The sequence below is a fragment of the Chelmon rostratus genome, chromosome 10 (genome assembly GCF_017976325.1).
Source record: "Chelmon rostratus isolate fCheRos1 chromosome 10, fCheRos1.pri, whole genome shotgun sequence".
In the NCBI taxonomy this organism is placed as follows: Eukaryota; Metazoa; Chordata; class Actinopteri; order Chaetodontiformes; family Chaetodontidae; genus Chelmon; species Chelmon rostratus.
In genome coordinates, this window is record NC_055667.1 from 11,185,118 (window position 1) to 11,302,709 (window position 117,592).

Genomic DNA, 117,592 nt, shown 5'->3' on the forward strand with positions numbered 1-117,592 from the left:
AAGTTTTGAGCTTATTGGTTGTGTGCGCGTTGATTCTTGAAGAGCAAGATTGCCAGAGAGATCGTTTGGTGGCTTTTTTCATGTCAGTACAGTACAGTACATGTTTTGAATGATCAACAGACATGACAGCTGTTAGCATAGAGCAGGTAAGTTCTATGAAGCAAAAGAAAAATATTTGTAAACCTTCAAAGAACAGCAGGATAGTCTTGATGTTCTGTATAAATAGCTCCCACAGTCAAGAAACTGAATAAAATAAGAAAATCTTAATTGCTGTCTTACATATTTGGTTTAATAATTGAATATTAAATGTAAAAGATCCTTCCAGCTATAAAATACTCTCATCTGATTAGGACTTGATATCATTATCACCGCCACTCTTCCACAGAGCTGCTTGGTAAATCTTTGATTCATGCATGCAGTGAATCAAATTATGCAGGATTAAGTAGAAATTCCACGTTCCCTACTACTACTAGTCTCAACTCGAGCACCACCAGAAAATGAATTTTAAATGACTGGAGGCACTCAGAGCCGTGAGATGAGCCTCAAATGCAGGAAAACACCGATCGAGCTGGTGTCTGCAGATCGAGTGAAGTCACAGCTCAGGTGATTAAAGATGCAGCATTGTATGCCATTTTTCCCTGGTCTTGTCTCGCTCCCGCAGAGTGTGTGAGTCTGGTCTCATTCATGATTTAGAGCTCGGGGGTGTGGGTGTGTGTGAGTGTGCGTGTGGGGTGCTCGTGCATTTTAGTGTGAATTTTATCTTCATCTGGACCCTTCAACCAATGAGACCTGGAGTACCCTTCTATTAATACATTTTTGAGCCCTGAAAAATTGATGGCGGCGGAGAGATCGGGTGTAGTGGAGAGGGTCGAATCAACTGCCATCACTGTCAGCCTCTGTGGCTGACTGAACTACAATCTGTGGTTTATCAACTCCAGCTGGTGCTGTCAGAGGAGAACAGGAAAAGACGTGTCACTTTGACAACACTGAAATTTGGAGGAGGGCTTTGTCTCCACAAATCTGAGGCTTCCCTCAAAGCAGCTGCATTTCCTCCAAAGTCAAATAAGATCAGGTGCTCAGTGTTATATCCAGGCTTTCTGCTCTTCCAATATGTGGCGTTGATTCCATGTGATTCGAAGTTAGAGTACATGTAATCATGAAAAAAGGAACATCACATTTTTCTGCAGTGTGGACAAACTAAGGTGAGGTCTTCCTGTTCCTTGTTTTTTCTAACCAGCAGTCAAAACAGTAAAGATATTCAGTTTACAATGAAATAAAGCAGAATATCCTCATATTTGATTGTTCTTGAAAGGAAAAATGTACTGTAATATTGAAGCCTTCATTCAAAACCATGCATCATCTGGGATGTTGGTTAAATTGATAAAGTGACATTTGGGCGTTTTACACATTTTCCCCTGAAACTGGAAATATTTATTTTTACCCACAGATGTTGAAGTCAGAGATGACATCTCTGTGCTGCACCTGACATTTTGCAGATCTCCTTGCATCATCATGACTTGGCTCTGATTAAAAATGTTTTGATCTCCTCCAATCAATCTCCAGCGGTTTGGCGCACGTTTAGTAATCTTATGTCAAAGGTTTTGAATTTCACAGATAGCATTTATATTTTCTCCAGAAATTGACAAGTTTGTGTAAGCACTTGAGTGGAAATGTCAGTTTCATAGCTGGGAATGTGAAGCACTTGACAGGGATAATGCCGCATGCAGCCCATCACATGGTCAGCAGCGGTTAAATCATTGCCAAGAAAGAAAGTACATTTTTTAATGTTTGTCTCATTTTCACTTGGTGTCATCTGCATTTGTGAACTGAGAGCTGATCATTGCCATTGTGTTCCATGTTAATGAAGTTGAGTTTGTGCAAATTAGGTCAGAAAATGTTTGCGCCAGGACTGTCGTTCCAGCCTTAATCATATTCCATTTTTCAACCCTTGGCTTTTTCCAGAGACATGAAAGAGGCTGGGACTTGAAAGGCAAAGTTTGAAAGCCTTCCCTGTCATTAACTTTCATTTCATACAGCAAACAAATGAGGGAATCGATTAGGGATGAAAGTAAGTCATTGGTCTTGTCGCCACCACTTAGGGTCAGAAGGGTAATTAATTTGTACTGAAGAAGGAAGGCTAACACTGCTATGGACACCCCCGACTTGCCTAGTCATCATCTGAGATTCTTTGGATCAAAAGGCTGTCTTTTATTCCCCCCACTAACTCCGCTGTCTGATGTCTCATGTCTCAGAGCTCGCTGAGTAATAGAGATCAAGGGATTGCTGTTAGGGGCCAAGAGATACCTTTATGAATGGGGTCTCTCCAGTTCACACACTCTGGTCTTGTTGGCTAGTGGTGCTGTGAAGGCCGAATGCATTAATTTTAGAAGACCAGAGTGTCAAACATTTTGTCAAAACAATTACTTGAACAGTTTTCCTGAAAACATGAAGCATTTGTGTCAAAATACAGCAACTGTTCAGTCTGCAGCTGGAGGTGACACATGTATTTACTGTGGCAGTCACAATAAAACATGATCATTTTTGCTATTTGGTATAGATATAAATGTTAGATCTTAAAGCTGCAGTGTGAGACTTAGACATATAAATGAATGTCCGTTGCATTCAAGGCCTTCCCAGAAGAGTTCACACAATGCTGATTAAGCCACCAGCTAAATATCTCTGTGTTGAGCAGTATAGCGGAGGGTTTAAACCTGGTGTCTGTGGTGACATTCCCACGCTGGTGCAACAATAGCGATGTCTTACATGTCAGCCAGCAATAATAGGTTTGTCGGAGCTGAAGTGTGGAGCAACCACAGCTACAACAGCTAGGAATATGGCGCCCACGGTGTCATAAGCATGTCAGCGGTGTTTGTGTTATTACCCTCACTGCCAGAGGGGGGACAAAAGTTCAGCGCTGCAGGTTTAACCAAACATTTGAATAAGCTGGTATGAGTATTAAGTTGGAATACGAAGTTTTGCTGAGTTTCGAGGCTCCTCTTTTTTCTTTTAAAGACATTGTGTTGAGTAATTTATTCAGCACATCTCTCACAATTATTCCCTTAAAGGAGGAGCACTCCAAAAATATCCAGGAGCAGAAGAAGGGATTTGAAGTCTCTCTGTTTTATTATTAAAAGCCAACATTTACTCATGACATTTGCATCCTAATAACTGCAAGATAAGTTGGAACTAAGATGACATTCTAAACCCAATCTCCATAATGAGATTTATAGGGGAAAAGTGTTGCCTTTAATGGTTTAGCACACGCAGAAGGAAGAGTGGTGTAGGCGAACGTGTCAGGGACGCAGTTGATATATTCACATAAGCATCAGTATGCTCTGTCATGCCTTTCAGTGGTGCAAAGATAAGAGGCGAGCTGATAACTGAGAAACTATGAATGTGTAATCTTTCGGTTGTCTCTGCTTTTTTGGCACATGGCTTTTGATAGACTATACTGTATGTTCTTATTAATTTTGTCCTCTCATTTATTTCAGCATGCTGATGTAGTGTAGTCAGAGGAAACTGTGCCATCAGTCAGTTAAATGTACCAGGGAGAGTTTGAGCAAAGACAATGGCTAATTTCCTCCCCTCATCCTCTCTCACTCCATAACCGGCCTATCATACGCAAACATTTATCTGCTGCTTTATCAGAACAGATCTTAGCTATCAACATGTCGAGGGCGTTGAAGTATTTAGAGAAATAAATACATCACTGTTTTCAGAGACAGGAGGAATACGTCTCATTATCATTTCACAACTTTTTTTGGGACTTCATTTGGGTCTTAGCAGGGATAAATTACGGTTTAGTCCTTGAGAAAATCAATTGTGTGAGTCTCCCGCGGGACCGAAAATGGCTTTGCCCGCGTACAGTCATCTCTTTATGTCAGAAATACATAATCCCTCCAGCTCAGATGAATTCGAGGAGCCAGGACAGTGCTTTATTACATGCTAGGGATGTGTCTGACAGCCAGCTTGCTTTTTGTTTTGTCTCAGCAGGTTTGAGCACAACCAAGCGATCCCTTTATGTTTCTCTTGCAGACATGATCCCGATTACACAATGTTAAGCACTCTTAAGCAAACTCTACAGCACAAGTGTTTTGTAAGTGCTTTGCTTGGACAAATTATCTCCTGTGTTTGCACGAGACAGAGCGGTTTCTTGATTATTCTCACAGATATACATTATAACCCGACTATCGCAGTATCTGCAAATCAAAACACAGCTGCTGTTCACTGTCTTCCGGACCTGACAAGTGTTTGCAAAGATTAAATGTTACGAGGAAATATTCTGTGGTTTCCAGGGTATGATTTTCACCATTCTCTTGTCTTTTATTTCATTAAAGTCACTGACTAGCAAACATGGACAATCACTGTCCTTGTGAAATAACACCATCTGATGAGACCAGTGACCAGTGGTTCTGAATATCTAATGGCTTCCCCCTCCTTTTCTTTTCATTTAACAGAAAAACGGTGAAAGTGCTGGAAAGGACAAAGCCAGGATTCTACACACCTGTGATTGGATGTGAGCTTGTATTGACCTGAGACCATTAAAATGGAGTTGCTATGGAAACTTATACTGCTGCTGTCATTGGTGGAGTGTCTGTCAGGTAAGCCTCCCAAACATGCACTTTTTTGCATTGTTAGCACAGCGCCTATGAATTGATATTTATAGATTTTTTTTGTGATGGCGCCTTGGCATACAGAACAGATGGCACTTAAGAGTAAAATGGAAAACTACAATGTTTTATGGCAAAGAGCGCCCAAAGCTTTCCACCAATTTTACAAATGGTAGGAAAGGTTCACCTTGTTGTTTTTTCATTGGCAGCTCAAGGCAGCAAATCAACGTTCCTTCAGTTGTGCAAAGCAGCTTTCTATTTTTTTTTTCCCAGCAGTGAATCCTGATGGAAAAGAATAAGCCAGGTCTCTGAAAGACAGTCCCGATCTAGCAATTGAATGTGCAGTCATTCATTTTAAAGAGCCCCTCAATTGTTACCCTAATTGAGATTGCGCCGGTAGTAGTGCAGAAATCTTGTCATTGATCTTGCTTTTAATGAGAGACCAAATTTTTCTCCCTTACAAAATGTTCAGGGTCAAACGCTGGCTCTCTTCAGAATGTCTGAAGCTGAGACGTGATGAATAAGGGCTTTGTCGCATGTGCACAGTATCTTGACGAACGAGTAATCTTTCATGTTGCCTTGCTCCAAATCAGCAGCCCCTCCTCACAGCTGGGACCTAAAATAATTAGTGTGCGTGCGTGCGTGTGTGTGTGTGTGTGTGCTTGTAACTGTTACTGTGTGTATTTGTTTGTGCATGTCTCTTTTCAAAGCACAACAGCACGCCGGCACCTAAATTTGCAGACATGGCAATTAGCACCACTTATCACTAAATCCAATACACATCAGTGGATGTCTAATGAGGCTTTCCTCAGGGAACTGTGACTCACTATGGGATTAGGACCTAAACCGCAAGTCTGGATCACATATTATGTCCTACTTAAGCATTCTGTTAAATATACAGACGAGTGACTGTCTTCGACATTGGTGGAAATCCTACCACAAACCTGACAAGGTTTGATCTCAGACAACCAGCTTCATGGACACAATTCAAGTCTGCAGTGTGTGCTGCACACTAGATACCAGCCACAAAATGTTCTCTTGAGGTGCAGAAAACACATTCAGACTTATCTATTCAAAGCAAAATTAGTGCTTAACAAAGGAGCAGAGGGCAAATCGTTTCTGAAAAGCATTGCTTTGAGTGAGGGCTGAGGGCTGTGTTGCACAGCCCTTGCCTCACTCTTGAGGCTCACACACAGTTGGTAACACAGAGTATCAAGCATTAATATTCAGTATGGGGTTACATTACATATGCTCTGCTTTGCGAGACAAGTATGGCGCAATATAAAGATAGACCTCCAAAGCCTCAATGTTCTGAGAAAGACACGATAAGCATTTTAGTATTCCGATGTGCACTAGCGGGTAGAGGAAGCACAGTGTGAGGGCGTTAGATAGGTGCTTGAAGGTAGGTTATTTATCTAGACTCAGAAGTGTTTGCTTTAAACAATAGGCATCAGCTATGTGGGAGAGCAGTGGGGCCAAGGGGAAGTCATTCCCGGAGCGAGTTCATCAGGAGTTAACCATCTCTCCTCCCATTCCTGCATGAGGATCTAGAAAGTCCCGAGGCAGGGGCGTGTTCTGTATGTGTGTTCGTGTAGTAAGTAAGAGAGAGACCGCAAGGGAGCAAAGAGGAGGCATTGGGGTTTGGTTGGATGTGGTTTACCCCACACAGATACAGCTCACCTCTACACAGCAAGCCACCTCCAGCAATGGATCAACTGTCTCCATCTGACAGAAGTGGTTTTGTCATACAGTCACAACCTTGTCAGTAGAGCATGTTCACAAAGGTGTATTAACAGGAGAGCTACGTTTTTTTTTTACTGAAGTAGCTTATCTGTAAGGACCGGAGAGAAGAGATACAATTTCTGTTCAATTAACACACTTCATAATTCAAAAACATTAAAATACTGTACATCAAAGAGATTCGACCAGTAGGAATGAATAAGCCCCTCCAAGGGAAATAAAGACCCTGCTGCGAAGCTTGCTGTACATACTCCCTCTTACAACACAACCACGTACCAAAAACAAAAAAAATTTGATGCAAAATATTTATCTCAAGCATTTACAGGCTTTTGCTTAAAAACAGTTAGTTGGAGTGAAATCATAGAAACATCTGTAGTTGGCATTGAAGGGCTACAATTAAGCAGTGCTAGAGACATAAATGCAAACAAACCCAGTAAGATTGCTGTTAAGGTTGTAACCAGCAATCAGATGTTTTGTGCTGTCGGAATAATTGAGAATTAACGTTGGAAAAATCCTCCACAGTCAGTTGAGTGGCTGCCTGCAATTTATTGTTTGGCACAACGTCTTGATAAACTTGAAAAATCAACAAAATCTCTTGGACTTGTTGAAAGTGGAGTGATATGATTAGATGTCTAGTGTTCAGAAATCACTCACCTCAGACTGTGTTGATTGGCCAATCAGAACCTAGTATTCAACAAAGCTGTAATAAGTTTTTTATTGTGCCGAGCTGAAGTGGCTCGGCACAGCAGTTCTACCACAGTTGCAAATGATGCTTGTTCAATGGTTTCGTTGAGTGTTGAGTTGAATTTGTGGTTGTGCAACCAGAAACCTTAAAGGATATTTTAATATTTGTTAACATAAGTTTATCTTTATACAATACTGACATGTCCATATGTTCATTACAGGTGTTATGGGCTGCTGTAGTTGTTCCTTCTGCTCATACTGATTGTGATGGGAGACCAAGTCCTCAGTCCTCATTCTGAGCAAAAAGCATTTTTCATATTTGAAGCTAATATGAGCTTTCAACAGTCTGAGTGGTTCTGCTCTTGTGGGCATCTTCCAAATTAGTCCAAAATATCCTTTGCTTTGTTGCTTCCCTGGACAGTGTGTCCTTGCTGAGCTGCAGAGAGGCATAGTAACAAAAAGATGACATTTTTGTATTACAAAGACTATAACTTTGGAGGATTCCTGCTTGATTTGTATAATTGCAAGTGCTTCAACAATTACAACTCTCTTATTAACGTAAATGGTGGGATTCATTCCATAGAAAGACTGTGCATTTTGTCCCAGAACATTCACATTGAAATAGCATTTGGAGGACAAGTCAGCCAGTATGAACAGGAGGAATGATTACAGAGACCAATAGCTGTACATTTAAGTATTGTTTTAAGACTGACATCCTTTAATTTGACACAGCCAGCGGTCACCCTAAATAAATACTCAGATGACAAGACTTATAATTTTACCACCACCACTGCTCATTTAAAGCAGATACGAGTGAAAATGAAGGGCTGCTTCTGGCCAACGTTATAATCTCCTAGAACTACATTTACTTTGCTCTGTATCCCCCAGTGTGCATTCCAGAGATGACTGGAGTTTCAAATATTGACTTACCTCATTGATTCATCAGAACATGGCAAAGCCTTTTAGGAATCCTTAAGCAAGGATTTTATTGCATCTTTGAAGTTTTGTGTGTGTGAAGATGTGGAATATTCCCCAGTGAATCTTCCTTCCGTAGCTGGCTGGTACTTTCGCTTCATCCAGGAATGAAAAATCATCCAATTTAAATGTGTTTGCATACATAGTGTATAGTGTAATTATAGATGCATAGTAATTAATTTGTGCTGTGTATCATTTTTTGTAAATACATCACTATTGGTCAGCAATATGTATTTGTGTCAGGAGCTGTGAGCTGCTTTCACTGGAATATTTCATTTTCTGTTCTGATGCTGAAGTTACCAGTCTGTAAGAATTACTCTGCATTAATGCGAAACATTTTTTTACCTGCATGATCTAGATTTAAGAAAAGGGTAGGAATTTTACGCCTCTCAAATATCTGTTTCACATCTTATTAACCGTATTTATGAGATTTATACCACATCTTGTAAGAAATATTTGTAAAGTACAGGAGTCCATTCTGTACGCTGCACTGTCAAAAAAATGAAAACCACTCATGTTCAAATTTGGCATTTTGTAATTTACAGTTTTAAAGCATGATGAATGTTTCCATTAGTGTGGACCATAGGAGCTGGTAAGTGACAAATAACCTTCTAACCAGTGTTGAAGAAGAAAAGGTAGGACTATTACTACAATTAGATGACAAATGGCATTCTCAAAAGCAATGCGCTCCGGAGTTTATGTAGACATTCAACAGAGAGAACAACAACGACAAAAAATAGCTTTAATTTCCCATTCCCACATATGGAGTTGGACCTAATCAATTTTTCGTTTCCCCAGTGAACATGGCATTGGATACCCTGGATACAGGGTATTGAATTTCAGATGCACCAGCTTTGATTAGCTGGAGAACGGTGTGACATGGTTGGATATTGGTGGGGAATGTGTTGGCCACATTCCACTCCTGACAAGCTGTGTCGCTGAAAATGTAATTAACTTAATTAACGAGAGTCTGCAGCATACTACAGTACACCCTAGCTGATAGTCACAGCAGTAAAGTATGGCCGGGAACATTTTTGTATTAGTTTGACTCCTGGGCAATTTCTTTTTATGTGTTTCTACTGTATCGTCCCACGACTTCTTTAGTACTAGAATCACAAGAATGTGGCATTTTTTCACTTTTCCATTATTTTACTGGGGACATATAAAATTATTTCCACTGATATATCAAACATTTGGATGTAATCAAATCTATAGCTCGCTCGAAACAACGCAAACCTTCCCTCTGCTCTGGAGTAACATTTGCTGCCCCTGAATGAGAGACCTTAAAGGTGTACCTTATCGGCCCGGACAGAGGGGAAAGATGCTTTAAAAAGCAAGATTGGCTTTTTTTATTTGATGCATAAAACCCTGAGCTGAAACGAATGGATTTGGGACCTCACAAACGACCGATACCTCCCCCACAGCCGACTCCCCATGTGCCTGTTTATTCATGCTGAGGTAAGCTGGAGGAATTCATTTGCTGTCAGCTAGTATTGAATTTGAGATTAGTTTTTATTTCAGCCTCCTAAACAGCTCCCTCTGCCTTCCACTTGTGCTTCGATGCTGAGTCTTGTGTTGTCTGAGGAGCCTTGGAAAATGGCTGCACATATCACCATCTGGCAGCAGGTGACAGATAGGAGTGGGGTTGGCCCTGTTTTTTTTTTTTTTTTCTTAAAGGACCCTTTCATAATGACCTCCATCTCTGTCCTGCGGCATTGTGCAATCAACTTCCTGTTAGGATTCTGGATCAGTGCACTCTGATAGAGCGCTTTTTCATCATTTTGCTTTCTTTTCTCTGCCGTGCTCTGACTTGGACCTGCCATCAGGTTCTGTCTCTCTAATTTCAGCATGATTTCTCGACTCCTTCTTAGATCTTTGAAGGGGTAACAATCTGTCAACTGAAGTGTCAGTGTTGATTTTAAGTGTTAAACTTTTACTACTTGGTCAGATGTATTTGTGGCATGCATCCATGGTCTGGTTGAGCCACAAACTTTGCACTGGTGCAGTGGTGTGTAGCACCTCAGTGTTTGATTACCAGAAAGCAAGCCTGAAAATGATTCTTCTTTCCCCTACCACATCTTGCATTCATTCCCGCTAGGGCAACGAAAGAGTTTCAGGGAGTTTGCATCAGTTTGAACTGAGCCCTCAGGCACAGCCCCCGGAGCTCAATTCCGTCTCATTATTCTGACACTTATTCACCATTATAATAACAGCTGCCATGGTGCTGCCAAAGTCCAGGCCAGTTCAGTGGTGCCATTACTGAGAGTAGGAGCTACAACCAAATATCTATGTTGATTAATTTCCCATTGATTGAATGTTGTGTTAGGTTTGTGCACGACAGTCCACTTAGGGATTGATCAATTGTGCAACCCACACCAAGCTTAAGCACAAATGCTCTGATAGACATGGTTCAGTACGATTAGGATGTTTGCTTGTGGGTGCCGTAAGGGAGAGGTCCAACACAAAAAATAAGCACCATGAATCACTCACTGCGCTCAACGACAATTTGTTCCCACATTCTTAATCAGGTGGTTATGAAAATAAGTTGAAGACGAGCCAGAGCAGTGCATTTTCTTTTTTATGGTTTCCATGCATTCATTGAGGTGTTAATATACAACTGGTGTAACAACCATAAATAATAAAGAGTTCAGAAAAACAACTGTAAGGCATTCTTTAAAAAAACATCAATATACTGTAACTTCAATATAATAACCTTTATTACCTGCACCAAGGAGGTGATGTGCTCTGTCCGGTTTGTTTGTCTGTTTGTCAGCAGGATTATGGAAAAACTACTTTCACGATTTTCATGAAACTTAGTGGAAGGATGAAGCACGGGCCAAGGAAGAATCCATTAAGTTTTGGGGAAGATGCACAAATAATTAATTGAGTTCACATTCACACACCCACCATGCAACTAATTATACTCAACAACAAATATTAATTGTCTGCAATAAACTCTGCAAGAGATATTCAGGAAAAATGTTCAAACTTTATGCTTCTCGAGAGCAAGCAATAATATTGACTGTGAAGAGTGGACTGTTAGCCTCAGTGGAGGTCTGTGCTCTCCGAGTGGCCTTTTAGTTACACAAAGCTATTCTTCATATGATTGCTTGAAGAATAAATTGATTACAGTCTTGCCATACACAAAGTACAACATAACTTTTATCTCATCAGGTTTTGTGGCATCATCAGTTTTTTTTAACATTATTCTGTGTAGTAAACTGTAGTATGCATGATTAATGAACCGCTCACTATTTAACAGTATTATCCAAACGCTGAATTGCAGTGCAAGCAGGGATCCCCTTCAGGTTAAGGTTTTACGCGGGAGCATAAAAAAAAAACAAAAAAAAAACACACATGGTGTTACAAACACAGAAATACTGTTCTGTTTGTTGTGTTCCCCTTGTTAATGACGCCAATTCTGGATGAAATGTCTTTGACTCCTCACTTTTGAATTGCTGCAATTAAAAGTGCTAATTAGTAACCAAAGGGCTGGATTTGCGGAATAGCCCCATTTTAAGCATTTTTCAAAATAATGCTGAATGTAAATGTTTGGGACTTGATAGCTGGAATCATTTATCAATTTAATAAAGCACAGTGATTCATCTCATGTTTCCCGCAGGCTTTATCATCCTTCTAAGTTTGTCTACAACAAGTGTGAGGATTTGTGTTTGAATGTGGACTGTACAAGATGCGTCTTCTGGTAATCAATCATCTCTCAGTGCTGCTTCGAGGGACACGCTTCATCTAACAAAGATTATAATTAGGCGGCCTTTTATTCTGTGTAACTTTCTGAGAGGTTTATCCTTGTGGAGAGGAACAATCAGTGTACAAGGTCCCTTGTCAAACAGCTCCACCCTCTCAGAGAGTTATTTTGAGTCTTGAGGATAAACCTGTACTCCCATGGTGCCAGAGACTTGAAAAGGATACCTGCCTCTCATACAAATTAGTTACCCTACCTACAGAATCATCCCACTTCTGTGCCATTACAGAAATGCAAATGTATTCTGACAAATCTAGATGAATTCCTCTTCCATCACAGAAAGAAATGTTTATTCCAGTGAAGTGCTGACTACCCCATGGGTCACTCCTACTGTGGGCTTTGCCTGCACAACATGCAGTCACTATTGTACCTTTGTAATTAATAAGAAACGAATGTCACACAGAAATGCTGCTGCCTTTGTTGTTTGTGTTTCCTTGTTGTTGTTCCTTTTTTTGTTCTTACAGAGACAATTAATCAACAATGCTATAATATCACACATGCATTATTTCGTGCTCTGTGCTGTATATATTGTATGTTTAAAATTTCGTCCTTGCAGAACACCACATGATGAACAGTTATGATAATAATGGCCAATACACACACAGAGCTTATATGTTAAAATACTGGGAAATTGTTATTCCAAGGGATTTGCAAGCAGCGCTGGAGTTGTGTTGTATTGCGGCAAGCTTGCATTATAAATAATAATGGGTAGTTTGGGTGAAATTTACAATGGAAGCGATTTGTATTGCACTTTCTCAGAGCAAGGAAGGAAAACAACAACTGAAGTATTTTTCCCCCCAACTGTTGAAATTACTGTCTTTTTGTTTTTGTGTGAGTCACAAAGGGCAGCATTTTGATGCCTCAAATGAGACGGGCCGATTTACATGAGACCATATTACTCTCAGTGTTTGTTGTGGCATTTATTTTAAATTTCTTCCTCGATGACGTCCCCTGGGAAGGAGGTGATAAGTTTGAAGGGTTTAGATGAAATTGTGCTGAAGCACAGCGGCAGTGCAGTGTGCCTTTGACAAGTCTCTAGATTCAGATGTTTGCATTAAAGTTTTATGAAGGTTACCAGCCTGATTATGCAGTACCTCAGGGATATAGCAACTTTTTACGACTAATATGAAAAATGCTCATGGGCTCTGCTCGCATGGCCGTCGGACACACACCAAACTTTTTTTGTGATCCAACCTTTTCTTGTGCAGCACTGTTTTCCACTTACTTCCCTCCTATGTAAGCCCTCAAAATCTACTTGCCCTCAAAAAAATGTGAAAATGGGTTTTCAGGCTCACCAGGACATCAAAGCTGATGTAGTTTTGTTGGTTCTCCACCCAGGAAGCGGAGTCCTGCTGAGGCCTGTGTTCACCAAGCAACCTGGCAGTGTGGTGTTTCCCCTTCAACCTGGCGAGAATCGCAGAGAGGTGGTGTTCAGCTGTGAGGCCCAGGGGCACCCGCCGCCCCTCTACAGGTAACACCTGCAGGGATGGCTTCATGCACACTGTTTGGTTTTTTTGTTAGCCAGAACCTTCAGGTAATATCCCAGGGCTAGCAAGGCTGGATTTATCAGCCTGGGAAAACTGGGGAATTGTGTACTCACTGCCCGCAGCACTTAGCTTCATTGTCAATCGTGGTGAACTTGAGAATGATGAATTAATTGGCCTCAGTTGTTGGTCTATTTTATATTTGCATTGGCGGGTGGACATTGATCCACTGTAGAATTCAATTTGAGAGCTTCCTGTCATCAGTATCATTGACCATTGAAAAGAAAAGATCAAGTGACCCAAGAGAATCATGCAACAAAACTCTCCTGCTATCATGACAGAGATGGAGTGAAGAAGAAAAACACAGGCGGAGTATATTTCACATACCAGGAATGATGTGGCAGAAATTGTCTCTCCATATCGCTGCTGTAGGTCTGTGACAGATGATGTTTTATGTACAGCATCACTGTCTAAGGCTGCACAGACATTGCTAGAGGGCAACTGATTTAGAGGCTATCACGACATGATAAACATGATTCAAATGACTTGGTGGACTGAGGTGCAGAAAAACAGCTGTTATATGTTGTCCTTGCTCAGTGCGCTGCCCCTGTGGAGTTGAGTGGCGCTCCGGCAGTTGTGTTAGAAACAAATTGATGACCGGTTCCTCTGCCGCTAAAATGATGACAAATGAAAACAAATGACAAACGATGATTTGCTTTAAAGTGCATCAAGCGCATAAGCTATTAATTCATAGTCTATCAAAAGGGGCACGTAGCCGTTGTACTCCTGTCAGTGTAATTAAATGCAAATTGCAAAGCATTTAATGTGTAATAGGTTGAAACGATCTTTCATAACATCAGCATATGTGGCCGTTAATGTAGCTTGAAGTTCCTTGGTGTTATGCCTAATGGGCACAAATTGAAATGAATGTACAAGATCCTATCACTTGGATCGGCTGGAATACTTATTAAGAAATCAGTCGCTATTTCACTGTCTGAATAGTCCTTGGTTTTAAAATGAAAAGCAATTTATGAGATCCGCAAGTTTTTTTGCCCTTCTGAGTTCAGGTTCTGAGAGGGCGCCTGGCTCTGTATCAAATCAAATTTTGCTTTAATTAGCTCGTTAATTACAGCAAGTGCCACCAACTGTGGCATTCGATATATCACGTTAAGAACTGATGTTCAGATTGACCACAAGCTGTTGTATCATACTTTTTATCCCTTGTTAATGACGGGCCTGGTAATCAGATGGACCCATTGTTGTGTTGTTAGTTAAATGTTTTTTTTTTAACTAAAGGTCACTTCTGCCAGCTTTGGAAATGAGCCTTGAAAAGGTTTTGGGTCCTTTTGAAGTTCAGCAGCAGGACACCATATGCTGAGTGACTCTTTACTGCTGAGTATGTAGGCAGGTCTATTTCAGGGGCGCCAAGGACAAATTAATTTGTCTAAGACTACCCAATGACTGCTGCCACATAAAGCCCCCACTCCAAGATCTCACCATGGTCCCTTGATTTGTCTTGTGTGGAGCTCTTGGACCAGTTCCAGCTGCAACACCAAATCACTAAATCAATCTAATCAGCCAATCTGCCGTTGAGTACTACTCCGCTGCATATGTCCCCCCATTCCCTCGCTTCTTCAACCCTGCCTCCCGCTCTCTTTGTCTAAATCCTTCCCACTAAAAGGGGGAAGAAATTCAGCAATAGAAACCTCAAGCTTCCTTTTCTCAGAGAGATGTGAAAATCTAATCAAGACCAAGGAGCTAACTTTCAACCTAATTGTGCCTTATTTCTTTTATGAAAAGCTATTTCTTAAGCGCAAGTGTCACTTTTCTTGTTAGTCTGCGTTTACCGTCTTCTTTTTTCTCATTTTCTTTCTCTTTGACTGTAATTTGGTTGGAGAATGAAAGTGGCATTCGCACACTAGCTTTGCCTGGCTATAATGCAGACGTTCACAGCAAACTATTGAATTGATGAAATGTATTTGAATACATTTAGAAAGTTTTCTGGAAAGAAACTTGAATCCTCTTTTGTTGTTGTTGTAAACTCTTAACTGTTCACAGTGAGTAAAAACTTGCTTGAAGTCTACATGATAAATTAGGAGGTTTTGGTGGCATGCTGCATTTGGTTGAACTAGTGTCATCAACTCTGCAGGTTATCTTAGGCTGTAATTATTAGTAGTTACGGTTAGGGTTAAAAGTTGAATGTTGATTGCTTGCACCTTTCTTTATCTGTCTTCCTCACTCTCACATACACACTGAACTCCCATATTATTCAAAACAAGAGGTTTAATAAACAAAAAACACCATTATCCTGTGCTGTGCATGTGGCGATTTTGTTTGAGCAGCCCTGGTGTTTGGCCCTCCAGTCTGCTAATCACGATGATTGGAGGGGAGGATTTTGATTCATGGTGAAAGGGCCTCCCTCCTGTGGCTGTGTGTGTGTTGATGGACAACCCGGCTGAAAAGAAAAGGGAAATGTCAAAGGAATATAGAGCATTTGATTTGTGAGTAAGAGTTGTTTTTGAAGGGGGAAAAGCCTGAATAAAAACGATCTTTCTTCCTTTTGAAACGGCTATTGCTGATTACTTCTCAGTTACAACCCTGATTCCAAAAAAGCTGGTAAACAAACAGATCCATTCTGACATACGCTCAACTGAAAACGGTACAAATACAATACATTTAATGTTTGACCTCATCAGCTTCATTGATTTTTGCAAATATCTGCTTAATTTGAATTTGATGCATTAACACATTTCAAACAAGTTGGGACAGGAGCAACAAAAGACTGGGAAAGTTGTGGAATGCTCCAAAAACACCTGTTTGGATCATTCCACAGGTAAACAGGTTGATTGGTAGCAGGTGATAGTATCATGATTGGGTATGAAAGGAGCATCCTGGAAAGGCTCAGTCGTTCACAAGTGAGGATGGAGTGAGGTTCACCACTTTGTGAACACATGATTGTATGAAGGATGTTACAGCATGAGCTCATGAACACTTTTGCCTGTTTGTTTGCAAATGACTGCTCTCTGTTTTTAATTACATTTTACACAGGGTCCAAATTCCTGTTTTTGGAATTAGGGTTGGAGATTAATTTTTGTTTTGCTACAATCCACATCAGACTGTGTAATCTTTGTTGATGTCGGCTTTATCCAGAGTAAGGGCTGTTTGGTTAGACTATTAGTTAGTCTCTGTTGTAGATTAATTGGACTCAGTGTTTGTGCATCAGCATCTGTCTAAACAATTAATCAGAATAGATTATCAGACACTGCCCTCCTGGATAAGACAAAATGCAAGATGTAAGATGTCTTGTATTGTGTGTTTACATTCACAGGTGGAAGCTCAATGACTCTTTCATCCTGCCCAGGCCAGGGTCACGCTACTCTCTCATGGGAGGGAACTTACACATCAGCCATCTAAATAAGGAGGGAGACGTTGGCATCTATCAGTGCCTGGCATCAAACTCTTTTGGCACCATCGTCAGCAGAGAGGCCAGTCTGCACATTGCATGTAAGTCCGTCTTATATTTAACCAAACAAAGTGTTATTTCAGATAAGGGCATTAACCCTATTCTAACAAGCAAAAATTCAGTAATACAAAAATATAACAATTTGTGTTCTTCTTATTTTTAGTATTTTGGTTGAGTTTAGTTCACCTAGATTCAACTTCAGTACTTCTGAGTTCAGTTCAGTCTTTGTTTGCCTTAGAAAGTAAAAGTTTCATTAAACATCAGGCGTACTGGTTCACTGAAAGTATAATGACCCAGTGGGATTCTTTGGAAATTGTTTGTTGTCAGACCTGATCTTCTAACAAAAAACAGCCAGCGACAAGTACAGTAGACTGATACTTAATGAGAAAACCCGCAAGAACCAGCCATCACCGTATGTTTTTCTTTTTTCCTTTAGCCGTGATTAAAGCTCCAGTTCTAGTGTTTACTCTGCCTAGTGGTTCTAAACTTTCCACACCCTTGTGATGATTGTGTGGTGGGCCTTGACAGACCCCGTATAGTTGATGCTTTACAGCCCTCATCCATCACATTTTATAAGACCGGAGTCTAAGGCATCTCTGATGGCAAGGTGAACTTGAGGCCTCCATTCTTGATGGGCAGCCCATATCAAATGACAGCCCTGATATCTGTGAACAGATGGTGCAGCTAGATTGAATTCTGATGTCTGTTTCTGTGCCATAGCAGGTGCAGAGATGATCCTTGGCAGGGAGAGCACCAGAGGTATCCATCTAGCCACGATTTGGTGCTTCTTTGTCACAAAGCAGCATTAAATCTTCAGCATATTGTGCAAATCGTTGCCCCAAGTTGCCAGCGGGCTGTTGATCATATTCACATTTCCTATCAATTTCCGAGGCCTGATCTGAACTGTATGTCATTGTGATTGGTCTCATCCGTTGCCCGAGCCTGACCTGGGACCTGCTGCTGTTGTCAGTGGATGAGGACAAGCATCAGTGCTGATGTGTGATACATCTTCTTTATTGCTCTCGGTTTAACTTAATTAAGTGTGCTGTATGATTGAGCAGGTCCCGGGTCAAGGGAATAATTCATGGAGGAGCAGCCTGTTATGACAGTTAGTATTGTGCCATTTGTAACAGACTCAGACTCTGACTCTCAGAGTGGCTCAGTATGCTCTTTCAAACACTGTGGGGGTTTTGCCCCTCTCGGTTGTGTAATAACTGTGAGACAAAGACCAAGGTAAAGGCCATTAATACAGAAAAACTGCTGCAGTAGAACAGTAAATAGAGCATACCCAATACTGCAAACACTATTGTGTCTTCTTTAACAGTGTAATCTATATTTGGTAATTCATTCATGGAAGTCCTTGCTGATGATGGTGAACAAGATCAGTGTGTTAAATTTTGCACTGACCAGTGATGTCAAATTTGTATTGCATGAATGTGGACTGCACACATAATAGTTAAGATAGCCTACATTTTTAATCCTCTGAAGGATGGATGATATAACAGTTACTGTTGGCATCTGGTTGGGGCTTAAACCTCTAAAAGTATAAAGGTCCTTGATCCTGTTGACAATACAGACTTAAATGTTTAAAAGGTTCTGCTTCCCTGCTGGGAGCGCTGGAAGGAATAATCTAGTTGGTTATCGAGCCAGATTGAGTCTCCTAATCTCCTGGGGATATTTTTGGTGTAAGTGAAAGGATTTTCACTGATGCAAGATGTAACATTTTACAACAGATTGCAGGGCCAGCAATATGGGCAAAGTGTATTGGATGCCTGTCCCGAAGAAGGAGCATGCTACAGCCAAGATGCTGTGATGCTTATAGAGCCACAAGGTTAACACAGTGTTTAATGAAGGGTGAAATAGCTGTATTTATGAAAGCAGTGCAGGATGCGACTCCCTTGTATCTTAGTGCTCATGATTTCTCCTATCAAATTCAGGCCTGTAATTGCACATAATTTGCATTTTATTTCTTACTGGCTCCAATCTAACCTAACTGCCTTATCTGTATAATTACTTTGCAAGATTTCTATCTGTTTTTTTCTTGCTTCTCTCATTTCCATCAGCTCAGTACTCTTCATCCATTACTTTTGCCTCAGGTGAAAATTAAGTCTGTTTTGAGCTGGAGAGCATCTGAGAAAAGGACAATAACATTTATCGTCGACACTGTGATGCTAAGTGCTCTATCTTGATTTCAGATCATCTTTTAGTGAGGTAGGCAGCAGGCATTATCTGAATGAAGCACTTCACAACAGTGTTATAATTGTCAGGAGACACCAGCAGTAGCCCTCTGTATGAATTAGCCCCCTTTGATGTTTATCACTCCTCAAACGTCATGTGTCACTCACTGTTAGGGCTTCACTGCATGATGCTTGTCTGAGAACAGAGGAGAGAAGACAAAGAGCAGACAATGATGACAGAGCTGAACGTTTTTCATCATCTACCAGTAGTATAATTTTTTTTATCTTCATGGTAATAACATATGACATATGTGACATATGACTTGCTAGCTTTTAGGTGACTTGCACTCTACTTGTTCCTTTTTGAGTACTAATGATTTATGAGTCAATAATTAAGATCGGAGAGCTTTACTTAGTAATAAATTAACCCTTCCCAGCTCCCTCTACATCCATGATCACTTCCTCCCAGTATCCAGGCAGAGACTTGATTCTCCATGCTAAGAATATTAACTGCTCTATAACTTTGTCATAAGTATTACATGAAACATTTTCAAGATGTAAATTCTAGTTGTTAAAAGTAGAAGTGGAAAGAGTGCTTCCAGAGATAGCCACACATCGCTCAGCATAACAGCATAATACAACAGACTACACATTAGAAGCATGTACTCTGTCGCTTATCATTTCCACAACCTGTAATCAGGTTTATGTATTACATCCCAAAGATTATGTGTTCTTTATAGGATTTGGGACAATCATTGTCAGTAAATTGCTTTCTCATATTCTAATTTTGGAGGGTTTAACCATTTACAACGGTTTATTAAACCTAATTGCACTGTACAAGTGTTCTTCCCAAGTAATTTCAAAAGGCTTTGATTCAACCATTGTGCTTGAGTTTTCTATTTGGACTGCATGAAAACCGTTTTGTCCTTTACTCCCAAAAAACACATTTCTTCTCTAACGTATAACAAATTCAGTGTGTATTTGTTTAAATTAGGATGTGCAAATTTTAGGCCTGCATAAAGTTACTTCTTCAGGTGCTTATACACCTACGTATATGATAGTCTTGGTGGCTCTGAGGCTGAGTGGTCACTCTTGTAGCCTCATAAAGAGGTTCTGGTTTTGAACTGGCCTTTTTTCTGTCTGTGTGCTGTGTGGCTCCACTTTCCTCCCATGTTAAAAAGATGCATATTACATATTGTACATAATAATAATAACAACAATAATGATAATAATTGGAGCACTTTTCAAGCAACCCATTTCTTTTCTTTGCAGCTCAAGAAAAGAAATGGGACATGGCTCTTTTGAAATCTTCACCAACAATATTTATGGAATTGTAGTCTATTTTTTATATAATCATCATTTTATTCATTAGGCCTGGCAATGTTTGTTGGCCTGCCAATCCAACGCTTTGCTCCAGAGTAAAACATCTAGACAACTCATGAATGGATTTCCACAACAACATTTGGGACAGACCGTCCTGCTCTTACAAGGATGAATCCTGATAACTTTGGTTGGTGGATTTGATTTTGTCAATACCCAGAATTTTATCTTAAACTATGAGCTCGTTAAAATGTATACTTGACACTTAAGTTCATCAGGAATACATTAAAATAATGACCAAAGTTCCGTCAGCCTTAGTTATAATAACATGAGCTTATATTCTATTCTAATGTTTTATGCTAATGTTAAACTACTAAACCTGCGCCAAAGGTCAGCTCACCTCAGAAATACAGAATAACCCTTAAGTGGAGGCAAATGATACCATAGCTAGAGGACTTCAAATAAAGGCACTCTTGGAAAGTTTTTAAAACTCTTTATGCCTTTTGTCCAATGGTTATGTGACAAATGTAACCACAACCCAAATTGCCCTCCAGCTCACACTCCAACAGAATGGCTTCAATTTGTCTTCTCTACAGTCGCCTCTCATTCATTACAATGGGTCACATTGATGTAGCCAGCACAAAAATGCAAATTCACATCCAATTTCATGGATCTGAAAGCACTCAAAATAGCCTGAACTCTGTCATGGAGAAGCACATGGAGGTGCAGAGCCGTGATAGGCTCGATAAGATGATCCACGGGGTGCAGAACAGCTTGGGTTGTTAGGCATTGTTGGCTTTTAGTATGTATAGCTCATTTACGCCCCACCATACTCCAAAGGAATATTGATCAGGAGAGCTTCACCCTCAGTGTGAGCTGAGCAACTCTGATATTTTCTAATGTTTGACACTATTTTAGGAAGGAATTAAATTTGATCCTATATGCTGTTCATAAAACGCCCAATATTTGGCCCTATATTGAGAGGATAGGAAGAGTTGTTGCATAGTGATTGTGGAAACGAGGGCGTTCCCCTGTGCAGCTGATAAACTGACAGTAGATTCAACGTCTATTATGTCTATTATATTTACATGGTATGATATAAAAGAAATATAATACACCAATGCACTGAAATGTAACGTGACATTGTTTGCAGTTTAAAACATATTCCATCTCTGCATAATTAATTCTAAGGAATATAAAAGAACTTTTCAGAGATATTATTCTCATCTCTGTATAATTACTTTATCGAAAATTAAGATGAATAGAAATTCTTAGAATAAATACACATGAACACATATGAAGGTAAAGTCCTAAAGGAAGGCGCTCACCTACTCTACTGTAACACAAGCAGACAAAAGCCACCCAATATTTTATCCGGATACCAAAATCCTCTCTGCTAGACCTGTAGTCCAAGAGAACCTCAGACTTACAGAATGAGTATCTTCTTTTATGTGCTCTTGAAAACTCATTTTTATTCTAAGGCTTTCTTATCATTATTTTTTCAATCAGGCAAACATGTTCCTCCGTGTGATGTTGTGTGTGTCCGTGTGTGTTTCTCTGTATGTGCGTGTATGTGTACAAAAATACCAAATATTTGGTATTTTATTTTGTCCTTCGTTCTTGCTATTTAATCTGAATTTTTCATTGTTGTCACTTTAATTATTTTATTTCCCTTTTCCTGCCCATTGTAAAGCACTTTGTAATTGCTGATTTTGACAGGTGCTATATAAATGGAATTTATTATTTTTTTTATCGCTATCCAGTTGTTGGAAAACCATAAATCAGGGAGCAGACTCCTGAAACCATGTTCAGCTTTGAAGACATTAGAGATATGAGGAAGTACTCAGACATACACAGGCCTATTTTCTGTCTAAGGAACCACACATGTGCTGTGCACATAAAACGGTTGGTTGTCTAACAGTGGACCAAGCATTTTCTGCAGCACATCTGAAACCACAGACGGCCTACTGTAGATAGTGTATTATTTCTTATCAGCATTCGGATGAGTGTGCAGAATATTAACTCAAACCAAACGATTCACAACATCAAACCATCCAGAATCATTGCTGGTGCAGCTGCTGGGACACACTGCCTGACTCAGCAGGTCGTGGCCCTGCCAGAGCTGCTATAGCTAAATATGTTAACAGATAGCTTCTTAGCCTGCTCACAAAACCAAAAGAGTATACTGAGGTAGTTGAAAATAGACTTTGTTATTTTGAGCCATGCTGTTGGCATTGATCTTTGGATGGCAGTGCCATGTTGTCTGCTCTGTCTGTTGTTCCACTATTTAATGCAGGGTTGTGGATCCTTTTTCTATTGAAAGGCTCTTTTAATTTGTAGAACCTCCTTTGTGGGTCATACATACATGCATACTACATACATACTAGGGCCATACTAAATATCGAAACCTATCACCAAATGCCTGAAGGACTTTTCATACTCACCAGCATATTCTGATATCAAGGCAGCTTTTGTTGTTGCAGAGCAGGAAAATGCTCAGTGTTACCAGCTACAGTCGCTGCAGCTTTAATTTCACTTCAGTTATTTCACATTTGAAAGCAAAGAGCTGAGAAGCTGGCTGGAGCTTGAGGTTCAGCTCTGAGAGTTAATGTCCACCATGAAGACCACATCACACAGACACCTGCTATCACTGGGGTTCAGCATCAGGTTTTCCTTCATCTCTATGAATTATCCCAGGCAGACACTTTGGCACAGTTTTACTTTGTCTAATAGTAGCAGCAACAAGGTTGTCCTTCACAAATTCTCCTTCTAAATGAGGTTTCAGCTTCTTGGCAATTAGCTCGCTCACCACAAAACTTGCCTGTATAACACTGTCTCTGCCAGAATGTGGTCTTGTGAAAGCTGCTTGTTGGGCATCCAAACTCTGCTGAAATGTTAAATTTATCCAAGCACATTTGTCCTCGCAGCTCATCCAGTTTAACATGTTCTGAGCTGTAGTGATGCTTGAGATTTGCCTTTTCTGTCTTCACTGTGAGCAAGTCCCCACCGACTAACTTAGGGACACTGGCTTTCTTTTTACTTCATCATCAGCATCTACTTTACACCTACTGCTGATGGTGCACTGACGTGACATCAACCTCTATGTGTGTGTTGTGTTCTCGCACCACTCCAATGGATGTGTTAGTCTACTAAAGTAAAAAAGAAAACTAAAAAGTAATTGCTGCCTGGATGAGTTTTCTTTTTTGTATTTGTAATTTGACTCATGGGCTGGATCAAACTGTCTATACGGCCGGATGTTCCTGACCCATAATATAATCAGTATGCAGTGTTTGTAGTAGTTTGAACAGACATTCACATACCCTAGAGGATGAATCCTACTGACCTTGGTGATCCCCTGCTTCTTGCTCTCGAGCTTCAGCAGGTTGAAATTTGTGGTGTTAAGTGAAATGTCTTGATAACTCTCTGAGGCCTATTTCACAGAAGACATTTACAACATGTCACAGTAGGAAAAACCCAGGTTTACACAATGAAAGAATGATGGTGGAATTCCCTTCAGCTGCTTCAGTCCACGCGCCCATGGCTTACTGGGACACTGGACCAATGTAAGTGTATTAAGGTTATTAGTAATACCTGCGCTTTTACTGCTATGACAAGTCAGATGCATTCATGACATTCATGTGCTGTTCAACATGAATTCCAGTAATGTTTGTGATCCCTTCATTTATCAAATATATATTATAATATATTGGTTTATAACCAAATACCTGCAATCTTAATGATACACCAATTAGGGCTGGGCGATATGGCCTAAAAAAAAAATCTCAGATTTTTTCACAAAAAATCCCGATTCACGATTTAAATCGATTTTCCCCCCCCCCTACCTAAAATCAATTTGCAGATGACAAAGAAATAGTTCAAAACAAGTTTCAATTTTATTTTGTTTAAAGTCTCCCTTCTGGGGTTTAAGTTACATAAACAAGCCACAATAAAGAGATGGCAAGCCCTCCTACCATCGTAAACAGTGACAATGTAACTTTTCAGTGAGCTTTATCTAGTTTCAAAATGACACAATGCACTCTAAAACTAACTTGAAAAAATAAAACATAAAATAAAGTGCAAACAAAACTCTCAGCTTATGAAGTGCACCGTTAAACTTAAATAGGGCTGCATCACTCTGCTGGACTGCAGATCGGTTGTCGCGGAGTAGAAAGGAACTTCTTCCAGCTCTGTAGCGATCCTTTGGCGTGTACTGTTATACAGCTGAGGCAAGGCAACTTCAGAAAAATGTTTGCGGCCTGGTAGCACGTACCTGGGGTCCAAAACCTTCAGCAGGTGAATAAATCGCGGCTTTTCCACGGTGTATATGGGCACCATATCTCTCGTAATATACATCGCGACTGCATCCGTGACAGCTTTCCACCGGGCTCCTTTCTTATCATACGGGATACAGTTTGTCAATGTTTCCAATACGGTAGTTTGTTATTTTGGTGACGGTGCTTGGGGTGCCGTGGTCTTGATCCATTCGTAGGGAGCAACACCTCTCCCACTCGGCAGCATGCTTCTGTTTGTGGTGCTGCAGTAAAGTGGTCGTACTGCTACCTTTTGTAGTGACAGCCTTTAAACAGACTTTGCAGCGAGGTGCTGTTTGTTCAGTGTCTGACGCCACAAAGCCGAACCAATTCCAAATCATAGAAGTTATCTTTCCTTTCTTCGGGGTGAGATCTGCACCGCTCACCGCCATGTTGTTTGTGTATCAAGCACCGGGGGGCGCACTCTGAACTACGGGAGTCCAGCAGGCAGGCGTTGGTGGCGGATGTTGATAAGAAAATCGATTTTCATGAAAACAAATCGAGATTAAGTACAAATTCGAATTAATCGATAAAATCGATTTATCGCCCAGCCCTAACACCAATCAACACTACTTTGTATGTTGTGCTATTTAGCAAAGGAAAGCAGGTTAATATGTTCAGTTGAGACGATGACCATGTAAACATTATGCTGCACATTTACTCTCAATATATTTTAGGTAAAGCAGATGAAATAAAAGCAAACAGAAAGATTATTGTTTCTATGCCTCTCTGGGTTTCCAGTGCGTTGTATTGGATGTTGTGACAGTCTTAAAGCTTTGAGTTCAGTTTGAAATTTGGCTGTGAGTGCAAGAGTCAGTCAAACATTTTCTGATATGTTCTTTATTTTCACAGCGAAGACGTGATAAAGCATGAAGTTAAGCACAACGTATTGTCAGAGGGCTGCTAATGATTGCCTTGATTGCCAAACATTTCCGGCATAGATGGCATGAAAATGATAAATTATTGCACTTCTCACATGGGCATCTAGAGGCAGCTGTAGATGGCTTGCTGGTCCAGAGGGACCCTGACTGTGCTGAGTCTGTTCATGCATATAGCGGCTTTATGTGATTGTTATCCATGCATCAACCCTAGATTTAGAGTTGGCTACTGAAGCATCTGCACAATCTGTTCGCACCAAATATGAAAAGAACTTAATGATCTTCAAATTAATTTGTGAAATCATACAGCAGCTTTCCGCTAAATCATTTGTGAAACCCCCCCAACAGAAAAAAAGCTTTGGATTGTGGTAATATAATTCTGTTCTGCTGGATGCAATTTTCCATTACTCACAAGGTCTGTAAAGAACACGTACTGTATTTATTATGCAGAGGCTCAGCCTGCTGTGCTTGTACACAGGAGGTGTCAGTTTTGCATTCTTTCTCCCTGGTTTTGAATTCAGTCTTGATTATGTCATTATATGGCAGCCGCATATTTGGCTGCACTGCCTGCGATATCTCCAAGAGCCACAGCAGGCAAGAAAAGGCAGAGTGTTCAAGGATTGCCGTCTCTATTTGCTTTCTCTCAGCAGGTTGTCAACAAGTAATCGGTCTCCATACAAATGATGTTTCAGTCTTAGTCATTTAATTGTTGCTGGTCTGTGTGCAGTGGATGAAACACAGAAAGTGATAACAATACGCAGTTCCAATTAAATTCACTCATGTGTGACTTATACTTGAGGAATTGCTTTCTGCTCCACTCAGAAGTGTTTAGGATTTTACAGCACTTTGTCTTCTGCATTTATGCAAACACAGCATGGGTGTTTCATGAAAATACGCCAAAGTTCGACATCAGATGGCACTTTGAACCTCTGGTCTGTAGCTGTCTTCCAACCAGAAATGAAATTATTGAGCAACTGCAGATGTGACTTGCTGTGCATTTTTATCTCTGTAAACAAGGAGGCATGATCTGTTTGCTTCCTGTGTGCTTATGGCTTTTGTGAAAAATGACTTGATTATTCTGCTTTATTGCTTTTGTGTTGTGGTAAACAGACTTGGAGAACTTCAAGACCCAGAAAAGAAGTCCAGTGAGGGTTCGTGAAGGTCAAGGAGTGGTCTTATTGTGTGGCCCACCGCCCCACTCTGGAGGTAAGATGTCCAATTCTTTCTTTTGTTCTTTTATTTATTTATTTCTGTACTTTTATTTTAAATCTCTACCTTATGCAAGAAGTCATTTTTGCTGCAGTTCATTAAAGACTCATTATCAGTGAGGAATCACTCCCAGTTTTACACAGAAATATCGACACCGTGTGGCATCACTTCTCCTCATCTATGCCGGGTTTATCTGAACAAAGTGGAAGTCATGTTTGTGCCCTCCCCCTCAGATCTCCTGGCTGTTTGTTTGTGTTGTTGAGGTCAGTGGAGTGAGTCATTTTTACTTTGGGACACTCTGGCCTGTCAGCCTGATTTTCAATGGGGGCGAGGAAAAACTTTGGCATGCAGACTGAAGAGGCTGTCTGTGGCTGGGGCCCTGCCAGGCTGAGTAATAGAGCTTCTCTCTGAAGGTGCTTTGTTTGCTTCTCATCAGCCCTTTGCATCCATGACATTATCGCTGGGAGTTAGCATCCAGTGTTATTAACGCCTTCACAGGGGTCTGGAAATGGGCTTTTTTTGCTCTACAGCCAGCAAGGATGAATGTAATTCTCCACTGTTGGAGAATTAGGATGTACTTTAAAACAGTCCCCAGACCACTGGGTGGGAGGGGATCCCTTTATTTTCAAAGATCAGTTTTAAAGAGCTAATTTACTCTGAATTATCCTCACTTTCATTTTCACTTTCATTTCAGTTTTAAAAAGCATTGCGTTTATATTTTGTTAAAGTCTCTTACAAGTTACAAGGAAATGGTGTTGTCGGGGTTTTTCCACTTGACTGAATGCAGAGGGAGGCTGTAAAAGGAGAGTTTGGTCAAATGTTGTGATTACTATAGGTCTTAGTATCATTTATTTGTAATGAATTTTTGCTGGTTAAGGCTGACCAATTACAAAATATTACAGTACTTTATGTTTATACTTTATGCAACTTTATATGTAATTCTGCCTACATTTTACATATCACAACAGCAAAAATATTCATATTATATGTTAGCATGTATGTCCTAAATGTTGTGATATTGATTTTGGCCATATTTCTCAGCCCTGATAATGACACACCTTAAACTAACAAAGGTAATCATGATCCTGAATGCAATGAAGTTTATCGTTAAATACAGTGCAGCGAACAAAGTGGAAAACGTACTTAAAGCGTCAGCTGCTAGATGTTATATTCACATATTGAACACAAACTATTGTCTGGTGTCATTTTAGCAAAAATTTTGTCCACTAATTCATTGTCTACTACTGTGTGAAACCATGCTGTGAGAATATGATGAGTTGGTTTTGCCACACAGACACTCTGTACCTAACTGTAGGCCTGCAGTTGTAGTGTCTTTTTCTGTTTATGTTATAATGAGACGTCTCACCTTGTGACAAGAAAATCCGGAACAATGAGTCATATGCTTACATTTGGCAGTCTCGTAGTATAATGCCTTCCTCCTTCATCCCCTGGTGCAAGGTGTCCAAATGCCAACACACACTCCAGCCAGCTAGAAAGAAAACAGCAGCATTGTCAGGAGTGTTGGGCCGTAGTAGCAGTGTCACGACAGTGTCTAAAAATATTTTGAAAGATGTGGGCACAGCAATTTAAATTCAATAGTTTATTCATTATTCGCAGGGAAACAGCACTGATTTAGTCAGGACGGTGTCCCATATGCAAAATTCTGTCTAGTTTCTTTCTAGAAGCTTGATGAACTGTCTGCTGTGAAGGCAACCCTGCAGGCACCAGGCTAATGCTTACAATTTGGAGAAGGAAGATTGCGTCCTTTATGTGAGTGCATTGATGGGGAGTGTAGCGCTCCCTGGACAACCTTCTGGGTTAGGCAGCATTTCAGTGATGAGCACAGAAATGAGCCGACATTGACTGACTCCTTGGATAGATTACATGTGGCAAATCCTTTTGGGCAATTTGCACGTATTACACACAGGCTGCAAGTGCTACTTGCAAGCCACTTATTCAGATATTCAGTAAACAAACTTTCATTTATTCACTTGGAAATGTATTAATGCAGTTTAATGAGTTTCCTTTAAGTCACCTCTGAGTCAAGAAAATAATGTGGACTGTTTGCATGTTTAATGAATGCTGAAGTTGCTTCATTGTATTCAGGGCTTTCATGTTGTATATACTGCGGCTACGTACTGTATGTTGTAAACAATTTCAAATCCTGTATACAGTTATTACAGCGGTGTTTGATCTGTTCTAGCAGGCAAAGTCAAGCAACAATAAATGTACAAAGCATGAATTTTGAATATCTTCTGCAGGTAATTGATTCTATTTAGACCAAGTGATTCATTTGTTAATTTCATATTCCCATGGTGTGAGAACACTTACACACTATTTTTTGGCAAACTGAGGGCAGAAAATATGAATTAAAATGTGCAGAGTGCCAGGTACAGGTTGCCAAACAGACAATTTTGAATCAGAATCTACTTACCTTCCACTTACCTTACCTTCCTTCGTCCTGTTCTTTTTCCTGATGGCAATTATGTGAGGACACAATGACAACTGTGTTTGCAGCATAAATACATAAAGTCAGATACAGTATGGCACAAATACAGCATGTTGTTATGCGACAATGTTACTCATAGCAGTGTAACAGACTGGCATGAAAGGAAGCATTACATTGCATTACACAGAAGAACAAGGCTAAGCGAGGTTTTGACATTAGGTTCTTACTTATACTCACATTTTCAAACCGTAAGAATTCACAACCACAGCTGCTCAGTTCTGGAAAGGACCTGAAGGGTTTAACAACCTTGTCTAGAGATCATAAAACTCATAATGTGATCATCACATCTGCGTTTTAAAGCATAGAAACACATCTGATGAGGAATCCCATTTTATTTACGTTAACAGCAGGTGGGAGCTTCACCACTGTAAGAAACCTCATGTAAACACCTTTGAAACTGTTGGGAACTGATAGGAGCAGGTTTGGAAATATCAGACATAATTATTGGTATCAACAAAATTATTAGTAGGAATTAAGTTAACATGACTCAGTAAGGACAGGTTAAGTCAGGTAAGTGCGCCAAACCTTTTCAATATTGTGGCTACGTGCACTATTGTAACAATTTAAACCATTTCTTGGTATATAAACATACATAGTGAGCCTAAGCCTGAACTTTGTACAAAATTTTCAAATAAAATGTAATTGCACAGTTTCAAAAATAATTATAAATATTCTGATGAGGTGCGAGCGTCAGCCATGGCGCTGACGATAAAATTGATTTTAACTGATAAAATGCAGCTTCTTGGCTTTACACGCCAACACAAGCAAAGCCCAACAACAGGTAAGCACAATGATAAAGGTAATTTAAACAGCAACAACAGGATTCAGGGGTGCATTCATTTTGCAACAATACAGGGCAGTTGTACCGCTTCGGCAGCAGGTTTAACACCAGGCTCATGGAGGCAACAGCAAAATTTAACTTAACCCCTTAACGAATTCACATCATACCGCTTCAATCCACATTGCAGCCGAATCGCGCATGCATTCCTCTAATGCCGGTTTGTGCATATTCAACACACACCTGTTCTTTGTTGTTACAATGTAATGGTTGTAAGCCAATTTTGATGAAATAAATGAATTTTGATTAAACAAAAAAGATGTTTTTACTGCATTTAATCATTGAAAAAGTGGACATATAATGTTTGTTTGAATCCTATTCTAGTTGGTGAAACTACCTAAATTAATATCTATTGTATGTGCTACAGAAAAATTAACAAACTCCTCTTAATTTAGGATCAATTTGAAAGCAAAAACACAAAGAATTAATTTTTTAATATAATTCTAAATAAATTCAGGCTTCAAGGGGTTAAATGAAAGAGAGACGGGCATAGAAGTTATCCTGTTCTTTCTTGAACAAAACTTGTAATCCATATATTGGTAAGGTGAGACTGCTGGATGCATGACGATCTTTCTCAGTATCCAAAGATGTTCAATGAACACAATACAGTCTGTTACTCATCCAGCGGGTTGAGGGTTGTCTCGGCTAGCTAAAGAAGAATGCTTTGATTGGGAATGGCACACCTCCTGTCGCAATTTGACACTGCACTTGAAAAGCGCTGTGGAGTCGGCCATTCGATTCTTGTATCCATGGTGACATTATGGCTGTGTTGCAGATAGGAAACTAGGATTTGAATTCAAACCAAATCACACACTCAGGTGAGATTTGCAAAACTTACCTCCACCTCTATTAATGTGAATCATCTCATGTGTTTTTTTTCTCACACATGTTACATGAGGCCGTGTCACTTTCACAGCTTTTTGTTTTTTCCTCTATGGATTATGAAATGTATTAGTTTACCCTTTAACTAACAGATGGTTAAACCAGCAGGGGTTTCTATACTCTTTGTCATCTTTCGCTGCTGTACTCTCGTGCAATAAGGGGATTTCAGGACATCATTTTATTCAAATTAGGATTAAAAATGTAACATCTCCCTTTTCTAAACTCATTTTCATAACATTCAGGAGACTCCCCCGGCTTTTGATGTTGCACTTTGCACAAGAACTCAGCTGCTTTGTTGTGACTGCAATCCTGCATATTTGACAACATCACACTTCACAGATGTTTACCAAGATGTATGCCACAGTGTGTTTGGATGAAAATTTGACTAAATCATTGGAAATACGATAGCTGGGCCTTGATGTTTTCGTCTTCAGGGAAATGTTCATAGACTTATTCAATAATTCTGTTCAATAATTCATGTTCGTCTTGTCTGTCATTTGTTCCCGAAACGTACTCCTTTTTATTTAGACTGCAAACTCCCTTTGGACTCTTCTCCAACGTGACACTGATCATTTGGGACTAGAGTCCTGGAGGGGTTGTTGTCAGTAACCAACATTGTTACATTGCACCTGGCCCATATCTGTCACATCCATTCAAATACGAAGCCTTCACCTGCTCTTAAAAAGGAATGATAACTCCATCCATACTAACATAATATCTGCAGCTCTGTTTTGCCACCATCATTTTATTATCTAAGACACTGAGAAAACACAAACATAATGCTGTTATTACCACTGAGCTACCTAAAGTCACATTATCATTGGAGTAAATGCTTCCTCTCATTACTTAGAAATATTGAAATATGAAAACTGTTGTGTAGATTTATGTTTGCACACTGTGTAGCAATTGCTTTTGGTGCTTGTTCTATTATTCACTTTGCTAGTTCAACCTCTGACCTATCAGTGTTAGAAAGTAAAGGACATGAATGTTGGCCCATTCGTGTCAGGATATTGTGAGGAAGCCTGGCCGTGGGTCTAGGAAGGTGACAGGAGGCAGACTCAGGAAACTCATTGATTAACAATGTCTAAAAAAGCTTCATTGCCCAGTCCAGCAAAAGCACATGTGTGACGATATTGCAAAGAGAATCTAAATCTGCTGTGCAGACTGTATAAACTCAAGCTCGGGTACATGACACCCTTCTCTCTTGACTGACAAACATCAACACTCTTTAATAGGCCTCTCAATCTGCTGAACAATCAGGCTAGGCTGAACCATGTTTCTCTTAGGGTGCGTGTTTATCCCAGCCTCTAACACCTAAACCAGGCAAATGACTATTTTGCTTTTATCAGTAAACATCATCAACACAGTCAAGACTTAAACATTCCTCGCCAAGAAACCTTTTTAAAAATCCCCAAAAATAATCAAACACTAATCAGCCTGACATGCTAACTAAACTAAAGACAGCCCCCCTTCACCCATGACATGATTGATTACGTCAGTAAGAGCTGAAAAGCAGGAAGTGTCACTTTTTCACAAATGTTAAGTTTTTGTCTCATGATCATCCTTGAATCACACACTACAGAGGAAATAAATGATATATAGATTTTCTGCAGGATTAAATTATTAACATAACACGTCTTATTTATTTTGTGGCAAAATAAGTATAATGGTTTTATGAGGATGTCAAATGCATAATTCATCATCAGGAGCAATCTACCTGACAGCTGTTAAAATAAGATGTTTTAGTTTGAAAATCTTTACTTGGGAGTTTTTTTGGAAAAAAATGCTTTGTGCAGAAAATCGGTTCCGTTCAACATGCTGATGGCGTGATTAAAATTGATGCCTTCAACTTTTTGACACCAAAAAGTTCAAGAGACGTACAGTATTTCAAGAGGTCAGAGACAGTCTTTATTCTAATGAGTGTTCATAAGTCATCATCAACAGTCAAATGTAAGACCTCTGACACGATAACATGAACAACAAGCACGTTTAAAATCCAACATGGATCTTCAGTGCACTAACTGTCAAGAATCATCTTATTTGGGCGATTGGTGATTAATTGTTAATCTTGGTAAAATTCATTCAAACTGGGTCAGTTTGCCTCCCTGCTGTTTTTCTCACAAATAAAAAACCAAAGCATGATTTTGTCCAGTGGACCAGTAATGTACAGACTGTTTTTATTACACCAGGAGGCCTTCATTCCTTCTTGTTGTGATGGATCATAGCTGTTCTCTGGAGACATGGCACAGTGCTCGGAATGATCAATTTCTGACAATATTGTCAACAGCTGTCAGTGTAGATTATGCCTGTTGATGGAGATGTTGAGGATGGTGATGTGCTTTAGGATTAATCATCTCCAATTTTCAAACGTCTGTGCTAAAAGGCTAGCCTGACCATAGTAATGATGATGGTATGCCCCATCTTTTTTTTCGTTACGTTGTCACACATTCACCCTCACACTTAACAGTCCCATTTTCTTGTCGTTTAGCCCCTTTCTTACACAACAATAATGAATGTCTGTACCGTCCCCGGTCACTTTCCACTGAATTCTTTTTCAGAGAAAGAGGGCTGCAGCTAACGATTGTTTTCGATCTACAAATTATTTTTCATGATCATGGTCTGTGAGCAAAATGGGAAAAATGCCCATCGCAAGTTCCCAGACCCCTTGTTGATGTTCTGAAATGCTATGTGTAAGCGACAATCGAAAACCCAAAGATATTTAGTTTATTATCACAGACGAGTAAGAAATTTACATTTGAGAAGCTGAATCCAGTGAATTGTTGCTATTTTTGCAAGAAATTACTTTTGCTCAAAATGATTTTAATAATTGCTTAATAATTGATGCCCTAAAGAGAAACCTGCGAAGAAAATTAAACATACAGTGTGATATTAATGCTTGTATAAATTATAGGAAATGTTTTAAACAGGAGGGAAAATGTCTGAACCAATGTAATATCATGAAGTTCTTGAAGTGAAGGCAGATCTATCTACAGTATCTACAGATGTTTTTAGTGTGACAACAATGACAACTGTTAGATGCTTTGACATATAGCCATGTATGTATTATGATGCATGTAGTTTAATTTCAAGATGGACTAGGTTTAGAGGTGAAATTTTACTGAACATTGTCACAAAGACTGAAAAATATAAGATTGAAAAAATCTTACAGTCATTGCAATCACATATATGGCTACATTAGAAAGGTTTGCCAAATACATAAATATGCTCTGAGAAATAATGGTATGCTCTACTATATTTAGAACATGACTGTATTGTTGCACATCTGAAATACATAAAATCTAGACTGGCATTTAAATAGACTCTCACAGTGTTGGAAAAGTGAGAAACATGTTCTCATAAAGGGTGACAGGACATAATTCATGATCAGCACAATACAGCCTTAGACAAGGATGTGCCTCATCTCCCCTTTAAAGGATTTCAATATCCCATGCATGATTCAAGAAGCCATTATTTCATTTTAACGATGCGTCAAAACCCTCAAGACAGCTGCAGGAATTAGTTTGGCGCAGCCAGGATGTTCTAAAACTGTAAGGCAGTTTGAAGCTGGGCGTAAAGAACGGGCAAAATGTCAAGCATCCAAGAGGGGCTGCAGCAATGTTGTTCCACTGCGCTGTACTGTGTTTGCATTAGATGTCGGTCTGTGCCATCTTTTGCTTTGAAAGGGTCTGAATGACTGGGGTGAGTCCAGGGCCTAATGCATCTGACCTCCTTTCACTAATGGAAATGGGCCTTTTAGATTTACTCAAGGCTGAAATCACTTGTTCTCTCTATGCAGTGCATCTACCCCAAAACAGAGGCTGCTCAGTGGCCAGTAACAATACACATAGCTTCCAGGGATTTTTCCCATGTGCGTGACCTGAGCCATTTCATCGAGTGAACTTGTTGTGTGTTATGAATACAGATAGGTAGCCCTGGTTAATGGCTGTTACTGTCTAGGGAAGAGACTTGCGAGTACAAACTTTGACACAAGTTGTGCATATACTTTAATTTGATACAATACACACTTGTGCAAAAACCCACTCTGCATTCAGTATGTCCTTGGCCTGTCATGTTCCATTTCTCTTCCCTCCTCTCACATCATTAAGGGGGAATTGATGTGGCCTGTTCATTACACAAGGGCTAAATGGAACCACAATGAAAATCTGCCACTCACTGTCAGTCATGATTGCATTATTCCATTGCCGCCCATCCCCAGAAAGCTCTCAAGTCAAATCATCCAATACAACCATCGCTGCTCTCCACTTCCGATTTCCTGCTTCCTGTTTCTCACCATGAATCTTTAATTAACCAATTAGTAACTTTTTTTTTGCTGTTGTTCGTTTGTCGTGCCCTACACCATTGGAAGACATTGTTTCAGAAAACAGAAATTAAATATACATGACCTTGTCAGGATGAGAGCTGAGATATATTATTCAGGGGAGAGAGGATATTACAGCTGTCCTCTCTGTGGGTCGGCTGGATCAAGCCATAGTTGATGCAAGTCATGGAGCCATGATGGCTGGTTCATATGCAGTAAAAACCACAAGAGATATACGATGAAATCAAAACGCAAGTCCTGTTATTATATGTCTCAAATCCGTCTATAAGCTCTTTCACACCAGCCATTTGCCGTGAAATGTTATTAAGTCTTGAAGTGGGAAATTGTTGCCACAGATTTCCCTAAATATCATCCCTGTTTCCATTCACACATGACTCCGTGCAGAAAATCCTGAACATTACAGGCATAGACTGCATGTGTGAAATGGGCTTATGAAGCATTTTGGGAAATATCGATTGGAAGAAGACGGAAATCACTCTGTCTGGTAAATTTGAGGCTGCAGCCGGGCGATGGTTAGCTTAGCTCAGCAAAAAGACTGTGAGTCTCTTGTGGGCAAAAATCCAGGAAGTCCATGCTAGTGGCCTAAAATCACCTGGTAAAGTGTCATTTTTTACTGTCACTTTTATCACCACTTTTTTCACTTTGTTTTTGTTCGGATTAAACAAACGAGACATAATGTCTTCATCAGTGAGCTGTAGAGCTGATAGGCAGATTTTTTACCTTTGGACAGAGCCAGGCTGGCTGTTTCCCCGTTTTCAGTCTTTGTGCTAAGCTAAGATAACTATCTCCTGGTTGTTGTTTCATATTTACTGTACTGTATAAGATTGGTATTGATCTTCCCTTCTAACTCTTCGCAACAACTCAGATAAGTGTCTTTCCCAGAATGTCAAACTATCCTTTAATGCCTTTAAAGCACATCTGTCAGTAGCCAGGTTGTTGACATATAAAGCTAACAGCAGGGTTAGCTGCTATATATCATGAAGTTTATATACATTCTAACTTTCAAAGTGTGGCACATTAGACAGCAAGAAACACTGACATCATTGGCACACAACAGACAGGCAGATGTGATTGCTCTGCGTGGTCCAAGCTTCAACCTCATGTTGTGTTCTTGGGATGATCACAAGGTCAGGTTGTCGTCTGCCAGTCCAGCCCACGTACAAACACCCACTCTGATCTGTACTTGATAAAGGGGAGCATCCTCGCATGCACCTCGCAAGTTCTCAAGATTCTGTGTCACGTCATGATTTGCAAAGTTTGCAGTAATATGTCAAAGCCCGCACATCCTCTTGCCCCCTACAGAGCAGAAGTGAAGAATACTGAGTCAGTAGATGAGTGTCCAACTGACGTCTCAATTATTTCCTGTACTGCTGTGCCGAGTCATCGCTTAGACAAGTTTCCTACCAACGGCCAAGATTGCTTTTGGGACAGGGATGCAATATGGTCCAGAGCAATCTATCGTTGTGTCAATATGTCAAAACACCATCATTCCTTTTTATAATGCTGCTGATTGTTAGTGCAAAGCCTCTCTGACTGCACTGCATTTGGTTGATAGTACTGGGAGTCTTTCCCAGAAGCTTGTTATCATGGATGATTAATAGTAGACTAGGTGGTACCATACTGAATAACATGGTATGTAATACATTGGTTTTATTGGGCATTATACAGTTTTTTTTATGCAGGATCTGCAGCATAAAGGTTGATTTAACGGTCTTCGCTGCCACATGACAGCCACAAAGGGAGATGCTTGGGGGTTTTTTTTATAAATTCAAAAAACAAAAATATTAAAGAATAAATCCCAAGAAGAGGTATGAAAAAAGAAGATAGATGAATTAAAGGATGTAAAATAAAATAAACCAAGACATAATTTAATGATAGAATGATAAAACATTTTTTTTAAGATTAATTTACACTGGGTGAGTTTTCACAGAACAAATGTGGTGCTCTCCTCAAATTTTCATGGAAATGCTGCCAGAACAATTGCAGGCCTTGGATGTCTGCAGACTAAATACTGTGAAGGACTGTTTTAGTGGGGGCGTGGTGCTTCAGGTACCGGAGAGAAGTTGAAATATGATCCAAGAAAGATGGTTTGAGTGATAAATCTTTTTGCAACTCTGGAAAGTTACCACTACCACAACTTTTTCTTTTCTTTGGACTGATCATGCATACAACCATGTTCATGACTGGCCAATGCAGTGTACTTTAAAAAATGTCGAGCCAGGTTCAACTGTTCTGCTGGAGCCCTCTGCCCATCCTGCAAATGTAGTGGTCTCATTGAAATTAATGAGCAGGCTGGGTTTTTTGACACAGTGCAGTTATCCCGATGTCGCTGAGCAGCGCTACTGGAGCAGATGGCACTTCAAGCTGGGGTTGGAGTAAGCTAGATTTTTACAGTATCCAACGAAAAGTCCCATCTTCTCCCTTCAGGCCTCCCTCCAGAGCCACTTCCCAAAACACATGCAGGTGCACTGCCTTACAGAATGAGAGAACGTTGGGGAGAGGAGTAGTAATGAGATGACCCTTGCAGTCCTTCGGTTTGAATCTGCTGCCCGGCCTGTCAGTTACTGCTCACTGCTGTAGGCGTGTGCTCCTTGCTGCTGGTTTAGCTGCTGAACGAGAGTCTGTTGGCTCAGGCGGTGTCTGCTGGAGAGCAGCACACCACTGCCATCGATTACCGCATCCAACTACCTCATGTCTCCTTCACATGACCCGAAGTTAGCTGTCAAGTTAGCACGTTAGTATCGCTGTCAAGTTAGCACGTTATTATCGGCAAATTTTTGCCGATAATAACGTGCTAACTTGACAGCTAATAATAGCCACGTTCTGGGTTTTCCAACAACATGCTAGCTCTGCACTGTCTGCCTTGTACAACTTGCTCGATACAGCTTTAGTAATATATCCACCTAGCCTTTGTCATGTGCAATGAGTGCACGGGCAGAAGCACGCGATCCATCATCATCAGGCCATCCAATCATTTCATTCAGGCCGGATAAAAAGCATTTGATTTATTGATTGCTGTCGGGAGAATATCAATAAATATAACAAAAATGCTTCTAAAATACAAAACCTACCCTAACTTTTAATTGGTCAAGGCCACGTAATTAATTTTTAAGACAGGGACCAGAGTCAGTCATGAAATCGCCACCCCACTCCTCATTTTCCCAACCAGACTTTACGGAAGTCAAGCATACCACGGCAGTAAATACGTCCAATATTCCTGCTATGGGTGTGAAGCCAATCAGTTATACTCTCAACATCATCACTCCAACATCCTGAACCTGTGAAACTGTTTTTCATGTTAACGGCATTTATCCAACAGTGAATAAGAGTAATTGCTCTTCAATTATAAATTGTGTTTTTAATCATGGACGGCTGGCACTCAGTCCAGTCCACTAATTTCTTTATCCCTGAAGGCATCCACTCACACTGAAGTGATGAGACTGCTGATGAAGCACACTTTATCTGTACATGAGTATAGATGATGTATAAATACAATATGTGTTTCTGACTGGTGCTTGGTGTGCCTCACATCTCTGACTCCTTTCACAGAACTGACCTTCACATGGATCTTCAATGAGTACCCATCATTTGTCATCCAGGACACACGGCGATTTGTGTCCCAAAAGACAGGCAACCTCTACATCGCCAAAGTGGAAGCCTCTGATGTGGGCAACTACACTTGTGTCGTTACCAACACGGTCACCAAAAGCAGCGTTCAAGGGCCACCAACTCCTCTAGTGCTGCGGGTTGATGGTATGAGAGTTTTACCCTATTTACTATACATGTAGTACAAAGTAGAGGCAGAGTAATGAAACGTTTATGGTTCTAAGTTGAAATTTGGGGCAGTGCAACTATTAAATAGCAGGTGCAGTGACTTTAATTAGCTATGGCCTGGCAATTTGACGAGTTTCAGGGGGTAAAAGTGTTAGCTGGCGACCATTGATTTCACTGGCTGCCAGCTAACTATTGCTGGCAATTTTAATCATGCGTACCTCATTGATCTCATTGACTTGGCTTGCAAAATGAAACTTTTCTGCTTAGTGCATTTACTGTTCTTTAATGTTAGGACAAAGATGGTTTTAAACAAATGACTCCTTCTGTTGTTATGAAATTTGGAATGATAGAAAGCGGACTGTGTTGATCTGGCTGACTGGTTAGCAAAAGAAAAGGTGTCAACCTCACAAGGCAACAAGCAACTGTGTCTTTTCATCTGATTCTTTTCATGTTGAAACAAGATGTTTTTAGATGTTTTAATTGTGATTAGTAGATGTTAGATCATATGTAGGCCACCATTACCTTATAGAGAATAATTGCATTTTAATCCCAAACACAGTAGTGGTCAGAAAAACAGCATTTTGATATTTTCTGCTCAGCCCTTGGACATGGTATAGTGTTATATTTTCTCGACACTAACACAGTCATGACCTAAACTTTGTTTTGATTTTGTTTCTTTGTGACCTTTTCAGGCCTTTAGCTGAAAGAATTCCCTTCAGGCATCATCTCTATATTTTTCTTTGTAACTCCAGGTGTGATGGGCGAATATGAGCCAAAGATCGAAGTGCAGTTCCCCGAAGTCGTCCCTGTCGCTAAGAGCTCAACTGTCAAACTGGAGTGTTTTGCACTTGGAAAGTACGTCCCACTGTATATTATTATACCACAGTCATAACTACACTACTAATTGTTTACTGCACCAATTAGAGCTACATGCTAATGTGTGAGGACTCCATGCAGTGATTTGACAGCGGAAGATTTCACCTTTTAATGATTCCTTCTTGTGCTGTACATCCATAATACACCACGAATAATCACACACCAGTTAATGTTTCAGATTAATTAAACATTGGCACACTCCCTCAGTGTTTTTCAGCTTTCATTGGTATCGTATACATGTCTTTGACTAAGCTAAATCCCTAGATAAAATGATCTTCAGGAGTACTTTTCATTTTGCGGCCTTGCTGTGTGTTGTATTTTCATGCCTTTAGCCCAGTGCCAACTATCAGCTGGAGAAGAGTGGATGGAGCCTCTTTTGGCAGGAAAGTGGACATAAATAAAGCCAGTGGAGTTTTGGAGATCCCTTACTTCCAGCAGGAGGATGCGGGAATATATGAATGTGTGGCAGAAAACAGCAGAGGAAGAAACTCTGTTAAAGGAAAGCTGTCTTTCTATGGTGAGTAGGAGGATGGTTTTCACTGACTTTGATCTAAAACGTACCTTACTTCACACCTCTTGTCTTGGGAGCAGAACATATCATATGCCTTCAACCTGTCAGTCTTCCTCACATATCATGTACATTTATAGACTTTTACCAAATCTTTTACTCGTTGATTCATAGCCTCAGAGGTTCACTACTGCTGAGCCTGATTGAAACTCGTGCAGAATAAAAGTGTAGCTTTGTTGTAAGTCTAACAAAAAGTTTAATTTGTTGTCATGCAATCTGTAGCTTTTATTAGAATCCATATATAACTGCATCATGTAGTGGAATGTGGTAATAAATTAACCTATTACCAGTAGTTCATTTCTGACAAGCTCTTTATTGTGCCAGCGGCTTGCACGGGGCAGTAGCACACGGATTTATACCACCTTTCAGGGAGAGGTGATTTTTCCCTCACCAACACTGGACTTATGGCCCATATTCTGAGAAAGCTTTTAATGGCCCTTGATGAAGGATTTTTATGGTTTCTCTCTCCATTATTTTGCAGTTTATGCATTGATGATGTCTGCCCACAAGGCCCTGTAGGGATGTGCTTGAGTGAAATCATCAAATCCAGATTTTTCTTTCCTGTGGAAGATGCCTTTGATATGATAATACGAGTTTTTTTGCGGCACCTGTGGGTACGATGTAATGCTCACAGTACCTGTAGGTAGGCTGAGAAATTAACATGCTTTACTTTAAAGAGAAGCACCTGCTCTTAGAGCAGTATAGCATCACAGCGCTTGGCCTTGACGACTTAGTGGTCCTAAAACAATGGAAAATGGTGCGATCATGTTATGGTCATTTTGAGTGCAAGGTCATAACTTTTCAACAACTTGTCGCTGTCACTGTCGTGGTACTATGTTGCATGGCCAATACACATTTTCCTCGCTGTAGTCGTGTGGTCATGTTTCTCCTTGTAAGATTTAAGTCCTGTCTCATCTCAAAGCCTCGTGGACTGGCCGGCCGCCAGGTGATAAAAATCTGTAATCTCATTTTAAACTCCCATAGACAGAGGCTTGTGGGACATCCATCAACTCTATAGAAGAATAGGAGAATCAATAAAGGGATGTGGTGTTTGCGACACCCAACCAATGCGATCGCAGGAACAATAAGGGGTGGCCTCTCTTTCGATTTCCCACTTAATTGTCCTTCTGTAGTTCCAAGGGATGTATGAAATTAGATCATGGTTTAGCAGTTGACTGCATTTGAATGGGCGATCAGATTGACTTAGTATTGAAGCTGCTTGTATCATGTCCTCCCTTCCATTATGTGATCTCTGATGGTCTAATTTGTAATAGGATGTCATGTGGTATTTGTTTCTGTGTAATTTTAATTCAGTGCTGCTCGCTTATATCCAAATATATTTACTATGCATTTTCTTCTCACAGAAAGAGCTTAAAGACAGCTTGTTTTTTGCTTGATAACAAAATATTATCTCAGCTCTCATATGGGGCTGCCAAACACTTCCTCTCTGTAAGCTTTTTAAATAATACATGAATGAGTCTTACCAAGTAAAATCTCTTCAGTCAGTACATGCAGGACTGTTACTGAAGATAGAGAGCACAAAGTGAAGTAATCAGCAAGAAGCACCTTCATTCGTTTTGAAACACACCGTTGTTGCAGACATTTTCCCTGTCATCTATATGTTTTCATGATTTTGCCTTCAAAGTTGACAGGAACACGGTTTCTAAACGCCGACTGTTCTGGACAGGATACAACAGTCAACTTCCTTCTGATTCCCTCCTGAGCTACAGTCATGACTGATTTTACCAGATTCACACATAACACTCACTTATGACCTCGTGAAAGAGGGTCTGTATTTTGTATGAAAACACGTTGGTTCTGTGTGGGTGAGTATTCACTCTGCTAAAAAGTCACTGAGACTGAATGCACCGCGGATCCTGTTCCAGCTTTAACTGCACAGCTGCAGAGTTACACATTCTTGTGTCTCTGGAGGGAAATAAGTTACAAGGCTATTTCAATTGAGAACATTTAATTGCTTTATTATTATTATTACACTATCAAAGTAAAACAGCGTGGTAGGCTGACACTGACTCAACTACCCCATTCCCCTTGACCCTGGAAGGACGTCATGTATTTATGTGGGTGATTCACAAGGGCTATAAATCTTCTTACGCTGTCGCCAGAGATAAGGTGCTAGTCATTTATGTGACACCAGGACCACCATCATAAATATAGAGGCATTGTCTCTATGGATTTCAAATGGTTCGAAAGACAAAAAGGGGACTTCACCTGTTATTAACTGCATTACTAAAAAAGGATGACAACCTATCCATTGTAAGCATTGCAAGAAATATAATGTGCTCTGTAAACCTGGTTCTTGTCAAAGATCTGCATCACTACAGCTATTTCAAGCTGGTTGTAGCAAACAGTAGATATTTTTCATCTTTTAATGACTTCAACCATTCACTATTGATCCCTCCTCGTGTTAAGCTTACACAGTTGTTTTCATTTATATATTTTTCAAGTAGAGGTTAGCTTTGGGTTAATTGGAAGTGGATTTATGATTTGTGCCCTTGGATGCTTCCTTAATGAACTAAATGCCTGCTTGGTTGGTTCATTGATTTATTATAAAACTGCTTTGTACTGTTAATGTTCAAGTATTTGTGTTGTTACAGTAGTCATTTACAGTATGTGGTATGTGACCTTGCAGCTGCACCTCACTTGACAGAGAAGCCTCAGGATGTTCAGAAAACCATTGATGACACTCTGGTGTGGGAATGCAAAGCCAGCGCCAAGCCCAAACCTTCATACCGCTGGCTGAAGAACGGAGAGGCTCTGGATCAGATGGAGGTCAGGGATTTTTCTATATCTGTTTTTTTTTATTGCTTCAAATGACAAAAACAAAATAGGACAAAAAATATAATAATCAGTCAAGAGCATCCACCCTTTAATACTTTAATACTGTTTCATAGAGTAATCAGATACTGACTGTGTTTCCAAACCAAGACGAGTAGTTCAAATCACGGTTGTACAAATCACCTGCTGAGCTTCACCCCTGGCTTTCGTTTCAACTTCACTGCAATATTTAGTTTGAGGTGCAGCCACGATTTTTCATCATTCTCATCCACATCCAACCCAAAAAGCCACTATGTTAGTCATCCAGACAAATAACACGTACCTTTTGTTTGTTGTACATCTGGCTCCATGAGACTTGTGCTGAGAGAATGAAGATAAAAAAAATATTAATTTGCGCTTTTCAACTTCCAGTCAACGCCCAATCTCATGAATGTGTGCAGCATTCTTTTGACAGCAAACACATTTAGACTTCTGAAAGCTGCAAGGCTCAGTCTAACAGGCTTCTATTGAAATAGTTTTGTTATTGTTACCAGGGAGTCAATATTATTTTCATTATAACACCCCCTCAGCAGTTGAGGTGGTGATAAACGTAATTTAATGTGTGAGATGAAAGATGATAAGATTACAGTAGATTCAGACCCATCTTGGTTAAAGGATGCACTGTTTTTTTGTTTCATTTTGCTTAGAAGCAAATAATGGTTCCAACTCATGGGCTTGTACTTGGCAAGAACATGTCACTTTGAAATGGCTGTATTTGCTTGGGACTAAATTTGGCATCAAAGTGTGTGTGTGTGTGTGTGTGTGTGTGTTGGGGGAGGGTGTTTGTATGTGTTTTGCAAAGACGCCAAAGTGATGCCATTTTCTGCCTGTCATCAACCAGGGACTCTGTCGACAATTTAGCGCTCAATCTCTCCTATCTGCTAGTCTCAATTTTATCATTAAGTCTCTTCTCTCTGGGGAGGGTGAAAAATGCCTTATCATCCAAAATCCATTTCACATTTAGGCAATTTGCCTTGTTTTATGTTATTGTGCTGCTGGAGTGAGTGCGCTTTCTGCCTACAAAGAACGGCTCCAGTGAATCACAGTCACTGATAGCGTTTGGATTGGGTAATGAGCCCAAACCCGGACTGTTGCTGTTTTGTTGGACATGTCTTTAAATGGGGCAGGTGGATTTTATTTTTCTGTTACTTGGATTGAGTGCTGAGATAATGTCTGAAATCTGGGGCACATTAATTGTGGAGCTGAATCACAATGCACATGCAGTGTGGAAGATTACAGAGTTTTGCACTCTAAATGGTTTGCCATTATGACACATAAGTAAGCAAGTCAAATTTTAATCCGTATAAATAGGCCACAAACATTTCCTCTCTCTGTCATGTTGTTTGTTAATTGTGGGGGGCCGACAAAGGTTACTTCCTCTATTTGCCTCACATCCTTAACCACAGAAAACCCTCATCACCCCACCTGTGCATCTCCAGTATTGACTTGTAAATACCATTGTAAAAATTCCTTTGGTGGGTGGCCAAGGAAACATATTCTCTGTACATGTGGCTATATTAATGAGGGTGGGTGTTACCATTTTCAAAATGCCACCGTCAACAGCGGCAACAGTAAATCAATTTCCAAACCCAAAGGTCAGCGATGTAGAGAGAGAGGGAGAAGGAGAGGAGGGCCAAGGGGGCCATTTGTTATTCCTCATTAGAATGGATCAGTCCTCCTCTCTCGCTCTCTCTCACTTTATCTCAGGATCTCTGGTGCTCTCTTTCTCTTTCTTATGCTCTCTTTCAAGCCTTTATCCTCTCGCTCCCCCCCCCCCCCCCCCCCCCCTCTCCCTCTCTCCACCTCATTTTAGGTCCTCTCCAAGGGATTTAAATGGCGCAGAGTGGGGCTGTCACTTCAAAATGTCACCTGTAGAAACAAGGACCCACTCTCGCTTGTATTTTTCCACTCCACCACCAGTTCCCCTTTTAGTTACATACACGAGTGTGTGTTTTTGGGATTTTCCTACCTTCCACCTCCAAAGTCAGAGACCTGCCCTCTGAGGAAGTGCTGTCGTTGTGGCGCACATTCAGTGCAGTGATTCTTGTTCCTGATTCTAACGCAATCGGGAACAAGATCATTACATCGCCGGCATACAACAGAGCATCCATTAAACAGTGCTGGTATCAGAGAAGAGCCAAGCATAATTAATGATGGCCATAAAGCAGACGAATGCCACCATTTGTTTCCAATGCTAAAGAGATTGTGATAGAGCCGCAACTGAGTCTCCGGGTTTTTTTTTTTTTTCAGGGCAGTGGGTACAGAACAGCGTAGTGTGGCACCGACCCATGCACTTACACAGATCTCTTTCATCTCTTTCATCCCCCTGGGCCCTTGCACTGTGTAACCTAAAAAGAACCATCTATCGTCTATTCAAAATCGCTGTGGCTCTCTCTGTCTCTCCCTCTTTCTATTCCTCGCTCTCCCTTTCTATCATCCTTCTCCCCTTGAATACACATTTAAGCAGCCAGTCCAGCCAAAAACCCTGGGACTTGTTGTGTTCCACTTGGAAACTGCTGCATCCATCCTCACCCAGGACCCCCTCTGGCGGTGGCTTTAGCGCCAGGTCAGCCATGTGTCCATTGTGTTACTGGACCTCAGAAAGAGCCCTATGTGAAGATCCTCAGCAGTGTCACTGACTGATGTTAAGGGACAGTCCTTGTCTTTTCAAGTGGCAGTGCTGTAATGATTCCAGACGACAGACAGACTGGCGGCAGGACCCTCTGGACTACTTTGTCAGTGACATTAAAAGGTCCGGCCTCACTCAATGGGAAAGATCAAGGGCAAGAACAATGAGTGCTGCCACACTTAAATTGACACAACTATAAAAAGGGATCAGGAAGAAGTGCCCAACCTTGTGAAGGTCAAATGGGGCAGCGGGAAGAGAAGAACTTCAGGTGTTGCTATTACTACCTGTACTCTTTGTTGGTGTTTTCAAAATTGCATCTATTTGCTTGTCCACAAACAGCATTTCTTTTTTCTCTGCTACCAAACACTCATGATACTTTCAGGAGTGCAAAATGGCCTACGTGCTACAGATTATTCCTCAGTAATTCCTCAGAGGTTTGATTTCAACCATCGTTTCATAATGTCTCAGTTCTATGTTAAGCAGAGGGGGGGTTACATCAAGTCACCGCAGGCCTATTAAGACCTCAGTAAATTAGCAGTGTTTCAATTATCAACCCCCTGAGGAGAGAAAAAGTGTGGCTAAAGCTTGAATTAGATCAGGCCATTCATCAGAATGAACACAGTTGGCGTTGTGGTACTTAAAATGTCCATAGATAGCCCTAATTACCCACCTCAAAGCGGTTTTAGTCCGGCATTCTCACATTAACACATAGTATGTGATACAGTTATGGCACTAATTGGACTGTTTATAAGCTTTCCTTTAAGGATATCTCACAAATTTCTTACATAAAGCGAGTCCAGAAACAGTTTGTGGTCAACAAAAAAAAAAGATGTTGTTATGAATGTTAATGTTGAGGTTAATCTAAATTAAGGTAAATGGTGCAGATGCTGCTCCAGACAAGACATATATATCATGAAACACCTGAGAAGTAAAAGAATTTACAGCGACATTGTATCACTGTATCTTACCCATTTTGTTGTGCCTTAGAAAACAACACAACAATAATGCCAGAGACAATTCAAAATACAGTAAACTACACACTAACAGTCTAAAGTGAAACCCAGTGTCCTACATTAAGAAAGTATTTTTTTTGTAATTGTTGTCGTTATCCAAAAAGTATAAAAACAAGCACTTGTAGTAGCTTATAGTAACTGATTATATGATAACAAGCTTGTGGAATTTAAATGCTCACATATATCAGAAAAACTTAATTCAAATGTACTGACGCTACGTTCTCTTTGTATAATGGTGTTTTATATAATCAGGTGTCAGTCCTTTTAGGGATTAACATCTGATTTGCTAAAGGATCATCCACTGAGGTCTGTCAGGCAGCATTTTAAGGACCAGAATGGCTCATGGGAATTTGAGGTCAGTTACTGTAACCCTTTAGCATGGTCTGAAGATTTTATTTCTCTTATACCTCCGCTAATCAATATTTTTATATTAGCAATCGATCAAATGATTGCATGTAATGTGAGAGGGGTTACTGCAGTGACATATCCACAGGGAATTATTACCCACTGTACGCCACCACCCCAGCAACAGCACAGCTAACGACTAGCTGCAAACCCAGATATCTTTCTCAGGAGCTAGTGGAGACCAAAGAGCTAAAAGATGGTGAATATTGAACCTCGGTGGCCACAAACATGACTCCAAATCAAGGATAATGTTGCTTCATGTTTGAAAGGTTTATATGGCAATAAAGTGCCATAACATGGGCTTTTTCCATCTTTTTGATCCTCTTCCTCTTAAGCGTCTTTAAGAATCAATCACACAACTATTAACGTTAGCATGGACGTTGGACCAAAGGGAGACACGATATGATATTAGTAACAGTACTTTCATTACATATTGATTAACCAAGGGTGCAAGTATTTTAAGGAGCATGCAACAGTCCTAGCACATGGGAGGTCCTGATTGGATGTAAACCTTGAGCTCTGTTGGGACATATTTTTGCACCTGAGGCGTCCACTGAAGTCTCCTGCTGACTGTTCACCTTGTCTGAACCGTTTTTAGTTTGCTATCAGGTTAGCACAGCAGATTCCATTTTGAACCGTGTGTATCTGCATGTGTGTGTTGTGTATGTGTGTCTTTAGCAGGACAGGGTTCAGGCAAATAATGGAGTGCTGACGATCAGCAGCTTGAATATGGCCGACATCGGCATGTACCAGTGTGTGGCAGAGAACAAGCACGGCCGAATCTTCACCAACGCTGAGCTCCGAGTCATCGGTAAGTCTGAACTTCTATAACTGCTTTCAGTGGAGTCGTTCTCATGTCATCGCTGTACTCGATGTTAAAGATACATACATTTTGATGATTAATGTGAAAAGCTACTCAACTAGATGTGACACCAGTCAGCCAGGTGGAGGCTTAAAGATTGAGAGATTAAAGGTCCACATTTGAGGCCATATCTCCTACACCCATAGTTGCATTGGCCGAACATTTGCCAGCTGGATCACCAAGATAATTTTACAAAAACATTTTTCCCTCAATGCTCTTTTTTTTAATTATTGTTTTTTTTTTCTATTTTATTGTATGAACAGTTATTGGCATTAAAACGCCGTATAACACATCAGAAGGATAAACCCAACCTCCCCCTTCTATTGAAATTAAGCACATTAGAAACTGTTCTGTTCTCGCCTTTGTATTGAGCAGACTGTGGAAAAAGCATTTGTGCCTACAGTTCTTCCGCCAGTAATCTGCCCCAAAGTGCACCCGAGTTCTGCTCACATAATCAAGTGACCACACTGGATGCTGGTCAGCTTGGAAAGTAGAAATGACTGGTTTACTGGAGGATTAACAGTTGTGCCCACTGCAAACAGCAGAGGATAAAAGGAACACTTTGCTATTCTAGTTACATAATAAGTTATTTAAATAATAATAAAATATTCTCCTGATTGGCTTTCCTCCAGCACTGCTGTGTTCAGTATTATTACATTCAGTCTAACACCTTTTCTAATTTTAAATGCATTATTTTTATAGATTTGATGATCTTGACTGGAGACCTTGTAAAGACCAGTTGACCATATTGACTGTAATGGAAGTGAACCATGTCCACTTCCTCTTTGTACCTCGCAGTGATAATTAAATTTCACTTGACTCTTGTCATAATTTGCTACTAACTAAAAATTCCTAGATTTTAGATCTAGTTTTGATTTACATTTACCACTTCTGTTGTCACGGTACATATTTCACCAGAAGGTGTCTAGTGATGTTCCTGTAGCACTGGTGTCTGTGTGTATTGTGAAGGAAATGGAATCTAATCATGTAAGATAAACTAAACATCACAGTTTAGATAACTGACACAGCAGGTTGGACATCGAAGCAAACATTAACACTCAGCATGCAGAGTTATAGCTGAAGGCAGTTTGATAATACTGAAGTCTTTCAGGCTTAAGAATTGTCAAGAAGCAGACAGGTTGCTGACAGCATGCAGTCAAACAGGTAGAGGTAGCATGATAGGCTAAGATGCTGTGAAGGACGAAGGGTTTTGAATTGAGTCTCTATGTCCTTCAGTGCATTTAGGCATTAGCTTCGACACCTCTGTCTTAATATTCAAGAGATTAAGTGCAAACTAAATTTCCTTGCAAACTATTTGAGGTATTTTGTATAAGCGGGTAATGAAAAAGACCTTCGTTTATATCCTCGCATAAACACTCTCAGCACTTTGCTGTGGCAGTTTGACACAATGGCATTAGCGAAATAAAGTATGAGGAGTCTGTCAAAGCCACTTCCTGACACAGCAGCTTTAGTTGCTTGTGTTTACTAACATACGTAATTCTGATTGGCAGCTTGACACAAAGTCGCTGCATATATGCAGGTGGGGTCGAAGCTGCCGAACTCACAGAGCCTCTGAGCAGGTTTTAATGACTACTGTAGGTCCAGTATGTGGGTTTGAAACAGGTCAGCAAGTGGAGTGGAGTGGAAAGCCTGGACATCGCAAACAACTTCTGCACTGTTCGGCATTATTTACTACAGCCCTGGTTCTAAGAAAATGTGTGACACTGTGTAAAACGTAAAAAAAAAAAAACAATGCAATCATTTGCAAACGACCTGCGTTTACCGTCAACAGTTTAAGAAGTGTTAATGAGCCCATGTAGTATTCTCAACTGGAAAACAGGTTTTGTACTGGTTTCAACTTAGCTTATGTCAAAAAGGATTAGCAAGTTATCACATTCGGTTTCATTCATGTTTTACACAGAGACCAACTTTTTTGGACTCAGGGTTGTAAATGTGCACCTCTTCACAATGATATCCTGTTCTATATTAGACGTCATTAGTCTTATCTGACACTGCACCTGTTTAGGATGAAGACCAAAACAAATGCACTTTGGACTTCTTTTTTAAAGCACAGTCTTGCAACAATATTTGCATAACAGCTTGTTTTGACATTAGAAAGCACTTTTATAAACCCTGCTGTTACTGCAAAGAATGGAGCCCATTTGTGTACCCATACATGACAAGTCTATGGACTCACAGTTTGGGCTGCAGCTAACAATTATTTTCATCACTGATTTACCATTTTGTCTTTAGAAAAACACACATCATGCCCCCAGTGTGACATCCTGAACAGAACTCCAAAATCTAAAGAAACAAAATTTGCAAAACAAAGAAAAGGAGCCATTCCTGTCAGCAAATATCTGGCCTTTCTGATGATTTAGTAATACCTAAAGGAATAATACTTAACATTCCTGTACTCAAATGTCTAAAAACGATGATACCTAAATGTTTTGTTCAGTTGTGTACCTACATCATCCTAAATGTTTCCAGCAATGTTCAAACTCAGAAAAACCTATTTTTATCCAAGGGAGCAGTGTGTTTCATTTGGTCATCTGTCAATGCCATCGTATCCTCTTCACCTCCAGCTGTTGTAAACACCACATGATACATCAGGAAGGAAGTCGGTGAACTAGCAAGCTAGCCAGTCTCTTGTTGGCTACCGTTTGCATTCCTATCCTATTCTACTTCACGATGTCATCAAACTCTGTCATCAAAAACTTTTTTTGTTGTTGCTTTGATTGAGAGACGTTACATTTTTTTGTTGATTGACTAATCAAATCATTGACTAATCCATGAACAGTCACTCATGACATGAAAAACAAGACTTTAACTTTTGATGTGTAGTTTTAATATTACTGTCACTGACAGTTTAATGAATGCTCTTTTAGGTTTCATCCTTTTAGATGCCACCGTCATATTTTGGTGTTTATTTTTTACATCATGCAGTTGTAAAAAATGTAACCAAAAACAGAAGGAATTTAAAATATTTTTTACGTCGTTGTCACTACCAACCAGAGGGTCTGCTTAAAAGCAAATAGCACATTGCTACAATTATTTAATATACAGGAGGATACAGACATTTTTATTAACAACTTCTCCAACTCTGGCTTTAAGATGTGAGCTCATCTAAATCCATGTGTTATGAGAAGACAAGTAAATGTGTTGTGTTGCTTGAGGAAACCGGCATTTCACACTTACTGTCAAGAAATAATTGCGAGGTGCGACGTGTGCATGAATGCATGTGTATCATTGTTTGTACTGCTGTGTATGCCCGTGCACCCGCATGCATTGGCAGGTGCTCAGCCATGTCAGTGGCGCCAGGCTGTGTGTTCACTTTGAAGAGCTTTCTGCTGAGTCAGTGCGCATACAAAGCAGCTCCAGACGACGGCGCCTTAGTAATTAAGGCCTAAAGGAGCAGCAAGAAAACCTCCCTCTCATTTTACATTCTCTCATTTTCGCATCGGAGCCTCACAGCTTCATTCTTAATGCATAATGTCCTCCTAAGGAAAACTCATGGAATTGGAAAACCCACCTTCTTTCAAATACAATGTCTTAAAAATGATGTACCGTGTCTGTTCTCCTGCATTGATGTGTGCATGTCAGTCTGTGTGTGTGTGTACAAACATTGTGTGTAGAAAGAAAAGGATGTGGAGCTGACCTACCTAATGGATGGAGTGACCTGAATGTTTTCAGGATGCTCCTCTGCTCTCAATTCCTCAATAGCTCTCCCCCCTTTGCTCCTTCGTCTCCTCCAACAGTAAATTAAACCTGTTTTTTTCTTCTTCCTCTGGCTCCCTCACAATACTTACTCTCCTTTTTTTTCCACTCTTCCTAACAGCCATCGCTCCAGACTTCAGCCAGAACTTGTTGAAGGCCCAGACTCTGGCTCGACAGGGTGGCGATGTTCTGATCGAATGCAAGCCCAGGATGTCTCCTCGGGGTGTGATTTCTTGGAGGAAGGGCAAGGAGGCATTGAGAGAGAGCCACAGGTACCGGGTTTCTTTGTGTGGAGCAGTAAGCGCAGTGTGTGTGGGACCATTGTTTAGTTTGTCTGCCTTATTTGCAGAATAGTATTTCATCGACTTGTTATTTTATTTTTCCCTACTTGATATTCATGGTGACAAACTGCAAAGAGCAGAACCACAGTGTGACACAATACAATTTGAATTGCATAACACGTTCTGCACTCCACCACTTTCCCCCTGCTATCTACATTTTTTCCCTCAACTCCATTGTACTTTGCTCTCCTGGCTGTACTCAGAGCGGGTTTCTGCACTGTTTACTTGAGGTAATTGGCCGTTCGTAGACTGCGGCACTTGGATCGATGCACAGATCCATCAGCTCATTAGCAGCATGTAAGGCCTGGAGGGTCATTAGAGCACGAGGCAGAGGATGAGCCAGGCTACCATTGAGACGAGAAAGAAACAGGTGAAATCCCCCAAAGTACTGATCAATGGCTGGCCACTGAACAACACACACATTCTTGTGTGATAGTCGTGTGACTCTGGGGGAACTATGTGGACACCTTGTTTTATTAGAAATCAGGTTAAGTACAGATCAATGCAATACCTCTGCGTGCTGGAGACGAGAAGAAAAAGGAAAAACAAATGTTAATCAGAGAAGAGAAACCAATTCCTCCCTGCAGATGTAATGCTGAAGTCAGTGACTGATCAGGATTCATATTGTTTCTTCTCACATGGCAGCAAACAAGGAAATATGCAGATATGGTAGCTGGCAGCTTTAAACAACATGCGCTTCATACCACTGGACTTTGCTTCAAGTAAAGCGGACATGATGTTTTCTCTGTTTCAAATGCGCACCGGCACAAACAGGGAACCACAGGAACATCTTTGTTTTCTGAAATGTCACCATTTGATGATATCTGCACTGCTGCAATCCTCACAAGCTTGAAACATTCAGCGAGATTGAACTGGGAGGAACCAAAACACCCCGATGTGCTATTACAGTCTTAATTGCTGTTCTGTCAGGAAAGTTACTAAGCAAAGTGTGATTTTGCAGTTGCTGTTGTTGGAGACTTGCGACTTTCAGGTGTGCTCTCAGAATCTGTCGTTGTGTAAAACACAGCGTGCTCTACAAAAATCACTCAATGACGCATTTCCACTTTCTGTTTGATAACATCTTTATTTTTTGCTGAAATGTGCCAGCGGGAGGCAAAGCACACCTGCCGGCACATGCGGTGGCATAGTGGGGTTCCAGATTTCTCATTTGATATGGGATTAATTGTTCAACTGGCTCAGCAGCTTTTCCACACCCAGCCTCTGGTATATCCATCCTCACCACAGTGGGAGTGCAGCGGGTTTAGTCATGTCTCACCTCCCCCTGTCAGACAGTATGTTGGGGGAACTAAAGGTGCGATCTGATTGTTAATACTGATGCCAGGCTGAGTCGTTCGGTGACGGGAGAGGGATGTTTTATTTGAGGGGGAGCAGCAGAATCAGCACCAAGATTATGTGTTGCAAACGCCTGCTAAATGAGACCCAGCTTGCAGATTTATCATCCTCTTAAGTATTGAAAGAAAAATGCATCCATACCGCAATGTGCAATATCAGTCACGCCCATAAATGCGAGATTCCCCATTTGAGATTTAACGTTACAGCCTTGCCCTGAAGTAGGTGAGCTGCATACAAGATGTAAGGTTTTGACATTATTGCAGCATTTCTCGCGAACCTATTCCCCTGCTCCTGGCTCGTTAGCATTTAGTTTCCTCCATATCGAAATGGGGCTGCTACCAATGCTATTACAGCGGTGGCACAACACTAATCCATCCCACTGGCTCAACTAAAATACCCATAATTCCTTCTAATCTTCCAGGGATAATGTTTTCAAGGATCTGGAGCAGAGGAGGACAAATCAACTAAGAACAAGGCAGGATCTGATTAGTTCATGAAATCATGCAGTGATGATACCTATATCAGCTCATATCCTTGGCATGTATGGTCTTAATAACAGGGTTGCTGTGCACTTACGCAGGGAGCCATGAGTGTAATGGTAAAACGCTTACCCTAATTTAATTTCACTGCTGACCACTGCCAGCAATTGTAAAATGGATATAGGAAATAGCTCTCAGGAATATTACCTTTAGATTGAACCACTGTGTTTAAGACTATTACGCTAAACGATATATATATTGCTTCATAATGTAATGTGAATCAATTTACAATCCTGCTTCTAGAACAGCACAAGCTTTCTGGGTGTGTTGCCAATACAGAATGGCCATTGCTGGTGAATGAAATAAGCAGTACTTGTGAATACTGCAAGTTCCTGGTAATATACTCAGTTAATTATGCAATCCTTCTTTAGTGGTTAAAATAATGTTTTTCATTTACAGCCTCTTAGTTTTTTGTTAGACCCCGGAGAGGCAGAGAAGGCTTTTAGATTACAGACAGTAGCTCACTTTAACACCAGCCAATAAGGTTGAGCTAAAGTGCCTGTTTACTATATCACACTGCTCAAGTTTTATATACACCACAAATTTCCCCATACCTTAATTGCTCCAGGGCAACCTTTGAGAGAAAAGGGAACAAAGTGAGAGCATTTTCAGACAGTTAAGACTCCTCATATCTTTATCTTGCACTGCTCTATTGTAGCTTTGGTGAGGATGAAGCCTGACATAGACTGCTACACAGTTTAATGGCAAGTCTTATCCCTGCGACATCTCATATCCATAACTCTTTGTTATAGTCCATTACAAAGGAAGCCCTCAGTTCGGTGAGGAGAATATACCCGCAGCTCCACAGGGAATGGACACTGCAGAAGAGGCTAATACATTTTAATTCCTCCAGCCTTTCAGGCGATATAGGTCATTTCTGATCATTTTGGGAGGGCCAGGCTGCCTTCAAGGGATCTTTTAGAAAGGACTGTTCAAGTCCCTTTTTCAAACCAGTTCTGTTTGAAGCTCCAGCTCAACCCCATTACACTGTTGTGTCGTTTAGACGATAAGATGGGAGCTTCCCAGTGCGGATTTGCAGGGCAAGGCATTTATCAATGGCGTAATTAATTTCAAAGGGTTCAAATGCGGTCAGGAAATTGTTCTAAAACCACTGTTGAAAGGCAGTATCAAAGATTGGTGGAATATAATGTGACAAAATTAATTAATTTGACCGACAATAGATTTTCTACTCGACTTTGTAAAAGAGGTGAACCTGCAGCATTTTGTGCTTGGAATCCATCAGAAATGTCAATAACACTTTCCTCCCACAAGCATTGAATGTTTACCCAGTGTTGTAGTTTTCTGTCTCTGACAAATGGCTCTTCGAGACACGAGCCTGACACATGGCGATGATCATAAACATCCTCCTTCTGTCAGTCAGGCTGCAGCGTCAGGATGTGAGTCTAACAACTGCTTCACATCATTAGAATGTTAGTCTGTGCACACGAGGCTTAATGGTTATTGCTTTTTTTCAATAACTTTGATAATACCAGGCCAAATTAATTATTAGTTCAACAAGCGGTAGCTGTCTCGTTAGCTTGAGGGAATTCATTTTTAACAGTGTGATATTTTATTGATCCCTGTGGGGAATTTTTCGTCAAGTCTGCCCCCTCTGGGGAGATCAGAACTGGTTGAGACTCAGTGTTGCTTCAGGACATCGCAGCAAGGCAGATTCTTGACTTCAGTGTGACAGCTGAAGGGCCACTGGCCTGCCGCTATTGTTATTCTTATTTTCTAGAGATCTATGACAGACATTCGGCGATGATCAGGAAGGGTGATTGACCCTTTATTGACATTGTTGTTTTCTCCTTTCTCCTTCATTCATTAAATTTAATAAAATAAATAAATGTAGTAAATTGTGACACTTTGCAAGAGGATCAGTCCACATCACCAGAGATGTTTTTAACAGATAACAAGAAGACATTGTCTTTGTTTGCACGAGGAACCCTTCTCTTTAAATCACAACCCATTGAGGTTAACAGACAAGCCAAACTGCCGATAAAATCAGTAAAATAAACAGCTGTATTATACATGAGCACAGGTTATTGCTGACACGTCTTTGCTTGGACTAATGTATTTAAATCATATTATTTCAGACTGTTTACTTAGAAAAACAAGCTAAGGGAAAAACAGCAACTATTGTGTCCTGAAAGCAGGATAGAAGTGCAGCTGTGAAACAGAAGGAGAATGCAGCTCGTAAGCAGAAACTTCAGTCACGCTGTCTTTTAGAGGATGTGATAGATTACCTCCAGTAATTACAGAGATCAAAGGACAGAGAACAAGGAAATGTGTTTTGTAAACCAGCTGAAATGCTTTGATAACAGGGAAGACAGAGGCATCAAACATGAACAGCACGAAAAAAGAAAAAATGAGTGATACTTTGTAACAAGGTCATATGAGATGTGATCATTTTTTGATTAAATAAGAGTTTGAAATCACTTACATATCTGCACACTGAACCCGTGATTAAATCCTTTTAGCTTTTCACTCGGCGCATTCAGTGCGGCATGTGGCCAGTTTTTAACCAAAGTGACAGAATGCTTCTTTGCCGTGGCGGAGAAAAATAATTAATCAAGCCATTTATTTTTTTAGTATGTGCTTCAATTTCCTGTGACCCTGTCATTTATTTCACTTCTCTAAAGGGTTGGTTGTCCCAGGCGTGTGGACCTCACCAAACAAGTTTCCCACTTAATGTTTCTCATCTTTTATCCTCTACCCTTGACTCTGCTACAAATGCACTAAAATTGGGCAAAATGAATTCCATTATGCATATTTCCATGCAAGTTCTTTGTGCACGTGTTTCTGTTCACACAGTATTCAAGGCCTTGTTGACACTGACAAGCTTTTAAGGACTCAATCACGCACAAATCTTTTCAGCGCTCCTGAAGGGGCCGTCAACATTTCTAAAGTGTAGTTTTTCATCTTAGAAATCTGTCTTTTCATTTTACTCTGCAAGCACTTAAAATGACAAAAAAGTAGTTCATGATTTGTAGTCATGGTTTAGAGTTAAAAGCACAAATGATAATGATGTGATTGTTTGAGTTGAAAGCTAAGCCCATGGATGAATTTAATTGTTGCTGTGAGATGAAACAGATTAAATAAGATTACTCTGCGACATGAGCGGAGAGACTGGAAGCATATGCGCTCTATTTGAGCAAAGGCTTGTTGCTGACTTATCTTTCATATTTGGCTTTACGTCACTCCGGCACCTTGTTGACTGGTGGAGTAGCAGCAGTACTCCCTCTCTGTCAGAGGAAATCATTCAGGCTTGACTGATGACGCCAACAGATGAAATGAGAACCTTTGTTATTTTGACTCACTAGTGCAATCTGCCATAGACGTCCCAGCTTCCATTTATGACCACACAACCAGGCAGCTCGAATTGGTTTCTCTGCTGGTGACATTTCATTGAAATATACATGACTCCATTGGACTAAATCCAAGAGCTGGTTGGGTTGGGTCTTAATATCACTACTAGTTGCTGTTTGTAGTGTTTCCTTGTTAAAGCATTTGTCCAGGATAGACAGGAACAGCTGCAGAGCTGTAAGCAGTCCTTTCCTACCACAACAAAGAACTTAAATTATCTCAGTGCTGCTTTAAAAATCACAGTTTAATTGAATTATTTTGGGTTGCACCTCTGTTAAATGTTGTTTGACATTACACTACTTTAGCCTCTCTTCTTAACAGTGTATTTAGGGTGGCGTGTCTGAACCATCACGCAGCACTGTATGCTGAAGTGCTGGATTAACTGTATTAAAATGAATACCTTACATGTGCCTAGTGCAGCATATGTGACAGCCAGAGTCTCAACAACTAAATAATATGGAAAACCATGCTCTTATCCAATTTTACTGTGTATATGTCTGCTGAAGCAATATTTCACTTACACAGTATGAGCAGATCCATAACATTAGGTTATTTAGCATTTAGAAACCTCTCTTGAACATTGAACTCAAAATGAGGCTCTCCTCTCATCACGTGATCTGGGGCTGTTCTTATCAACTGCTCAGAAATCCAGCTGTAACTCCTCACACTGAGCTTCTCGTACACCAGCCTAAAGCACAGGGAGCCAATTAAAATTCACTGAGATAAACTCCAGGCTAAAGTTGAACTGCTTTAGGACACAGGACGTGCTCGTTTAGAATAGATTTTCATGCACTTTGGGTGTGTGTATATATAAAATGACAGCCACACAAGTTCCCCACTAGTAGAGCTGGACTTAACTTTATCAACTCAACACTAATGCACCGTCAGTTAGCCCAATATGGTGATGGGATATATAGAAATATTTATATACATACTCTTTTTACCCGCAGAGTTACTGTGCTGGATAATGGGAGCCTAAGGATTTCTAATGTCACCAAAATGGATGCTGGACTCTACACGTGTGTAGCCAGAAACCAGTTTGGAGTAGCGAGCAGTGCTGGCAGCCTTTTGGTTAAAGGTAAGATATTGTTTTCTCCCCTTGGCTTTAAACATCATCCCTGGTTTGTTTCCTATAAACAGTGGCTGGATATTGTTCATTGTTTATTTCATTAGCTGTTTCCATTGCAACCGGTGTTGCCTACACTGTACATACAGAAAATAATGCGGTTACAGTAAAACAGTATGAACACCTAATATTCAAAACACTTTGTTTGCTTTTTGTATTTTAGGAATGAGGTTGGTATTTGTTTGTTAAAACATTTAACATGTGACCCTTTTGAACATCAGACCTCTTGCAGGTTTTGTTGCCCAGTCCTTGTAATAAACTGACACATAATTTATGATGGAATAAATGATCTGGCATGTCTGACCAGTGCAGCATCTGAAGTTAACCGGCACTGACCCTCACTGCGCTCTCAATCAACAAACAGGGACACAGAGTTTCTATAAAGACTCCCCTCTCCTTACCTGACAGATATACTGTCCAATTAGTTGATTGGCAGTGGCTGGATGAAGCTCAGTGGGCTCATTGCATTCATGCACCTCAATGTTTAATTCATACTTTTTTGCACCGTGGCTCATGGCCATGCTCGGTTTGTTTAAAATCTCAATCCATTTAAATCACACACTTCTGCAGAGCTATGAATTTTCTAGGTCTTTCTAAAGAGCAGAGTCAACAACAGTGCTCTATTAAAATGCCTTTTGGTGATTCCTCCTCACAAGTTTTTTTGAATTGCAAATTCACTTGCGTAGAAACTCTTTTCAGCTCTCTTTTTCCCCACAGCCTCTTTACATGTACCAGTGGAGCTGTCATACAGTGTACTGTATGTACGCATGTGTATTTATAATACTGGTGAGAGATGAAATGTAAATTACACATTTATTCAAGTACTGTACAAATTTAAGGAACTGCACAAACACAATACTGTGCAGAATACAATTTTACAAACAGAAAGAGGCCTAAAATACCACGTATTGTGTGCTTAATCTAGGTACCGTGAACAAGTAAGGGTATCAATAATGTAAACATGAATGGGAAATGTTACCGACAATGAAATACCTTTACTGCAACAAAATGATCATGTCCATTTATCACTCTGAAAATATATTTTTCATGTAATTGATTCATTATTTAGTCCTTAAAATGCCATTACAATTCATCTTAATTAATTTCTTATTTCCTTTGTTTAATATATATACTGTATATTGCTTGGTAATGTAATCAGCCAAATAATATAAAAATATATATAGAATAAAAAAAAACTGACTGAGCAAAATTGGTCACATTTTCTGTCAATTGAATCTTAATCGAATCGTTTCTTACTTTACTACAATTTAAGCCGAGTACTTTGTAACTTTAGTTTGTAAGTAAAAGCGTGAATCTTGAACCCTGCAACAGGACTGTGCTGGTCCTCTGGATTCTGAACACGGTTGGCTTTCTATCCTTCCGTCTAGTTAATTGCAGTTCATTGCATTTCACCTGCAAATCATTCCTTAGATTCCAGCAGAGGTTGATGTCAGCTCCCACTTCATCCCAGACGTGTTATTTTGACTTAACTGAACCTCAGGCGTACTATTTAAGTTTAACTTCCTCAGACTGGGATAACAACTCATTCAAGCCACTCCTGCTATCGTATGCATTTAAATCCAGCACATACCGAGACATTAAACACGTCTCTTTCTGGTTGTTTGAAAAAAACTGTGATTCCATAGGCTTACAGGATGAGAACTGCCCTGCACGGTGCACATTGAGGGGAATGAGGGAGCCAATTTGTGATTTTCCTTCCAGTCATAAGAGGAAATGAGCGTGACAGCTTTGTAATCGGAAGCAGAAAGTTTTACCCCTCTCATTTTGCATCTGGTGCCAAACTTTCCTAAGACTCACCTGGAATGCACTGCCATGACCAGTCGGTTCTCCTTAGGGGGTGCGAGATAAACAAGCTGGCTTGTTTTGACAGAGCCGAATATAGACCTTTACTCCCCCTGACATGCTGCATTGGCTTGCCTGTCCATTAGATGCTTATGACATGCATGCATAATTCACAGTGGACTGTTGTATGGGCCTCTCAGCCTGTGCTATATTCTCTGCACCGCACCGCTGCTGAATGAGACACCCAGCCGAGACGGACCAAAGATTATGTTGATGCACACCATGCTGAGGATGAAATAGGATGGCTTTTTGTCTCGCTGCAAACAGAGCCAAATTATAGGCTTCTATCTGACCTGCCGTAATGGTTGAGTTTTTTCTTTTCGTTTGTTTGTTTTTCCTTCCTGTTTGCCGTTGTTTAGTGATATATAAGACCGTACTCTGATTTATGAAACTCAAAGAAAGAGATGCAATATAAGCTCACTGGCAGACTCCAAAGTAATTTATTTCGTTTGATTAACATCTAGGACAGGGTTTGACAGAGGACAGGTTGTTTGTGAGTGTGGCATGTTTTTGCAATTATTTCTTGATGTTCAGGGAACATAAATAAAAAGAAAGACAGCTAAAAAAAAAAGAAGCTCGCGAAAAGATATTATATGGTGCTCCCTGTTTACAGAGCCAACCGTGATCACCAGTCCGGCCGGTCATCTGGACGTGACTGTGGGTGAGAGTATCGTGCTGCCTTGCCAGGTGTCTCATGACCCCACCATGGACCTCAAGTTCACCTGGTTCTTCAACGAGCAGCTCATCCACTTCGGAAGCCACTGGGCTTATTTTGAAAAAGTTGGTGGGGTAAGTGCAATTCTATGTTTAGGTCCGCTGTGTGTCTGTGTCTTCAGGTTAGGACATGAAGGAAATATTATATGTTAGAAGAAAAGAATACAATACAACTTTATTGTCCAGCTGAGGTTGGAAAACCACCTTTGGTCTCACCAGATGCAATAAAAACATCACATTGCATCAATACAGCAAATCTCATCACATCACACACAATTGTAGAAACGATTAACACAAAATAAACACAGTGCACAGCATGCATTCAATGCAGTTTGGTCATGAAATTTCTTGCACTAGGAACAAAATATCTCTTCTAGACCTTTTTGTTTGCCAGCGGTGCTCTGTAGCATCGCCCTGAGGGGAGGAATTCAAACTCCGTATGGAGGGCATGTTTAGTGTCACTAAACAGTGGTGGACAAAGCTTTCCTATGTACTGCAGTACTGTGAAGGTCACCGACCACCCTTCCTGCTGCTTCAACCATTCTGGCCATCTTATTTTTGTTTGTTAATGTCAAATGTCTGTACCAGACAGAGATATTACACAAAAGAATATTCTCCATTAGGCTGACATACACTTTTTTCAAAACATTACGATTGACCCTGAACCCCTTCAGTTTCCTCATTAAAAACTGTCCCCGACCGACTTTCTTACATAGAGAATCAAATCATAGTCTGTGAAATTCAGTTTGTCATGCACGTGTGCTCCTAGATACTTAAAACAGTTGGCAGTTCCCACAGATTGGTCACAAATTGTAAGCAATGGGGATGGGTCCTTGATTTTTCCAGCACTGATTATCAGGAAGCTGGATTTATAACATCGTTTTTAGAAAAAAAGACCAACTAAAGCAATGTCATCAGCATATCTGAATAGCTTAACATTGCTGTCCTGCTGTGTCATCTCATTGGTGTAAACTGAACATAACAAAGGTGAGAAAATGCAGCCTCATCACAAAGGGCTCCTTTTACTCAGACTCTTTGTGGGCGGTCAGTTAAATAATTCTTGACCAATTGCACAAGACCCCCCTTCACCCCAAAGGCCAGAAGCTGTTGCAGGAGTACTGAACATGTAGCCTGTCTGCATCATATTAAAAGCTGAGCTAAAATCAATAAACAGAATCTGTACAAATGTATAGGCAACCATTTTGCCAGTCATATGCAGTCAGCCCCCTCTGTGTGTCTTGTAAGCAGACTCTCATAGGTCTTATTGTTCTTCTATGGATGAGGTATCAGATCGTAATGTGCTTCAGAAGTCACAAGTTTTCAAGTTGAGTGGTTTAAATGACCCTGAACAATATTTCCACACTCAATAATACTCTCATCTTTGACATATACAGTAGTTTAAAGTGACTCACATGGAAATTAGCCATTCGAACTCATGATTATTAATGCTTTTACATCTCATTTCTCTACAGCTTAATTTGAGCTTCATCTTTTCAGGAGTATTAGACTTGTTCATTATGAATCATAATGTTAAGATAATGTTTTGTTTTTTTCACTGAAAAATGGGCTGTATCTTTGCCTGTTATGCTTGTTAATAACACCTCCTCCATTGACAAAACCAGCAACAAAGGAATTCATTATGCAGTGTTCAGCCATGCATTACATCTGATCATCTAACACCAAATATTTTTCTCCTTTAATTAGGAAAAGCAATTATGAGGTCTTGGCTTCTCTATCACCTCTTGTTGTCTTTTGCATTCGGCATGATCATTAACATTAACAAGAGCTTTATAATCGCGTGCAGCCCTGTGGTTGTTTTAACCACTTGACTCCTCTGCACTGAACCCCCACTGACATGTTGTGGTAGAGCAGCTATTGACATGTTGATGGCTCATGGTCACATTACGTTCCTGATCTATAGGGAGAGATCTTTTTTTTTTCTTTTGGAGGAGACTATGACATGCTTTTCACTACTGATAGAGTCTGCTGTGAACTCAAGGAGAATGAAGCTTGTAACATACAATGACAGTGAACCTTGTACATAAGGTATTGTCAATGTAGCTACTGTGAGATTTAAGCACCACTTGGCTAAATGTATAATTCCCTGCATTGCTTTGTCTTTCTGCATACTTGGTAATATTTTTCTAAATGCTCAGATATCAGCTACAAAGAGAGATCCAACACAGGGTAAGCTGAAGAATATAATTAATAATTAAGTAAATTTCAAGGGTTGTAATACCATAAGGTTCTACCTTATCAAGCAAATATCAAGTAACAAGCTCCTTGAGCACTGCATTACAGCACATAAATGGAAAAGAGAAATAACAAACTGCTTTGGTCTGAATCTATTTTATACGTTAATGTTATCTTCAAATTTACTATTGAAAAGATGCCACAGGCTAGTAACGGTTAAAAACCCTGCAGCAGCATCATCTGTAAGTGTTGAAAAAAACCCTTATCCCTCCAGCAATATTTACACCAACCTCACTTTTAGTTACAACCTCATCTCTTGTTGGGTTCATAACATTTTGCAGCTCCAAATAGATGCATGCTATGTCTGCATTTTGTAGGGATAGTTGTTAGAGCCGGAGCTGCAGTCACACTACCGTTAGGCCTGTAACTGAAAGCATTATGGGACTCATGGTGTTTATATGAAAAACAGGTTCATCTGAAATTGAAAGACATTTTAAACACAAAAGCGTAGAATCTGAAATATACTAAATACGGAAATAAGATGCCGCTTACTAGATGAAAAGGAGATGACTGAAGGATGCACGGGCAGTGTCAAACACAGTCAGCATTTTTTAAAAACAAGTTGAAACACATCAAAAACCAGAATATTACTGTACAGCTTTATAAATTATTTGATATTGCAGTTTGTATTTTTCCTTTTTTTTCTTGTAACCCTACACTGCATAAATCTTACCAAGTCAGCCTTAACATAAAGCAACTGCGCTGCCTCATACTGTAGATACAGACATGATGTGCAGTGGACGGAGGCGGCTAAAAGCCACACGACATATGAGTACACTGTTTTGTAAGACGTTTTACAGTCTCACTTGATTTAATAAGCAAGCTTTGAGGTTCTTCTTTTCTTGCTGTATATAAAATTTGCCAAAGTGAGAGATCTGTGACGCGCTCCATCCCCAGTTAATATTATTTTAATGATGGCAGGGAGTTTCAAAGAGTGAATGACTTGCAGTAACTGAATTTTTATCTCTATAAAATGTCCCTGATTATACATCAAAGTAATTATCGAGTCTCATTCTGTTTCACAGTCCCTTACTTTCATAGATAAGACATCAACTTAACATTAGCTCTAACTTTAAAGTTCAAAGCTAATAATGCATTTGGCATTGAACGGTTGTCTGTAGAGTAAATGGAATCAGAGTGAATAAAAGGGATAGAGTTGAAAGAAGCCTTTTAATTTCTCACAAAAAGCCGTCATTATAAATGATCATGAAAACTTCCACTCAGTCATTTGGTGCGTCCCTGGACTTGTGTGTACCTTCCTCTTCCATAATGTAATAAACTGAGTGCCACAAGAAATCACTTTGGCATTCGTTTGTTTCTGCGGTCCATTTAGCTTTGCAACTTCAAATTTCTACCGTTTTACTGTTTTCAGTCTTTCTGTTGATGTTTTTCTGAACTCTGCACTGACAGCGCTCAGCTGGTGACATCATGATCCGGAACATTCAACTGAGGCATGCTGGGAAATATACATGTGCTGTTCAGACCAAGGTGGACAGTGTGTCTATTGCCACTGATGTGGTGGTCAGAGGTAAGGATGTCCCTCACACTACATGTAAAAAATATCTAATAAAATAAATGACTGAAACCTTTGAGTCTCAAACTTAGATTTGTTATTATGGCATAGCCGTGAAGTGTACACACATTGCCGCTGTAGCAGAGAAACACTCAAGTATCTGTGTTACATCTTGTGTGATAACACACATTTTCTGCCACAAACCCTCTGCTAGCCATGAACGTCACTCTCCTTCACAGTGAATGAAAGAATGCAAACAAACTGAAGTGTATAGTGAAAGCATTATAAAGCAGTTTGTGTGATCACAATGCACAGTGATGCTGACATACAGTAAGATCCCACAATTACCCTCCCAACCTTATTGATTTCTGACCCTTGAAAATGAATCAATGTCTACTTATGACACGTCATCACAGGTTACATATGTTCATGAGTTGAAATTAGCTTCACCTCATGATTGATTTTCCATTATAATATTGTTAGAACAAGAAACAAGGAAGTATAATTCTAATTTTTTTTCTAACCTTTATTTAGGACGAAATCTTTTTCAAGAGTGTCCCGGCTGCCACAGGCAGCAGAACAATTACACGGATAAGAACATAAAACAAACATAATAATTTAAGACGATTCAAAGAATCATAAAATATATTTTTAAAAAAAAGACATAATGTGCCTGCAACAAGTCTGCTTTTGGCTCAAAAGGAAAAGCAACACTTGTTTCTAAAATAGAAACTCCATTTCAGCTTCAGCTTTTTCACCAGTTTTCAGCCATCTATGTATTTTTTTCCTTCGTATCAAGGTAGTCATCATGTGAATTACCTTGCAAACCCTTGGAGCGATTGTGTTTGGATTAACTGTGGTTCTGTTTTGCACTCACAGCCATCTTAATACTCTCTGTCTAATCAGTCTGTTACATCAGCTCTAAGCATGGCCCACCCGCTCTGTATCTCACGTCCTCTTCCTCGTCTTCATTAATCTCTACAGTTTATACACTATAATCATGTGTGTGAACTGTGGCTCCATATCCTCCCAGGTCCCCCCGGCCCCCCTGTGGACTGTCAGGTGACCGAGATGACGGAGACCTCTGCCTCTGTGTCGTGGGGACCTGGGACGGACAACCACAGTCCCATCCTTAGCTACACCATCCAGGCCAGAACGGCCTTCTTTCTTGGGTGGCAAGCCGTTACCACTGGTAGGTCCGTTTCATCTGACAGTCTGAGTGTAGGCCGTGTGAACGTGAAGTTTACTGAGTAGGTAAGAGAGAGCGTGGGGTGTGTGACTGGTATCCCTTTCAAACACCGCACATGAAATGACAGTAAATAGCGCATCACCAGCATGGCTAACTTTCAGTGGCAGATCTCGCAGGGCTTTGATGAAAAGTTATTTCTGTGATGTCTCTCAGTTCCTGAGCTGCTCGGGGGGAAGCAGCTGTCAGCCACTGTCATTGACTTGAGTCCCTGGGTGGAATACGAGTTCAGAGTCCTGGCAACCAACAACATTGGAACGGGGGAGCCCAGCAAACCCTCCAAAAAGGCCCGCACCAAAGAAATGCGTACGTATCAGAAGCTTTTGACATGAACTTTTCTGCCAACCGTGACACAAATTGCCGGCAAATTATGCACATTATGTGTAGAGGGATCCTGCTTCAGGATGACAATTAGAGCCCTTCAAAGAACTTCATTGTACCAGTGTAATTCAGATACAAATATACTGACAACTGGCAGCTTCAGACAGTTTCACCCGTGTGTGTGTGTGTATGTGTATGTGTGTCCATTGAAAATGAAATAGATACAGTATGTTGGTTCAGAACCAATGTGCAGCTAATCAAGTCAAAGGAACACATAACTACATACACATGCAGGTGGAAGTTTATACATATGCATATATATAAAAACACAAAGTACTTTATGACTTTATGCATTTGAACTTGTATCTACGGTGCTGCACGTTGAAAGGGGTGATGTCACTTGAGGTAGAGTTGAGGTAGTGCAACAGACCTCTCCGGCCTGCTCCTCGTCTCTGCCTGAGGCTGGCAGCGCAAGGCTGCATTAGCCGCTACCAGCATAAAACATTCAAACTCTGATCAAACTCTCTGCGATTGAGTTGCATTGTGGGTAATGTAGGTGCCAGTTTTTCATAGGGCAGAAGAATGTGTGGAATAAAAAAGACAATATTACTGATTCTGGTGCATTGATTTTTATTGTTTTTTAAAAAAACTGTCCACTGTGAGCCGGACAGTGTTACCACGCTAAATCTAGATTTATATAGGAAGGATCTAACATGTTGGACGTGCTCAGTTCTATATAATGATGAGCTACAGAATACTCCACATTTTCATTTTGATTTGCAGATACTTGAATATGCAAGCTGGTACCAAAACTGTGTTTGATCTGTTAGTTCCCAGGGTGACTCCAGCCAGAGTGAACGGCGGTGGTGGAGGACGTTCAGAGCTGGTCATCACTTGGGAGGTAAAATTGCGTTTTTGTTTGGGGGAGTGGATGTGACTGTGTTTTTATTTAGGTACTACATTTAGATAAATAACTGAAATGGATTTTAATGAAATAACACAATTTTGACATATATATCTATATATACAGATATATAGATATATATGAAATGCACCATATAAACCTGTGTATATTGATGTTGACATCAAGCAGACCTAGATATTAAATGTAACATTAGTTTTTGCATCGTCTAGAATTTCTGGCCTTACTTTAGTCGTTCATTTCTTTTAATGTGAAACTGGAACATAAAGCATAAAGAATAAAACCAGTTTTAATAGTTCTGTTTTATTTCTCCTCAGTATAAAAGCACTTAATCAGACAGAGTTCACGCAAGGTTTGCAAGTACACCTTCTGCCCTCAGCATTACTTGTCTAAGGGCTCTAGTCTGTGCATAGCTGCATTTATTTTAGGTATTGGTATCTTCAAGATCAGCCGTCTTGAGTCAACCCTCTGAGTCATCTCATACCCTCCTCAGCCTGTTCCTGAGGAGCTGCAGAGTGGCCCGGGCTTCGGGTACGTGGTGGCTTTCCGCCCACTCGGGGCGCAGGGCTGGATGCAGGCTGCTGTCACCTCCCCGGACGCCTCGAGATATGTCTTCAAGAATGAAAGCATCCCTCCCTTCTCCCCTTACCAAGTCAAAGTCGGGGTTTACAACAACAAGGGAGAGGGTCCTTTTAGTCCAGTGACCACCATCTATTCAGCAGAGGAAGGTGTGTACTATTACAACTATAAATGTACAGCACCGACACTGAGCTAGTGATCACACACTTTTAGATTAGTTTAATTCATATTTTTGTCAGATTTTATTTAGACTCCAGTTTAATTATCATACCACGTATGATCTACTGGACCAACACTGGCAACATTCTGTCTTACATGGATTGAGTCTAAAATTCTGTTTCCAGACGTCTTGAAAGGCTGTGAAAACATATCTTCTCAGTCGGTTTCTTACTGTGATCTGGATTAAACAATATTTGAATGGAAATTTGGTGACAACTGTTGGTTTGTTTGCTGCTGTTGCGACAACACTGTCAGTTAGATCAAACCCCGCCCACACAGTCTGATTATCAGATCAGACGAGTTTAAACTTTTACTTAAACTGTTGCACATTTTAGTCATGAATATTTACTGTTATAGAGGAATACTCACGTTTTTATGGGCTGTAAGGTTGTGTTGAGTGCATAGACTCATGCATCAGAGCCACTTGCAGACGGTGGCCTGAGCAGGTTTGGTTTGACAGAAACAGCAAAGTAACATGTCTTTATCAGGAAAAGCCGGCCACGATAGCTGAAAGGTAATCACTTTAGTTTTATTTATTGTAAAGAAACCGGCCACAAAACTGGTATTTCTCCAAGTGTGCTCATTTTATTCTTAAATGTACACGCACAGGAAAAAGCTTTTGTCCAGTGTTTAAAACGTCATCAGTTGTTTAATGAACAGCATTTCCTGTGTATGAAAGTTTCTTTAACAATGAACTTGCAGTCCTCATATTTGAGATAAATTTGCTGTAGACTTCACTGCTGGGGGTCGTGGTCTGTGTAAAAACAACAACAAGTTTTCATATCACACTTTTGAGTGACACGAATTCCAGGACTTTATGTCAGAGCGCTCTGGACAGATCATATGGAGCTGCAGTGTATTCAATAAGTCAGGCGTGGGCGCAGTGAATCCAGGTCTTCCTCCTTATTCTGACCATCCTGTGTGCCTTTCAGAGCCCAGCAGAGCTCCAGGCAGGCTGAGGGCGAGGAGTGTATCGGCGTCCGAGGTAGAGGTCACCTGGAGGCCACTGGCCTGGAGCAACAACCGCAGACGCATCCTGGGCTACGAGGTCAAACCAACACATGCCCACACAATAGGAATCGTACAAATACAGTGGACAGTGCCAACAGCTAGTGAACAATGGGATGACCTTTTTGTGTTATTGTCCACATAACTATTCATTCATGAAGTAAACTAAAGTATATTCATGCCCACAGTCGTTTAGTTTCAGGTGGAAGTAGTACGTATCAAATCAAACACAAGCTGACAAACTATAATTTGTGTGTTTGTTGTGTGATTTTTAGCTGCAGTACTGGGGTCAGAGGCAGAAGCAGGACACAGCCAGTGTGATCAGGACAGTGGGGAATAAAACTTCAGTGCTCATCAGGGATCTGGAGGGCAGCAGTACCTATTACATGTCCCTGCGGGCCTATAACAGCGCTGGAGTGGGCCCACAGAGCAGCATAGTCAATGTCACAACCAAGAAACCACGTAAGGACTCTCAACATATTGTGGGACTGACTGTGTCTTTTTGTGTTTGTGTTTTATTTGTTTTTTTCCCTCTGGCTGAAGGTGCTTGGTCCCTGCTGGTATATAATTCATTTCACCAATTAGAGTGAAAGGAGAGATGCTCCCTGCACAAGAGCACCCACCTCATCTGAAAGTCTCCTCCTTCCCCCCTTTCTGCGGACACGTTTTTTCAACGTCTTCCCAACATAAGCAGTGTAAAACAAAGGGATGTCATATAGCCAGTTTTGATAGACGTGGCATATCTTTGATATAAATGCCAGTGGAAATGGAAAATGATAAGATGCTTCCTGCTGAGAGGTTCCCCATCATCGTTAGTTAATTCCTCTTTATATTGTTTTACCTTCATCTTCCCGTGTCACGTGTGCACATGTGCGTTCCTGTGCAGCTTCTTGCATAGCAGGAATCAAACAAAGCAAGGACCAACACATGAAAACAGTGCTCCATAGTACCTGTGACAGATGTGTAGCGTGTCATGGTCATATAATATCACAGAAAGAATACATCTGTCGCTCTCAAACATCCCAACATAAGACGCACATACTCCTCAAGTCACCGCTCACTCCTAACAGTGGGATGATAAACCGATAATGAGAAATCTCCTTCATGCTGAGTTAGTTCTGGACTTCACTGTTTATTGACTGGGTCTCTTGTTGTTTTTCCTCCCTCCTCTCCCCCTCCTTCTACTCCCCTCGTCCTCCTCCAGCGCCCAGTCAAGCCCCGGTCAAAATCATGTGGAACACTTCCAACTCCAAGGTTATCCTGAGGTGGGACCAAGTTCACGCTCTGGAGAATGAGTCAGAAGTCACCGGATATAAGGTAAAATAAAAAAAAGCAGAAGTGAAAGTGTTCGAACTGGACTGGCTGCAGCTCTGACAAGTGAAAGGTTTTTTGTAACATAACAGAGAATGACAGACTGATGCTTGGTCCATTCACTGCATGTGAGTACACTGTTTTTTCGACTGCACTCTACTTAGAGGAGTGTTAGCTGCATTCACCTTACAGCAAGCCATTTTCTCGTTTACTTAATTTTAAACTTTAAAACTTGTTATTCGTTTCATGCTGAAGTTGTGGAGATGTGTAGCTGCACTTTAATTAAAATTTCAAGCCCTCCACAAATTGCCTACTTTCCTTGAAATAACAATCCCTTGATAACCCTGCCACCCACACCCTATTATTATAGCCACATAATTTAAGAAGCACACAAAAATATCTGATCACACTGAATGGAAACTGGGCAGACATCTACAGTAAGATTAATCCTGTTCAGATTCAGAGGCAGCACATCACATCTCGAGGAGCTGTTTGAAAGAACAAAAACTCTCTGCCACGCCTCACACTGTCACCTTTCCCCCCTCTGCTTCCTGCAGGTGATGTACAGCCAGGACAAACACAGCCGTCCCAGCGTGGTGGAAACCAACTCCACCTCCTTGGAGTTGTCGCTGCCGGTCAACCAGGACTACATCATCCAGATTAAACCCTTCAGTGAGGGAGGGGAGGGCAGCAGCAGCCGCCAGATTACCATCCCCAAGATAGCAGGTGGGAATGTAAAAATATATTCTTCTCATAAACAAAAGTTCTCTAGCCTCATTGCATTTTGGTCCTTTGAGGCTGCTCCTTGTAGATTAATTGCTATCTTTGACTCTTCCAATGCTTTCTTCCCCATCAAATGTTGGTTCAAAATGGTCTTCAAATAAGCCTTTTGTCTTTGCATCCGAGTATGAACGTTGTGTTTACAGTCGTCTTGGCTGTGAAATACATTCTCTTATCCACAGACTGAGAAATATTTATCAGCAAAGAACTGAATGGGTTCAGACACGCAAAGAATGTTACCAGCAGCTGGATGTTTAAGAGATATTTCTTTTTTAATCAAACTGTGTCTGTTGCTGTGCCCACCGCACATTTCTATGGTCCAGCTCTTTGAAAGGCAGCTTGCTCCAGACTTGAGTGCAGCGTACCAGTGCCATCTATCGGTATAGCTGTGTACTCATGCCACACTGTAGTTCTTTGTACTGAGAGTATTTTATAGTTGGCTCTCTGAATTTTCTTATTTTTTTATCTCATCATTTATGTGAGCTTTTCTAGACCACCAGACATTAAGAATACAAGACCAAACAGCTGTTGGATTTTGATTTGCTCGTTTGTTTCAGGCTCCATAGCCGTGGGTGCAGCCGCGGAGTCGTCTGCATTTCCCATGGTCCAGCTCGCAGCGTTAATCCTCACAGCCAGGACTGTCTTATGACAAACATCTGCAGGAACCAGGCACTGCAGCTGCTTATTAAGAGGAAAATCAGTAGGTCAAAGACAACAAGAGGCTGACAGCCGCCTTTCCACCTGCTCCCTGCTCTACCCTACTGTGTCTTTCCTCTTCTTTCTACAGAGATCTCTTTGTGAGGAGGATTCTTTCCCTCCACCTTTCTAAAGGAGTCACTGAAAGAAACCGGCTCTTTCAGAAGTTGCTTTTATGGAACTGTAAGGACACGTGACTTGACTGCAGTCTCTTTGAAGATGTTTCTTTCATTGCTTCCTTCTAACCAATGGATATTCTGGTATCGTTTTAACCTTGGAGGCCCAGTGGCGTGTGATGCACAATAGGACGTGTATATGTTTTCTCTGTGGGACTGTGCAGGTTCTGTTTAACGGATTTGTACAGTATGTACCGCTGGACTCTTCTTGGATGGTAGGATTTGTGCTTGCCTGGGGATGCAGGAGACCTAAAGCGCTTACATTGCTCATATTTATGTGAGTGAAGTTATATTTAAGAAACGGAGGACATCATTTCCTTCCTCTTTTTTGACTGTAACCAACTGTTACTAATCCCTGCCGTAAACAGGGAGCTACGCCTCATCGCTTCATGACAGACCAGAATTTGGGACCTTTGTAATGCCTGGATTTTACTCATGCTTTTTCGTTCCACCACATCATATCGAAACCTCAGAGTTGCCATGAAACTGTAACCAAAGGTATTGAGCCAACAAGGTTCAGTTCCACCTGTTGTATCATTGTGAGAACATGCAGCGTGTACACCCCCAGTATGGCTTCCATTGTAAACAGCAGGCTTGTGTTTATTAATTGATGTCTTACCTTCCTCCCTGGTCCATGATAAGTGTGTAACAAAGGCACGCTGAGCAGTGTGAGCCGCATTGTTGTACACTGTATGTATGAAATCCTCAGGTCCCAAATGAGCCTTAAGTCTTATGATTATTATCCATGTTGTTATTATTCAAGAGATGCTTTATTTATTTTCCTCCTCTGTTTATCCACATTGTATTCTGGCTCACTCATGCTATAATTTATGAATAACTGACCTTACTGTTGGCTATGTTGAGATTTCTCACTTTTGTTACTTTTTAGATCATATTTTTGGGCGTTTTGGGCTCAGAAACAACATGCCTTTCTCCTGCGTCTTTCATGATGAGCATTGTAATACAGTACAAGTGGCAGTGATCACTGACTTTTCTAACATAGCTTATTACAAAGTAGGGATGGGACTTTACTGTCAGCTGCTGTTTGGCATGAAATTGGTCAGTGTACGTACCTACGTTGCTTAGGATGTCTGAGTGGATCAACCTGCTTTTAATAAACATAATGTCATTTTCCTCATTTCTTTCTTTGGCGTCAGAAGAGGCAAAGAGGTTGTGCCTCATCCGGCTATTTGAACTAAAGCTGAAAGCTCTTTTGGAGTTTTCTTCGCAAACAGCTAGTAAATGGACCTCAAGGTAAGATTTTAAGATTGTTGTTTACTGCTTTATCCAAGGTCACGAATAAACTTTCTGTTTTGATTAGTTTGACAGAAAGGCCACACTTTTAAAAAGTGTCTAAAGTTGAAGCTGAGCTGAACATGAAACCCACGTTAAGTCCTTTCAGTGTGTTATGCAGTACATGAACCTGGATCAGAACATCCACTAATCAGACTCACTGTTGTAAAAGAAAGTTTGTCAAACCTCCAAACCGCCATAACTGAAACTCTGTGGTCTCATTTATTTAACTGATTGTGATAATGGTGCAGTCTCAACAAGCCATTTTTTTTCCATGCCTTTGTGGAAGATGAAAACACTCACAGTTTGGAGAAGGAAGAGTGTGTAAACTAGTGGAAACTTTGAAAGAACACATCCTGTCACTGTGTTTTGACAAGCCTGGAGGCACGAGGTTTCTGGACTCAAGAACGCAGACCCACACAGCAGCGAGATTTTCAAAATAAGAATAATTTATTAACAGAAATCGCTCAGGATGAAATGCAGACTAAATAAGGCAAGATAATCAAAGTACAACAAAAAGCGCTAAGCATAATAACGGTTGGAAAATCTCAAACTAACTGTGGCACAAAGGACTATGAGAAAAGTAGCAAACAAAAGGCTCAAGGCAAAAACTAGGCACTATGGCTGATGAACAAAATACAAACAAAAGGCGCAAGGCAAGACTAAACACTAAGGCAAAGTATCAAACAAAAGATATAACTCTATACTACAGACAAGACTTACAAGGTAAACAGGAGACAAGGATCAGGAAAGCTAGACAGCAAGGCAGTACAAGACATGGCACGAGACAATCTGGCACAGGACAAAGGGAGACGCGGACTATAAATACACGAGGTAACAATGAACAGGTGGAGACAATTAGGGCGGGGTAGACAATCAGACAGGCGGAAAACACACCGGGAAGTCAAGGGCCTGAAACGAGAGGAGAGTTAGGTTTCACAATAAAACAGGAAGTGCAAGACAAGACATGACGCTCGTGAACAAAACACATTAACAGATTTGATGAGACATAACATGTTTGAGATCTGTAAAGGCCTTTCAGCCTTTCTCTCCAGAAGAACTGATTCAATTAATTAACTGTGTTAATCTTCCATTCAATTAAAGATCAGGACTTCACTTGACAATTTCTGTTTGTAAACTTTAATGTGACAGCCTTTTTGTTGTAAATTTATTTCATCGTCACACTGTGTGTGACTTCAAAACACACAAGCGAGCGAGAGAGACAGACTCTTCCATGGATGCTCCTGATCAGTATTTGAAAACAGATACTCAATATCTGCAGAGCGATACCTGTAAACCCTTGAGATTTGTTTGGTGTTCTTTGTGACTCTGAGCTGTAGCACTTAGCAATCATCATGCCTCTGGAAAGAGTGAGTGGTGTTTGAATTCTAAAGCAGCTGTTGTGGACATCAGTGACCCCCCCCCCTCACTGAAATAAGTTTCACAGAGACTTTTTTCTCACATTAGTTGAGCAAAAACTGCAAGAAAATCGTTTTTTTGCAGTCATCTTTAGGAAAAAACAAACAAGTACAGATATGTGAGAAACTTCAAACCTTATTTTATACCGCATTATTTTTTCATGATTGAAAAATACAGTGGCTGCACTTCATTACTGGGCCCAGAGGACAAATATGCACACACATACCAGCTGTGATGAGACACACAGATATATGAAACACAGATATATGGAAGAGATCAAACAGAGGGGTTCCCCTCTCATCTTTTTTTTCTCCCTCTTCTTTATTCATTTGAAGGAATGCAAGTACAATGTACAACAAAGACACAGCACCAAGCAATGGAGAGCATCAGAGCAGAGGAGATGAAGCTGCTGTGGAGGAGGAGGAGGAGGGCGCTGTACAGAGAGGGCTAGGTTTAAGGGTCAGCCAGAGGTCGTCCAATCAGACTTTGGCACCAGGTCTCTCAGCCACAGTCAGATGTCTGCGATTAATCACAGTCTGATTATTACTTGTCAGACTTCCATGGGCGGGCCTTTTCTGGATGGAGGAAGGTGAGCTTGACCTTAAAAGTAGATCCAAGGGTGATTTGGATAATTTTGCCCCTTAGTGAAGAACAATGAGAGGAACTGGAGCTGGGTCTGCTTGATGTTGTTGCAAAGCTGTCTTCTTTTAGGTAACTGGTGCCCCCTAGTGTACCTCAAGCCCATGGCCATTAACTACTTTACATCTTCACAATCCACCAAACGGCACCAAATATACAGTACACGGTATGCATTGCTGCATTATTTTTTTTTTTTTTCCACCTTCCAGTTTGACACCCACATCCATGATTAACCATCACTTTAAAGGATTCTGGAACCAAAATATGAAACACAACTGGAATACACTACACATGTGAACGTTGACGGTAAAGTTTAGTGTCTGAAAGCCAAAGTTATACCTCAGTTATACCTTCATAAACCTGACATGACAGTTTTAACATCGTGTTTGTCAACTGAATGACTTTGCAGCTGCATGTGTTTCGATTTCCATATAAAATATGACTTTTGCAAGGAGACGGAAATTTTGCAGGAAATGCTAAAGACACCGTAATTAAAGGGAAACCTTGCCATGTCAAGTTTATGCATTTGACTTTCTGGCACTTTTGTAATTTAAAGTAGCTTGTTCATATAAAGTTATTTCATACAAAATCAGAGTTTGTACAATTTGACCGCTACCTTAATTGGCACACTACATGTCTATCTGCATCCCTCTAACACTGAGGTACTAAATCACACAAAACTACATGTTCAGAGATGCTGCTCCTACTGTGAATTTTATTTCTAACACTGTACTTTGCTTGAAAGAGTATTGGAAGGGCTCTGATACCATTTCTGTAGGCTTTGTTGAAACATGGAAAAAAAAATCAATTGTACATTAAACAGCGGAGATCAGTCGCCACAGCTGAATGCCGGCATGACAGGCCTGCTGCATGTTTCTTTACAGGGAAATCAAAGTAAATACAAGCTGATCTGTGAGATGTACTGAACAGCGCCAGCAGCTTGAAATGAGATGGAACTGTTAAAGGGTTGTAACTGAAGGAGGAAACTGTAGCCACTGTGGAATCTGGGATTAATCAAACCTAATGAATTAAGTGCTTGATATTTCCCACTTTTTCTGGTGAATACTCTTTATTTCCTGTCAGGAAGCTTCATTTCCTTTTTCACATTTCAGAGCTCAGATAGGAGTTATAGCGTTGTGGATAATTCAGCCTTTACATCTTTTTCACTGTTTCTTTGACGATCCTGGATATCATGATCCATCCCTCTTTGGAGTTAATATCAATAATACTCAATTACAATTCAATAATGCAAGAAATTATCATGCAAACATTATCTCAAATACTAATTTTACTGATGCAGCAGCCCATTCTGTGGCTCGAACAAGGGTGTGAGCCTACTCTATGTACTTACTACACAAAATGGCCAAAGTGGTATTCTATCCAGCTGAATTCTGAAAGCATATCTTAAGGCTGGGAAAGGAGAGAAACTGGGCTCATTCTGAAACATCGGCATGCTCAGAAACGACATCCCCACCATTTGAATAAATACGACAGGAACGCTGTGTGTATTAACAGCACCTAATGTCCAGAGGCATACATTCTCAAAAAGTCCAATCAGTCCATCACGGTGCAGCAACTCGTATCCTCTCATACGTGCCACTCGCACATCACGGTAAAATACATTTTACAGCAGTAAAACCTTTAAGGTAGAGACAGAGAGGGGGAAGTATTGTGATCAGGCTAGCTCCGACTTTGGTGCGTTACAAACACTTGAATAAATACCACCAGAGGGACTTGTTGGCTCTACATGATATTTTTACTCGGTGCATCCTCATCAGTCAGTGTGTTGGGGGGTGGGACGAAGCTCATTTGTTCACTTGAGCGACTCTGCGAGAGCAGAAACTGAGCTCTGCTCTCACTAAACCCTGTTTCACTGGATGCTTTAACAGCACTGGAGCTACACGTAACAAATTCTATTAACAAGCACACACACAGGTTTTTTCAGCACACACAGCAGGAATCTGTCGATTTCTTGTTATTCAGGACAGCAGGACGGACATGGTGAAGACTATGTGCATGAGCATTTTTTTCTGATTTCCTGTTTTCCAAATGAGACTGTGCATGAAAAGTCACGTGATTATTCTGCAGCATGAATGAGTGCACAGATGATCTAAACAAACCCCCTCTTCACTAACTCCCTTTGACCCTTGAGGAATATTTAAGCAACTGGTTTAAATATAGAGGCCCTGAGAGGTTTGCAGTCAATTTAGTTGGATTATCTCTTCAATTCCTCCATATGTTTGGATTTGTGGTGGCATACTGTCGACGAATTGAGGACCATAAATGTTTTTTGCTGCATGACTGCCAAACCAACTTGCTGGACATGAATGATTCCAATAGTGAAATGTTTGGATAAAAATAAAACTTAAAATTAGAATTTCAAAGGAGTCTCATTTCAGCTTTGCATGTGCGTGAATGTGTAGAAGAGGCTCCATTTGAGCGCCACTGGCAGTATCAGTAGGGATGGTGGGTGGCAATTTCAGGTGCTGTTGCACTGACACATCTGGTCCAAAGGGGGGCACTCTCGTCTCAGGAAATCAAGACTGCTGGTGAGAAAGAAGAGATAGTCAGCCTGCAGGCCTTTAAAGTCAAAGGCAGGTTGTGAGGCTAAATGTTATATTATCATTTCATCAAGGTGAATTTAAGGTGGCACCCTGTACCTCTGATGCACGGTGTCGATCCTCAGTGGACGACTCTGTTTCCCTGACAACAACTGCCTTGGTCACCTGCATGTCAGGATGCTGCTGCTTGGCTTCCTGTATCGCAATAGCCAGAGCCTGCGAGGAAAAGGCTGAACTGTGGTTCTTGTATCAAATGAATTGCAGGAAAGAATGCTGAACTTTTCTAAGGATTTTGGTTGATTTATGTGTTTTATGGCTGAATTCAAGCTAAAGTTTTTATTCAATTATATACAATTGAGATTTTGGCATTGCAATGTTTAAATTCAAAAGGACTCTACCATAAAATACAAGTTATAAATATAAGAATCAGAATAGACCATTAAAACAGTATTTCTTACCTACAAAAATCCAGTTGCCAACAACCAGCAACTACCAGGCACATGGTTCTTTTGAATTTACTGTGTCATCCACAGTTCATCTGTTCATTTCAGCTCACCTGCTCCTGGTCTACGTCGTCGTCTCCTGTGATTATGATCCTCTTCTCGATCCTGGTCTCTGAATATCCTCCTTTGACAGTCTGCAACACACACAGCTTTTCTTTGAACAGCCTTCACAGGCAGAGTTCACATTCTACAGAGAGAAGAACTGAGCTGTACCTCCTCATCTTACAAAACCCACTTTATCATAATTATACAATACATCCTAAGCTTTTAGGAGGTCTGCTAAGGCTTCTCCACCTTGGTGACGTGAGTGGTTGCCGAGGTAACGTTTTCAGTGACAAGGATGGGTGACCCCGACGCCTCTCTTCCAAGACTGCTCATATGCACCTGGGAAGGCAGAACAGCTGGCAGAATTAGGCAAACACTGTAAACACACACACACTCACACACATGCAAATAAATAACAGATGATAAGGCGAAGAGTATTTCTGTTTGTTATTTTCGGACAGCCAGTCATGCACATATTCAGAAATTCCTGTCTTTGGTCTCTGTAAGTAGGTTTAAGCCCTGGAGAGCAGGCAGCAGTTTGCGGCAGGTTGAGTTAAAATTGGAGTGGTCCTTCTGTTTGTACTCACGGGGGACACACTCTGTCTCGTAGAGTAAGAAACTTCACTCAGGCCAGTGATACCGTGATCCTGAAACAAATACATTCAATTAGGTGACTTGTAGGTCGCAAGACTTCATGTTTTGCAACATAATGAAACTGAATTTTAGTTCTAGCTGCACCAAATATTCTTTTTTACAGACAATATTTCTCACTATAATAAACAATTAACCTGATCCGTGAACTCCACGATGGTTGTGGTGACCTCTGACCCATTGGGCTGAGTCTCCGTCCTGACGTCCGTCTTCCTCACTGTGGGTGTGGGCATCACATCGCTGGCCTCCCTGCTGAGAGGTGTGACAGCAGAGACGCGACTGGCTTCTCTGTGGGACTGCTCTCTGTCCACCGACGAGGACACTGGCACAGACCTCTTTGGTTTTTTGGGGACGACAGGCTTAAGACAAAAAACAAAAACAAGTTTTAGCTTTTATACATACCACTGATGCGCTTGATGGTCTGTTGCCTTTTACTTGAACTCAGTCGAAAAAAGGGCAAAAAGTGAGCTGATGTAAAGCTGGAAGCACGTTGCTTGCAAAAAATGAAGATACTTAATGAAGCGTCTGATGCACAGAGATAAAAGACAACATGTGGACAATGTGTTTTGAGCTCAGAACTTAAGAGATATTTTATAAGAGAAATTAGATAAAGGAACAGGACGGAAAAGAGAAACTGTATGTCTTCATGATAAAGAGCATTACGCTCACACACACTGAATGTCTCATTAGAGCCGCTTACTGTGTCCTTTACATTGTTCAGCTTTTTGACAATTCAAACACAGAAAAACATGCTGACACATCTGTGACAAACACTTCGGGTGTGATCACACCACGATTTGTTTTTTTGTTTTTGTTGTGTTTCTTTCATTGGAACCACAGTGGAAATGTGGTCACTGTTCTATTTTCACATTCACACTGACCGACTACTACACAGGCACGCTGGAGCTTGTAAACAAAACTCACATGAACTCATCAACAGCTCACTTTGGTGGCCTGTCATCACACTTTGTTGGAAAGTTGGAAAGGTCTAAGAAGGTGGTGGTGGCAGTGGTTTGGTAGCTGTGGAGGATGGAAATCCACTCCTACTTCCTGCTGTTTTGGTAAAACACTTGCCTGCACGCTCTTTAGTTTATTTCCCATGTGCTTCTCGTTATAACTAAAATGCTCCACACTCTGATCTCCAGTACCTGCACATCGGGCCGTTTGACCTCTGGTCGGACTTCTTCAGCCTGGATATGTTTGGCCGGAGGGCTGCTGCTGGCTCCTCTGGACACAGGAGCTGACACTAATGGAGGAGGCGGTTCTGAGGGGCCCTGCTGTTGGAGCAAGTCGATGCTGAAGCACAGACCCCCATCAGGTGACAGATCCCTGTCTCCCAGCTCCGACATGCCCCTGGAGAACTCCTCCATGCCCGTGTGCAGGTCCGTGAGGACGGTGAAATCCACTTCGGCCTCCAAGCTGGACGTAGAGCTGACAGTGATGCTGGAACATTTGCGCTCGATGCCCAGGTGGGTTTCCTTCAAGTACGGGATGTCGTGGTCCTGGTCGTCCTCTGAGACGGAGCCCAGACGTCTCTCCCATGGTTCCCTCTGCAGAAAGGGTGCAGAACATTGAATGAAATTCAACACTTCAATTACAGCCGTCAATTTACTTACACTGAATAATCAAAGAATGTCATCTTTAGAAAAAAGAAGCATTTTTAATTCCTCTGCTGATCAGAATTAAGATGTAGGCCTGTTTTTCCCTAATTATGGATATAAACAAACCCATGTACAGCATCTGTAAACATCGTTATTGCGTAATGTTAGCAGTAAAAAAACAATGTGTTTTGAATTTGGCTGGTGGGGTTTGGCTGCTGTTCGACTAATTTTCACACTGTGAATTTAATGAAACCAGAATGGCAGACAAAATGTCTACGTTACGCATTTAAACACACTATAAATGAAAACATCTTAAAGAGAAATGTGTTAGATAACTAAGTTTACTGTTTACTCATTTCCAGAAGTGTGGCTAAAAAGTAGGGAAAACAAGGAAGAGACTGGTGGGCCTGAGGCCTGACTCACTGAAGCTTCGTTGAGAGGCTCCTCATGAATAGCAGGTGTGGGAGGCGTCTCCTATAGACGACAAACAAACAGCAGGCAAACATTAACATAAAACGATTAAAGTATGTGTCATATAGAAATGACAAACTGTGATACCTATCTACACTGTAGCTGGCGTGTCTGTGTGTGTGCGCAGAAGTGGACCGTTAGCAGCGTGCTTTTTCTTTGTCACTGCGTTGACCTGACATTCTGTCTGCAGCACAACACACAGCGAATAGATGCATTATTTGTCAAAATTTAGAGAACCCATAATTGCAATATTCTCCCCTTGCAGCTTTTCCGCTGCTTGCGTTTGTATTGGATGGCGCTCACCGCATTATTATTCAAAAAAATCTAAACATTCTGTAGAGCTAAAGGCTACTGTCAGAGGCATGCGCTTTGGGTATATTTGACAGGTTGACGTTACTGAAAATGACTGCAAGTGCAATGGTAATGCCATGCACTGTAAGGTTAGATTTTTCAGAATTCCTTGCAGGAAAAAGGTATTCATATTCGGAAATGCAGCATATGAATGCCTCAGCCCTGAAGAGGTTTGGCAGCTCTGCAGCCCGTGATTACATCTGATCCCTGTTTTCATTTTCTGCTGTTGCTACAGAGGTGCCAAGGCAGAACATTTGGTTCAAATGCCCTTCTCAGCCATTCACAAAAAGGATTTAAATTATGTGAAAAAGAGGTTTCAAAGAAAAATGGTGGAAAGGTCTTGCGCTCCTTGCAACAGCAGCCACCTTTATCCCGTGAGGATGTTGGAAGGAGAGACCAGGTGTTAACGTGACAAGTTAAGGTGGGGTAAAAGGGACGCCTGAAGCTTAAGCATTGTGAACTTTGCTTAAAGGCCCGAAGCGTTCTGAAATGGCCAAGCAGATGTCAAGCTTTGCGGAGGGGAACAAGGGAAAGCAAAAAGCTCTCTGGGCCAATGATGCGATGCGAAGGAACGTGAACTTTTGCTTTCTCATACACAGCCACATGAGTTCTGAAGTATGTGTGTGTGATTGATTGTTTTTTTGGTTTGTTTTTAGATGGTAAAAACAAGATTTGCACGACACCGCCTGAAGCTCATGCAATGTTTGACTTTCCGATGATGGACAAACAGGTTAGGGGGCAGATGGTTTACCGCTTGCTTCCTCTTGGCTGTTTCCTGGCTGGGCGTCCTGTAGTGAATGTGGCTGTTGTCCATGTTGCTTTGTCTGTCTCGGGTCCACTGCGTTTTCAGAGGAAGGGTTCGCGGGGGAGCAGTTGGAAATTTGCAGCTAGAGAGGAGATTCTCTTTCAACTCGGAGTTGTTTTGAAAATGATCTTCGTGGACCACGCCTCCTCTTGTCCACTGACTTTGTGCTGTTGTACCCCTGCAGTCTCTGAGCTCCTGTTGCCCAAACAGCTCCTTCTTAATCTGTTGATGTAGCAGAGTCTGCTGCTGATGCGACATCGCGGCTTCGCTGCGGTGTTTGGTCGCCCCTGTGTGTTCCTTGACAACATCTGCGGCTGATCGCAGTACAATATTATCATCCACTCTCCTTCCTGCCTCACAGGATCCATCTTTTGATTTTGTCATGTGTACATCCCCCGTCGCACCAAAGACGCCTCCATCAGACTGGCTTTGAGTTTGAGGGTTTACAACACCTTTGTTCTCCTTATTCAAAGACTTCTTTGATCGCTGTGGCTTGAGAGGAACTATTTTGGTGACTTCTGAGTGAGAGTTCCCCGTTTTGTTGCAGTCTTTCACTCCCATGGGGCTCGGGTCTTTTATTTCCTCACAATGCCTCTCATCACCCTCAATCCTGCCCTTTGGGAGAGAACCCACAGCCACCGGAGTTGCAGAGGTCGCCGGTCTCTCTCGACGAATATTGTGCTCGTGCTGACAATGCCTCGTATCTCTGCTGCTCATCGCGCTCCTCAGTTTGTCGGGTGGAGATCCATATCCGTTCTCTTGAACAACATTCCTCGCTAATACGGAATCGTGATGACCGTTAGTTGCTACCGTTTCATCCATAGCGCTTGTGACCGTTGTGGCTATAAAGTCTGTTTCCTGTTTGGGTGATGTTCCAGGTCTAGTTTTTAAAGAGTCCCTGGGTGTTTGACAATTGTTCATATTCGCTTCAGTCCGAGGTGTCGCAGAGAACGTGTCTCTACCCACAGAGGAGGTCTTACTCTTTTCCAATCTAGAGTAATCCAGAGCTCCTTCATAAGCATCCTGCTTGTCAATCAATTTGGCATCACTGGTCGCCTATGTTGACATAGAGTAGACAGTTGCATTAGCCTAGCTAGATATACTGCTCCTCCATTTGCGATATCATTGTTACCCCACTTAATTACTGTAGTGAAGAAAAACAGTGATTAACGGGAGAGCTACGACTTTGATGCATTTCAAGATGCTTTTTTTCTGGGTTTTGGGTCAATGGAATCAACATTTTGACAGAGAATGGAAGGAGTAGACACGACGGGAAGGGGTGACCAGTACAACATTTTTAACTAAATCGGAATATACAGGAAACTAACTGTTGTATAGCAAGTGACTTGGGGGTAGGGTCTCGTTCTTACTGGTTTCCGCTCGGGGGTTCCTCCAGGAGGAGTAGCTGAGGAGAGCCGTTTCTCCCTCTGGGCCATCTTGCTGTTAGGCTGCCTCAAAGCCCTCTTCAGCTCATTGATGCTGGCCTGGTGCTTTTGTAGAACATCTTCTGGCTTATCCAAGAACTGCTGCTGACACAGTGAAGGGCACTAATTAACACGAGTTAAAATCCTCCATCTGTGTTTATTAGATTCTAGCCATTTACACGATTGAACTGGTTATGGATTTAAATTTTTAATTCCTACAGTTGCTCTGCTCTGATGAGGCTGAGGTGCGTGATTGTCTGTTTTGTGAAGAAAGGATGAATTAAATGCTGCACCACATGATGACCACAAAGAGGTATAGACCTCGTAATAGTATACTCTGATCAGGAGAATTATCAGCATCTTTCTTTTACCTCACAGAGAAAGGTTTAAAGTAAAGTACATCTCCACATTTTGATAAATAACCATTTGCACTCTGCTTAATGAGCACCTAACAAGCTCAAAAACTGATTGACTTCTGTAATTATTGACGGATCAAAGTCTAGATATATAACATAAAAGACCATCACTGGCCTAGTGTTCAGAAAATGTAAAACTAACATGCAAAACTGCGATTGAAGAAAGTGGTGCACCAAATGAAATATACAAGAAAATAACCTGAATATTTTAACGTGAGCTCCATTGCTGTTGCTGTTCTAACAGTAAGCGACACAGGCACAGCTACGAAAAAGAAAACACAGCACAGCTGATGAGGGTCACACACTGCACATGCCAAAAGGAGAGGGCAAGCAGTACCTCCTGTTTGGGCCGAGGGGTGGCCAGATCCTTGTCCGACAGATGAGGGAGCCCGAGGTGGGGCAAGTGAGATGAAGTGAAGGGTTTTGAGCAAGGCAGGAGGTTGAGGATTGGGGGGGGGGAGCAGATGTGTGCAGAGACAAAGAGGTAAAGTGCTGCAGGTGAGTCAAAAAGGCAGACAGCCAGACGGACAGACAAACAGTTGACACCAACGAGGCGTTTGACTTTGACTGCTAGACCATTTAATGTTCTGCCAAGAAGACAGGGACAATCCATATCAGAGTCAGCCAATTGATAATTAATGCAGTCATGTATCGACTGAAGCTAAGTGCTTTGAGAGCGGGATTATTCCCATACTTCTTCATCCAAAGATTTGGCGAGACAGCATTACAAAACCACAAATGAACAAACTTCAGACTTCTGCAGTACTTAAAAACACTATCACACACACCTGCACAGGAATAACATGAGACCAGATGCACTGGAGGCACCTTTACCATAAAAATGAAAGAACCAAATGTATTTGTGCATCTATACATCAAATATACATGTGTATCTCAAAAGCCTGTAAAATAATCTAAAAATAATTATTAATTAAACAAAATACTGAGATTGTTATGCATCTCAACTGGAGCACCAGGAGATTTGTCAACTGGGGCATCACAGATTCACTGAATCATCAACAGTGCTTAAGGGCCATCTGTTTATCCTGCTAAAAACAATCAATCCCGCTAATTTCACACAGATCACTGTTAAAGAAGCACAAGTGTGAACATGTGCTGACAATTGAAAAAAGCTGGAAAGCTTTTTCTACTGCAGATACACTGTTTAGCTCACTCTGGAAAGAAGCTAAATGCCTATGAAGAAAATCTGATCTGAATTTCCACTTAAACTGTTTTTCCCCAGCAGGCAGATGGGGAAAAAAGTCTGAATAAATGTACAGTATGTTAAACATTTTGTGTCTATTCATCTGAAGACCGATTCATGCAGTTTCCATGGATTATTCTCAGTGGAAATCATGACAGAAAAAGCAGAAAAACATTCCCTCCAGAGACAAACAATCAAAAAAAGGAGAGGTTCTGTTAACAAACACAGTTCGGATGCACGACCCACAACAACCAAAACCACACAGACAGACACCGAGGTCCAAGGCCAAAATACCTCTGGTTTTGAGTCTACAGGCGAGCCTGCCTCCTCAGCCTGCTGGAGAGGACGAGGTGGAAGAGAGCAGAGGTTAGCAAAGTGTGTTAGCATTACAGCAGGGAGAGGAGAAGAACCGTTAGAGGCAGGGCAAAGAAACATCTGCAGCAAAGAGGTCAGGTTAGATTGTGAGAGCCGATTTAAGAAATGGAGAGAGGACTCATACTGAGAAGACTTATAAGTGAGGGGAGGAGCAGAAAATAGGGGAAATTAGGCCACATGGAGAAAAAGTAGGGATGGTGTTCACAGTCTTAAATGAAAAGGAATGTGAGGAGGAAGAATGAGGAGTGTTAGTGGACTGTTGTGGACTTCTTCAAAGGAGCCAACAGAACTGACAGAACAGTCTTTCCTCATGACGATGATACATTTTTCATGTATGAGGTGAGAGTTAATTTCATAGACAGTGTTAGCTGACTGGCTGTGGCTCAATAACAGTAATTCATTCATACCGTGTGCACTGAAATGTCTCAGCTTCTTGTAACACCTACCAAGCAAAGCAGGAAAACCTGCACTGACGGCAGGTTTCTGTGTGTTCGAACAGTGTCGCTTCCCCTCATCGTACCTTGAGCTCCAGAGTCTTGGTGGGCGTTGAGATGTTGGCACCCCGATGCTTCTGAACCAGATCTTGGTCCTGAAGGTCATGCTGCTCTAGCTCCTGATCTGTGTACTGGTCCTGGTCCTGGTCGTGGTACTGTTCATGGTCCAGGTCCAGGCTGCCCTCTTGGTCCAGGTCTTCCCTGGACATGAACTGTGTACGTTCACTGGAGCTTCGCTGGGACAGCTGGTCCATACTGTCACCTAGAGCTGAGGCTGGTAAAGTGCGAGGGGAGGGAAACATGAAGCACCTGGACTGCAGTGTTCAAGCTTTAATAGTCTCCGCTCTAACGTGAACTCACAAGTTCAAAACTGCCCTCATTTCTGTTTTTGTGAGGGAATTTCACACTCTGACAACATCACACTCCCTTCAGAGCCATAACGCAAAATCAATAAGCCCTATTGCTGAAATATTTACCCTACGTGAGAGAGGAGAAGCGTGTTTTCATGCATACATTGCTATCGATCCATTAATCAATTTTCTAAACCTGTGGGACTGGAGCCAAGTTGTTGCCTCATAAACTAATCCATGAAATATAAGTGAACATCCGTGTGGATGGTGAAATAGTCTGGGTTCTTACCTCCATCAATGCTTCGCGGCAGCATGTACCTCTTGCTGACCGACCTATCGAACTGTGGGGCAGGCCTGTCAATCAGGGCACTGGCCTGTCTGGTCTGGGCTTGGGTCCGCCCACTGTAGCGGAACTTGGAGCCAATCACGAGGAAGCCCTTGGGAGGCGGCTCCGGGGAAACCAACCTGCAAGAGGGTTCAGTTTGGGCCAATATTCCTCCTCGATGCCGTAACACAAAGCTTTATTTTACTGGTCCCTAATGCCCTAATAAAGTCCTGTTAAGTTTCCTGGAAAGAACCATAGTGTGTGATTTGGTGCTAATTATATGGAAAATAAGGCTCTTTCGCTTTTGTTGTTTGTGTTGAGTTTATAAGGAGTTGATGATTTCCAGAAAAAGTCCCTGATAGTACAGCTAAAATATTCAACATTTTACTAAATAAGCTTATTTGCTTTCTTGCCAAGAGTTAGATGAGAGAAGATGCCACTGTGATGCCTGTACAGTGAATATGAAACTACCACCAGCTGGTTAGCTTATCTTAGCCCAAAGACTGGAAACAGGGGAAAACAGCTAGTCTGGCTCTGTCCAAAGATATCAAAATCCCCCAACCAGCACCTCTAAAGCTTCCCGGAGTCTTGTCATCACTGTGAAGCTGCCAGGAAGTTACTGTGTCTCGCCAAGAAGTAGCCTGGCCCCATAAAAGCACAACATGCTGTTTTACACTTTCACGCTTTGGTTTAGTGCCGCTTAAACAGATGAAACATAATGTGTTAATTTGTGAGCTTTGTTACCTTGGGACACATCAAGGCTAGCTAGCTGTTTCTAGCCGAATGCTAAGCTAAAGCTCTCCTGGGAGAGATCTCCTTCATATTTACCATACAAGCCTGAGAGTGGCATTGATCTTCGTATCCACGCTGACAAGAAAAACTGTCAGTTTTTTTAAACCCATACTGCACATGTTTTATTGTGTAAGGGTTGACTTGCTTTGCACTAACTAAAATGCTCTCTAGCTTAAAATAGTGGTTAATTGTAATTAATTAATGGCACGTTTACAAGTGTATCACTGTCTCCATTTCTCCTATAATTAACAAATGAGCTTCTCCTCTTCCAGAACCTTCCTATGAATTTACGTTTACGTATCAGTTCCTTTCAAGGAAACTATACAGAACTATGGGACCCGTAAAAAAAGCGCTTCCATGAAAAGTTAAGGAATCGTTTGTATGATGAGTGTCACTTGAAGGATAGCTCTGCTGTGCCACGTGTTAACACTTCATGCAGGGGCAGAAGAAGAGTGTCTGTCTGTGTATCTGTGCATATCAAGTCCTACCTGAAGAAGGTGTGGTGCTCTATGCAGACCTTCCACAGTCGCTTCGAGGCCCGGTGGTTGGGCAGCTTGAAGCCTATGGTGCTCTCAAACTGTTCATACTGAGCAGTGAGGGGAAGGAGTGGAGGAGGAGGAAGAGGGGGCGAAGGAGAAAAGGAGAGTGACGGGAGCGAGTGCGGGGAAAGATGGAGGGATGGTGGCAGGGTGAATTGTGTTTACTCCGCAGCAATGGAAAAATCAATGTTGTTTTTCTGTTTACTGGTAGAAATATATTCTCCTGCTGCCGCGTCAGGTAGCTTTTCCATCTCTAACCAACCTACAAATTAGCCGTTCATGCATTCACTCGATCAGATGTTCAGCGGCGTGAACAGAAAAAGCCGCCTTCAAATCAATAGGTTATTAGCAATATAACAGGTCTTTAAAAAAAGGAGTAGTCCACTCACAAGAGTACGCCAACTTAAGTTCCACACAAAAAACCTGTGGGGACAGTTTAAAATAAAGAGGGCTTTAAAACACAATGACGACCCTCCAGGCAAATTTGAAGTGACGGCTGACTTAAGAGGATCGGCCTGCAGAACAAAGTGTATGCATAGAACGGCCCTGCAATTCACTATCAAGATGTCAACGTCAGTTTAACAGTGGATATAAAATGCACTGCAGAAACGCCGAAGGCCAAAGAACGGGGGAAAAAAGCAACAAATCGTAATTATTTTAGGGTGTTGAAAACCAGAGCAAGCCTAATGTGGCTCTAACATTTGCAAGTGAAATCCATGATGAAAGTGCAAATCCTCACGACTGCCTAATCACTTTATAGTCACCATAGAGGAAGAGAGAAGGAGAATAAAAACATGACCTATCAGCCTAATCTTTAAGTACCATATCTCTGAGGGCTATAAAAATACTCCTCGTCAGTTGTCACATGGTTTGCTGCAGATAAATCACAGAAGTAGCACTTTTATCAAACCATGAAATGACTATTTATGCTGCTTGGGACGAGTCGAGAGAGACAATGATGTAATTTTAACAACTGTGAACCCATGAAATAGAAATGTGGGGTTGGCTCTTTACCAAATGATCCTTCATTCCACTTGCCTCGGCTTTGCCAGAGTGACTGTCGTGGGCTGTTCTAGTGGGGTTGTGCATGCAGTGAGCCCTGCAGTCAGGCAAGATGCAAAAGCCAAGATAATTACAGTGTTTCTTTACCTCTCCTGGGCGGATCTTGATGTAGAAGTTGCTTCTCTTATAGGAGATCTTGAGGATTTTCGGCCAGGCGAATCGATTGATCCTGAGACGGTCTCGGTAGATGAGCAGACCGTTGGCGCTCACGCCGAGCATTATGTCAATTCCCTCTGAATCCTGGTGAACACGGGCGGGAAAAAAACCTCTGAAAAAAGTGCGCTGACAGCGGAAAATCAGGGAGAGCTGAAGTTTTATCTATATACCTTAGCATGATGCAGGTCCACTCCATACATTGAGAGCTTTTTGGCATTTTCTAGAAAGTTCACCTCTGCCTCTGCTGGACTCATTCCCCTGCAACACAAATGCCACTCATGATTCATCACCTCTTTCCTATTCAACCCACAAATCAAAAATACCAGCATTTCTCATTATCCTCACGGCACGCAATTTAATTAATGGTCATATTTTCTGACCTATAGTTATGGTGCAGCTCCATCACTCTCTCCTCCAGCTCACGTGTCTGGTTGGGTGCAAAGCGGAAGTCGCTGACGTAGTCGGGGCCGTGTTCCTCGGGCTCGTAGTCTCCGAGCTCAGCCTGGACGGTGTAGGAGCCCAGAAGGGCGTGAGTGACAAAGGAGCAGGGCAGGCGACCGGACAGGATGTCGTCCCTCAGCTGCAGGCACAGGTAGTACCTAAAGAAACGCGGGAAGTGGAGGCAGAGCTGCTGCTGACACTTGTCTTCAAAAGCTAAGTCTCTACATTATCAGGAAACATCTGGAAGAAGCACTGTTATCAGCCACAGTCTTTATCTGATTTTGACTCCAGTTTTTAGACAGCAGTGCCTGCGTGTCTGCCCTCCACTCCGGTCCAGAGTGAAATATCTCAACAACTACTGGATGGATTACTGGGACATTTGACACAGACGTGCACCAATGCGACTTTCTCAGTCCAGATTCCAAAACAGTGTTTAGTTAATAAGCTGTAAGTCTCACTGTGTTGAAGAGACTCGGGTCATTCTTTATGTGTGAGGCAGCATCAGGCTTGATTTAAAAGTTGCTTTCCTGACTATTTGAAACAAAACGTAACATAAAAATCCATCAAGATAAATGTACTGAATTGTGAGTCGGCATCCTTTGCATTAATTATGGATAATGTAGGACGTTGGACAAGACTACAGCCAACTGATCTCCATTTCTGCCTGTCGTACAGTGAAAGCGCACTGATATTCCCAAACTTGCTTTTGCTTTTTTTACTTCCTCCTTCTGCTATTTGTTGAGGTTTTTAGATCGTCGTCACTGAGAATTCCACCAGCAGTCCAACATGTCTCTCCACAAACAACTTCCAGATATTTTGTACAATCCTCAGACCTCACTGTCAACAGCTAATTCTATGTTCTAGGGTCCTAATGAAAACTGCAACATAATGCTCATATTTTTCATTACTCTCTGATGGAAAGCAGTTCCCATGGGAACTGTTTGCAGTATGTCGTGTGGATTAGAATAACTCGAATACTTGTTTGAGGTTTTATGTAAAACACTCTGAGCACCACAAATGACAAACTCCCTTTCAGAAATATCTCACAACCTTGGCACATAAACCTGAAAGTATCCGAGCAGCTTAATATCACTAACATGGTGTGTGTTCCTTGTGGACCTTTAAGCAGTTCCTGGTGAGTCATTTCTGACAATTATAGACATGTACTTTTGTCCTTTGTTTTGCTTTGGACATGATTATAATACTAAAAATAATCCATAACCTCCTGTAGTGTATAAGTGTGCATGAAGCACACAAAGTACATACACTCCAGACAGCTGTCAAGCAATAAGAATAGTCACCATAAATGCTATCTTATTTCTGTGCAAAGATTACTCCAAAGGTAGTTTTATTGATGGATGGATTTTAATTCAACACCAGTTATTTAGGCCAAGCAACAAAGACAATCAGGTAACAGTTCATAACATACAGCTCAACAAACTCAAAATGACTTTATACTTTCCATCTTATAATACTTTTTTTTTTTTTTTTTTTACAATAGATGCTTTGTTATTGTTGTTTTGTGATTTGTTAGTTTAGTTTTTCTGCAATCAGCAGAATGCTAACCAAGCTACCCATTGCACTAACTCAGCTGTGTTGGGAGTGAAAATCTGTTTGCAGATGAAACATTTTAGGCTAAATAACTGTCAATTGCTAATTTACTGCAAACTTTCTACCTTCACTCCTGCAGACTGTGTGTGTGTGTGTGTGATAAATAGTGCTGTGTGTTACAGTAGTGTGTACATTGCTCTATAATGTAGTGTGCTAATTCATTCTTACAGGATCTTTTATTTAACGATTGTTTGTAATCTGATTTCTGATCACTATCATTGATTTTGTTGTAGTTTCACAATTTCTTCCAAAGACAACTAAAAACAATTCTGTGTCTTTATTGGACATGTGTTTATCTCGCTGCATTGGGTACTTTGTCTTAGCTGTTCTGTTCTTACTGTAAATCCTGTCCTCATGAAAACATATTAGCCAAAACAAATCAAGGTCCTTTAACTGTGAGTCAAAAAGTCCCTGTTGTTGTATTCACACCAACCTGGTGATGTCTTCGATGAGCACAGACGGGTCTGGAGGGTAGAACTTGACAGAAAATCCAAAGATCCAGGAACCAACTGTAGAAAAACCACCAGCAAGGTTGTTTTGCAAAGGACTGCCTTTTCATTAAATGCTGTGTGGATTTGGTGAACTGTGTGTGTGTGTGTGTGTGTGTGTGTGTGTGTGTGTGTGTGTGTGTGTGTGTGTGTGTGTGTGTGTGTGTGTGTACTGCACTTACCCCGAATTTGCTTCTTAATCTCTTTGGAGGGATCCAACCAATTCTGACAAAGAAAGAAAGAGACAATCAAGAAATTCAACCTCAGCAAAATCATCCATATTCACATTTTTAAGAGCCCTCTTGAGTCCATTTTAAAATCTGTTCACTAGTTGAAAGCTGAATGTATTCATGCTACAAGAAAATAGATGAAGGCTTTTATAAACACTGAAAGCATCAATATTGGGGCTATAAATGCCAGCTGAATCCAGCTCCCTCTGCTTAATGTCACAAGAGCTTTCATGGTGGCCCCGTAGACCGTGTGCACAATTTTTAAAAGGCCATACTGTCTAATCACATTTTAAAAGGTTAAAGGCCGTGTATGCCACACTCAGGCTGTAAGTGCTTAAGCACGGTTTAAAGGCCAACCAGGGACTCACTGTTTTACAACACCTGCAGGAGTAGTCAGGTTAAAAATGCTGGTGGGCTGAAAAGGGTGACTGACATTTGCTCTGAAATCAGTGACAAAACTGAAATATATTCAAAGCATGTATAAAGAAACACAGCAAATTCATTGTGAGCATACGGTGTATATCTGGCCTTGCACTCTATAAAGACATTCACCACAGAAGGATCTAAATCATCCCCACATATTACTAACAATGATCATTGTGGTCTTGAGCTCTATATTATAACTTGGCCCAAAGGGGACACCTTGAACAGAAGATCAGAGCTACAACTACTACCCAACAACAATACAGCTGCTCTACCATTCTGTGTCAGAGTACTATCAACTTCTGAAGGCTCCTATATTCAGTGTGCTGCTTTACTGCATGAATGAGTCAAGAGGTTCAGTTACAGACCTTAGAATGAGTAAAAATATACGAAATATCTCCAAGTGAGATATATCATGCACGTGTTTGTCTGTGTGTTTATGTGCATCTGACCTTGGAGTTGTCCGTGTCCTGGAAAGTCAGGCCAAAGTAGTCCCTCTCCAGCAGGTTCAGATGGCCACACACCATGTCCAGCAGGGTCTGGCCCTTGGCAAATTTCTGTCACACACACACACACATATATAAGAACACACAGTGAGTGGGCAGGTAAGAAGGAACAGGTTGTGTGGTCATCACATACTGTAAAATGAAAAAAGAAGGTCTTGGATCGCAGTTGTTTGGGGTAAAGATGTGTAAGACTGTGCAGCGTCTGCTGACTCAGTGCTTAAGATCCATACCATAGAGCTGCAACGTCCCTGGTTCGATTCCAGCCAGGAACCATTGTTGCATGTCACTCCCTTCATTGTGTCCATGTATTTTCTGTCTATATCTGCACTATCAACTGGCATAGAGGCAAAATCCAAAGAAATCATACAAAAAAAAAAACTATCGTGTGATCTTAATTATTCTAAAAAGAAATGTATCTTTTGTGGTTATCTGGCAGAACGATAGCTGGATATTATTTTACTAAACAATAATATATTTATGCATATTTCATCAGACAAAGGAGTTAAAAATATCAGAGACATAAAAAGCCACCTTAAATGTGGTCTGAGAGACGCTTCCAATCCATCCTCTCCCCTGCGGAGGAGGAGGAGGAGCTACCCTCTGTATGACTATATAAGGGGAGCAATTGCATTTCGCATCAGTGGCGTTTCCAGAGACCACACCTATTTTCTGTCCAGTCCTCCAGGGCGGAGAACAACGACTCTGTGGGCTGCACAGACGCTCCTGGCAAAGCTCTATTTCCACACATACACACATGAACAGACACACACACACACAGGGACACACACGCCAGATTCATCTCCTAGGGAAACATGGCTCCTATGGCGACAAAGCAACCAAGCAGCTGTTACCATGGAAACAGAAGTAATAGGTCCCTTCTGTATGTGCGGGTGCCCTCTCACTTTCTCGATCTCTGCTTACTACAAGGCCGCCACAGAGCTTTGTTCAGCTCCTGTAAGAAGAGCTGGCAGCACTCGCAGCGTACCTTTTAAAAATCTCAGAAAAAAATCATTACGCCTCATGAAGTGATCCGTCTCTCAGTCAGATAAACACTCATTTACATACCACTGAGGCTGCCATTGGTGAAGAAGTGAGAGGAGTGTTGCTGATGAACAGACAGGGGCTGCAGTCAGAGACTTTTTTGGGGGAACGGTGCACATATTCGATTTTCCAACAAAATGAAATTGCAACACACATTTCAGGTGGTCCCCCAAGCATGGCAACCAATTCAGGAGCTGCTGATGAGATTTCGTCGTTGCTCCAACTGGCTCCGATCACATTTCTGTAACTAGTTCTGTGGGCTGATTGTGTTAGCAGCCATTTGGTGTAATCCTAGAAATCCATTTAGCTGATCGCCTCGCCCATGCAAACAAGATGAGGAGAGACAGAGTGTGTGCGCGCGTGTGAATGGGTTAATGGCTGGCCGAGGAGAAGGTAAATGAACTTAGTCACTTCAACGAATGCAACGAAGGATGTCGCCGTGGAATCTAATAACTCCAGAAAACTGTCCAGATGTGTTGGCATAGCTTCTGTTTTGCTATGCAACAGCACAGCCTTCTTCTTAGATATAGTGCTCATTTTCTTCTTGTTTCTAGCCTGGACTTCATCAAACCTGTATAATGAACAATTCGAGCTAAAGATAAATTAACGGTAGCATTCAATTTAACTGCAAACAATCCCAAAACAGAACAAGTTAGTGTTACACTTCCACACAATTAGGGGACTTGCAAGAGACAGATTTTGGTCAAAGCTGAAGTAGCACATATCTTTATCTGGAACCTTCTTTTCCTAAATGTAACTATCCTCTTTCATTAGACATGCTGATAAATGTCTTTCGAATCACACACCCGCGGTTTCTAATGCGAGATTTCTGTTATCAACCTGAAGCCTCAAAACCCTGATGACATCACCAGAGTAACATTGTCAGACATCACAAAGCTCAGCTGTTTTCACAGGCTCTGCAGTACTGCTTGCAGCAGGTGAACTGAGCTTTATGTGTGAAATAGCTGGAATGTCCCTTTAATAAAACAGCAGCCTACAGTAACCCCTGACGTTAGCTCAGGAATCTTTCTTCCTTTCACAGTCATGACACTTTTTAAGCACATTACAGCTGAAATCAACAACCATGAGAGCGTTGTACTTCACACTGGATTCACTACGCAGCATCACATTCAAGGCAACCATGGTGGGAGGACATGCATGCAATAAGAATTCAGATTTTAATAGTTGAAGTTGATTGGACCAAATATCCTCTGGTTCAGAGCAGTTTTATTAAATACTTTAATGGCTCGTTCACCAAGTTTGGCTCATAGCCTCTTGGGAAAATGCTCCAAATATAAACTATATTAGATATGTTCAAGTTTCCAAACAATTTATGAGAAAATGATCTGGGACTGGAAAAGTCCCTCTGGCTCAAAGCACAGTATAGACAGGCTTAGCTTCTTAGGACGTTGAGCAGTGTGTAAGTCAGGAAGTCTGCCCCAGGTTGCGCTTCAGTGTTGGCGAGTTGACGTTCTGAAGTTCCCTTGAGCATGAGACTGAACTCATTTCTCATTTGAACCTTCAGAAGCTCAGGTCTGCAGCTGACTGTGCACGCCCTGGATGGGAGGAAGCAGAGCGACGCTGCAGGGAAACATGTTCGACGGGCGCTATTAAAGGCATTCTGCGGAATATACTGTGGATAAACTGATTCCATCGTCCCTTAAGCTTTTTCAAAGGAGGCCGAGCTGAGTCCCAGTGTCATGAATCTTTCATTTGGTCTTAACTCATTTAACCACATGATCACATGAACCACACATTTATGGCGCTGGCGGTTTTCTCTGTGGAGGCACTTTGAATGTGAGAATATTGAGCACACTCCTGTGCATACATAGATGTATCCATCGCCACCACTTTTTACTGCACGGTTGCTACTGCTGCATCCCTCTTTGGAAACCTACAAATGACTGGGAGTGGGACAGAGATATTGCAGTTTTGTATTAGAGTTGAGGCTATTAATGAAAAAAACAGTGCCAGGACAGGGTTGATTAAGGATAAATGCATTAAAGCCCTTTTATTTTTGATCATTTCTGTGTGTCATGTGTAAGACACCTCTTAAATAGCTGCGCTCTGACATATCAGTGCCACAGAAAGCTTCCACTACAGGAAACGCAGACCCCAACCAGCCCCGCCTCTCCAATAAAAAGGAAGCTCGCGTGATCATGTGGTTAACCAGCAAAAATGAAGGAACTTTGCATTTCATGGGTTGGACCTGCACAAGAAATCACATTCAGCCAAAGTTTAAGCTGTAAAATACGGTTCAGTGGTCTCCTCTGGTTTTTTAAAAAGCCAGATGTTTCACTCAAGATGTTTTTTTTAAAGTAAAGGCTCGAGTGTGTGAGCGTGACGGCAGTGACCTACCGCATGTGGGCGCGTGGAGTGACGTTTTTTAAATAGTGTGGCTTTAGGTTACGGACTGGACAAAGTAAATGCACTGAGATCAATCAATATCTATAATGTCGTGAGCCAAACATCAATAGGAGGCTCAGGCTGCTTCTCCATGCTTTTATCATCAGGGCCCGCTCGCTCCTTGGACATCATGACTGTAATTAAAGTAATGATTTCAGTGCATTCATCATCGTGCCCTCGCTTGTCTTTTTTCCATTGCCGACACAGTGATATGCACACTCTCATACATACTACTGTACACAAGCAAAGCACTACCTCCTCTCCATCTTTCTCTCCACCTCCTCCCCCGCTCATCTTTTCCTCCCCCTCTATCCTTCAGCCATTCTATTTTCTCCACGCTCAAACTTAAGAGCACTCATCTGTCAGCTGTATGGATTTCCTGTCAAAGCCCAATACCTCTGGTGGCACTGGCCAGGTGACATGAAGAAATGTGTGTGTGCGTGCGGGTATATGCATGCATGCACGTAACCAAGACAGGGGGAGAGATGGGGAGGGGTTGAGTTGAAGGGGAATGTGTGTGTGTGTGTGTGTGTGTGTGTGTGTGTGTGTGTGTGTGTGTGTGTGTGTGTGTGTGTGTGAGAGAGAGAGAGAGAGATGCCTCTGTCAGGACATATTTCTCTACTCACTGGCTCGGGTAAGTAAAATATGTGAGGTCACGTGGGAGGCAGCAAGCCATAAAAGGAATACAGTTGACATGAATGAGGTCGAGCGACCAACAAGATCCCATCACACATCACACTCCATCATCAGCAGCAGCCAATGGGGTTCCAGCACAGGCTTTAATGGGATTCATGGCAGTGCTGAGAGTCCTGCCCAGGATCTCCCTCTGGTGTGGAACACCCCCTTCGACACCCAGCGCTCTGCCTCAGAAGTCAATTCAGTCCAGGAGCAGATTAATTTTCTGCACTGTTCGATCACGATGAGCATGCGGGCTGCTGTTAAATTCAAATAAACCAAGAGCGGTGGGAAATTAGTCTGTTTACAAACACAAAAAGCGACAGAGTCACGATTCACGGAAGCCAGGCTCATCATCTGAGCCCTCCATCCCCCACAAAGTCGAGCTTGTCTTACCTCCCTCCACCCATCACCCCCCCTCTCAGTGAGCGTAGCAGCAGAGCTGCATTTCCTGACTCAGTAGCATGTATTACCCAGGGAGACTAAATCCTACTGAGGTGTACCGTGGTGTGGTGTGCTGACTCAAGGACTCTGTTCAACTAGGGGAGATATAAACCAGCTTTTTAAAATGCTGTATTTCTTGTCACCCTGCAAAGCAAAGATATGCATTTTAAGCATGTGTGCATTTTAGTGTGGAGAGACAGCCAAACGAAGAGTGAAACGACATTTTGAAAATTCCAATTATGCTTCTGCACGTTTGAAGAATTGCTTACAGCAACTCTTTGGAAAGGAAACTGAGTGTTTAGCTGTGCGGCTGGAAGCACCTTAAAAGGATAGGCTGTATTTTTGCAGTTTGGGCGATCATTTCCTCCAGTTATGATAACTACGCAGTAACAGGAGTAACTGCTGAGATCTGGAAACACGGTGAAAACCCCACATCAAAGTGTGACGGAACACAAAACAAGCAATCCAACAGGCTGTGAACTAGAACTAATCCAGGATACTACAACTCGTCTTAGCAACCTATAAACTGAGAAAATCATAGGTAAAGGAACAAAAACCATGATTTATTCTAACAGAACAAGGTCCCCTCTATTAAAGCCAATATATCACTGTTACTTTCATGCATCCTAAAAATGTTTTTCCCAGGTTACATGTTGCTAAAAAGATTTCCTCCTGTCCTGTGATGGACATAACTCCTGTAACAAAATTTATGAGCAGCACCATGACTGAAATGTCCCGTGATGGCCATGCAGGACCATGCCACAGTAAAGAGAGTAAGTACAGGTCCTGATCAGGGCTAGTTGTGAACAGTTTGGCTAGATTAAACTAACCTGTTTCATCTGCAGGCAAAAACGAAAGTACTTAAGTTTCTACCCACAAAAGCAAATTTATAACAGAATTTCCAGAAAATTGGCAAAAAAGCAAATCAATGTGCATTTTTATCCACTATTGTTGTGAGAAAATTAGGAGTTGGATGCATCAAGACAAACAGCTCAGTACACTGGCTCTAATAGCAGTAAACCTTTGCAGAATAGGAGCACGAGTGCAAGAGAAGAAGCACCAGTCAAATCTCTAACAAGTCAAAAATAATGCATGAAATGTGATGGAAATCTGCCGTTTCACTTCATATCACTTCGAGGAAGGCTACAGTCTCATCATCCACATAGATGTGACGTTTACATCTGCTGCTACTTCTCATCTCTTCAGGAAAGCAGAACGTCTAAGTCGCATGCTTAATTTTATATCTGTTCCTTTTTGAATTTGTCTAACAGAGGGAACCCAGTATATCAATAATAATGCCTCACTGCACAAAAAAACTGGGTCTGCGCACAGCTACGGCAAGTACTGGAAGTCAAAGTTGGACCAGGAAATCAGTCTGCAAAAAATGCACAGTTTGTCTGTTTTTGCTTTTTGGCTAATCTTTTTAGTGATATCCCAGATTGCAGCAAATTAGTATATTGTCATTTCACTTTTCATGGATTGATCAGCCATTTTCTGGATCCTTGATGGTGAAAAGTGAGTAACATACCTCAACTGCAGCCTCATAGTCTGAGCCGTCGAGTAGAGTGACTTTGACAGGGACGGTCTTGGGCCGTTTGGTGGTTTTCTGGGGGGATTTGGAGGCTTTGCTGGGGGTCTTCTCTGAGCTATCATCTTCCCCGTGGTCCTCCGGAACCTGGGAAAGAGAAAATCCTTCTCTGAGTGGTGAGCTTCAAATCACTGTACTTTGTCTTCTATTTTAAATATTTCAATTCTGAGTCTCAAGAGGCATTACGCACCTGTCTTGCAAAGTGATTTAAAACCAAAATTGATCATGTGAGGCAATCATCAAGTGTGTGGGCTGCTGCTCTAAGATGTTAAGATGTTAAGTCACTGGCACACACAGAGGTGGCTTGCTGCCTTGCATATCAAACAGAAAGCCGGAAGGCCCCTGGGTGATTGAAAGGCCTGAGTAAAATGATCTACAGCTGCTGTGAGTTCCACTGTGCTCCCACCTGATTGGTTCTCCTGGCGTCACCCTCCATTGCGCTCTTCATTTCCCCCGCCAAAGCCCTCTCTGTTGTCATTGAAATGGATTGCAGTCCTGCAACCACACATAAACATATTCAGTCAACATCAAATCTTTTCCTGTTCCAAAGACCAGTGTTGAGTGTTTACTGCTGCTTGAAGTCCAATCTGCCTATAGACTCCTGATGGATTTGACTTATGGGACGTAAGCAAAACACTCTGCCATCTGTACACAGCATAGGAAATCTTCACTTCACTGCACTGACATTTTGGTGTAATGAATGGCTGCAGAACAGATACCTACGCTGACATCACATCCAATTTCGTTTGCAACACACAGCTACGATGTGGTATTCTTTAATTAACCTGTACTGCCATGCAGATTGAGCATCTTTGTCACATACATGGTCACTGCATTGTGCACAGAGAGACGCTGAAAGAGGGTAGCTCAGGCAGTGCTGGCTCACAGCCTCCCACAGGAGCACTCTGCATGAAGAGTGTTGGCTTCAGGACGCTCTCTTCTCACACTAGCAAAGGAGATAGCATAAATTACATCAGCCAGAGAGCCCTGCGGCACGGCACAAGACAGCAGACACACCGAGATAGAGAATGAGAGAGAGCTAGGGAGACGACGAGGAAGGAGAGGGCACTGGGAACGTGACAACAATCTGAGGATGAGACAGGAGGAAGGAAAGAGTAGCACAGAATAAAAGGCAGAGGTTACGAGGTGAGAGACACCAGGGAACGGTAAAGACAGGGCCTGGAGAGAGAGACGGAACAATGCTGATACGATATTGGGGCGAGATGGAGACAGATGAGGTTTGTCATTTGAAGGTGACCACTGCTATAGTGGAGCCGGACTCTTGCTCTTTCTCCGGGTGCATAGAGTTACAATAGCTGATATTCAGATTAGGTGGTGCAGCTAAGACGAACAAATTATCTGAGATAAAGCCCAGACTCAATGTGTAGCTTAAGTATGAAAAGTGAGCACGGGGTCACCGGTTTAACAGTCTTTATGTGTCAGCTGAAATTTTCAAAGATAACATTGGACATTTTCTTCCAAATTACAGGGTGTTTAAATTCTACACTTCAGCCACTTTTTGAGAGGGACTGGACTGTGATGACATGGAAATGCAGAGTTTTATGTAGGTGCTTGCTTTTCCCAGTCTGGCAAAAATACAGGGTAGTAAATGCCAGATTTTAGGGTTGTTCCTTTCCTCGAGTGTATTTCTTTTCTAAGAATATCCCCATTTTTCATCCTCAAGAGAGAGGCTGTGCACTAGAAGTGTAAACTCCACTGTATAATGTACCAACGTCCTCTTAAGATACTCCAGGAACTGTGTAAGCCTAAGGCTAAGAGCTCCAACCACTTAATAAACGACTACCTATCAAGTGTGAAACGGCCATAAAGCCATAAATAGAACATGTTTTTTACTAGAGAGCGAACTGTCATTAACTGTTGATTTGAACACGAGAAAAATGAAATGCTCTGAAAGTGCTCTGAATTTACATTATCACATGTACTGTGAAGATGTTTGCAACAAAAATATCCTTGAAGCTTGGATGTAAAAAGTGTGAAAAAAAAAAGCATAAAGTAAGGTAAGAGGTTAATGAGAGGAAGGGATTAGTGAGGAGGGGACATGGGAAGCTCTGATAAAAAGTACAAAGCTTCCAGGGAAAACTGTCATTAGGGAGGAGCAAAACAGAAGCTTAATTTGGTCTAATAACGGCCAATGAAGTGTTTGTAAACCGGGAAAAGACGGTAGTATTTTCCCCAAAAGATGAGGCCCTAATTAAGGATTTTTTCCTCAACCAGCTGTCTGAGTACATCTCAGTGTTTATAATTTGGGAAGCAGGAACACAGCAGCACGTCTCAGCTTTCATGATAGGTCAGCCTCCCTCTACATAATGAAGCCGGATCAAAGAGGAGTGCAGTCTGGCTCCTGGAAGGCTGCAGATGTCACACTCACACTGTGCAGTGTTCCTTCACAACTCTGAAGCGCCTGCGGGTTGCTTAATTCATCTAATTACTGAATAATAATATAATTGATTTTAATATATTCTCATTATGACTTCAGATGATATGCCTGAACAACCTTTTGTGGTGTTTCAGGTTAGAGCAGTAAGTCTTTTTCGAAACCAAACTTTATGTAGATTGGTCTGTATGACTCATGTTTATGCAGTGAAACAATGTCAAAGTCAGACGAGGAAAGCGGCCAATTTACATGAATGCATGTCTATGCTGCTCTATGAAGAAGCCCAAAAGTCAGAGAGACAAACTGATGAGGGAACCTGTTTTATCAACATAACTATCTCATCAAAAATGTCCTCCAGCTAGTCTAAAAACATCTCAAAGTCATGGTGTACATTCATGAGTTCAACACTAACAATGGTACAAGCCTATTAGGAATGAGAAATTATTCAATGTCTACTGCAAATGATATACTGATCATATTATTAGTGGCACAAATCACAGCACTGACATGTTTTAGCCACGGTGGGTCAGCCGGTCCACCACCATAATATCTGAAACTGTGCACAGACATTCGTGGTCCCCAGTGGATGAATACGATGTTGGTGACTTTTCCTCTAACACCACCATGAGGTTCAAATGAGGTTTTGACTTTCATGTAGATATCCATGGTGCTCAGAGGATGGACAGCAGTAACTTTCACTGCCTTCGATTTTTATCTAGCGCCATGATCAGGGAAAATCTTTAACTGTCCTATGACCAAATATCCGCAAAGCTAATGACATTCCCATCAGCCTCAGCTGTGCTTTGTGTTTATTGCCATTTAGCAAATGTTAGCATGCTAGTACACTAAACTAAGATGATGAACATACACATTAGCAAACATTACATCTGCTGAACATCAGCATGTAAAAGCGTTATCAAGGCTACCAGTTCTCATACTTCCTGCTTCCTGTATCTCAGGCTCACAAACTCAGAAACAGAGATGAACAGTTGAACGTGTTGTGTTCAAAGTCTTTCTGGTATCATCATGGTTAAACCAAGGGAATGTTGGTTACATACTATAACCCCCCATTCTATGAGTATAGGCTCTTAAATTACTGATTGATGCAAATGTTTTTCGTGTGTGAGCAGTGGGGTGGTTCACAGATTTCATTCACTCACCGTGGATTTCAGTCATGTTAACAAAACATTGTCTTATTTTCTGAATTTGTCAGGTGTTCATCAGGGTGAGGGTCTCACTCTAAGCTGAAGACAAAAGTTGTAAACCCGGGTATTATCACTGTGGGCACGTTAGCATGCTGATGTTAGCATGCTGATGTTAGCATTTAGCTCAAAGCTGAAAGCACGACTGTGCCCGACTGCCTCACAGATGTGAGCATGACTGTAGACTTTTAGTGTTGTTTATTTGCAAAGTGACGATATTTGCAGCAAGACCCTGGCCAGATTCAGACCTGGGACACTGTTTTTGCAGAGTCTTAGACCCTCAGACCACCATAACATTTCATTTCACACGAAAGCACATTTCATACAATCACTGGTATATACTGAAGAACATAGTAAAGACGATTCATATTCTATTCTTTTACCTTGACAGCCATCTCTAATCTTATCTCATCTGTTCTCTCCAACACACGCTCAAACGAGCCAATCAGATGTGCTCACTGTAATACCCTCACTGCGTGCGAATGTCAGCCCCCATGAAGCAGCTGTCAGAACAATGTACCAGTGAATCACAAGCAAACTTGAGAGGAATTTTAATAGATCAGTGTCAGAGACTTTAGGGCGCTCATTTCACACACATCATGATCGCGAGGCCAATCAATTATTTCATTTGGGTCACTTTGTGATTCAATCACTCTGACTCCACATCAGTTCTGGCCTCTGCACAACTAATCATCTGTGTGAGGGAGATGATGGTGACTGAGATTTGTGAGGTGCTGCGGCTGCTTAGACTCAAAATTCCTATAACAGCCATTGTCTTCAAACAGACTCACATTAAAGGTCTTTCTCCACAAAAATCGTCTGGAGCCCTTTGGTTCGTGAACTTCAAAGAGCAAACGTCAAGGGAAGTCTCTGTGAAGTGTGACAGCGTCGGGGTAGGTGAAGCTCTGAAAACAACATGCGGGATTGAAGGCCTCCAAAAATAGTTGCATTGGGTGAGCTGGCTTTTCTTTACTTAAATAAGACAGAAATAACTTTTTTATTTATACTTCAGAAGTTTATGGATCAAATTAATCGTCAGGGTAGATGTGGGGAAAGTGCTTATATTAGGATTGTTGTCTAACTGATGGACATCATCAGGCTCAGACACCACTGTGATGCTGTTCTACGGGTTTTAGCATTTGCTTGAGTTATAGACAACCAAAATAATCCCGGACAGCTTCCTCTCTGCTTCCACTCTTGTCTATTAATCTTAAACTGTGTGGGCCCTGTGGTGTGTGTGTGTCTGTGTGTGTGTGTGTGTGTGTGTGTGAGTGTGTGTGTGTGTCTGGGTGTGTTTTTGGCTTGATGAAAACCGATTGCACCTCTAACTAACCAAAGGTCGCAGCAGTCCAAAACTACGACTGATGGTAATTGTATCAGGCATCTAGTGACAGAAGTCATTGTGATATTGATGGAAGAAGAAGGGCAAGCTTGGCAGCCCCTCACTGTTTATCCACACTGTTCAATGAACACTACTCACCCCGTTAAAGGCCTAAAAATCTATTGAGCTAAACTGGAAACAATTTTGGTTATTTCACATATTTTTCTGTCTTTGTGTTTTAGAAAAGTGTCAACCCACCGTGACTTCAGCCACTGGTTTGTGGACTGCTGTTTTGAAGCCTCGGGTTTGGCGTTATGGCCTTCTAGCTTCTTTTGGAGCCAGAAGTGACCATATTTGGACAAGAGGGTGAAGCTGGGCAGCATACGCATTGCAACGCTGGATGTGACTGATATCCACAGATAAAAAGCAATTAACAATTAATTAAGCAATTAATTTGAGGTCATGTTTCGGACCACTTGATGAGGTCCAACATTCATTCACTGTTTTTGTTTACTGAGGAAACATCTGGCTCTCTGGCTGCTAAATGCTTCACCAGCTTGCTAACTGTGTCTGGCTGCCATTTGGTGCTGCGCAGGTAGCATACAGTGAGTTTTTCAAGCTTTTTTTTGCTAAAAATAGCTGCCTGCTGGGCCAAAAATGGCACTATGAGAGCAGTGAGAGTGAAAAAAACTCAACATGTAGATTGTAAAACCAATACAATGACCTGAAAGACATTATAAAGCTTTGTAGAGCTGAGTTTAATGACAGTTCTCTATGGGTTTGTCACTATGAGTGACCACTTTTACAAGACTTAAAACCATGTTTTCAGGCACTTTAATCTACTTCATGTTAAACTGCTGCTTCATGTGCATTGATGGACATCTGGACCCTCCCAACAACAACAGCAATGGAAAAAAATCTTTACTTCTTTATACTATACTATGCAATACTGTAAATATTGGCAACGTTAAATTGCAGAATGAGCCCCCAGCCCCCACTGCTCCTAAAACCTCCAAATTCCCTCTAAAATAAATATTATCTGATTATTTTGGCTGCTGGTGGCACACAAGGTCCACCATCATGCAGGTAAAACATCTACCTGCATAAACTCTGTAACCCCATTCAGGATGGGAGGGGGCCATGAGTCATTTACACCTCCTAGGCTGACTGCCACAAAAGAGATGAGTGTACAGATGGTACTGTACTGTATGGGTACAGTACCAAGGCACTGTATTAAAACAGGAGTTTTAATGGTTATATTTTTCTGCAGCAAAGCCCTTGCCCCCGCATTTCAAACGTTTTTCACCATGCCGCACTTTGTTTAAAATATTTCTTGTCTTTATGGGTGAAAAGTAAAGATGATAAATCTGAGGTCTATGATGTACTGCATCTCCAACAGATCAAATCTTCAAATCCAATGAATATGCTTTATTTCCATAAGAAGTGTTGCCTATTCAAGTGCGTTACAAAATACTGCAGACATCAGTAAGATAAGCTTGTGTTTAGCTGATCGGCTATTGAAAGTCTTTTAAGATAAGCCAGATTCAGCTTAAAACAAACGTACATTCATATAATCCTCAGAGGTGCACACACACACTCACACAAACATCCCCATCACTGAGTCCTCTCATTGAGGACTCATGTCAGTGTATCTGTCAGTGCATCTCTGGAGATGACCTCCTCTGTGCTCTACATTTCAGAGTAACACAGTAATGATTACTGAGCAGCGCGGCCGTTCTGATGTAAGCTGGGATCAACTGCAAGACTTTGAAACCGCACTCGCTGAGGAGGAAAGACGTCTCAAGCTGCAGAGCCTCAACTCCCCTCCGACGAAAGGAAGCCAAATGCAGACAATGTGACGCCCCAAAACGCTCATCATCTGCAGCGGGGCGGCTCAGATAAATTGCCGGATGGTAACGGACATGATGGCTGATCATCTAGGGCAGAATGATGTCCATGATGCACCGTTCACCACTGCCTGCCTGTGCACTTTGTCTTCATGCCATCTCTCAAACAAAGAGTCTGTCAATTTAGAGGCCCCAAAAATTGATGCATTTTCAGTTGCCCACAGGCCCATCATTCATCAGCAGGTGGGCAGGAGAAATCTGTCAAACATAGCATCTCAAAAATATGTTACGGCAGAGCAGGGGAAACACAGCTTGTGGATTCCTCACGCTCCTCAAACACAGAATGCTGTCAGTAAACTGCACATGTGCTAACAGCGTCAAGCATTTGCCTTCCTCCAGAGTATATTAGAAAGATAACAAGTCTGGCATCCAGCTTGAGAGCAAAACAGTGACGAAAGCAGGAGTCTCAATGTCATCAGCACCTCCTCTGGTCGCAATATCAAAGTTTTGTGAGAAAGGTGTTTCAGAAAATCAGTGCCAGACTCTAAAGTTGTTTCAAACTGATTTTGACCAGGTTTTAGGCAGTGTATCATAGGAAATCCCCATAAATTGATGCAGAAAACCTGCATTATTTCTGAATATTAACCCACTCAGATTTGAAAAACATCTCTCAACACTTTGTGTCAGGTTTTAGGGTTCTCATCAGCAAAACAGAGCTACCTCCCCCTCACCGTGGATGCCGCTGATTGCTCTATTTTACAGCTTTAAGATCAAAGTGCAGCATTTAACTCTGCAGATCAGACTCGCCTGCTTGAACAAGGCGAATTTGTACACATCTATGACAGCTGCTTTGCTGCTGTTGTAAGAAAAGCATCATCCTCTCAAGCGTTTCTCCCAACATTCCCCAAAGAGTTTTGGACCCTGTACTGCATTTCATTATTACTCGTTTCCACCTGGTTACAGTATTTGCAAATGCAATGTGTGTTTCTATCCAAACCAGTGATTCCAGCAGCCTCCCCCATTGTCAAAGTGCTTTTGCTGCAAGACTCAGACAGTGGGTGCCTAAAGAATCCGTTCATGTTTCCCACTCGGAGGCTTGTGGTACACTCTCTGGGCTACACACAAACTGGATGGCAACAGAATTTTCATTTGTGATGTTCAAGACCATTTAAAGTGTAGGAAAATCTTAACAGCTACACATCTTTCCAGAAGCTGTGCCCCAGTTACTCAGGATCATCTGCATGGCTGCATGACGAGGTACATGAGAAAAATGGGAAACATGGTTTTTGATACGTTTTATTTGTATCTTGTAATTAGGGTTAACTGACCCTTTAATGAAAACACTATTAAATTTTAAGTTACTGACCTGCTGTTATGGCCCGTTCAACCATTCCAGTGTTCTGACTGAAAAAGGGCTCTTTACATAAGGGTACAGCAGCTCATGATTACAAAATTAGAATGGGGGTGATAATAAGGTGATGACATTTAATGCTAATTTTTACAGAAAAGTATCGCTGAATATTTACTCTTGTAACAGCAGTGTAGTAGTAGTAGCAGCAGAAGCAGTCTTGTGTAATGTGCTGTAGAGAGGAGCATGCAGATATGTGCTTACTGTGATCTCCAGTCAGTGCGCTTCCTTTGCCAGGAGGTCTTTTGTGTCTACATCATTTACAAAAATGAACAAAGCATGCCCCAAACTGTACTCCTGTTAATTAGGCTACTTATTAATTTGGAGATTTGAAGGGATATCACTTTTGCTCAGAGACAAAGCCTCTTTGCGCCGACCGAACCGTCTGTCTGCTTTCGGGATGTTTTAGGAGATAATAACTGTAAATATGGATCTAGGTCTCTTCTTCTGCCAAGTTTAAAAGTATCCTTGTTGTTTTCCCAGGAGTTAATTGGCCAGGTTGGCCGCCCTAATGGATTTCTGGCACTTTTTGGAGGTTAATTCTGCCCCATGGTGCCTTTGACTAGCACAGTTTCAGTGTTTATCATTTGATGTGTTCAGTGCAGAGGGACTGATGGTCTGCCATGGCAACGCGCCAGTATTCAATAAAAAGTCAGTTGGAAAAAACCTTTGTGGTTTTCAGTAACTCCTGTTTAAATGATGTTCTGTCAGTGGTTTGACATTAAGAAAACAGAAGTCCAGACATCAGGAGGAAAACTGTCCCTCAGCCACAGCATTTGCATGGAGCAGTTACCTGTTTTCCAGCTAACATTAATAACTTTAACTAACCGGGAGGCATATGTAAATGGCTTCATCTACCCAGCATCTCTGCACTTTCTGGAGTGAAACACAGAGGGTCTAATTTGGCTCTCAGTAAAAGAAAAGTTTTCATTTTTTGTAGCCACGCTAGCTCTATGGATTGCAGCACTGGCTGCCTGGTTGGTCTGTCACAAATATCCACTGGACTGCTGGATCGATTACCGTGAAATCATGGACAGACATTCATGTTCCTGCAGAGTGTGAATCCTACTGATTTTGGTGCTCCACTGATATTTCCTCTAGTACCGCGAAAATATTTTTGGCTTTCAGTGAAATGTCTTGACAACTACTGGATGGATTGCCATGAAATCTAGTAGAACTATCAATAGTACCCACAGGATCCATCCTAATAACTTTGTTGATCCCCTGAGTTTTCATCTAGTGCTGCCAGCAGGCCAGAATTTGAATTTGTCTACTAATACTTTAGTCTATAACAGGGCTAGCAGATAAAGTTAACGCTCTTCAGAAGAGTTTGAGTGCCCGACAGGCAGCTTTCAGAAGACCACATGACAGAGACAGTGTTACACTGGCAAGTTTTGCTGTGAGAAGGCTAACAGCTAAGAGACTGAAACTTCACTCAGAAGAAGAAGTTGTGAAGGAGTGCCTTGTTATCACTGCGGAGCTGTTAGCGCTGAACAAAGTAAGGCAAAACTCCTTCAGGCATTTGGTGAGAGGGTTCAGGACAGGAAAAGTAAACAAAAGGAACTGAACATATTTGCTGCACCATTATGTGCAGCCAGCTGATGTGCCTGAATATATATCTATTGAGCTTCAAGCAACAGCAAGCTCAAATCTAAATACAACAACCTTCCTCTGCTCGAGTTCTACACACTTTGTGTAAATCCTGGGAATCCTCCCATTCTGAGGAGACATGCGCTGAAGTTCGATCTGTCTGGGACAACCTGCTATTGGAAGCACAGTCTCTTGCAGAGACTCAAGCGTGACTGACCCAAAGCTGCAAAACCAGCTGCAAGTAGCATCCTCATCATCTCCATCACTACCATCTGGTATCAGATGCCTCACCAAAGAGAAGCAGTTCCAGCCATCACATTAGAGGTTGTATATCCATGATATATGTGTTCAATGATTTAGTATGGCCCTCGAAGGATGTTATGAAAATTGACATGGCCCTTGATAGGAAAATGGTTCCCCTCCCCTGGTTTATAACCTGCTACCTGCAAAACTACAGACAGTCCAATCAGCCACAGCTATATTTTGTGTTTAGAGCTAATTTTATCATGCTAACACGCTAAACTAAGATGGTGAACATGGTGACCATTTTACCTGCTAAACATCAGCATGTTAGCACACTGTAATTGTGTAATTATGCTAGCATGCTGACATTAGCATTTAGCACAGAACACCACCCTGTCTGAGTACAGCCACACAGAAGCATAGCATGGTTGTAGACTTACTCATAATATAATAAGATTTTTTTTAAAACTTTTTCTATGCTGTTTTCACTGATTGCTACCATTTTGGATAAACAATTTCCATGTATCCTATAATGTCATGAACAGAGTGAAGCAACTTCTAGCTTGAATAGCAATTAATTCTGTTATTAATGTGCACGCAGACATTTTTAAAGCAGCTATTGTTGCTAAAAGGCAATACACACTGTTGTGTAAAAAGCATTACATGAACTGTGCAAGTCTGAGTGTTGAATTACAATATCTACTGTACACGGATATCCACAGAGGCCACCCACTCTACTGGCCAATCACTGAACCTTCCTCAGTGAGCCTCACCATATTATCCTGCATCTCCCTCCACACGTCACCTTTATCAGTGCTTCCCTACTAATGGCATACACAGCCAGTCCATCAAGCCTTGCTGGGCGGAGGCAGGCTCCGGGAAACCAGGTGCAGGACGGTGGGGGCTGGGGAGGTGGGAGTGGTGAAATGTCCTTGTTGAGGGGAAACCACATACACACATTCTCCAAACCGATAGCACTCAGCAGTCTTGGGAGAAGATTGCATAGCACGACTGTTAAGTCTGCCGCAAATCATGTCACACCACAACACGGATAAATGATGGGAGACTGCAAGTTCATCCTCCCAAAGAGAAAGCGAGCCCGGATGGGTGGTGCTACCTGCATCGACAGTACAAGTACTCTCTCATGGGAGGGGGAGGGGAAATGACACAGGAGAGAGCAAAGTTTCTGCACTTCATCATCTGGAGCTCCAAGTTCTGCTGATATGAAAAGACCGACTGTGTGATTGCAAACATGTCTGTGTCTGCTTCATTATCGCTGGGAGTCAAAGAAGGTGGCAAATGTGAGTTATTAGAGGGGGGGGTCATCATAAAGTTAATCCTCACTGATTAAAACAAACCAGGCAGTGAAAACTCTCTCAGAATGAACTGTCAAAATGCATGGTTTGATTTATGAGATGAATATCTTAAATATTAATCAGTTTACACGAGTGGAAGAGCCAACCTCTTCCATTCGACACCACAAAGTAATCTTACACCCACTTAGTGAAGGGGGTCATGTCAGGATATGTAACGAGGCACAGGAATATTACATTAAAGGTCAGAAGTAATTTGAATTCCCATGCTGTGATTGGAGTGCTCAGGCTACCAACCTATTCAGATTTTTCTCTCAAAAGAACCTGATTATTTTAAGAACCGTCACTTGTGTGGGTGACACTGATTGTGAGACATGGTGACATACTGTTGGCACACTCACTGACAAAACACAGTACCGGCTGACGAACATGCTGCAGCAGTTCACATATACAGTGAGCGAGAGCAAGGCAGACTGCAGATACATGTCACACTTTTATACAACTGTCTATAGTGTGTGTGTGCCAGGTGTTAAATACTGCTGTTTAATACTTCTCATACTGTGTACTTCAAACTGACAATTAAGTGGAATCAGCACCTCCTTCATGCAGCCTCGACAGAAACTGAACATTATGAGCTTCAAAAATATTTCTTGCAGTGCTTTTGCACTGATTGCATAACATCACATAGGTATTGCAGTTATTGCGTCCACTGCTTGTGTATTTCAGCAGCCCAGTCATCATCATCACTTCAGCTGTGAGTAAGAACACAGCGTTGGAAGTTATGAATACAGTGCATTAAATAAATTAGGATGCATTTGTTAATTATTTTTGAATTTGTGTGTTAATGAATTACCTAGAAAAAGAAATCTATCAAGTACAATTTATCCATGAACAAATAAACCCGACAACTCCAGGATTATATTCCACTTTATCACAGCCACGCTCGGTTAAACTGAAGACAACCATCCTTCTCCCATTCCGACAGTCAGAGCGGCGTCTGCGTGCTCATAGTGCACACACAGATGATTCCTCCCTCCTTTTAATGGCGTTTTACTTGCATGAGTCAAATAGAACAAAACAAAACACGTCTTCACTCGTCACCGCGCTGACAGGAAAATGACAGGCGCACACACACCGAGCCTGCAGTGCAGATCAATTCTTCTTCTGTCTGACCAAAGAGGAGTGTCGCCACTAACGACGGTTAACACAGAGACATCAGGCGTGCCTGTTTAAAATGCAGTTACCATGGGAACCCTAGCCTAACATCGTCTGTCAAGCAAATCAAAATAAGATAAAGAAAGGGAAAATAAAGGGAAGAGAACAGACTGGAGGCATTATTTTGCCAGCTGACACGTACACACTTGTAAGAGAGAGGAAGAGGTGAACAATCACCTGGCACTGTACTGCACAATGTGACACTTCATGTAGAGGTGGGCGCGCCGAAGTGACACGGCGGAGACAGCGGTGGTGGGTGGAGGAGGACGACCAACAGTTTCATGTACAGTAGGATGTCTGCTTCTTGTCTGCATTTAAATGGCCTGCCATGAACACAAAAGGTCGGCGAAACAAGATGTAGATCTATGATACGTGTCACATTGGAGGGGCAGATTATTTAAGATTATTATTTAAAGCGTGTTAGTCGTGCACCCTTTGGGGAGGACAATTTGTCGCTCACAAATCTGGTCAGACTATGCAAACCAAATATGCAATACCTAAAGTACAACATAGCTGCTGAAGCAAAAATGGTGGGCTGGATTCTCCTTTATGAGAGAGATCATCCTCGTGACCTTTACTACTCTGATGTGTAATGTGAAGTTCTGCCGAAAGGTCTTCAAATGCGGGGCTTGTAAATGAAACAGCTATTCAACGCTCTCTGCTTATAACTTTAAACAGAGTCGATCTCGACTGGTATTATGAAAATCATTCAGGAGGATGCAACGTTTTACAACATCCACATAAAGTACTAAGCACAGAAGCTGCCCACTATATTAAGTTGGGAAGTATTCTTCTTTTATCATTTTTTACCAGGAGAGATTAAAGGAGGATTGTTAGAAATGTTCAAACCTACTCATCCTTGAGCTTTAAGTGCTTCAACATTCTTTCATTTCATCTAGTCATTCAAACTAAACAGGTCACCACAACTGCAGTATATCTCAAACTGCCTTCAGTTTCCATTTCAACCTGAGGCAAAAAAAAAAAAAACAGAAAACGCACTGTTTCTCGTTTTAAATTGAAACGCTGTCAGTCTCATCTTATGCTTGCGTTTGATTTGTAGTTTGGCATTTAATGATGGCAGTATACCTTTGTCAAGCTGTGTTACCACTCATAACTTTAATATGATGTTGGAGGGGAGATCGCCAGAAAATGGGATGTCTTGCTGAGTTGGGCTTTGTATCCTACAACACATCATTTGTGATGATAATGCAAAAAGTGACAGTTTATTACATGCTGTTATCTTTAATATGCCTTTGAAAGCTCCTCTCACGTCTAAGCGACGTGAGTTTATCTTGTGGAGAATTCCAATTTGGCTGCGAACAGACCACTGGCCCCGCTTCAATGAGCTATTACAAATCGATCACAGGATGACTTGAAATAGGACTCGAGGGAGAATTGTGTCGATGTGTGCTACCTTAAACAAGCATGCACGTTGAATTTACGTGTGCAGACACACACACACGAGTGCATCCCGAGGATGTACAACATGTGACCTAACCTTTACCCTTGTGGCATGCGCACTGGTGACAGATTGCACAGAGGTTACACATTGACCGGGAAGTAATGGAGTCACTGCCTGTGAACACCACAAGTACATCCGCCATATAACCTTGCGAGTCTCTCCCTGTTTTAACTGAGGAGTTAGCCTGAATGTCTGTTACATCTTACCTGTCATAGATAAGAGCAAATTGCTCTGTGGGAAATGTAGCATGTAATTCCATTACTGTATTACCTGCAGTGAGACTCCTTGAACCGCCTTGACAACAGCCTAGAAAACAGATATTCAATATTTCTTCCTGTAGGTGCTTAACACAACATGCATCCACACAAAGAGGCTTTGCCCTTTAATGTGAACAAGCAAAGGGGTGTGACAGAAGAGCTCCACACTGCTTATAGCTGCACCACTGTAATGCACACCAGGGAGGCCGAAAGTGGAGCAGGTGAAAGAGAGGAAAATGAGAGTGGAGGATGCATGGAGGGAAAGAGGCATGGATGGACAGATGGGTGGATTTTTGGTCTAATTTGCCCCCTCCCTGACTCTGCCCCCACAGATTCAGAGTCTGGGAGCTACTGTAGCCTGTGGCTGCGAAGGAGCCAGATACACAAGCACTGACAGTCTGTGTGAGTAGGATGAGGGTGAACAGAAGGATGCATAACGTTAACTTTTATAGTCTGACTAGTCTGGAGGTGTTGGAATAAAACTTGCTGAATGGTGCAATAATGTACCTCTTCGTATATTGCGCTTTATTTGTGGACTCTGTCTGTCGTTTCACTCTTTGCTGTACATTTGTTTGCACTGTGTTGTTTGCTCCTGTCCCAAAAATGAAGAACTTCATAGTTGCATGTTTCTTGCAGATTGCTGCATCTGCTATAACTGTCAAAATCTAATCTGAAATTCAATTTGTTTATAGTTACACAACACAACATCTCGTTTTAATTCACTTTGTCTGTCAAGCTAGGAATACATTGTCCAATATGTAAGACAGGGTCAAGATGCATTTTGGGAAGACACTTCATCAGAGGAACACATCCTACAATGACTGTGGTTTGCAGCTGGTTTCAATTGCATTAAGCCCACTTTACTCCCTTTCTTTATCTTCCGAGATAAGTGTGAAGTTTCTTATGCAAACTCTCCTGTTTTTAGTCTCTAAGCATTTCCACGTTAACAGTCCACTTCCCCACAGTGCAATTCACACATTTAGGAGACCCACCGGGTGCAAGAGGCACCCACGCCTGCCCCCTCTGCCACACCCGCGACAATGCACTCAGGCTTCAATTAGCTCATTATCTTCAGCATCAGCTGTTAGCCCATAGCTCCGTTTACAGAATATCACAATCCTTACGCACACTGGCATGTCCAAGAATAGGTCTGAACCGTTGTAGGTGGCTCGGATGCTGCGTACAGTGGGGCTATGTGATTCTGGAAGGAAGAAAGAAAGGTGCACCTGCTGACTCCTTCTGCCCACTGGGCCTTGATATGCACGAAATAAAGGATGCCCTGATTCTATGCAGCTCATTAAAGCAGCTTGCCGACCATATTGGTCGGATTAAGGCTCTGTGGCAACACCCTCCCCGTCCATCCATGACACTTGAAGCACAAAGCGGTGTCTTCGCGGAGCATGCAGAGCAGCGATTTTGTGCAAAGCTTGTCACCGGTATGATGATGCTTTCCTTCCCCTCCCTACAATGTCATTTCACAACAACCGGCAAATGCAGCATGCACCTGTTCGGCAGTCAGCAACGCTGCAATCAGACGAACAAATAAAACGCATACCTGTCCTGTCAGGTCCGGGTGTCAAGCTTCAGCCCAGATTCTGATCATTGAGATTGCGGGAAACTGGAAGACGGACGCCGCCACCGCCCCGGAGCGCCTTTCCTGTGCCGCGGGAGATGTCGCCCTGCAGGCTGGGACAGCAGACAGGCACGAGCCGGCGGGGATGGCTCACGGTCGGGGAAGGGCTGGGAGGAGAGTAGAGGGGCGTTTTCACGGTGCAAGCAGGGGGAACTCCTAACGTCGTGCGTGATGTGCGAGGAGGACCGCTCCGCTTACGGCACGCAGCGTCCGCTCCCACTCGCTGTACTGGTTTTTCGGGTCATCTTTTCTTTAACGCAGAGATGAGGGCTTCTGGATTTCTTCTGGATTTTCTGCCCCACATTAAGATGTTCCAACGCAGCGCGGCTTCACTGTCAGCTCATCACATTTAACACACTTGGCATTCATCTTATTGTAATTTCTTTAAGACCTAATTTGGGAACTTGGACGAATTTGACAAATATCATCTTGGGATGAGATTCTTACTCATTCTTATTTATTTCTGTAATTGTGTATTTAACAGGCAGAGCACATTAATCAACATAGTTGTGCAAGAGTTAGCCTAGTTTTCATCTCTAGACCCTGGACAGATAAAATGAAGAGGGCAAGACACCTGCTGAGCTGCTCCAGAGCTTTCAGCAACATACAATAATACACTAGTGTGTCCTTAAATATATCTTGTGTACCCTTCAGTTACTAAAAGTGCAAATGCAATGTGGATTTGGTATCATTAATTGCAAATCAATACTCTTGGCTTTGCAGAAAACTAATGGAAAGTAGGATCGATAGTTAAAAATTTATGTCCAAAGAGCCAAATAGATGCAAGGTGAAATGTATCTTTAAATGTACCTTTTGTGTTGGTTTGATTACAGATGAGAAAAACATGCATTGTCAAAGCAATGTGCCTTCTAATATGTGAGATTAGTGATGGGATTTAATAATAAATGTCCATTTGCTGTTATGTTTTCCTGGAAAAGAGCTCATTTAGCAGACATATTTCACATTCACAGGCATGTAAAAGCCCATCTTTAACCTGAAGCAGTGAGTAAAAAAAAAAAAAAAAAAATTGCCACCCTGCACAGCGAGCAGTGTGCTGAATGGATGGAGGCTAAGTGGGTGATGTGTTGCATTGGTGACTCATAGGAACCCTCTGTGCTGAACGCCCTCTTTGGCTTTCATGCACAAGTGTTCTGTTCAAATGCAAATATGCATACAGGAAAATCAATTCCCGTCACGCCTCAGTGGGTCTCCTTCAGTTGCTTACAGGATATGCGAAGACAAGCAGCGGAATGACTTCAGTGCCATATGGGGAAGATTTCTGGAGCATAAACTCATGCTATATAGGATATATCTTAATTTATTTTCTATGTAATGAGTAGTGAGGTATAATATTGAGCAAACTGAATATATGGCCAGACATCCATATTACAATCATTTAGGTTTATCAAAGTCACTACAGATAGTTGTAAAGAGACTTCTCCACATGGTGGCGGTCATTTACCACCAACACACTCATAACAACCATGAAAACTGTGGATGTTGTTCTGCAATATATTTTGTATATAATATAGAGCCTGTAGACCAAATTCCAGTCAGGGCCCCTAAAAGGGTATAATTTGCTTTGCTTTTTAACTGTTTTTACTGAAATTACACATATCTGCTGGCAAGTCCAGCACATACGAAGAGACAATGAACAGACATAAATTATGTTGCCCCAAGCTCTTTTTCACATGCAGACATGTATAATTTTTGCAGTTATTACACTGCACAGTGAGCAGGGCTGTCTCCAGCCGAACTATGTGCCCTACATCATATACGCTGCCATATAGTTTGTTTTCTTTGAGGCAGACACAGAATGTAACCTCTTCTCTGGGAAATATAAGAGTGGGTCTAAACATGGAAGGAAGAGGTAACCAGTTATCAGAGGCGTCTCAGTAGCCGCACTGTAAAACATCATACCGCCGTTCAGTGGGATGTTTTATTATTAACTTAATGTAAATGTAAAAGTTTAGATAATTCAGAATTCATTCAACTTAAAATTTCTGGATCTGATTTTCAGAGAACTCCAACTCATAACCAGGAGCTCTTCTGAAGCCTTTGCACATGAAATTATTATTTGAATGAATTAACTTATGAGAGTTCTTTTTTAACCCATTAAATTAAGTTTCTCTTTAAGTAAACATGATTAGCATCTCTGCAGACTTCCAAACATGCACTGTTTGAGACCCAT

General features: G+C 41.4%; 2 protein-coding genes across 2 annotated transcripts; one reads left to right on the forward strand and one right to left on the reverse strand.

The window, feature by feature from the left end:
- The first annotated feature begins 4,546 nt into the window (after window positions 1–4,546).
- On the forward strand, window positions 4,547–71,963 carry cntn3a.1 (contactin 3a, tandem duplicate 1). Its single transcript, XM_041945428.1, has 22 exons — window positions 4,547–4,601; window positions 13,111–13,243; window positions 16,585–16,760; window positions 26,515–26,610; window positions 38,731–38,934; window positions 39,708–39,810; window positions 40,164–40,348; window positions 43,050–43,189; window positions 47,960–48,092; window positions 51,982–52,132; window positions 58,410–58,537; window positions 61,062–61,237; window positions 64,826–64,943; window positions 65,962–66,120; window positions 66,331–66,480; window positions 67,326–67,396; window positions 67,911–68,145; window positions 69,148–69,263; window positions 69,499–69,685; window positions 70,428–70,540; window positions 71,092–71,260; window positions 71,872–71,963. The coding sequence occupies exons 1-22, from the start codon at window positions 4,547–4,549 to the stop codon at window positions 71,961–71,963; spliced, it is 3,090 nt and encodes a 1,029-aa protein (XP_041801362.1).
- Window positions 71,964–78,167: 6,204 nt separating this feature from the next.
- On the reverse strand, window positions 78,168–99,993 carry si:dkey-178k16.1 (band 4.1-like protein 1). The gene is made up of 22 exons (XM_041946799.1): window positions 99,922–99,993; window positions 99,456–99,602; window positions 93,308–93,412; window positions 92,385–92,427; window positions 92,148–92,223; window positions 90,043–90,261; window positions 89,833–89,920; window positions 89,594–89,746; window positions 88,394–88,491; window positions 87,078–87,253; window positions 86,465–86,712; window positions 85,864–85,902; window positions 84,703–84,732; window positions 83,896–84,051; window positions 82,472–83,581; window positions 81,322–81,372; window positions 80,446–80,847; window positions 79,435–79,656; window positions 79,234–79,293; window positions 78,896–78,985; window positions 78,655–78,735; window positions 78,168–78,314 (listed from the first exon to the last, which is right to left on the reverse strand). The coding sequence occupies exons 1-22, from the start codon at window positions 99,991–99,993 to the stop codon at window positions 78,168–78,170; spliced, it is 3,813 nt and encodes a 1,270-aa protein (XP_041802733.1).
- Window positions 99,994–117,592: the final 17,599 nt, after the last annotated feature.

Excerpts from the sequence above, each read along its gene's own strand:
- cntn3a.1 (XM_041945428.1), top strand. The coding sequence starts at position 4,547 with ATGGAGTTGCTATGGAAACTTATACTGCTGCTGTCATTGGTGGAGTGT. Across the intron at positions 4,602-13,110 it reads ATTGGTGGAGTGTCTGTCAG|GAAGCGGAGTCCTGCTGAGG; the intron begins GTAAGCCTCCCA and ends TTCTCCACCCAG. Across the intron at positions 71,261-71,871 it reads TACCATCCCCAAGATAGCAG|GCTCCATAGCCGTGGGTGCA; the intron begins GTGGGAATGTAA and ends CGTTTGTTTCAG.
- si:dkey-178k16.1 (XM_041946799.1), bottom strand. The coding sequence starts at position 99,993 with ATGACAACAGAGAGGGCTTTGGCGGGGGAAATGAAGAGCGCAATGGAG. Across the intron at positions 89,921-90,042 it reads GAGCTGCACCATAACTATAG|GGGAATGAGTCCAGCAGAGG; the intron begins GTCAGAAAATAT and ends TTTGTGTTGCAG. Across the intron at positions 83,582-83,895 it reads GAACCCCCGAGCGGAAACCA|GCGACCAGTGATGCCAAATT; the intron begins GTAAGAACGAGA and ends ATGTCAACATAG.